The sequence below is a fragment of the Manis javanica genome, chromosome 1, assembly GCF_040802235.1.
Source record: "Manis javanica isolate MJ-LG chromosome 1, MJ_LKY, whole genome shotgun sequence".
Taxonomy (NCBI): domain Eukaryota; kingdom Metazoa; phylum Chordata; class Mammalia; order Pholidota; family Manidae; genus Manis; species Manis javanica.
Genome location: NC_133156.1, coordinates 238,476,540 through 238,620,718, shown reverse-complemented (window position 1 = coordinate 238,620,718; position 144,179 = coordinate 238,476,540). Strand labels below are relative to the sequence as shown.

Below are 144,179 nucleotides of genomic sequence, written 5' to 3'. Positions count from 1 at the left end.
TACCCCAGGATATAGATTCTAAATCTGTTTCATTTCTTTGCCTTTATCCTCATGTCTTGCTCTTCTGACTTTAATCTCTGCTCTGAAGCTAATTGCAGTAATAGGTTAAGATAAATTTTTAATCTGACATTTCACCAAATCAGTATATTCAATTTGGAGGTTTTTCCTGAGATTTTGTTGCTCAAAGCCTTTTAAATTCCATTCTCATGCGTAAAGCACGGAAGTACAGCTTCTCCCCGGAGCCCCCAGATTTCGAACTTCTGGATCCTTTCCAGCCCCCGTCATTTCTTTTGCAAACCGGCTGATTTCTTCTCTCCCCTTCTAGTAATATTTTTGTTATGAAGTTTTTCTGACATGCAGAAAAGTTGAAGGAATTTTAAAGTGAAAACCCACATACCCAACACCTGGAGTCTACCGTATGATATATCATATCATATTGATATATCACATATCTGTACATTTTGACAAATTTTTCTGAACTCACCTTTCTTGTAATGTCTTGTAAACAGTGTCAGTAACAGGCAGCACACATCAGTGCTGGTGTTTCCGACCATTACTCTTGGAACTGCCGTCCAGGTCATGCATGGCCTGGCTTCCAGATCACCGCAGGTGGCTGTTTACCCAGTGGCTTGCCACTGCCCAGCTGGGCTCCATCTTTCTGGTCTCTGATATCAACTTTCTGCCTCTCAAATAGTTATTTCACTTTTTTATTATAATATCACTGCCTTCCAGTGTATCAAGTTCCAGCAGCTAAACAATGCTGCAGTAAAAATATAATTAAATGTAAAAATCCTGGAAATCCTGATGCCTTAAGTCAATAGAATTTCATTGCTGGCTCGTGTCACGGTTCGGGTTAAGTCAGGCGGCTTCCCTTGGCCCTGCTTGCAGGGGCACCTCCAGGGTGGTAGGACCCTGCCATCCTGTGGCCCTGCTGCCTTCACAGAGAACACCTGGAGCGCAGTGAAGCTTATTTGATTGCCAGGAATGGGTCGGGTGCACACCATTTTGGCTGGAATCCAGACAAAACCCCTACCCTGACTGTAAAGAGGGACAGGAAAGTATATTCTCCTTCTGTCTATGTGCCCAGGGAAGGGAACCTGGACTGCTGGGTGGACTAGTTCCTTAGGGCCGCAGTAATGAAGTACCACAAACTGGGGGCAGGAAACACAGAAAGGTGTTTTCTCCCAGGTCTGGAGGCTAGACTTTGGGGCCTGTGCTCCCTCCAGAGACCCCCCCAGGGAGAGCCTGTTGCAGTGCATGCTTTTCCTGCAGCTTCTTGGGCTGACCAGGCACCCGGGGCGTTCCCTGAGGTGTGCACGCCCCCCTCCATCTCTGCCACCTCACCGCCTGGCCATCTTCTCCTGTCCGTCTCTTTCTCCCTTCTATTGGAGGGACGTCTGTCACAGTGGGTCGGAGCCCACCCTAATGACGTGATTGCATTTGCCAAGACCCTGTTTCCAAATAAGGTCACATGCATGGGATTTCAACACATCTTTTAGGGATCACATTTAACCCACAGCTGTGAATATCTCACTAGTCTCATCACGAGAGCCAGTAAGGAATCCCTCCTCCGCCTGACGGAGGTTACCCGTAAGCCTGTTTGGGAGTAGGACACGCACAATACAGTGTGCAGCTGGTTCCATGTGCCACCTCAGTGGTGGCAAGCGTATGTCTCAGGAAGACAACAAAAAATGCTGAAATTTACTAGGCCCCAAAGAGTGCTCGTCGCTGTCACCTCTACAAAATCGTAACTGAACTATGGTTTTAGGGCAGAATGAAAGTCTTTGTTCAAAAAATACATTTTTTATTTTACCTCTCACCGGGAGGAATGATTAACATGAGGATGTTTGACTAACCACAGCAGAATGACGGAGCAGCCACGGTGAGGGCCTGAGGGATGCGGACTCTTCTCAAATTGCTGAAAGTAGCAGCTCTCCGTGTTGGGATGTGGGCATCTGGGCAGGGAAAGGCGCCGCGGCTCTTTTATCCTTTATCTACAACAATTCAGAAAACGGACGCCTTAACTCCCACAGTGTCCCTTTTGCTCTTTCTGGGACGTGCAGCCAGAATCGAGCGAGGAATTCTGCCCTCCCTGCAGGCGACAGCACGGCGGGACCCTCTGGAGGCAAGTGTCGCCCTCGGCGTGGGTGTCTGTGCTTCCGCTGCGGAGGGGCGCGCAGCCCCGGAGGGCCTTGCTCTCTGCATGGCAGCTGACCGACAGGGCCCGGACTGGCTCTCCCAGCGCTCAGCGTGGCGCCACGAACGTTTGCCCAACAAATGAACAGATCATCAGTGAATCAATAAATGGGTGATTTTCGTAAGTGGAATGTTTGCCCTAATAGGATCCACTAGAAATAATTAGGCCAGATGTCCAGTTATGCCTCCAACGAGACCAATAAAACCTGGGTGCATGTTCTCCTAATAAAAGCATTTCTGCCTTCATTGATTTCTCTTCCTTAAGAAAAACCATAATGGAGGTTCATCAATGGAACGGACGCAGTGATAATATTTTCCCAGATAATTAGCAGGACACTTATTTGACACAATATATATATTTCAAATTATATATATTTTCAGTGCAATGATTCTACCAATATATGCAAATTTTATCATGAAATCTTTGTGGAAGGCAATTTGATTGCAGGTACCAAGATCTACTGAACGTTCTAAACACTTGACCTTATCATTTCGCTGTTGGGAATCTACCCTAAAATATAATCCGCAGCACTGCATATGCTTTGGGAACAAGGCCTTGTGGCAACATTGGGTGCAACAGTTAAAACTCTGAAGCTGTCTAAGCGTTCAACAATAGAGTAGCAGTTAGGAACATTATGGGACATAATTATGCAGTCATTAGAATAACATTTTTAATGAGTTTGTAACAATAATATGGACTGTATTAGAATACAAATAAACAGGAGGCAAAACTATAGTATGATGATATTTGTATTAAATATCAATAAATGTGTGCATGAAAGTGAATGGTAGTATTCAAAACTGTGAAGAGTTACTGTTTCTGGAGTGCGGGACTTGGAGCGATTTAAATTTTCTTCTTTCTGCTTTTGTTTATTTTCCAAGTTTATTATACTGAGTATTTGTCATGGGGAATGTAATAAGCACTCAGAAATAAAGGCACAAATGAGGTGAAAACTTAAATTACATTAATCATCACATTGGTTAAAAAGAATATCACAAAATTGTCACTGCCTTGGAAAACTCAAAGAATAAGTTCACTGTGCTCAGGCGGGTTAGATCGGAATAATAAAAACATGACATGCCGTGATTTCTGAGTTTTCACAGGCTCTGGCTAATTGGCAGGGGCCTGTGGCTGAGGCAGAGCAGCAAGCGGTGGGCACTTATCAGGAATTCTAGCTGTTGGCATTCCCAGGACGCCTCTGGGCCAGGCTGGGCACAGCGCAGACAGGCAGTTTCTGCAAAGAGCTGTGTCTCTCGGCTCTCAATTACCTGTCCCTTAGTGTGTCAGTTCTGCCAGCTTCTATGAGCTCTGACAAGATAAATGCTGGCAGGGGAAGATGAAGCGGACTGACAGCCGCTGCATCAAACAGGTCACTTAGGAAGGAAGCAGGTTTAACACCATTAACATCAGGGCAGCCATTTTAAATGTCAACCCCCTCCTCCAGTGACAGCAAAAACATCCTCTGGTTTTTTATTCAGAGCCAATTCTTTGCATAGCTAATGTCACCCAGGGAGGCTGAATACCCAATACTGACCGTGTTTAGAAAGAACCACGTTTTCTACCAAGTGCTCTGATGAAAGGTAAAATTTTCCTCCTGTCTCTTCTCTTTTTTCTTCAAATGTTACCATACTTTAAAAATTAGCAATATCTCATCTCGATTGGATGTCAAGTATCAGGAAAGGATAACTAAAAATGTAGAAAGAAAAGAGGACACCCCCCTACCCCGCCACCCCACAGCCTAGCCTTTTGTCATGTTTGCCCCCCTGTGTGCACTGATAAAATGTTTTTTATTTTTTAAGTAAAAGGTCATTTATTCTAAATAACAGAAAAAGAATTGTTGGGTAGTGCATTGTTTTGAGGGTTAAAACCACAGCATATAGAGCATTGTGGGCTTACTTGAATATGGAAAGTCGTAATGGGAGGAGGATGTATTGGTAAAGAAAGGTGCCATATTTTGGTGGTTTAGGAAAGAAAGCATGTGGTGATAAGACTTTAAGAAGGCAGCGCGCTTTAGAGGTAAGAGAAGATGTTTTAAATATTTGTATCTCAAATGTTTCCTACTTTTTTGATTGCAGGTCCTTGTAGAATTACTTAGCTTTTCACAGGGCAAAGTCTTTCGGAGACAGGGACCTTAATACGATTAAAATGGTTACCGTTTCCTAATGCTTGTACTGCATTTGGGACCAGCTTAGTTGATCATTCCCTCCTTCTGCTGGGTCCGGTGACATAGTCAAAGCAAGTAGTCCTGCAGTGATTAGCAGCTCACTTGATGCTCTTCAAGTTCCTAAGCAAATTCCTCAGACAGAAACAAGCAGGAAATGCGTAAGTCTGACCTGAGTGTCCCTTGCATCTTTAACTTTTCTTTTTCTCTTTTTTTTGAAGAACTTTGAAAATTCTTTGAATGTTAAGCTGTTAGCTATCCTCCTGTGTGATTAAGGTGTTTTTCTGTTTTGATCGGTTACATCTATGTATGCATTCAGACAGGTTTCATCTTCTGGAAAAATCTCTGCTTTAAGAGATGTTCAATACGAAAGATACACAGAATCTGTGAGTTGAAATTTTGCACAATTGTGTCAAGTGAGATGCCTTCTTATGAGTCAGCTAAGTTTCATACAAATATGGGATCTGTGTCCACTTGTGCAGAGTCTCTCCCGAATCTCCTGGCTTCTTCGAGATGCTTCAGCAGAAGGCATTGGTGAGGAGGGTCAAGAATCAGAAGTCAGGGCCTCACGTTTTTGAGGACTCAGAGACTTTTTCTCCAAAGCCGGTTTCCTGCTGATTGATACCAAGGTCATTCATTATGGAAATTCATTAGTCTCATAAAATTACTTCTGTAATCAAACATTTGGTGATCAGTTTTTAGCTTAAAGTACAATTCCCAGGAAACACCAAGGGGCTGGTGGATTCACCATTGTACTTCTGAGCTGGTCCTCGCCCGTGCCCACTCTTTGCCATCCCAAAGGCACTGCTGTCATTTATGTCCTTGGCATTGTTTTCTTGGTAACTGTTAATGCCTTTTAATTGGTTACCCTGCCCATAGGTTTTCTGTTGTCTGGAAACATCTTAAGGCCTGGTTGCCACAACCGTGCACTTGCGTTCTCCAAGTACTCCACGGGGCTGCCGCTTGAACACCACACTCCGTCTGGCACCGGGTTCCGCGTGCACTTGCTTCTCTTCACACTGCTTCCTGTAAGGCCAGTCTCCACAGGGCGTGGCCGCTGGTCCTGATGTCTGTGTTCTCAGAGAAGCTTCCAGAGCAATGGAAGATGAGACCCCTCCCTCCCTCAGCTCTGACGTCCATGAAAAGTTGGAAATAATGTCACTTGTAAATATGACAAATTCTGTTACTACAGGATTTAAAAATGATGAAAGGACATGTCCCTTTGCAGATGAAAGGCTAGAGGACTTTGCCTCCGAGCTCTGGGAAGCGTGTGGCTCCGAGAGGGATGGCTTCGCCCTCTGAGCCAGCGCGCCTTAGGGCCACAGGGACCGCTGGCTGGAGGGCGGGGCAGGAGGCCGCTCCTGGGTCAGCCCTGCTCACCGCCCTGCATCTGCGAACAATGCCAGCGGCACTCAGGCAAAGAGCTCCCCATCATCCCAGCTGTTTCTGCTCTGGGCCGAGGAGGCACCCCACAAGGGGGAACGGGCCAGAGGTGCTTGTCCGCTGCCCGTTGCCTTGGAAACAGGCTGGTGGGGAGCCGCTTTCCCTTCATTAACAGGGCTGTCCATTTACCATGGATTTTTTTCCTGGATTCCTCCTGCTATTTATGCCACTAAAAAGACCCTAAAAAACCTTACTTGATTTGTAAAAAAGAATAAAAATGACGTTTGTCAGCCCTTGAGTGCATAAGCCCTAGCAGAGAACGTGTGGTTTGGAAAGTAGCGCTGGTTCGCAGGAACCCTCAGGGGCACATGTTTCTGGTCTCCACGGATTCCAGGCTTTGTAATTGTATGTTTTCTCCCTCTTTCATTCTTTCATCTTCTCCTTTTCTTCATATTTCATAAAGATATACTGCCACTGCCCTTGTATGTGATCTCAGCGCTCTGATCAGGTACCCGCATCCCTTCATTAGACCTGTGGGTTGGAGAAATCACAAACGCCCGTATTCAGGGATCTATGTAGCGGTTTCCCCCCAACACATAGTAAATGAAGAGAAAAGATATAGAAGAAGATACTTAATATAATGGTGAAGCATGATGAAGATAAGGAATGGTGCTACAGTAATAAAAACAGCCAGCATTGCCAATACCTCAGACCCTTGTTTTTCACAACAGAACATTGTATTTTCTTTTTACAAATCGTGTTCCTGAGCATCACTTTATTTAATCTGATTCAGTCATTGCACACAGGGTGTGTGGGGGGGTGAATACCTGTGTCCCCAGCATCCCTTGCAGCTGTGTGACCATATAGTGATTGGTTTGGTCTCCGGATCTATCCCAAGTGGCGCTGAACATGCCACTATCGGCCGTGGACGTCTAAGAGGCGGGTGACCTCCACATGCCCCCTCCCCTGTGGTTGACTTCCCTGGTGGGGTCACATGTGGGAAGGGCACTCTAGGATGCATGTCTGAGCATAGCAGTTTCTGAAACGGGGGCGCCAGGATCCTGACCGCCCAGGACTCCAGCTGCTTCTGAAAGATGCTCCGCCCCTTGCTGCCACGTTCTCCGGCTGTGGATGCAACCTGAGTGGAGGAGGCAGAGAGGGTAGGAGGGGGCAGCAGTCCTCTCACGGGTTCGTGTTCTTGTTCATATCTTTGTACGTTTAATTGTGATCATTTCTCCTGATCCATCTCTACTTTTTTTCTTAAACTAGCCAATCTCCACTGTTCAGCATGTTTTTTTCTGAAAAAGCAAATCTTTTGCATATTGTTGCATTTCTATAGATATTTGAGAGTAAGAAACTAGCAGATGATAAGGCCTAATGGGCTGACTTGTTGTCTCCACGTCTCTGAATGTTCTCATGGCTGCATTTTAATTTACACAAACTCATTCAGCCTGTGTGTACCAAACCCGCGGTGTTTAGGAAAATGAAGTCCTGAGTTTATTTCTCTCTAGCAGTGGAGCCTCCTCTAAATGGATGAGAACAGCCTCCAATATAAGCTCTTCCATCACATGGGGGACGCGGTGACAGGCCGAGGCCGGGTGACCCGGCATCTGGTCCAGGCCGCAGGAGCCCTGGAGAGAAGGGCCAGCGGGCGTGGGAGCTGACCAGCACCAGTCAGGGAAGCCCTCACTTCTCCTGCTCGCTGGCCTGGGTGAGCAGCAGGTGAGTGGGTGGGGGGCGGCTTTGTGAGTCCAGGACAGGCACAGAAGGAAGGGAGGGAGAGAGACAGAGCAAACCCAGAGGGGCAGGGGGGAAGGAGCAGAGGCAGAGATGGGGGAGACGGGTGGAAAAGGGGCAAAGGAAACGGGGGCGCACTCCCTCTCTGCATCCGCCCGTGTGTGGGCAGGAGGCTAAGCTGGAGCCGAGGGCAGGGGCTGCAGGGCGAGCGTCCCTTGGCGAACAGGCTGCAGGAGGCTGGGGGCCCCTGGCCGCAGTGGCCCTGAGAAGACTGGAACTTCCCGTCTTCACTGGCATTCGGACGCGTTCCTCTAAGAGAAACAGGCCTAACTCTTAACCAGGCTGAACTAGGGCCAAGGGACAATGACAATGCCCTGGGCTCAAAGAAGCAGGGTTACTCAAGGTGTGTGCCTGGCTTCTGGGCCCCGGATAAGGTGCCCCAGGTGGAGGAGCAGGTGCCGCCACCTGTCCCCAGCAGAGGCCAGGACCTGCTGGAGGGCCACCAGGGGAGGCTTCGCTGGCCAGGCAGCCTTGTGCTCCAGGGTGTGGGGCTAGAGGAACCCTCAAGACCATTGGATCTGACCCCCAGGGCTGCCCCTCTGAGCTCAGGGAGGGAAGCACCTGGCCTAGGTCCACAAGCCCTATTTTTTTCAAATAGAAACAAACAATTCCTGATAAAATATCAGATAAAATAGTTTACTTAATTTGTTTTATGAATTTATAGTATATGAATTATTGTATATATTATATTACATAACATATGTAAATTTATATAATTTATATTTATATATGTCCAATAAAATATACCTGATAAAATATCAGAAATTGGTATGAAGGATTGCTATGAGATGTGTGTGATTTCCATGTGCTTTAATAATCATGTCTCTAAATGCCTCCTCCAGAGAGCAGTTGGCATCCTGGGAAACACTGCCCCCGGTGGGGGGGGGCTTCCGCAAAGCCCAGTGAGTGGGCGGCGGTCTGTGAATTCACGAGGACTTTTATTTCTTTTCTCAGAAGTTTCCAAGGATTTAGATTATATTTCATGAAGAAGAAGTCTGCTCTTATGAATGAATATATTTTATGGAGCCTCCTTTTGTGACACTTAGAACATACTAAATACCTTTTTTTTTTTTATTTAAAGGGTCAGAACTGCTCAGGCCAGAAGTAAAACACAAAAAAATGCATATGTATATTGTGAGTGTCTGCGTGTGTGTGTGTCTGCATGCATGTGTGTGTGTAACAATGTGTATGTCTGTGTGTGGTCAGCATGAGTCTGAATATGTCTGTGTGTCTGCGTGTGTCTGCATGCATGTGTGTGTAACAATGTGTATGTCTGTGTGTGTGTGTGTCAGTGTGCATGTGTGTGTGTGCATGTGTGTGTGCATCCACATGTGCATATGTGTATTTTGGGGCAGTACTCAGGAGGCCATGCACAATAGTTTGTTTTCGCTGTATGGTACGGCTGATATGCAAATGAAGTTTGTAGAAACTTAACCAAGCAAATTAGGCATCTGTGCTTGACAAAACTGCCTAGGTTAGGCTCTCAAAATACAGATCATCATTTTAATGCTCTTACGATAGGCTTGCTGATGATTTTTGTTTGGTGTGTGCCATTTCCCAGCTCTCCTCCTGGGGCTGTGTCCTCTCGCCCAGGGGTCAGGGGCCTGGGGCCATGTTTTGTCCTCTGTTCTACCAAGGTCAGACATGAGATCTTTCCTGGACAAGGCTGAGTGCCTACGTGGGTTTATTTTGTATTTCACTGCAACTCCAAACTTCTACAGTGGGAAGGAGAGGGGTCAGCCCATTCCCAAAACATTTTCATGCATGCCCCAGAGATGTGACATTTTTCCAGCACCATGTACCTTGGAATCAGTCCTCAACTCAGACCCTGCCTAGTCCCTTTGCTCTACTGTCAGAAGGCAGATGCTCAGACAGGTGTGCCTGGGGTGAGATTACCTCCCATTACTTGCAACCGATGCTCATGTCTCTGGGATAAATCACAGAGCATGACATAGACTTTGTTTAAGCTGACAGAACAGAAGCTTCTGCTGCCTCTAGGACTCCCTGCCGTGTGTCACTTGCCTTGGGATTGTCTGTTTCCTCGGACAGTTCCAGGGCTCAGCTGCACCTTCCTAACTGTGCACTGCGGATCCCAGCATCTGAAGACACACGCCAGACATACCAGGGAAATAAGTCACGTGTCACTCTTCATTCTCCTGGCTGAGCAGATACCCGGACAGGCCCCCTCAGAGACCCACAGGCGGAGAGCCTGCAGCAGACGGATCCAGAATGACTGCTGGCATTTTCTCCATAGGTGGAAAGAATGTGTCCAGGAATCAGGCCTTGCTTTACAAAGCCTTAGAGTTTAGGTGAGTGACTAGTCAACCTGGTTAAGAACATTTGAACCTTATCAATGATATGAGTGAGAGTGCACCCCACTTCACAGTATATGTGGGATAAACACTGTGCTACACAGACAGAAAGTGTTTTCCCCAATACTATCTCATCATGGTTTTGAGCCTGAGAACAATCTTATAAAAGTGTTTTGTTTTGATTTTTTTATCCCCATTTGATGGAAGATCCTGAGGCTCAGATAGGAGCAGCAGCGATCCATGTCATACAGTGAGAAAGTGGGAGAGAGAGTGTTCAGACCCAGGGCTTCTCTGGGTAACCTGGAACCGATGGAGCCACTCTGCGCTGCGCAGGCACGGCCCCAGCCCAGTCCCAGCCCCACGGCTGGCCTTGGTAGGGATGCCGAGAGGGGCACGTGCAGCAAGAACTTAGGGCCTCAGCTGGAGACAGCACATGGCTCAGGTCCAGGGAGCCTTGCTGGGTCAGTCAGGCCTGAAAGGCCAAGGTAAATGGCAAAAGGGGCTCCCATTGTGCCTAGAACATGCTCAGCTGTGAAACAGGACAGTGGCCTGACCAGTTCTTAAGCAACAGCAATGAACAGTAAATTCAAAAAGGGACAATACGGTGAAGGCTCTTTAACTGTCAGTGACCTTGTGCCTCGGGCTGTGTGAATCCATATCACACGATATTAATTGGAAAGAAACAGGGTGCCTTTCTGTTATGCGTCTGTGACGTGGGCAGCAGCCTGGGGGAGGGGGCGCATCTGTCTGCCCCGTGAACTGCCCATCTGCACGCCTTCCTTCTCTCGGCTGCCCTTCTCCTCACTCCTTCAGGTCAGCAGTGCTGTCAGCTCTCTCCTCCCCCAGCTCGGTCCACCTTGATGTCTTCTGTCTGAGAAACTGCTCTCATGTTAAGATTAAATTTTGTATTTAGTTTTTCTTTGCTGGTTTATGTCCTGCGTCCTCAGCAAACTTGCAGGTTCTACAAGGTTGGGGATTTATGTACGTGCACATGAATTTGATTTCTTTTCATTTGGGGGTTTCTTCCACAGCATAGGGAATAGAACTTGACTCATAGTAAATATGCAGTAGCTGTGGGCTGACTGGTGAATGTCCCCCTGCCCTCCATCAGATTGTCCCAGAGCTATCTGATGATGATACCAGAATAAGAGATTTATACAGAAGAAGGTCATTTTTCAAACTTGGTTAATACTTGAATTTGCGGTAACAATTACCTATCTGACAATAAAAACTAAAATGCAAACTTGAAGTTTCTGGCCAATCAAAACTGAGGAGTTGTATTTGTTTGCATAGGCGAGTTCGGTCAAGTGGACTAGCTCTGGAATGGCATCGAGTTGGCCTGCTCCCAGACGGCCTTTCCTGGATGTATTCACCCATCCATCCATCCGTCCATCCATCAGTAACCCATCTATTACCCATCCACCCATCTATCTGTTCAGTCTTTCAACAAATACTTACTTTTTTGCACACCAGACAGAATCCTAGGTAATTAGGAGGGAGTCTTGAAAAAGAGGCATTAAGTGCATGTTCTAATGGAAGAAAAATATCTACTGTGGTGAGAAAGATAGTAAAACGACTATACAATAAACCAGAAAACGATCTGATTAAACTCTTATGCAGGTAATACAAGGTCGGTCCCAGGCAGAGCCAAACGTCCTGAGGAGGCGATGGGCTTGGTGTTTGCTGGTGCAAGAGAGAAGCCTGGTATGCCGGGAGTGGGAGGTTGAGGGGCAAGGGTGGGTCCCGAGCTCAGGGGGCTCGGCAGGGGCCCCTCAGGAAGGGTTTTGTACACCAGGCTAAAGGATTTGCATTTTGTTCTGTGTAGGGTGGAAAGCTACAGAAGGTTTAAGGTTTTAAGTAGGGTGTGTGTGGGTAGTGGGGGTGCTATTATATGCTCTGTGTTTTTAAAAGATCACTCTGACATGTGTGCAAATAAGTTGATGGGTGAGAAGAAAGGGAACAAGGAAACTAGTCAGCCTGCTTTGTTAGCTCAGAACCCGGGCGACAGGACAGTCGCTGAGCGGAGCTTAGGAGTGGCTGATACAGAAGTCAGTGAATACATTTTGTTGAATGAACAAGCATGGGTTGTTGCTGAGTTAGATGTGAATGGCGTGGAAAGGAGGGGACAAGAAAATAATTCCCATTGAAACATGATGAAAACTCCCAAACACCTGGAAAACGAAGCCCAACTGTAACTTATTGTTGAGGTGTGGTGGGATTTCCAGGACCAGAAGGCCCATGGAGGCAGATGGAGAAATGCTTCTCTTGGCCTGTGATCCTCGGGGTCTGGGAACAGGAAATCTGCACTTAAATTGAGGAGATGGTCGACCTTTGCAGCTCCTCCCTAAGACAGAGAGGCCAGCTGGGCGCCCACCGGAAAGCTCACCGAGCAGAAGCTGGGTGTGAAACAGGAGCCCACTCCTCCCGCGTTTTTCAGGCTCTCCCTTGTGCCTCCACACAGGGACTGCGTCTCTGGGGACACAGACGGACAGAGGGCAGAAGGACTGAGTGTATTGGGGGTAAGAAGCCAGAGGAATGGGGCTAACGCGTCTGCACGTGGGGCTCAATCCTGAATCTGCCTGGAGCGGCCCGGCCCGCACTCCCCTCCCCTCCCACCCAGGCCCTGGAGCTGACCGCCCCCTGCGTGCCCGCTGCCCCGTCTGTCCTTGCTCTCTGCCCCGCGTTCTCCTCCGCGTGCCCCAGGCCACAACCCTACAACTAGCCTCATGGTCCAGAGACATTAAATTTCATTTGCTGTCCAGGACGCGGAGTAAGGCAGCGGGAACTAGACAAGATTCAGCCTCAGGAGAATCAAAGCTACTGGGAGAAGTCTTACCAGACACAGGAAATTGGGCCAGATGTTGCCTATTAACTTGCATCGTGGAGACATAGCTGAGATGGCTGGGATGGTCAGCCGAGGAGCCTTGAGCGCAGTCCAGGGAGAGCGGACCTTCTAGGACAGTCAGTAAAGGGGAAAACATCAGGTTTTTTTATTCTAAAAAGTTCAGAAGAAAAGTGCATTACTTTAAAACTTAAGGGAAGAAAATATGAGTAAAACGTAATGATCCTGCTCTACATGCCGATGGCCACAAGACGATGTCCCTTATAAAGAGCAGAAAGATGAATGGACACAGTGCACCGAGACAGAGCGGCTGCAGTGGCCAGCTTGGCCCGCGCCCACTGGGCACGCCAGCGGCCCACACCCAGAGGCCCGCGTTCCAGCCGCGGACCCACAGAGGGTTATTCCTTCCTCATCGGCTATCCCTTTGGGGACTGTTCCTTATTTCCCTGCTCTGTGATCCATGGAATTCCCACAGACTCCACCTTTGGGCCTCCTGTCTTGGTGATCTCTGTTCATTCTCAAGCTTTTAAATATTATCTACGTACGAATTACACCCAAGACTGCTTTTCCAGGGCAGACCCCATCCGAGGACCCCAGGCTCACGCGCCCGTGGGCCGGAGCCGCTGTGTCGAGCCGCCGCTGGGTGGTCCCAGTGCTCCCCAGCCCCGGCGGTGTTCTCTCACACAGGCACAGACCTGGACCCAGCGGGGACCCCAGGGACCACTACACCCATCTCCAGGCCTCTTTTGCTGCAAGGCTCTCTCCTTTCCAACATTTCTGCCTCCCAAGTTCTAGCTGCATTAGCCTCCCCAGCCAGCCATCTCTGCCTCCGCAGCTAAGTGAGGATTCTGGACTCTGGGTTTTCCCTCCGAGCATTGAGGCCTGGAAGCCGACCCTGGGCAGGGGGCTCCTGGGATCGTGGGGCCCTCCTTGTTTGTGTCCTTTCTCCCAGGGGTCAAAGTCCTGCAGCCTATCAGTGACTGACAGCCACCGTTTTGTATTTTGTCCAGCGTTCCAGCTGTGGGTGAGGGAAGGGTAAAACTGGCCCGGCTGCTCACCCTGGTGGAGGCAAACATCACGAGGAGGTCATGACCTGAGGCTGCAGAGACTTCCCAGGGCGGCTGTTACATGAGCAGATTTTGAGTCCTTTAGGACAATTTAGGACAGCAGAGATGTCAGGAATCTGCATTTCTAACAATATCCTGGCTGATTCTAAAGCAGGAAGCTCAAGGAGCCCCTTCTGAAAAATATTTATAAATAAAGGCAGACTTATTTGAATAAATGATAAGCCAAAGACAAAACCAAAACCCAAAACCCAGCTCTGCCACTGGCCTTCTCTCTGGCCCGGCCTCCCTGTGGGCAGTGTCCCATCCGGGGCAGGGTGGGGCGTCGGGGCCAACAGTCTAGAGAAACAGCCCTGGCAAGGCAGTGGGACACCCAGTCACTGTGGGGCATCCGCCCTTTCTCTCGTCTCACTACTGGCTTCACGCCGATTCCTTGGGCCCAGGGTGGCCTTGCAAACCCGTTGCATCTCGGCTCTGGGACCTTGCCTGCTGCAGGCATGAAGGCTAGGTGGCAATGGGCTATGGTAGGTGGCAATAAGCTGATCCTGAAGAGCAGCTGTCGACCTTCGTCTTCACACTTCAAAAGGACGCCGACTTTTCCAGATAGTGAAACAAGCAAGCCCTGTTCCCCAGGCCATTGAGCCCATTACTAATACTGCAGGGACCATGAGCTATTTTCCAAAGTCTGGTATCATTGCATGCTCAGCCTTTAAGGCCGTGGAATCAAGGTTAGTTAATGCCCGGAGAGGTGAGCTATTATGATGTTCTTGAACTTCAGTCAGTTGGATATTGAACAGCAAATTCTAGGCCTTGACTTCATAGAATGCTTAGTCCATGAGCCTGACCCTCTAGAGGGAACATAGACGTAATTCTGAATCTAGACTTCCACATAAGCCCTTGCAGCTGCTTGCATCCTAGGTGACTGACAGGAGCTCTGGGTGGATATTTACTATATTCTGTCAACCCAAGGGACTCAAGCCTCTTCTCCAGGGCCAGGAACAGCATTGATTTAAAATGTTTCTGGATTTCTGTGATGGCTGGTGATAGTATTTCACTGGAAGGTTTCCTACTCATTTGTCCACCCAGTTTCTACTTGTTAAGATTCAGTCCTGTTTCTCCACTTCTGTGGAACCGGCCTTGCTCACCCTCCTCCCAGGGTTTCCCGGGGCTGTGGGACATCAGCATTTTGTGCCCATTGCTATACCTGGTCTGCACACACCCAGCCCACTGTTTGCGCCCATCACACTGTCACCAGGTCTGCCATCCCTTCTGGCTCACAGCACCGGACCATCTAAAGCTTGAGTCATCCCTCACTTGTCCCAGACTCTATAACACCTGCGCATGCTATGTGACACATAAATGTTTGTTGAATGAATATTTCCTTCTGGGTACAGTAAAATTTCTACTGTGCTGAAAGTCTGGCTGGCTGACTTTAAATAGTTATGCTCTGGAGCCACCAAATTTAAGCACAGATTATGTTCCTATTTTGGGGTGGAGGCTGGAATCCATAACTGATAAGGAGACCAAGGAAAAGAATTTTCATTGCTGATATCATTCTAATTTTAATCTTAATATAGACTTCATTTATCTCTCACTAAAAGTACTGTGTTTTAATAGCAGCAATAGGAAGAAACCAAACACATTTCAGAAGTAAAATGCTATTGCACTTAGGAAAATATGTACTCCTCTGAACCTTGTTTAATGTGGAAAACGCAGGTTCTTTCCTCCTTGGTGCCAGCTCAGCAAGCACACGCTGAGGGAAACACAGTGGGCTCTGGCCCAGGGGCCCAGGCATGAGGTTAGGGCAGACAGGGGCGTGTGGACCCACAGGCTTGGATTCTGTGAAGATTTGCTGACATAGACAAGTCAGCAACACATTAGAGGGCTCTGGGCCCAGTTTGCAGAGATGGCGTTTGAATTGAGTCCTGAGGAATGACAGGGACGTAAGAGACCGTGTGGGCAATGGACAGAACTTACCCTCTCAGGGGCAGAATGCTCGGGCTCAATGCCCTTCTTCACCATCTTTTACAACCCTGAGCTGCATAGATTTGGGGACTGTGCTGAGGTCTGGTTTCCTCTTGTGTACATCACGGACAGTGGGTGACACAACTCACACGGTGGTCGTGGGATAATCTCTAGGGAAATGTCTGTGCCAAGTGTGGGAGTGTTCGTGTGGTGGACCGAGTGGGGTCCCTTCAGAAGGAGCTGCTGGAGTCCTAACCTCCAGACCTTAGAAAGGGGCTTATGTGGACACAGATCTTCCCAGAGCCATCACATGAGCCCCCCGGGGTGGCCCTCATGCAGTATGACTGGTGCTCTTGTCCAAAAGGGAAATTTGGACCAGAGACAGGCACACACAGAGGGAAGCTGATGTGAAGACACCGGGAGAGACGGCCGCATGCACGGAGGGATGTCGCGGCAAGTAACCCGACTCTGAGGAGAGCGGAAACTGGGGGGAGGCTGGAAGCCGTGAGGCTCCCCTCCCCCAATCCCCGGGGCTGTTGAGGGGCAGGACCCTGCTGGCACGCTGATTTGGACTTCCAGCTTTGAGAACTGTGAGACCATATATTTCTGTTGTAAGTCACCCAATTTGTGGTGCTCTGTTTTGGCAGCCCTAGAACTCATACAAGCGGCTCACATGGAGTAGGTGACCAAAAAGGCCTAAAAGGGTGAACTGGGAAGTTGCCCAGCCTCCCCTCTCCTGTGGAGCATTTCTGGGCCCTGTAACATAAAGCCCTTGTGGCATAGAGGCCCGGCTGCCCAGAGACTATGAAGGAAACTGCGGTGGGTACAGAGGATGAGGTGGCCAGCGTGGAGAGAAGGGGGAGGGAAGCAGGGCCAAGGGCCCGGAGATTCCTGCCTCCGTGCTCAGGAATTTGATGCAGCCGACAGCTCAAATTGCATTGGTTGATTCAAGAAAATCGGCAGTAATAGGAACTGAGCAGGAAAGCACTGGCTCTGCGGTCCTCCCCATGCACCTGCCACCAGCAACCCTTCCTTCATTGCGAATATTTTCTAAAGTGGCCCTGCTTGGTGACCCAGCATTGTATGAAAATACACACACTAAAGAAGGCAGCCTGTGTTGGTGGCCAACCACACCCAGACGCCAGTTCCTGGGCCCCCTGGCAGGCTAGGCCTTAGCATGGCCCGTCATGCATGATCCAGGCATCAGACTCCGGCACCATAACATGCTTTATGTCTCCCCCGCTGCAAAGCTCAGGGTCCCAAGGGGAGGCTCCCTCTGAGGACGTGGTGGGACCGTCCCCCTGCATGCTGGGAGGATTCCGGCCCCTGGGCTCCAGGGTGGGGCTGCGGGCTGGGCTGCACAAGTGCCCCTGTGGCAGCTGCAGACGCCCGATGCGGTGCCCTGCCGAGGGGCCTGTGTGGGCGGCCCCGGGGCCTGCAAATAGCTGGAATCCAACGGCATGTGTTCTTCCGGCCGCTGCCCTGCTCCTCTGCCCGGTCTGGCGGCCCAAGGTCTGCTGCGGGGGCGACCGAGCGTCTGAAACCCTGCCGGGCCCTGGAAGGATCCGTGGGGGGGGAAGAGAGGGTAATGAGGCTATGGGAGCCCCCTCCTCATTAGGCACAGACGTGAAGGCCCAGGTGGTGCGACAAGGGCAGCCAGGACCTCCAAGTCGGACAGCTGGTTGCTGCGATGGGTGTGGGAATCTGGTTGCCCTCTGCACAGTTCTTGCAGATAAACCAAGTCCTCTTCATTCAGGCTTGTCACCAGACTCGTTGCCCCAAATGTCTGGCTTCTCCTCTCACTCCTGAGCTCCGGCCCCAGGGCGGCTTCCTTTCCCCTCAGTCCCGCTGTGCCTGCTGCGTGCACCACTGGAGCAGAGACTGAGGAAGGGTGCAGGGACGCCCGCTGGGCTCAGCCTGTAACTCCAACGCCTCCCTCCCTGGCTGCCAGAGCCAGGCAGTTGCAGCTCCCTTTGTGGGGTGCGCAGAGCCATCCCACCAGCGTTCCTTCAGGTACGGCCGCCGCACCACACTTACCAAAAAGCTTTTCTTGATCCCTCACATAGAAACACGCACAATTGTCCCCATTCTCAGGGCCCTGGACTTAAAAGAATTGTTTGCATTGGTTTAGAGCTGTGAAACTAAAGCTGCCGTCAGCTCTGGACTGGGCAGGTTAGGTTCTAGAGAATGGCCCCCGAGGTCCCACTCTCTCATTCTCCCTCCTCTGATGGCTGACTCCCCCCTCTGTCTGCTGTAACAAGTCAGCATTGTGTAGGTGGAGTTGCCAGATTACAGGATTTCTGTCGTGGAAGCCTCCTTGGGTTATCGAGGTAGAATTTCTTTCACCCTATAATGAGGAAACTAAGCACAGAACAGCTGTGTTTTCCCAGGTCCTGGAGGCTGGTTATCAGGTTCAGCATTCAGAATGAAAATCCGGATCTGTCTGCAGCAGCGCGATTCCCCCATCCTGAATATATGAGGACTAGGCCCTGGGAGGCTGTCTTTGAAATCCGATGCCCACCTGCTTCTGAAATACAAGGTGAGTTGTAACTGAATTCTTTGCCGGTCTTAGGTGAAGTCCGGACCCAACGCCACCGTCTCTGGGCACAGATGTTGACTGAGGATGTGCCCATTTCTGAGAAACCTGCAGTGAGCCCTGATCTGTTCACTCATGAGGGCGGGTGGCTCTGGTGGATGGGCATGTGACAGATGGACAGGGGACACAGATCTCAAGGCTGTTTCTCCTGAAGACCCCCGTGCCCCAGAGATGGCTCGTGCCTGTGCTATGGCGTGGGTCTGCGTGGATGTTGGGCAGAGCCAGCCCTTCAAGTGCTATGGAGACCTGTGGTCTTGCCACCTGCCCAAACAGTAGGAGAGGAGGTGGGACAGCCACACCCACAGGGACGCAGGATGGGACCAACACACAGAGCCTACTGTGTTTGCATCTGCTTGACATTCAGGTGGGACTATTTGACAGCCTGAATGATCTTTGCCTGGAAGCTTTTTGTCCATCCCAAGGGAAAATAAAATAACTGTGGAGCAGTTATAAATACAGTAGGACACTCATTCCCGAGACCTCGGGCCGGGTCATGGTCAGAGGCATCTGTGCCCACACCCAGGAATGCCTGACAGTCCCAGGGCTGGGAGGCCATGGCGAGGGACTCATAAAGGGTGGGTCAAGGGTGCAGCTGCCACTGCGGGCTCCAGCAGTTCCTTCTAGGAAGGGGGCAGCTGCATTCTTGTATAGATGTCCCCCAGGCCTTCCGGGGATTGCCCTAGAAGCTGCCTGCTGGAAGTGGAAAAACATGTGTCCTTAATTGTTCATGATCCCGGGAAAATCCCCGGGTGTGGCCACCTCGGAAGATGTCTCCCCCTGGAACAGACTTGTGCCGGAAGTCTCTCGGCTTTCGGAGAAAGAGGGACTAGGAACTTGGGTGGCTTCCCCTCCACGACACATTCTCTTGTCTCTTCTGTATTTCCTTTCATCTCATTAGAAAGGCGAGCATTTTTAAACACAGAAGGGATGTCAGGGATCACATAACTCTGACTCCATTTGCTTTGTTATGTTTTAAAGATAAAGAACTGAGCCCGGAGAGGGGTAGTGGCTTGTCTGGTCAAGAACAGGGGGGGCTCACCCGCCTACCCGCCCTCTCACTTGTGCCTTCTTTCGCCTTACCTGCAGAACAGCTGGAGGATCAGCCACTTATCCATCCACCTACTCACAAACTGGGAGCACAGATGGTTTCAGAGTTTCAGATTTTCTGCAACATTGAGAAATGAAACAAAGCAACAGCAGCTTCTAGAATGTGGCACCCAGGGCTGTGACAACACGTTTGTGTCTGACTTCTGTCTCAGCACATCCCTGCCTCCCCCAGCCTATTTCCTCGTCTTTACCGGGAGAAGGCCGACTGCAGGCTCTGGAGACGCCATTTGGGGGCAAACATCTCACCATCTCTCAGCCGTTTCCGTGGGCTGGGATGCCTATGGGCAGCAGGTGTTTGAGGGGCCCTGCTCTGCCAGCCCACACAGTGAAGGTTTGCCCACCATGCTAGAGAGCTGCTTTGTCTTAGATCTGCCAAACGGTGGGCACATGACCCCATCCCCTCGCCCACACAGCCTGTTCCTATGCAGAGCCCACTCTTAGCATGAGACCCAGATTGAGTCCCCTGGGGCCCCCTCCACACTACTTTCGGTTCAGCTCCTGAGACTGGCCCGTCCCTGCAGGCAGGCCACTCACCGACATCCTACTGATGGGAGTTCTCTGACACGGTACTTTCCTGTGATGTGGGTCAGAGTCTCTGCTTTCTCTAGTCTTGCACTGACAATATCCTATAAATGTAAAGCTTGGCCACAGCTGTGCTGAAGCCAGCCAGGCCTGCAGGGACAGCGCTGAGTACCCACCTTCCAGGTGGGCAGCAAAGGGCAAGCGCTCCCAGATGGGCGGCTGATTTACTGAAGGCCATGCCTGCAAAGCTGAAGAGTTTCTAGCTTCTGTTCCAGACCCTCTCAGTGTGAGTCAGGCTCAGTGAGGAAGGTCCAGGACTCCAGGGGCTCAAGGTGGGTGTTAGTCAGCACCCTCACCCTCCAAGGGTCCCGTAGCCTAACTGACCCTCGCTGCAAAGTCAGGCAGGCTGTTCTGGGGCAGCGCTGACCCTGGCCCCCAACTGTCCCCACAGCCCCTCCCTTCCCTCCTGCGTTCTCTTTCTGTCTTACAGGATAAGAGTGATCTTCGGGATTAGACACGTCTGGTTCACACCTCCCTCAGCCATTGGTACAGCTTTGTGGCCGTATGTGGTACAGAGCTGACAGTGTGGCCCTGGCCATCCCTGTGTGTGGAGATTGTGCAAATAGCACAGCGCCCGAAGGTGCCGGCTTTCTGAAGCCTGGTGATGGCTGCCCACCTGTCACCCTGTTTCCCTTGCCTGTCCCTTTCCTCCCATTCCCCAGGGGACTGTGGTCAGAAGACCCTGAGATGGAAAATCCAACCCTACCACATAAGGACCCTGTGAGACTGAATAGGCTGCCTAATTTCCTTCCTAGAAAAGTGGACATACTAACAAGATGGCTATCCCTGGGTTGTTCAGAATAAATAATTAAGGGTGATAATGTAAAAATTGTTGATAGCTAGTATTTTACTCACACTTAGTATGCAAGAGTACATGTTCTTTGATGAATATTTAATACATTTCATGCTCACAAATGTATTGGGTGGTTACTGTTACAATCTCTGTTTTGCACGTGAGCTACTCAAAGCACAGAGAAGTCAGGGAACCCACCCAAGGTGACCGCTGAAGGCCACAGAGTCCCCAGTCTGGTTTGCCGTCACTCACCTGAAGTGCCCTCCATGGCATGTTGCCCTGCGAAGTGCTCAGCCCCGACCTGAGTGAACGGAGCTGCAGAGTGTTTCACCAGCACACCTGCCGTGGGAGGTGCCTCCGCCCCTCTGCCCTGAAGCCCCAGCCTTTTGGAGCATGGATTACATCCACGCTCAGTTTTCTGGTCTTCCAGGGTCCAGGCAACCAGGAATGGATGATTTACAGGTGCGCTGTTTCTAGTCCTGCTCCTTGGCATTTCTCAGCACTAAGGATAAGACGCATGCTGTTCTAATCCCGGTACAGGGTGCAAAGGAAGGTCTGCAGGCCCAGGGTTGGGCCAGACATTTCTGTCCCCAGGGATGTCCTTCTCAGGCACAGCAACCCCTGGTGGCACTGTTTCTGCCAAGCCAGGATTGTTCTGGAATGATGACAGCTCAGGAACTCTCTGAGCTTGGACGAGTCCAAGACAATGATTTTCAGAAATGAACCAAGTTAATGAATATAGATTCCATTCTTTTTAATGAGAATCAGTTGATGAAATAAATTCTCTTACAGGTGAAGAACTTCCATCTGAGCATATTTTTATGAATTCCTAGGTCAATGAGTTGCATTGTATAGTCTTGCCTGGCAAGTACCTTGTGTATCTGTAGTCCTTATAATTTATAATATAGAACCAGCACTCTATGTATGGAGTTATAGGCAGTTATTTAATGAATGGAATGACTGTGTGAAAAAAAACATATGGCACATTACCTAGTACAGAGCCTGGGCGAGGCTGAAACTCCTCTCCCTGCACTCGCCAGGACAGAAGTCATCTTTCTTTTCCTCACAAATGCACCTGCTCCCAGGCCAGCCTCCCAGCCTTGCCTGGAATCTTCTCCCAGGACTTAATCTTGGAAGTGGTAAAAAAAGTGTCCTTTCTTGTCCACAAAACAGCACAACCATAATTTTTACTTTGAACTGGTGCAGGTCTCGCCTCCTTGTTACCATGGCCTAGACCAGGAAGATAGAAGGGATTGTCCCCAACCCATCTTCACCCAAAGCAAACACACCGTCAGTGCATTCCCAGGTCACATAAAGGTAAAAATTTGGTCTTTTTCCTGCAGGGGACACTTGTCATGCTTTCCTCTCCATGCCTGTGCCTTCGTGATCAGGCCCTCACCATTTCTGTGTAAGGGATGCTCCAGGTCTGTTCTCTAAGCTGACGTTGCTCTATAAGCCTAAGTACATTTATGTACATATGTGTCTTTTAGCTAGCAGGGCTGCTCTTTATTTGTAAAGTGGTCTTTCCTAGTTGTTCATGCTTACATACCCATGTGAACTAGTGGTATTAGTAAAAAGTTTTGCTTTGTTTTTAATTTGTGGTCTACATAAATCCCAATCTGGGAACCACTGGCATTAGAACGCTGTTTGGCATGGATTCCAACACACACCCTTCCTGGGCCATCTTAATATTTCTGGAAGTGGGGTATGAACTACACTCAGTGACATCATAGATGCAGTGAAATAGAGCTCTATCTTGTACACATGTGTATAAGACCAACGATTATAGAACACTTCCAATTTTATCATTGTCAATGAGCATACTCCTTGAAAGGCATTAAGATATTTTGGGTGTAAAAAAAAAAGATACTTTGGGTTGTTATGGACTAACTGCCCCAAATTCATACATTGAAGTCTCAGCCTCCCCAACTGGCAGTATTTAGAGATAGAACGTTTAAGAACGTAATTAAGGTTAATGAGGTCATTAGGGTGTGACTGGTGTTCTTATAAGGAGAGGAAGAAATACTAGGTGTGCATGTACACTGAGAAAAGCCATGTAAGAATACAGGAAGAAGGCAGCTGTCTGCAAGCCAAGGAGGGAGACCTCAGGAGAACCAACCCTTTGGACACCTTGATCTTAGACTTCCAGCCTCCAGGACTGTGAGAAATTTCTGTTGTTTAAGCTGCCCAGTCTGCAGTATTTTGTTATTCACTCCTTGCTGACTAATACAGTGGTAAAGGAAGGGACATAATTTGTGACTGAACCACAGCTTGGCTGAAGAGATTGGAATGAACTAACAATATACTATTATTGCTGGCCTGCTGTAGATGTATCTAAGTTCATTGTTAAAATTCTGGAGTCCATCCATTCATGAAAAAGATTCTCAGCAAAGAAAGAAGATAACTTCATCCACCTGAAAAAGGGCATCTATAAAACTTCAGTCAATATAACACTTAATGGTAAAGGACTGGGCACAAGGTGTGGGTATTGGCGCTCACCCCTTCCATTAAGTATTATACTGTCGGTCATAGCTAGTGTAGCAATGCGAGAAGAAGAAATAAAGGCATAATTGTTTCACAGTTAGCATGCTTATCTATGGAGGAGTTTCTAAGTTATATATATAAGTTTCTTACAAAAAGAATATACATATATATCCTTACTAGGCTATATATATCCTTATATATATATTTATACCTATTTATCTATTGATCTATATCCTTACTAGGCTAAATAGTGAATTTATCAAGGTTGTAAGATAATGGTTAATATCTAAAACTCAAGTAAGTGTAAGATGAGACATAACATCAATTTACAATAGCCTCAGTAATACTTAGGAATAAATTTTATGAGAGATGTTTTTAAGACCTCTATAAAAATGACTACAAACATTGTTGCAGGAAGGCAGAAAAGGTCTAAATATACAAAGAGACAGCCCAGGTTCATAAAATAAAATATTAAACATTAAGATATCCAATTTCTTCAAATCATTCTATAGATTGAATTTGGCCCTAATAAAAATTCCTGCAGTCTTTTTTGAAGAAATTATTAGGCTGTTTTTAAAATCGACATGGAAATTCAAAGTATGTAAAGTATCCAAAGTATCTTAGATCATGAGCCTAAATGGAGAAAGAAAAACTCTAAAAATTCTAGCAGAAAACATAGAAGAAAAATTCTCCAATTTTGAAGTACACCAAGAATTCTTAGATGGGGCCAAAAAAAAAGCACAAACCATTTAAATACATATGTTTATGAACATTAGGGCACACTCGAGTGGGTAAAATGGAAAGACAAAGATATCAAATGTTATTGAGCACACGGAGCAACTGGACCTTGAGTGCACTGAACGTGAAAACAAAACGGTGAGCTGTTTTGGAGGAATGGTGGTCAGTATTTTACAAAGTCATGCACACACTTGTTATTTTAGGTTTTTGCTTTTGTTTTTGTTTCAACTGCTGTGTAACATATTACCACAAATCCAGCACGTTTCACCCACCCACATTTATTATCTCACAACTTCCATGGGTTAGGCGTCCAGACAATGCTTAGCTGGATCCACCGCTCACAAGGCTCGGGGGTGAGGGCCCGAGGTCTCACCTGAGGCTCAGGTTGCACCTTCCAAGCTCACACGGCCATTGCAGGGAGACAATTTCCTTGCAGCTCTGGAGCTCATGGTGGCTTCCTTCTCTGAGGTCAGCAGGCCAGCATCTCACCTCTAGGCCCTCCTCACCAGATTAGACTACTCCCTACCTCCAGAGCAATGTCCCTGTTGATTAGCTTAAAGCCAATTGATTAGAAGTTTTAAACTATAGCTTCAAGTCCCTGCATCTTTTCCAGCAAATCACAGGAGAGGCATCCGTCCTTCAAAGGTCCTGCGCACACTCAGCAGGAGACAGAGCATCCTGGGAGCAGTCTTAGGAACTCTGTAACACACTTACACACGACCCGGTAATTCCACCCCCAAGTATTTACACAAGATAATTGGAAACACATGTCCACACAAAGATTAGTACAAAAGAAAGTTCCTACTAATTTTATTCATAATAGCTTAAAAAGTGAAATAACACAATCTACCCACAGATGGATAGACAAACTGTAGTACAGTCATATGACTCAGTAATCCAGAGGGAAAAACAACTGATATATGCCACAAGCTGTGTCTCGAATGCACTATACTGAGTGAAGGAAGCCAGACATGGGAGAACATACACTGTGATTCCATTAACATGAAGTTCTGAAACAGACAAAATAGCCCGTCCTAGTAGCTGTTGTGACAGCAGGCTGATCACTGGTTGTATGGAGAAGGGGAGGCCGGCCGAAAAGGAGCAAGAGGGAACTTTCCTGGATAAGGCAAGTTCTTATGTTTTGCTTGGAGTGATCATAATGCACATATATGCATTTGTCAAAGTTCACCAGACTATACACTCAAAGTGTGTGCATTATGTAAATTATGCAAATTGTATCTCAATAAAGTTGAGTCTTTTTTTTTTTAAGGGCTCCTTCCACCAAAAACAAGCAGGGAAATTCCACAGACCAGATTATCTTAGAATGCATTTGGGGTTATTTCTCAGCTCCCATGTAGTGTCACATTTATCCTGAAATTTTGATTGCCTACAGCGTGTAGAAATATTCCTGCCTGACGCTGCACCTGTCAGCCAGTTAGTGGCCAGCACCTGGTGCTCATGACTGGATTCATTTGTCTTGGAGTTTCAAACATCTTCACAATTGGTTTGTTTTCTGCCTGAAGTGGTTGTACAACAATGTGCTGCTTTTCTTTTTAAGGACAAGGAAAAACCTGAGAGGAAAACATAATGTATAACCCTTGTACCAAAATTTACCATTATGGTATAAACAAAAAATCCTGGTTTGCAGAAACAAACACCCTTGCCTTTTCTCATAATTCTCTAATGCAAGGTGAGCATCATGTTTACCCATAATTTATTTTTGAAGGCTCAATTCTTAAAAGTGATCAGAATGAATCAAATCCAGTGTCTGACTCCACCAAATGGCAGAATATTAAATTCAGTGTTTGGGGAAGTGGAGTTATACATCCGAGAGAACTGCCTAGTGAGCGTCTGACAGGTTTGCTATGGCGTGGACTTAAATATAGTGACTTACTGGTCCTCATGGAAGGAAAAAGGAAACCATGCTTGGCTACTAAGTGGCTCTGTATCACTTAAAAAGCCTTTGGACACAATTCCAGGTAATGACTTCACACACATTAAGAAGGGGACTTTTTAGTGCACATTGTTATTAAGGCTGTTTAATACTAATGAACATGAAATGTGGTGGTAATCACACTTACTTCCACTTCTTTGTTTTTCCTTTTTAACTGAAATGAAGTGAACCTTAACAACCATTTCTAAACTATCCATGGCCTTTTAGGTACATGACGATGCTCATTCAAGACTTAAAACAACCAGTGCAAAAGTTTGCTACAATGAAGCATTTCGCTCTAATTATTATAATAAGAATAAATTTGATGCACAATATTTTGGGAGTTAAAGCTGGATCTGTGGTCCTCTTTTCTATTACACACAGAAGGATTTAAAAGACAATGGCATCAGACACAAGAAGAAAAAAACATCATTAACTCAGGGCTCACTCAGGGCTGTGATAATCCTGGCAAAATATTTTCTACATTGAAACAGAATTCCAAGGAATTCTAATTTCTGTTTTCATTTAGAAGTAATTCTGACAATGGAGACATTACCTATAAGCAGCTTTTCAAAGTTAGGGCTTGAGTCTTTGAGAATCACTGTACAACCCTTTCTGCATTTCTTTAGCATTTGCCACCCTCCACATTTCTGCCCAGTGTCAGGCTGTTCTGAGAGGCCTTCCCAAGCCCCTGGTGTTCCCTTTCCGCCACTTGTGGACAATGTTTTGGTATATTTGCTTAGCATTGAGATCCACAGAACAGCCTTTCATGGTTAGTCCTAGTAAAACTGTGTTATTAGGATTCCAGAGCTAAAAGGATCCTTACCGTGCATTTATTTCCAACACCCAAGCCAAAGCCTTTATCTCTTGGCAGCGTGACAGCTCTCTGACGAGTCTCCATGGCAGTGAACACACTGCTTCAAAAGCAGTCATTGCTGGACAATCTAAGTTATTAAAATTCTTTCTTAAAATATGAAAGGATCAATATTGCTGATCAAGCAAGTCAAAATTTTCACCTCTCATCACAGTGCATTTTAGACTCTTCAGTATTAACTGAATTTATTCCAGTGGGTGTTTACTGTTTTATAATCCAACTAACTGGAATGGTTACTGTAAGCCTTCCTTGAATGACTTGGAAGATCAATAGGATAAGTTGATAAGCCTTCGGTGAACCCCGGGGGGCTCTGGAGAAGAAACTTCACGTGTCTGCTGATTTCTGCTTTCCCACTTTGGAGGCACCATCGGGCCTCACCTCATTTTTTGCCTCTTAGGACTTTTCTTCTCCACATTAACTATTTCAGGTCCTTCAATGATAGTGCCAAGATCCGTGAAGTTAAGGAAAGTGTTTACCTGTATTTGTGCCCTAGCAACTTATACAGTGTCTGACATGAATTCGATGTGGGGCCCAACTAATATTAGTGGAATAAATGAATGACATGATTTTATGTTACCTGTTCAAAATAGTAATTGACTCTGGAAAAACATTAAGTTTGGCTCTCTCTCTCTTGAAATGCACCTCTGAGTTGGCTTCTGACCCGTGTCCATAGTGATGTGTTTCTTTTAATGGAATTCAAGGTTGCTTTTGTGTCTGGGAAGCCACCTTGCACCATTGACTCCTGTAGGATTATTTGTCAATAAATTATTGAGTCCTTCACACAGGCTGTGCTCCATCATTCTGTACAACTTGGACAGTGAGATTTCACTAACTCAAGTCCATTGTTTCTAGCTCATGTTAGTATCAGTAATAAGTACTGGCATTTATTAACTGTCTCCTATGTGCTAGGAATCTTTCAAAGACTTTTATATGCTTTATTTGCATTTTCTCGATTAATTTCCATAGTAGCTCTGTCAAATAGACCAGTGGTGATTTGGAGCAAAGATTATGAACCCAGGGAATTCCAGAGTCATGTTTGACTCTATTTTATCACCTCGTACCGGTTGTGGGCATTTAGAACACTCACTTTTACTCTAAGAATCTTACTTGCTTAATCAATAAAATGGGTACTATAATTGCTCCTTGAAATGATAAAGAATATTCTAGAAGATCAGAGAGCATAACTATAAGAATAAGAATTAAGAAATACTTAAATTTCTTGGAAGTTTGATTTGGCAATGTGCATTATAAGCTGCTACTGCTTGTGTGGTTTGAGACCAGCAGACTGGCTGGGAACTTGGTAGACATGTGAACTGTCAGGTCTTTCTCCAGATCTGCCGAGTCAGAACCTGCAATCTAACAAGATTCTAGGCCGTTCCTGCACACATGCCAGTCTGAGAAGCAGGGGTGCAGCAGAGGTGTTACCCTGAAAACAGGGGGCTGGCAAATGTCCTAGCTCCCCACACAGCTCAATCAAGTTACTTAGCTTTCTCAGCCACAGACTCCCCATTTTAAAAAAACAGGCAAATAGCATTGACCTCAGAGATGCAGTTTAAAATAAACTGGATTAAATATATATATGTGATCAGCCCAGTATTCAGAATGTCACTGATACTGTTACATATTTAATCCAAATATGGTATTTTAAAACAATGCCTTCTTTTCTCTGATTTAAAAAACAATACATGTTCATAGTGGAAAATGGGCTAAATGCATTTTTAATGTGCAGTTTTATTTCAGTTTCGAGCCATATAATAGCTAAAATGTCTATGGGAATTATGTCAAATTAAGTGGCTGTTATAAAAAGTACTTGCACTGCACTTTAGAGAATCAGGTTCTATTTTCTTAAAATAATTCTATGCTAACAGGAATACAAAAGCAACAAAAAAAAAAATGTGTGTTCTGCAATAAAACCTTCAGGAGAGGCAGCACTAAGCTGAAAGAACCCAGAGTTTTGATTGGGCAATCAAGCATGGATCCGAAATGCATCATGGAATAGATGAGGCCAATTTAGGTATGTCATGAATGCATAAAATACATGTAAAACCTAATCTATCTTACCATTGACACCATAAAATCAACAGTAGGCTATTTAGTAGTCAAGTTTTGGGGTCAAAAGTTCTACATGGATTATACATGCATGGGGAGGTCTGCACCCCCAAGCCATGAGTTGTTCAAGGCATGACTATATATAAAAATACACACACAAACACACACTCATACAAACTAGAAAAATGTGCTGAAACCTGTTAGAACCCATACAAAATAGCTTTCTAGAACTAATTTTAAATTGGAATACAGAAAAACATTCAAGTTTTCTTTTTGTTTTGTTTTGGTTTTTTTAGTGGCCAAAATAAATATTAGCTGACCTGAGGAGACATTTGAAAAATCCTTCGATCATCTTAACTCCCTAAAATCAAATATTTACCTCCCTGCAGCTCTCAAAATAAAAGCTTCTGCTTAAAAGTTCTTGCCAGCAAAACAAATGTTTGCTGCAGTCTGCTACATTCACTGCCACACAAATTGCTTGGTTGCCAAAGCATACTCTTTGTTTAGAAAATTACTAAGAGTGGCCTTAAGGTTTGAGAGTTAAAGTTAGCTTTGTATACATGAGTCTTAGTGATGGACCCTCTGTAAAAGGAGGGCTGGTAAAGCAGAGGACTGTTTATTTATGGATAATACACATTTCAAAACATTCATGAGGATCCTGTGCAAAGGCAAATACCTGTCCCTGAAATGGCTCACTAAAAGGTGCACGCTTAACATCATTATGCAAGATGGTGTGCCAGCCCCTCTACTGTCTCGGACCTTTGCAAATGTTTGTAAAGAGATTTTGCTGTAGGAAGCAACCTCAGTCATTGGGCTTGACTACTTTGGAATTCATAATATTGCTTGCTTCGAAATTCTTCTTTAAAGATAAAACAGTACATTTAAAGGGCAACTTTTTAAGCAATTTAACAGATTGGACTACTTCTAGGCACTGTGGGAAGCATTCATTTGCATGTGAACATTGTATATGCTTTGCTGCAAATCATCGCAATCTGTGTATTTCAGCAAGTTCCCTGAAGATCCTCTTAGGTATGTGGACTCCTAGCTGCTTTGAGGATTTTATTGTTAATGTTTTGTTTTGTCTTACGTGTCCTTAAAGCACAATGGAACCACATACATTTTATATTGTTTTCAACTTTGTCTTCTGTACCCAGTTTCTATGAATCAGTGAGATTCGTTTTGAGTGACTTACTTGCCAAGTAGCTGGGAATCAGGTAGCGTTTCTTCTTCTGTTCATGTTAGCAGCAAAAGATAACCACCTCAGGGATAAGCCACGGACTCCTGAAATCTTTTGAGCTGAAATAAAATGGGAAATTCTCCCACCATGTCATTATATTTGGTATTAGCACTTTATGTTAAGAGTGGGTATGCTGTGAGCACTTGTTGACCTGACTGGGCTCTATACATAAAGAGTGAGCACCCACTGCCCTAGAGGCTGAGTATGGATTACGCAGCTCAATCAATAGAGGACAGACCAGCAGAACAGGGGGCAGGGGATGAAAAAATCCATTCTTCTGAACATGGCTCCACAAGTGTAACAGTTAATACTGAGCATGGAATCTCAATGGAATAGAGATGCTCTCATGGAAAGATCATAGAGCTTTACAATGGAATGGCCTGGACAGAACATCCACTCTGCTATGTTAGAATTTTGGAAAATGGACAGGCCCAAGGCTCACTCCTTAAAGATTTTGACTGAGTGGGGCTGGGGTGGGGTCTGGCCAGGAGTTTTTGACAGCTTTACAGGTAATTCTGATGTTACCAACTGGAAACTGCAAGTAACATTATCTAGGAGTTTGAGAACCTGAGAGCTAGTTTTGACTCTCCTGTATGAGTCACCGGACTTTGGTGGGGCTGCTGATTTTACCTAAGCCCTGGCATAATATTTATAAAGTAACGCTCTCAGGGCTAGCACTAGAGAACACACCAGGAAGCATGAAGAAAACTCCCATCCCTTGTTAAAATGTATGAGTTTATTATTTTCAGAGACTAGCAGTTTGGGTTAATGTAGTTTTTTTATGTGGGGAATATTTTGTCACATTTCATCAAGCTGATTCACTCATAAGCAATACTTTCTAAAGCCCTGATCAGAGCTCTAAACTAACCCAGTGCTTCCAGCTCACAGATTGACCAAGTAATTGCTTTTGACTTGATGAAACAGGGCAACTCAGGTAGTAGACATGCTTTCAAACAGCAGCCTGTACGACTTGTGTGGCTGTGTCAGTACAGTGAGGCCACAGTGGGTTTGAGACCCTGGTAGTCAGGTGTGTGTGTTACCTTACACAGTAGAGGAAAAAGCATGCATTTTAAGAAGAGACATGGAAAATATAAACATGGCCAAAGTGAAATTTTGTGAAAACTGTATTTCCTGAGATTAAAAAAAAAATACAGTGGATGAGATTAGTAGCAGAATAAATACTGTCGAATAAATGATTAGTAACTTGAAGATATGGCAATAGAAATGAAACAAAGCATAGCAAAATGAAACAGAAAGGACTAAAAAAAAAGTTCAGTTGTGAGTTTGGAACAACATAAAGTAGCCTGATGCACATGTAATGGGACTTCTGAAGGAACCGGGATGAAGGGCAAGCAGAAGGAAATGTGTGGAGAAATAAATAACGGCTGAGACTTTGCCAGATTTCATGGGAAATGAATTTATGGATCCTGGAAGCTCAGAAATGAGAAACCCCAAATGCAAGAAAAATTAAGAAAACTCTATCATTGTCAAATTGCTTCAAAACAGTAATAAATAGAAAATTCTGAAAGTCTCCAGATTGCAAGGAAACATTATATACAGAGGAATAAAGATAAAAGTGGCAGTCAATTCCTTGTCAGAAATTATGGAAACCAGAACAAAGGAGAACAATGTCTTTAAAGTACTGAGAGAAAAATTGTCGACCTAGAATTCTTTGCTCAGTACTTATGTCAAGACTTTCTGTATAACTACAATAATGAAGACCACGTAAATTATGAGGACAGACATACAAATCAGTGGAAAAGAACAGAGAATCTAAAAATAGACCCACAAATAAGGTCGACTGATGTTTAACACATGTGCCATAGAAATCATGGGAAAGGACTTTTTCAGTAAACAGTGCTGGAACCTAAGGAATATCTGTTTGTATAACAATGAACCTCAACTCTTACCTTGCCCTGCATATGAAAATGGAAGTCAACACAGAACATGAAACTAATTATAACAGATAAAACTATAAAGCATCTAGGAGAAAACTTAAAAAGTTTCTGTTACCGTAAATTAGGTAAATGTTTCTTTGATATTACACAAAATGAATGAACTATAAAAGAAATGTGATCAGCTGGAAATCATCAAAACTGAAAAATGATTCCTATTTAAGAGACATTGATAATTCAGCAAAAAGACAAGCCACAGACTGAGGGTAAACATTTGTAGAATACAGACATGATAAAGAACATGTATCTATATGATAACTTACAACTCAATAATAAGATCAACAATCACATAAAGAAAGCGGAGAAAATATGTGAACAGATATTTCAGCAAAGAAGATATTAAGATGGTAAATAAGTACATGACAGATGCTCTCAATCAACAGTCATGGGAAAAATAAAATTTTAAAATACTATGAGATACCATGACCATGGCCTGAAGGGAGAACATTTAAAAGATTGACAATACCCAGTACTTTCAAGGATGAGAAACAACAGCAACACTCATTTATTGCTTGCGGGAATGCAGGACGATGCAGCCACTTTGACGATCAGTTTGGCAGGTTCTTATAAAGTTAAAATATAGGTACCACATGCCTTACTTTCCTGTGGCTGCCATGGCAAAGTCACACAAACTGGGTGGTTTAACCAACAGAAATTTAATGTCTCGCAGTTCTGGAGGCTGGAGTCAAAATCAAGATGTCCTCTGCAAGGGAGAATGCGTTCCCGGGCTCTCTCTGGCTTCTGGGGTTTGCTGGCGGTCTGTGGTCCTCTGCCTACAGGTGCTTCACCCGGATCTTTCTTCATCCTCACAAGGTTCTCTCCCTGCTTGCATCCTTGTATAAGGACAGTCCCACTGGACTAAGCCCTGCCCTTAAGACCTCATCTTAACTCCATCATCTGCAAAAACCCAATTTCCAAATACGGTCCTACGCACAGGTTCTGGGGGTTAGGACTCCCACATCTTTTTAGGGAACCCAGTTCAACCTGTAACACCATAAGACCTAGCAATCACACACAGAGGTTTTTTTCCTCAAAGGGTTTTATGAAGATTATATGAAATTTAAGTCTCACTATGATTGCTGTTAATAGTCTTACTATATTGAATCCAATCCTGCATCTTGTAGGTGTAGGACAAGTAGGAAAGAAAAAAATAATTTATGCTCTCCTTCAACACAAAATGCACTAGTTGCATTGTCTATGATCCTGCTGTTGAGGAGCTTGCCGTCTTGAGGAAGATACAAAATGTGGCTTTCAACACTTATAAAGACTGGTGGCCCTGCCTTGTATCAGAAAATCTGTGGAGAAGATGTTGGTAAGTTCAGGAGAGCTGGAGTCCTTCCATTTGAGAGAGTCAGAGGTGGTATGATGGGGAAGGTGGCAGTTGATCTCATCTTAAAAGTCCTGGACAAGCTTGAGAGGCAAACAGCATAGTCAGCAAGAGCCAGGAAAGCCAGTGAAAGGAGACAGGGACACAGAGACATGGCAAGAAACAGCAAGGCGCTGCCACGAAGGAAGGAGGTGTGGGGGAAGTGGACCCCTGGGAAGTGTCGTGGTGATGGTGGACGGGGGTTAACTCTGGGAGTATTGTCGAGAAGGTAGTTCTTGATGCCCTTTGTTCCCTGAATCTGTCAGGGATGAATCCCTCACCTACACGTCTCATCACAGCTTCCCTGTAAGCCGGTAGGGCAGCCCTTCCTGCTCCTGGAGCGGAGCTGCGTCCCTCAGGACAAACTCAGTGGCTGAGACCCAACCTTGGGGACAGGGCTTCAGGTGTCCTCAGATGGCGTGGAGAGGGCTGCAGGAAGTGGAGGTTCCCCCAGGAAGGTGAATCGGATGCCAATCTCTCAGTGTACACATCCGATCAAGTTTAAGAACAACTGAGCTGACAGCGCACATGTACCACCTCCGTGAGTTCCCCAGGGGGCATTTTAAGCAGGAAGCAAGATGTTTATTACCATGTGAAGCTCTGAGTTTCCTGGATAAGAAATCTGTTCCTGTATTTCTTTATTTAAGCCTGTGCTTCATATGTATCCACGGAGAAGAGGGAAATATTTTAGGTAGGAGCATCTCTAAACAGCAGGGCTGTATTTGTAACGAAAATGCTTGGAAGTTATGTGAGTGATCTGTGGGATAAAGGAGTCGGTTCAGCACAAAAGTTAGCTGAGTGTCCAAGCAACTGAATGATTTCCCACAACCCCATAGTGAATTATTGGCTGATTTGAAATGAACATCCTTAGCCCTTGATTCCCTGTTCCCTTACTTATTCCTGTAGAAAAAATCACTCCCAAATTCAGTACCTTAAACGACAGCAATCATTTCTGTGTTTCACTGATCAGTCTGGGCCAGTGTGGGCAGCCTGCTGCATCGGCTCCCTCGGGTGGAGGGACAGGGCTGGGATCCGCTTCCAGGACGGCTCCCAGAGCAGGCAGGGGGTCATGGCTACTCCTGGGAGTCTCTGCATCCAGAGACTTCATCACCTCTTCACAGGGGCATCTCCTCTGGCTTCCTCGCAGCCTGGTGACTCCATTGTTGTTGTTGTTGTTTCAATAGACTTTATTTTTTAGAGCAATTTTAAGTTCCCAGCAAAATTAAGAGGAAGGCACAGGGATTTCCCACATAACCGTGTCCCCACATACATGCACAGACTCCCCCACCATCAGTGCCCCCCACCTGAGTGGGACGTTTGTTACAACTGATGAATGACATTGACACGTCATCACCACCCAAAGCCATAGTTCACCTTAGACTCACACTTGGTGTTGTGCGGTGCATGGGTTTGAGCAAATGTATGACAAGTATCACCATTAAGTGTCATACGAGTATTTTCATGACCCTAAAACTCCTCTGTGTTCTGACTATACATCCTTCCCCCTGCCCCTGGCAACCACTGATCTTTCTGCTGTTTCTATGTTTTTGCCTTTTCCAGAACATCACACCGTTGTAGTCACCCAGTAGGCCGCCTTTTCAGATGGCTTCTCTCACTTGGTAATATGGACTTAAGTTTCCTAATGTCTTTCCATGGCTAGATAGCTCATTGCTTTTCGGTGCTCAATAATATTTCGTGCCTGGATGTACCATCGTTTATTTATCCACTCACCTACTATATCTTGATGGCTTCCAAGTTTTAACACGTTTTGACAATTATAAATAAAGCTGCCGTAAATACCCACAGACAGATTTTTGTGTGGGCAGGTGTTTTCATTTCCTTTGGGTAAATACCAAGTAGCATGATTGCTGGATCACGTGATGAGCACATTTAGTTTTGTGAGGAATTGCCTGCCTGACTTCTCAAGTGACCGTACCAGTCCACGCTCCCACCAGCAGTGGGTGAGGGTTCTCTTGTTCCACATCCTCACTAGCATTTGGTAGTGTTAGTGCTCCAGATTTTGGCCATTCTAATACAACAGTAACTCACATTAATTTGCATTTCTCTAGTGATATATGATGTGGAGCATCTTTTCATATGCTTACCTACCCTCTGTATATTATCTTTGGTGAGGTGACCATTGAGGTCTTTGGCCTATTTATTAATTGGGTTGTTCATTTTCTAACTGCTGTGTATTTTAGATAACAGTCCTTTATCAGACGTGTCTTTGGTAAATATTTTCTCCCAGTTGGTGGCTTATCTTCTAATTCTCTTGATATTGTCTTTTGCAGAGCAAAAGCTTTTAATTTTAATGAAGTTTAGCTTATCAATTGTTTCTTCCAAAGATAATGCCTTTGGTGTTGTATCTAAAACATCATCCCCATACCCAAGGTCATCTGGGTTTTCTCCTGTGTTATCTCCTAGGAACTTTATAGTTTTACACTTTACATTAGGATCTGTGATCAATTTTAGTTAATTTTTGGGGTGGATATAAGGTCCTCATTCCCTGTTTTTGCATGTGATGTCTGGTTGTTCCAGCACCATTTGTAGAAAGATTATCTTTGCTCCATTTTATTGCCTTTTTTCCTTGTCAAAGATCAGGTGTCTGTGTTTATGTGGGTCTGTTCCTGGACACCCTATTCCATCCTGTTGATCTCCATGTCTGTTCTTTCACCAGCACCCCACTGTCTTGATTACTGTAATTATGTAGCAAGTCTTGAAATTAGGCAGTGTCAGTCCTCAGACTTTGTCCTTAATATTGTGTGGATATTCTGGGCCTTAGCTTTCTCTGGACATGAAAGGATTTTGCCTCTGGAAGCTCAAGGAATCTATCCCATCCCCTTAGTTTATAAATTTAAAAAAAACCCCTAGATCTTTAAGAGTGAAACTGTCACAAGTCAGGTTTCTGTCCCAGCCAAGCTGCTGTTTGTATATACAGCACCATAATGAGCTCTGTTTCACAGTTGCTAATAGGCAGCTATGATTGTGCCATTGTTTATGTTTCTGTGGTCCTTCTATTTACATGTTTGGCCCCATGGTACTATAAGGCCTGCAATCTGATATTCTTGTATCATCTCAGAGATGTAGAAATGTTGTTCTCATTAGTGTGGTTTCAGAAACAACCTTAGTATAGAGAACACTTTCAAAGAAAGACTGTGCCAGATGAACTTTAAGATAGAATAACTTTGTCCTCATGGTAATTTTTGAAATGTGATTCTCTGGGTTAAATGTCCTATCCATACAGTATTTAGTTTTAGGATAAACATAGCATTTAACTTTGATTAAATAGAGAGTAGAAGTGAATTTAACTAGTGGAACTCAATTATTGGACTGATTAAACAAGAAATATATGTTGTCTATTTTAATCTGCTTAATTACTGAAACAAGCTTTTCTTTTAAAATTACTCCATTAGTCCAAAGAACAAAATCAATACATATTCAATTAATATTAATTATACAACAAATGCAAAAGTTGAGTCAGGTTTAGCACAGTCCAATACTGGGATTTTCTTACTGGTAAATTGAAAATTCATTTACTGAAGGAGAGAAGATGCTTTGGGTTACAGTCAGTCAGCACGAGCGCTCCACTCTGAATGTCAAGCCCATCTCAAACCTGTGGGGGGTGTGAATGCGTGCGAACCTCGGGTGGCCGCACAGAGGGGTCCTTTTCCCTCTGCTCCAAGAATAGAAAGTTAAAGACCTATCAAATGAATTGCAATGGTTTCTGGAAACTACTTTTGCAAAATTTGTTGCAGTGATGGAAGAGCAATAACCAGAAGATGTGGAATGAATTTTCCTCAGGCTATGTAAAAGTTCACAAGGGGAGGAGTGAGTCTGTGACAAGGGTGTCTGTGCTGCTATCACGCAGTCTCTGGGGGGCCACAGCCCGCAGCTCACTCTGTCCAGAGGGCCAGAACACCGTGCATAGCCGACTCACTTTGCCAGCCAGAATCCCCTGGTCACGGAGGCTGGAGAGGGGAGAAGGAGAGGCCGGGAGAGGCGCCCTTCCCAGGGCTGATCCGTGCTCCCCCGGTCAGGCTTGGCCTGAACCCGCAGGGACAGATTTGGCCTTGCAATCATAACGCTTTATATTGAAATACTGCTTTCCACTTTACAAAGCTTTTGAAAAATGTTCTTATTTAAATTGTATAACACTTCTTTCAGGATTTTATATATGAAGCTATTATTAACAGTAATTATTAATAATTATTAATGATGGTCAATTATTATAGGAACATATTAATATATTACATAATGATAAATGAATATTATAATTAATACATTTTCAATCTTTTAAAATAGTATTGGACATTAATAGTTCTTAATATTATTAATATTGACTATTAATTATAGTCCATAATCAACATATGTAAGTGTAAATTAAATAAGTTAAGAAAGAGGCTCAGAGAGGTGGGTATCAAGGGGCTCACGAATGGCAGAGCTGGAATTTGAACTGTGCTTGCCAATACGCTTTGAATCATGTGGAATATTTTTTACCAATGTCAGTCACGTTAACTTCGAACTGACCACGTATCTGCTCCTCAGCCTGCTGTTGTCCAGAGCCAAAATCATCAAGCACTTGACTTAGATGTCCCCGTAATTCACTCACTTATGTATTCATTCTTTAATCAACTATTTATGATTGCCTGTGATGGTCCCTGAGAAGGTAACAGTGCCAAGCTTTTGTGTGGTTCCCACCCCCTGGAGTTGGGAGGAAGCCCATCTAGGAGAGGTCCAGGAGTGAGGCCGGAATAGGGGTGCCCTGAGGAGGCGAGGGCAGGGCGATGGTGCTCCTACAGGGAGGGGCCCACCAGAGGAGTCAGGGAACCTGCAGGCGGCGTTGCTGAGGTCAATCCTCACGATAAGTGACAGGTGGCAAATGGGTTTCAAACACGAAGTCCTGGGGAGGGAAAATGACGTCCTTGGAGGAATGCACAGCACATGTAAGGGTTACGCATCTTGGCGCATCTGCCCTTTGCAGCAGCTGAGTGAGGATACGTCACTGTCCTGGGCCAGAGGTGCATGTGACCTTCGGGGGACAGCCCTGTTTGATCCAAGGGGGTGCCGGGCTCAGGAGGGCAATGTAATGTCTCCTCCCTCTGGAGTCAGACCTAAAGCCTACGTCTATCTGTCTCCATATACACCTTTATTTTCATAATACTGCATTATTATTAACCATGATTTATATCAAAATTCCCAAAGCCACAGTTTGCCTTGAAACAAGGTAAGAGCTCTGTTGTGGCCAATGACACCAGCCCCTAACATTATGAAGTGAGCCAAGGTGATTTATTCAGTGGGTCTTGACCACAGGGAGAGCTACACAGGCAGGATTTTAAGTCATTTCTGTGTCATAGAGTCTGGAAGTACAATAGAGCCTATGCGGGAAAGAAATAATTTCCCAGTCTGGTGCAACAATTCTCAGTGTACACTAATTTCACCCTTTTAATACTTCAGTATTATTCCATGACAAATGGACAGATAGGAAGAAGATGAATGCAGCATGTCTTTTAAATGCTTTGGTAACCATATCTTTGCACATAAAGACAGGTGGAGGGCTTCCTACCTATATTCCGATTTGCCCACCTTCCTCTCCAGCTCTCCTGGGCACATGTCAGCTGGGATGTGCCCCACAGATCCGAATCATCAAATTAGGTGCACCTTTCTCTAAAGGGAAACATGCATGCTCTGAAGATCAACCCTTAGAAGTAATGAAGGTAGAGAGAGAATAAATAGCCGTTAATCACATAGCATGACATTTAGATCATCTTTGATGCCTCAGTGCTCAAATTTCACAAAATGTTGCCTACGTCCTAAACACCCGTCTTCACACTTTTGTGTATGCCTTCCTGTTTCTCTGCACCCTGTGACACACCTCGTTGCATTATCTATTCTCCTGCTTTTAGATCAGCTCATATATCACTTATTTTTGCTACTCAATATCTGTTCAACCTCCTTCTACTAAAATGATAGTGTGTTGATGTTTCATGGGGGCTGCCTTATCAAGGCTCTTAAGCCATGAGGCCTGATGGAGCTGATTTCACGTCCAGGCCCCAGGTGGGGAAGACACGGGACTATGATTGGCCCAATCAGAATAATGCATTCCCCTGATTTTGTTCAGAGCCCATAAGCCACAAAGCGACTTGCGCTGGTTCTTTGTAAAATGTGCAGGTGTTCTGCCCGTTGTGTGTGAACTTGGAAGAGCTGTAGCATCGGAGGTGACAGGGCTGCTCTCATGCCCCAACACATGATCCAAAAATGAAGCAGCCCTCCCGAGGGGGGCCAGAAGAGTGGGTGAAAGCAACTGAGTCTCTGGACCCAGTCCTACCCCTGGCTGGGTATTAGGGTCCCTAGTCAGCAACATTCCCTTATTCGTTAAGCCAGTTTGGGTTGTGTTTTGGCCATTTTCCATTGACAAAACATTAACTGATCCGCTTTGCCAACCCTGCTAGGCAGAATAGATTGCTCTCTTCTCTGCATTCTCAAAATACTTTGTTTATAGCACTATTAGATCACTTATCAAATGGTTTATAGTTAGTTGTATGTGTCTCTAAGCCTCTGGAGAGCATTAACCATAGCTGATTCCTCTTTACATCTCCCCAGCCTTAAGCACAGTGCCTGGCACATGGTAGGTGCTCAATGAGGGTTCGTTCAATTAACAAGTTTACAGCTCTTCCTCTGTTAGCTTCAAATTGGTTTCCCTCTCTGTGTTTATAAGCTTCAGCTCGCATGGAATGAGAATGTATCAGTGCAATGTTTTAATGATTAAAATAATTAAAAGGCAACAGAGCTACATTATCGTGACAACTTCCTCAAAGATGAACCGAGTTAAAAACCATTAACCAATTACCATTGGAGGGAAACCAAATGTCGGAAGGTGTCAGTCGTTTGCCAAGAAATGTCACCATTGTTTTTTTAAGCATATTTTTCCAGACTTATATTATTTCAATCCTTTATGAGCACTGGAGACCTTTGAAAAAGGAAGTAGGAGTATTCTATTGATGAAAAGATAACTTTAAGGGATTTTAGAAGAGTAGAAATAGCAATCCCCGAGAGTACCTTCCACAGCCTTATAAAAATGCTACCAGCTGAATTATTATGGTATTTCTACTTTGTTTCAGAAAATCCACCCCTGCCAGGATTGAAAAACACCAGCCAATTAGCCGTCCAGACAGCATGAGTGCTTTCATCAGCCTTCAGATGTTTGCTGAATCCCTCACTTGTACCCATGCTGAGCAAAAACTCACTCATGGATCCCACGTGAATGTGATCGATAGGCCAGATTCATCACATTTTTACTCTGCTTGCTTGGTAAACCCAGGCACAGTGAGTTCACCACCACCGCCCTTACCATTTGTTTCATTGCAATTTTTACAATAATCCTTTCCCTTCCTTAAATGGAAGGAGAGACCATAGTAGACCTCTATCAATCATTTCTTGTCTCAAATGGAGTTCCTGGTGACTAAAGCCTACACGCGCTGCTTCTGGCTTTCCACAAATTACTGGCACGTCTGTCATTGCCTGGCTTCAGTAGTGCTTTTTACCACTAGGTAACAATGCTCTTGAATTTCACCTTGAAAGTGTCATCCCAGGAAGAGAATAAAGGGTCCTGGTGGATGCCGGACAATAGACTGCTTCTAATTCTGGGCTCTCTGTTCTCTGTGACACATGATCTTCCCTTGACCTCACAGGCTTTTTAAAGAGGAGAAATTGATATAGATAGTCTGTAAGAATCCAGATAATGTGAATATTTTCTGATTCTGTTTCACTTTTCTTTGAAAGGAAAGCATGCTAGTCAGTGTGCATAAAATGCAGTGAACTTCACTTAGGGAATGCACTCAGAATTTTTTGTTTCTTTTTGGCAATACAACTTTTTATTTTCTTACTAATTACTTTGCTCAGTTGTTAACTGGTGAGCATCTGCTTTTCTAAAGGTCTCTTTCTTGTTGTGGGAAGCAAGAAATACAATGATGTGCAGGAAGAAGAAATAGATATCTCATTGTCCTTACATCACAAAGAACTGTGCAAGTGTTAGAATCATCACTTGGAATTTGAATGAATTTTGAAATATTACCATATTAGCTGTTCTCTCCATTCTTGAACTCAAACTGTGTAATCTAGAGAATTTCTAGTGACTTCTGAAATCTCCACTCGGGCCCAATCTGGATTCTTAGAGGCTATGCTGCAGGAGGGCTCCACTGACACCCTGAGCCTTGGTCAGACACACCTTCTCTGTGGCCCCCTAGGCATGTGCCAGTCATTGGACTCTATTCTGTCTTCATGATTCATTGGATTAGGTCAATTTTCTACACTTTTTTGAGTTCCTTGAAGGCAAAGAACACACCATATTCCTCTTTGTATGGCCCAGACCCAGCCTAATGGGTAGCACATTATAGAAATCACAGTCAATGTAAAAGTAAGTTTAGACAAGACTTATTAGCAAAAGCCTAAAAAAGTAATGACTGACTTAAATAACAATGCAGAAGAATTCCCAGACATGTGCATGGTAAGTAGGAAACGGCCTGATCAGACCTGGGAGGAAGCAGAGGAGATGAAATGTCACCAAATGAAACGACTGCATTTGACAAGGAGGTAATGTACGTTTGTGAGTAAGGACTAGAATTAGCCCAATATGGCTAAGGAATGCTTCAAAGTTAGGTTAAGAGGAAATTATAGAAAAGCTGTGCGATCAGGCTAAGACTGTATGAATACATTCTGTGAACCAGGCTAAGTTTTTTATGAGTGTATTCTGTGGGCAATTCTACCTTGCATATACGTTAAAAATATATAAATAATCTTCCTGAGCCTCCATTTCCTCTAGTATAAAGTCAAGGAGTTAGAGTTCTAGGTGATGTTCAAGGTCTCCTGATGGTGCCTAATCCATGGTGCAGAGCTAGGCTGGCTGATGCCACGCGGACATCGCTTTGGAAAGTGGCTCCTCCTGGGCCAGGCTCAGCTGAGCTCACGATAATAATATAACTGCAGTTATCAGCTTGGCTCATTCATCTAGCTTCCTCTCCTAACCATCCTGGAGACACTTCTTTAACTCAGGACTTTATAAACACGCAGGAGAATTAGTTGAAACGGACCAAACACACTTTACTCAAGAGAGGCTGCCTACTACCCCGGGAAGAGCTGCTCACAGCTGGGAAGGCGCCGCCAGCCTGCAGGAGGGTGGGCAGAACTGTGTCAGGCACCAGGACCCCGCTCCAGAGCTGAGCCGACTTCAGGGCACAGGGATTCTGAGAAGGAACCAGGAGAAGCCAGAACACCAAGCAGGCAGTGCAGCTGTGGACTGGCCGGAGCTGAGGAAGGGGAGACCTGGAACGCTGAAATCACCAGGGCAGGGCCAAGAGCTCAGAAGTGCCCGGGACGCATGGACCCAGTGGGGCTGCGTCGCGTGGCTCTGTGGGTTTGTATCCCTAACCACTCTGCACGGCAGTTTCCACTTATGCCTCCCATCTACCTGAGCAGCTTGAAGGTCCCAAGCTACCTATGATAGTTCCGAGGCAAACTGACTCATCAGAGGTTCATTTTGGCCAGTAAGAAGGCCCTTTTGTCCAATAATTCACAGAAAGGCACTAACTGCTATTAACAGAAGCAATTTACATAACCCTTTGGCAAAAACTAAAAATGTAATGTAAACCTTCAGATATAAAACTATGTTCCCTACTGTAATTTGGACTCAAGATAAAGCTTTATGAGTGATGAGTCCTTTCGCCTGCCTCTTCTTTCACAAGACGGCTTGATTCAAACTCTCATTCACACATGTGGGATATAGTGCTACCCAAACGTCTAGAGTTAAGGTTTTTGAGCTCATGGCTTTTTATAGGAGCAACGGGGATAATAAACACACATATATAAACAGAACCAGCTTCACGAGCTTGCAACATGCACAAACAGCCCCGTAATCTGACGGATCCAATTTGAAATTCTTCATAATTTTTATAAAAGGGCCCTGTATTTTCATTTTGTACTAGGTTCTACAAGTTACGTAGTTGGTCTTATACATGTACATAAAGGGTAAATAGATGGGGGTCGGGAGGAGAAATTTGAGTGAAGTAAATTAATCTTGGGGATGGGGAAGGACTTTCGACTATATGCGGAGTGGTTGAACCATCATTTTTCTGCAAACTCACTGTTCTGCTTTATTCATTTGCTGTCAAGAGAAAGTTTCCATTCGATTATTAATAGAGAATGTAAATGCTCTAAAGCACAGAATTTTTAGGAGCTGCACTAAGATTAGCTTGCACACTTCATTAAATGGAGTCAACATTATTTATGTGGGTAACTTAAAAGAGATTAGAAAGCCACTTGTCCCTGAAAAGGTAGCGTATTTGTCAATAACCTTCCTTCCACTTCTTTCCATCATAAAGTCATGCCTAAGAACCAGCTAATCCTCGATGAAATACATGCCTAGTGTGCTACTCCCTCCAACATCTCCTAGTGTCAAGTTTATTCAAAGTAGCTGTCTGTAGACTTTGGGCCTGGATTGCAGAGTGACTATGGTTCATGCTGGTGTGATTGCAATGGGCCTGTTTTGAGGACCCTTTAGATGAACTTGAAGACACTATCAATCAGGGGCCTGACTCAGAGAATGCCATGCTCTCTAATTCCACTCAAATGGGCAGAAACCGTCACAGCTACAAGATGAGTCTTTTCTGGAAAGTAAATTGTTAGAAATCCTCTGAAACTCAGTGGTAACCCGATTATGTTAGCATTTTCTTTATTACATATGAGTGGTTTTCTGCCTTTCTATTATTCAGTTATTCTACATTTGGGCTTATGTTTTAAAAATTATACTTTCTTTCTGGATAAGGAAAACCATTGATTTCTGAACTATTAGACCTGGAAGAACTATTTGGGACCATTCACTTCATTGTTTTACAAATTTTCAAGTATTTGGGTAGTAGCTTCACTTTTTTTAACCATGTTTTTATTACCCATACATAGTACAATTATTTCTTAATATTACTTAAAAGCAGCTAAGCTTTTATGTTAAATAAATTTAGTCTCCTTTTAAGCAATAACATCCATTAAATCTTGGATTTAATAAGCTAGTTTTATGCTTTCAAAGCATGCATACACACATATGTGTGTGTAACTGTTTTTTCCTAAAGTTAGTCTATGAGACCTGAAAGTGGTTCATGCACCTCGCTAATAAAAATGCTGCAATCTCAGGTGTGGAGGTGCCATCCGAACCTCTCTTGGTACAATGAGCCAATGAAAGCGGAGTGAGCATATTAGAATAAATAAAATATTAACCTAAGGCCCAATGGAAAATCACAAGCTTAAAAAAAAAAATAAATCTGAAAATCCTTCTCTCCAATTTCCTACCTCTACCTCTTTGGCAAAGTTACTTAAAGTTCCTGAACCTCAGTGTCCTCGTATGTGGAACTGGAATTAACCACCCACCTAGCTCGTGTGGCATTTCTGAGCACTGAACGAGCCCAGGCAGGAGGATTGGAGGTGATGGGGTGATAATGACAGATTACATGTGGCCTGGTCGAAACTACGGATATTATTCCAAGTGACATAGAAAGCCACCATCCAAGGTCACAAGGGTCATTATTGACAGACTATGAGCAAAACCAACCTTTCCTAACTCTTAATCCAATGACCTTGGTGCAGAATTAAATAAGTTAATTAGATGCTGAAGAAACTTCGCTAGCCTCAAGGCTCTGTCTTCAAAGCATTTGGTTTCTGTAAGGCTCTCACGTGCCGATGGTGTTCATAGAGCGCCGATAACATTTTGTCCTGATGAAAATGCATGAATACATATTGCATAACAATCATTGATTCTATAATTCTTTTCCATAATTCTGGTTGCTTCCTTGCAATTTATCTCTTCACAAAAGGTGGAACGATTGGTTTGTTCCTGATTTTTCCTTTCTGTCTAACATATGGTTCTGTTTAAATGTGTCCATGTTTGCAACTTACAGTTGACATTTTTGGCACTCAGAATAGTATCTTGCAATTATACTTAGCTTAGAAAGAAGGGTTTGCTTTAACAGCAGAATGCATGAAATAAAAAAGTTCAAGTCAAATTTATTGGCTGTTGAGAGCCCTCGAGAATGTAGACGTCTGGTCTGGAGGAACTCAATGGATTTCTGTTCTTGGTACATGCACCCACTTATGTGTTCGTGTCCCACCCCCATCCTCATGGCCATTACATGAAAGTATCTGAGTGTTGTACAAGGCTAAAGCTTTTTGTGTTAATCTATCCCATATGGAGTAGGTATTGAAAAGACAACAAATTCACTCAAGACTTGGGGACAAGCATGTATTTGTAACATGGGGACATTGTCAAGGGACTTACATAGCAGAGAATAAGGGGAAAAAAAAAAAAGAAAACAGGGCATATGAAAAGTAGAAGAGTACCTTCCAGGCTAGACAGAATTGCTTAGACAGAATTGCTTGTGAGGATTACAGACCCCTGCTCTGGTCATCGTGGACATTCACAAACCCTGGAGGAAACTGACAAAGGAAGGGCTCTGTTCCTGCCCCTCTGTGCCCATGAGACACAGATTTTCTCCTTTCTGGGTCTAACTGTAGAAATCACACCCAGGAATAGCAATGATTCAGTGAAACTCAATAGTGTCCCAGCAACAGATCCTAGACACATGGAAATTAATGAAACACAGGGATTCTGCAAAAGTAGCAAAAACACACATGCAGAACTCTTTGTAATTTAAGCAAAACGATTTTATATTTTAGGTACTGAATTTTAAGCAAATGAGAGATGTTGAAAGATCTCGACGGTTGGAATATTTATAGCAAAAGCAAGAAATGATCGGGTCAGTCACCACGTATGAACAAACAGTGGAGATCTGGGATGCGTCTGGTGTGACAGAAGTGTCTGAAGCGAGTCGGGAACCCAAGATATTTGTGCAGCTGACCCCGGGCCAAGGATAGATTCATTCTCTGGGAGGGAGGAAGTGGAGGTTATCAGCAAAACACCAGGTAGACTGGGTTATTTCTCTAATGTCTTACATACAGTTTTGCTTGTTCATTCGATTTAAAATAGCTTATTATAAAACGTGGATATATTTCTTCTGGGTGATCCTGCCCTTTATTTGTCCTTACACAGCTCTTAAAGGACTCTTTCTGGCGATATAATCCTATCACCTATTAATGTAGAGCTCTTACACAGAATGAGCCCAAGCAAAGCCTAGAAAGCCATTTATCAAGTGGAATGCATGCCCCAGTAGGTTTGTGAAGAGAGGGGGTTTTGGTTTGATGATGTCTAAATTCTCTTTTGGCTCTGAGACTATTATTTTATTAGAAATCCCTGACTTCACCTAGCAACACTACTAACCTGATTGTACTCTACCCTCTGCCCAGATGGGTGACCTGGTAGGGGACAGCCCTCTGAGTCATAAGGATGGACCCATTCTTCTAGTTCACAAATTTCTATCTAGCAAATACTGAGTACCTACTATGAGCCAGGGACATATTGTGAGAAAAATAAACCTAATCTTTGTTTCCATGGAGTTTACAGGTTAGAGAAGGGAAGCAAATGATACTCAAATAACTACAGTGAAAAGTATGCACATAGGGTGGATATAAGAAGTTGGAAGGACAAGAACATGATCCTATGAAGCACATAATAAAGGAACCGAACTCAGATTAGGCAGTCAGGGAAGGCTTCTTGGAGGAGGTGATATTTCATCCAACATCTGAAGAATAGAAGGACGAACTAGGGAAAGGAGGACATGAGTTTCTGGAGAATGAAACAGCTATGCCCCAAAGAAGAATGCAACATTAAAAAACTAAAAGAAGGCCAGTGGTCGAGACAAGGGGGTGAGGGAAGCATGCTGGTGCAGGAGCTTCTCAAGACTCGATGGGGGTGGGTGGGGGGTGGCAGGTTGAAGGCTCTGCTTTTCATCCCAAATGACAAAGCAGACACTGAAGGTGGCCATGATCAAATTTGAATTTGAAAACCTCAATCGGCATCTCTTTACCTGGAAATAGCCAAACAGAAACAGTTTTTTAATCAATTCTAGTATATACTCCCTTGTACTTTTGAGACAGTTCTCAAAAAATCTTCATTGCTCAGTGCCTGTTCTGCATATCAACTGCTGGACTCTGCACGTTACAACCGAGGCCTTGCGGCTGCTGCCAACTAGTTTCCAGGCCATTCTGTGCCAAAGAGCTTCTTTAATTTCCTGGAAAAGTAGAGGTCACTGGGAAAAAGCCAGGCAATGATAGAAAGGTGTCTAAACAGTCAAAAAAGACTGCACTTGTTGGGGGGAAAGGACAGAAATTATCAAAATGTAACACAGAAAAACAGAGATGTTGAAAATATGAAAATATTACATAGAGAGAGAGCAAAGATAAAATATCTCTTATGCATCCAGCTGGGGCTTCTGAAGGAGATGAGAAAGAAGATACAAGGGATACAATCTTTAAGCAGAAAATGGATGGGTTTTTCATACATGATTGAATACAACATTCTACAGGTTTGAGAAGGATGCTGAATCCCCTCAAAAATACAAAAAGAAATACACACCTAGACAGAATATATTAAAATATAGAATGCCTAAGACAAGAAGAAAATGCTAAAAGCAACCAGAAATAAAAAGACAATTAACTTCAGTGGAATCGATACTCAGGGAACTTCTCAGTAGAAATGATGGAAGCCTGAACACAGTGGAATAACATCGAAACACCAGGAGAAAATGAATGTCAACCTCAGATAGTATATGAAGTCAAAATAGCTTTCAAAAGTTAAGACAAAATAATGTTTTAAACAACAATAAAAACCATTTTAAAAGTAACAAAAACTGAAATAATGAAACTCTGAAGGATATGTATAAGATATAAGGAAAATAAAAGGGCTGAAATGCATTAGGAATACTTTCTAATGGAAGTCATAGGTGTGAGGATTAATCCATGTTTGTAGGACTCTTGCTTGTTTACACTGTTGCCATGTGATAAGACTCAAGACAATGAAGGAGAAAAAAAAATCCTTGTGGGGAAGACCAAGAATTTGTTTTGAGACCTGTTGAGCTTCAGGTGCCTTTGAATGATCCATGTGCAAATGCCAAGGACCCAATTGTATCTATGGATCCCAAACTCATGAGAGATACCTGGGTTGGAGATAAAATATGATTAAAGTGCATGTAAACAGTTACTGGAATAACAGGCATTGGCGAGATCACCCCAGGAAGGGAGGTAAAATGGAAAGGAAATAAGGCAGGACTTAGCATTGGGGAACCCAACATTTAGTTTAGTAACAAATCTTGCCTGTGCATTGAAAATTCGAATTTAGTTTTCTAAAGTGATTTTCACTTCTAAATGGTTCAGGTTATATTAATATATTTCTGTATCTAAATGTTAATCCCAATTTCTTTCCACAAGGTGGTGTTGAGCCAAACATTGCTCTAGAGTCAGTCCATGGAGCTCCTTAAATCAGACACAAATATAAAGTATTACATTATTGGAAATCGCTAGTCAAATCAATGAGCCTTAATCGTATTAATAAAACACATTAAAGAACTGGAAAAAACAGACTGCATTTGGAGAAGTTTAATTAACCAATGAAAAGACCTTTGGGAGCATGAGCAGCGGGATGGACAGGAGAAGGGGCACCCGGTGTCTAGCGCCACCCTAAACAGAGCTCTCAGCCTCTGTGGGCTCCCTCTTACTTCGCTGTAAAATAGGATTTGTTCACTTACGTACCACTTACGTTCTGTCCCATTTTGAACCATGTGCCATGTACCAAATCCTGTGCTAAGCTCTGGGGATATAAAGATGAAGTGTGAGGACAGCGTTCAAGTCACTTGAATTCTCCTTGGGGAGGAGAGGGTCCAGTGCTTTTCCAGAACTGAGCGCACTCCAGGCTCCGGGCTGGTGCTTTCGAGGACATTCCGTCATTGAATCCTCACCATGAGCAGGTCAGGTCGTCAGCTTCCTAGCCCTGCCTTTAGAGAGGAAGCACAGCCAGCTTTCACACCCAGGTCTGTGTGGTTCCAAACCCCTTGTTATGTCCACTGTAACACACTGTAAGCAAGTGATCACAGAGCCAAGTGGGGAGCGTCTCAGAGGAGGTCCGCGGGAAGGGTTCCGGGCGCGGAGTGGGCAGGCACTAGGAAGAAGGTCACTGCCTCTCTGCAGGGCTGTCCCAAGGGCCGCATACGGGGATGGACCAGAAGGTGCTTTGTAAACTAAAGATCACTGCATAAATATAAGGGACTACTGTAACCCACATACCGGATCGGCTGTGCTAGGGTGCGAGGAAGTCAGGGTGAGGGATACAGGTTGGGACTGTGGCTAAGTCATTCATGCCTTTCTAGGACTTTCTTGGTGTTTGCTCAGCGACAGGGGTGAATCTGCCAGCCAGCCATTTCACACGTTCTAGATGGACCCCAGTGCCTGTCAGCTGTGGGGAACATTCCTGGGTGCTGAGTGCTGGAACGGCATTAGGGTTTTATCTCTAAACTGAAAGGGAAGGGATTGATTTAGCCTGGAGAGCTCCCAAGGCACATACCCCACCCTGCCCTGGTACTCAGATCCCAGAGGTTGGAGCAGAGGGCCCCCACCCAATCCTCAGCTTTTCCTGGTGGCACAGCCTGCAGAGATAAGAGCCGGTGAGCGGTGGGCTGAGCCAGGTCTCCACCTTGTCACGGGGGTCAGGGAGAAGGATGGCGTGGAGGCAAGACTGTTTAAAATTACAGGGATTTTCCAGGCTGTGGGGCAGGGCTGGGTGGATTGCAAACAGCTGTGTTCAGTAGCGAGCGAGTGCCGGTCAGACTGCATGACCCAACTCAGTCCTGCAGGAGGAATTTGTGGCCAGGGCAGGGGCTGAGATTCCCGCACTGACCGTTCCTGTGGGTCCTGTGGGTGCTGTCTGCATGAATCTATGTTAGCGTGGGGAGCACCCTTATTTCTCCTGCGTTAGAAGGTCTGCCGTCTCATTATAGGCTCATATACCAACTCCCAACATCAGGAAGGTTTTTTTTTTTAATTCTGCCTTTCTTTTGAGCGAAGGTTGGGGGTGCTGGGATGGTTAGAGGGAGGCTGCCTGGGAGGGAGAGTGGCTTCCCAAGGTGCCCCTGTGGAGAGAAGTAGGTTTTTGGGAGAGGCATCAGATTGGCTTGGCGATTTAGGGAAACATGGAGGGGAGTCTGAGGACTCTTCCTGGGCCCATGGACTCGCCCTCTGAGCGCTGCAGGCACAGAATGGCCATCTCTTTGAGTAGCTCTGGCTGCTCAGCTGTGACCCCAGCACATGGCACAGCCAGTGGGGGGACCCCTGGGTCTGAGGTCACTGTGGGAATGGACACTGCACTTGGCCGCACGGGCCTGCGGTTGTATGAAGAATTCTGTATGTTGGTAAGCAAATGCTACAGTAAACACAAAAAATCCTATTGTTGATCCAAGTGTGTTTCAGTAAAACTGCAAGACAGAGTTTCCATTTTTGAGGGCCTGCTCTGTGGCAGTATGCCCACTCACACTCACACCGGAGTTGTCCTTTTTCATCAAGTGGATGGGTCAGTATGGGTTATTTGGATATAACATTCCAAACTTCTCTGAAAGGAAGGGCCAACAGTGTCACTTGCAAATGGTCAGCATGACCAGAGACCTTTTTTCAGAAGCGGTGCATGTACACCACAGCTCAGGCTCACACAGGCTTCCTCCATGTGCTGATTTAAGAAAATCACTCGGAGATCTTTCAGTTTTACTTTTGCAAGGGCTTTGCAGTTGCAGACAAAGGGTTATTTTCATGTCTGTCTTCAGCATTATTATTATAAGAAATTAATATCATCTACCTTATCTAGGAATGCTTTACGGGTCATGACCTGACCTGAACCATGAACCCAAAACTGAATTGAACCACATTAATTTACAAAACCATCCCCTGAAACTGAAACCACATAGTGATTTTAACTGAAATGTATACTGAAACAATGTCTTCTACACACTTGACTTGGCTTGATATATTTCTAAAGCTAATTAAGGTATGTAAAACATTTGAACCATTGGTCACCAGAACTTTATTTGTAATATGAGTCAAAGCACATGCAGTGTGGTCAAAATAATTAAACAAGAGAAAAACCACACCAGACCTGAATATGACTGAGCAATTGACTCCCTAGATGGTTCCTGGACAGGAGAGGCCGGCAGAGCGGGAGGTGCTGGTGAGGATGTGGTGTGGGTGCAAGAGTCTGGCCTCTGGGGGGCTGCCCGAGGGCTGCGAGGGTTGGAAGGGGCAAGACTGAGCTGGGCAGCTGGGGACCAGGCTCTCGGGGAGGGAGAGACAGGGAAGGAGTAAAGAGCCCCCTTCCGGGTGTGCTCCGCAAACAGACTGAAACTCCCTCTAAAACAGATGGGAAGAGACCTGCCAGTCCTAAGGGACCCCATGCACTGATAAAATAATTCACAACTGATATGGTAACCTCCCTTGGTTCACTCCACACTGGGTGCTGCTTTTAGTCTGGCATCTACATTTGTGTCTCATCCAGATTGGGCTGCCCGGGGGAGGAAAAAGAGAAGAAACTAGAAGCCCACTGCCTCTGGGCTCCTGGGCAGGTATCACTGTTCCACTATTGGCTGAGCTTCCCCAGGATGCCAGTGCCCCATGAGGTCTGTGCCCTGTGTCCACGGCTGCATGCACGCATCCTTTCCACCTGGCCCCTGCTTCTCCTCCTGCATGTAGCCCAGCAGATGGTGCATGCCACCCTTGACACCATCCCACCTTGGCCTGCGGCACATTACTAGTCTCTTTCCCCAGTACTGCAGGGTCCTGCCTCCCAGCCACCAGTTCTACCCTCTGTCACCCTGCTTTCCCACCTTAGAACAGACCTTCTCTCAAAAGACGCCTCCTGTTCAAATTACCATCTCATCTTCCCTTTATTTCTGAGCACCTGTGCTAGTTCCTAGGGCTGCCATGACAAAGTTGTACAATCTGGGTGACTCAAAACAACAGAAACTTGTTTTCTCACCATTTTAGAAGTACAAAACCATGGTGGCAGCAGGGTTATGCTCCCCCAGAAACCTGTAGAGAAATGGTATGCATTAAACTGCAGCCCCCCAAATTGTACGTTGAAGTCCTACCTCCCTGGACCTCAGAATGTAACCTTATTTAAAATATGGTCATTGAGGATGTAATTAGTTAAGGTGACTAAGGTGGCCCTCCTCCAGTATGACTGGTGTCCTTATAAAAGGTGAAAATTGGACACAGATGGGCCCCATGTGAGGAGGACGCCGTGTGAGGGTGAAGGCTGGGATTAGAGGATGTGTCTGCAAGTCAGGGAGAAACAAAAAATGCCCACAGCTATGGCGGCTGAGAGACAGGCCTGGGGTGCATCCCCCCTCCAGACTTCAGAGGGAGCAGGGCCCCTCCCACACCTGGATCTCAGGCTTGCATCCTCCAGCTCCGGGAGACAGCAAGCCACTGAGCTGCGGTACCCCCTGACTGCAGCCCCAGGGACCAGTGGAAGGGGAACCCAGCCCTGCCTCCTACCAGCTGTGCTGGCTGCCAGGACGCTTTGGGGCCCCTGCTTCGCACTGCACACGCTCCAGTCCCCACCTTTGTCACCACAGGGTCCCCCCGTGTGCCTGTGTGCTCAGATGGCATCGTGTGAGGGCCCCCTAAGGGCTTCATCTTAACCCGATTACACCTGTAAAGTCCCACTTCCACGGAAGATCGCAGTCGCAGTTCTACCTGGGGGACACAACTACCTCCCGGCCCCTTGAGAGGCTAAGGACTCCCGGGCCCTGTTCCCGGGTCCTGGTCCCACGCCCCACGCGCAGCGAGCTGCATCCCACCTCAGGTGCCCAGAGGTGGGACGCACCGTGGTCCCTTCTCCCGTCTAATTTCCTCAGGTGCACTTTCCCTCCCTAACAGGGATAGGGGTGCCCACGGACCCCAGCCACGGGAACTAGCAGCCCGCACGGCCCACCAACCTGGCGTGGAGGCCCAGGGCGCCCCCTCTTGGTCTTTAAATCTCCCCCGCCTCACTTCCCAGGCTTCCGAGCTCTCGGCCTCCGCAGACTCTGCTGTGCACGCCGCTGCCCCGGCGGGGCCCGGGTGCAAGGAGTGGGGCCACCCCCTTCTCCAGCCCCTCTGAGCCCTGGGGCCCTGGGGCTTAGGCGTCACCAGGGCTGGCACCGAGTCAAAACATAACAGCTTTGGAACAGTGGACGGTCATGACTGGGACCTTGTAAATTTTCAGAGAGTGAGAATGAAGCAGGGCCTGACTGTGGTCTTGTTACCCCACCTTGAGAGCCGGGCCCCGAGACATGCTCACCATGCCTGGCTTCAGGTGGACCCTGGGGCGGCAGAGTAATTCTGGGCGCTGTGAAGGGGAGGGGCCTGTGGCTGTGGGCGCACGCTGACCACCCTTGCTGCCTCTCCCCAGTGGGGTCTCTGTGCAGGCGGAGGGGGACCCAGGCTACAAGGCTAATGTCCAGCCCCCGAAATCTGGGCTGGAGCGAGGGTGGCCGGCAGCCCGGGGGCCAGCGTGGGGGCGGATCATCCCGCCCAGAGCCCCACTCCGGGGGCTCCGCAAGGACTAGGTGCGCTTTCAACAGAGCTGGGATTCAAAACCTTCCTGGCACACCAGGAACATTTAAGCCCAAAGGACTGGAAATAATATCTTTAAAATTATAAGGAAGTAACATCATTTTGAGACGGGTTCTTTAAAACGGTGAAGGATGGCAATAAGTTTACGACATGTGGTGCTGTACATATATGCCCATAACCCACGTCATTTTGACAGGGGCTTGTGCAGTTAAAAAATAAAAAGGCAATGATTTGGGTAACTGAAAATTTGCTTGGACTACTATAGGATAATAAAAATGAATAACAATGGGTTGCTTCAATTTCTTTTCATTTCTAGTTCAGAGCAGGAAATGAGACAGCACATTAGGTCAATGGTTATGAACTAATTAAAAAGCAAACACCCAAAAGCAATTCTATTTTTAAATAGGTTATACACAGAATATGCAGTAGCCAACTCTACATGTCCGTGAACTTCCAGGCTTATGACACGGGGGCTAAGCTAGTTATCCTGGGTTTGAATCCTAGTTCTTGTATTTATTAGCCAGGCAATCTGCTTACACTTTTTGAATCTTGGTTTACTCATCTGTCATATACATATAGTAATAAATAATCTCACAGGCTTTTGCTAAAATGTTACTGGGAAGCCTTTGTTGGCACACTGTGTGCCCTGCCAGCCAGATGATCTGTGTCCGGTGTTTTTTATCTGCATCTGACTTCAGACTGGGGGAAGCCAGAAAGAAAAAGTCTCACTGAAAATTGAAATCAGCTGGTTGGAACCTCGCCCCAAATTCTAGGAATTCCTTGGTTTGCCACATGGCTTCTTCATTACCTGCGCATGGGCATTGTTCGCCTCTCCTGAAGCTGCCTGGGCACCTGGAGGAAAAAGCTCATTCCGTGTCCTTTGAAAGGCCACCCTGAGCTAATGGACATGCATGCATGCCGGTGCTGGGCCGTGGAAGGCCGGCGATGACGGAATGAAAAATGAGGGAGGCTGGAGCCAGAGCAGGTCATTTCAAGGGCAGAGCTCAACTTCTGAGCCGCGGCAGCAAGAGGCCTGCTTTGCACCCAAGTCCCCTTGGTTTGCTCTCTTAGTAGAAGGTGCATCTGGCCCCGGGAGCCCCTGCCTCTGACATCACATGGAGGGGATACCCTGAGGGCACTCTGGGCTTTTCCTGCAGCCCACTCCCAGGCATATCCCTGGAAAATGGGGACCCATGCCTAGCGCTGGGAAAGCCCTTGTTTCTTGAAAATACTTGATCAGCTTATCCTGTCTTCACTGAGATTGCATCATCAGCACAGAAAGCATTTGTATCTATGAAGCGTAGTTAGCAGAGTGAACTATTTCTGCTGCCTTTATTGAGGTTTCCTGAGGCCTTGTGCTAATAATGGATTCGAGTGAGACCTGATGGCAGTTGGGACAAATGGAATCCAAAGCTCGGCTCCTGCCTGCAGGCTCCCTGTACCCTACTGACAGTCCTTGCTAATTGGCGGAGCATAGTGATCAGCGCTGTGCAAGCTCTTTCGCAGGGGCTGTTTCACTTCACTCAGGTCAGTGTGTCATTCTTGAGAGGACCGGTGAAGGCGAGCTGAAATAATATTCACAAGACAGAAGCTAGTTATTTTCCATTCTTTAGGGGGAGCAGACTCAGATTAGGGGATGCAGTATGGTGTGGGGCACTCCTGCTTGCCCAGACATCTCTTCTCTGCTCTATGCTGCTCCAGGAGCTTTGTCAATGATTTACCACTGAACCCTTTTAGCAGTCCTGTGCGGTGGTATCACTTTTTCACTTCCTAGATGAGGAAACTGGGGTTTGCACTGCTTATGCCATACGCCGGGGGCTACACACGATCAGTTTATAGTCGAGCTGGGATTGACACTTGGAGCTTGGAGCTCCATATGTGGTTTTGTTTGAATGATACTGGATCACATATCAATAGGGGTTCCCTAAAAATATCTACTCCCAAGATGGATATAATAACATCTGACCTGGAAGAAGAAAAGGCTTGTCAAATCTGATGGAAGTTGATGACCATTGTGCTGTGACCACTGTGTTTTATGTTATTTTAATGACAAAAGCCCTGATTTTGGATTGTCCTGGATCTGGTGCCACTGCGGATAAGCTGCAGGAAGAGAAAAGCAAGTCCTACGTGGACTGGGAGAAGGGGAGGGAGCAAAGGGGGTGTGGGCTTCCCCGACAGTGTGTGGCTTTGAGACCATGGTCCGGTGCTGCAGAAGGAGACAGGCCTGCGAGGCTCTGAATTCCTGCCTGATTGCCAAATGCTTCGCTGAGCATCCAGTGGCCCCAGGGCTGAGCTCAGTGCTGAGGGAAGTTGGTATTTAGGGCCACTCCTGGCCTCCAGGAGCTTACACCCTACGTCCCCGCAGAAGCTGGGAATCCATGCAGACCAGCTGGGCGATTTCACCCGCACCATGTGTTTGGGTGCCCACGCCTTCTCATCTGTACCTGCTTCACAGATAGCGTCTCTGCTTAGCTGTCCCGCTAGGAGAGGGCGCCTTGGCCGAATCAGGTCTGATCAGGCACTGCTGTTGGCCTTTACACATATCGGTTATTAGATCCAGGTGGTGTGTTCTTCTATAATATCTAAAAAGAACCAAGACACTATTCAACATATAATGTTCTATATGATGGAATATTATAAAACCTTTGAAATTGAATTTGAAGTACCATTTGTTATACTGGAAGTTAAAATGAAATAGGGCCCCAAAGCTGGATATGCATAAATAGTATGTAATTACATACAAATATTTCATACATGCATCTCAGACCACAAATCTGGAGGTACATGGAATGTCGATTTCCTTATTGTCTATGACATTTCTTATTATCTGGTTGAAGTTCACTTCCCCAGGGGGCACAGGACACAGCCCTCCCCCTTCGCAGGTTTGCTCCTCTTTGCCAGGTTGTTAACACTTTGGGGTCTTGCTGAGGTCTTGGGGGTGATGCAGAGCAGAGTTCTGGAGCTCTGACTCATAGAGCTGCTGCTGAGATGTGAGCACCCCCAGCCCCAGGACCCTTACAGCCCCGAGGCCCATGCCGCTCACAGTCTGTGCAGGACCAGAGCTCCTGAGGTTCAGGTGGGAGGCATCTCTGGGCCGCTTTGCCCTGCAGATGTAGCATGTGCTCTTTGTTCCGTCAGGGAGTGAGGTGCAGAGCCCATAGACCTCTCTTCTCACCAATTTCTTTCTTTTGTATCATTCGGGGGAAGTTGTTCTTCATGCATGCTTCTGGCCAAGATGCTTCATATATCCCATGCCCTCTGATGTGACCTGAGCGTTTGGAAAGAGAACCCAGGAAGGGTCCATGTGGGCGTTACTCAGAGTCCCTTAGTGTGTTGGTAGTGATCACCCCACCAACATGCCAGTGAAGATGGAAAAAGAAAGTAAAGATGGAGACACAAACTGCATGGGCTTATAGCTGTATCTCTGCACTTACAAATCTGCAGATCTGAATTCCTATGTATTTCCGACTCTGCCTTTATCTTGAAATAAATACACCAAAGTGTTAGCACTGGTCCTTTCTAGATGGTAGGCTTCTCAACGATTTTAATGTTCAAAAATTCCTGTATAAAATAATTACTAAGGACAAGAATAAATAAATAATGCTATTTTGTAAAATGATGAGCATAGACATGTTTTAAGTTAGTATAGGAGCCTCAAAGATTAGGGTGTTTGAAAGGGTAACATGCAGGAATGCGCTGCCACTTGCTGTCTTCAGCAGAGGCCAAGGATCAAATTCTGTTTTCCTGAAGAATGGCAGATTGATTTCTCCCGGTGCATTTATACACTTAGATATGAATAAGTAACGTAAACAGGCAATGTGAGAGCCCACCTCTATTATTGCTTCAAATAATCTATGCAGAGGACTATTATGTCTCTCCAAACGGGTTCCATGACATTTGATTTTAACCATGACATTTTTGTTCACCCAAAGTGTGTAATTTCACATATTACTTGATCTAAAAACTGGAAGATGAGCCTCAGCTCTGGCTGCTTATGGGAACCCCCCATAGGTAGGAACCTAAAAAGTGGAACATCCCTTTTCATTCAGGCTTCTGGAATTCCTCCCAATAGTCTTTGAAACTACTGGGTAAAATAGGTCACCAGCACAGTTGTAGAAATACACGAACATAGGAGAAATAGGAAAGCACATAAAACTTTAACAGCCTAGTGACTCGGCGTGCTCCTCCTTGCATCTTTTCCTGGATGGATGCACGGTCTTCCGACTGGCTCCCTTCCTCTCTAGTCTCATTTCCCCACATGTGTTTGTCCGTCTTGGAGCTGCTACCATTTCTCTGACATGTACATCTGATCGTGATGCTCCCACGGCTTGGCTCTCCACTGCTTACTGGGTAAAGCTGACCACAAGGCAGGATGCAAGGGACCTCCATTGGAAGTGTCTCCGCACAAGATATGCAGATGACTAACTTAGCAAGCATATCAAAAGATGCTTCAGCATCAGTGGTCACCGGGGAAATGTAGATCAAAGCGACAAGCTACCCCTTCACAGCTATGAGGAGGGCACTGATAATAATAATAATAATGGTCACAACAACAGGGAGCAGCTAGTGTGGATGAAGGTGTAGAGAAAGCAGGGCCCTCGTGCACTGCTGGTGGGAATGTGAAACAACCGCAGCTGCTGTGGGAAGGACTTTGGCAGACCCTCAGTAGGTTAAATATAGACTATCATATGACACGGCAATTCCATTGCTAGGTATATAGTCAGAAGAATTGAAAACAGGTGTTCAAACAAAACTGTATGCGATCCTCACAGTGGCACTGTTCATCATAGCCAAAATGCAGGAACAGCAAAAGTGACTATCGCTATCCATACAATGGAATATTATTCAGCCATAAAAGCTAAAGAAGGATATGTGCTACAATATCATGTACTTTGCAAAGCGTGCCGTGCACAAGAAGCCAGGCATAAAAGGACACCTATTGTATGATTTCATCTAAATGAAGTGTCCAGAACAGGCGAATCGGAGACAGAAAACAGACTAGTGATTGCCAGGGGCAGTGTGGGAGGTGGGGGACGCTGGGGGATGGGGTTACTGCTCAACAGACACAAAGGATGATGTGGGGGGATGAAAAACGTTTTGCAGCCAGAGAGGGGTGATGGTTGCACAGCACTGTGGATGTGCTAAATACCCCTGAAGTGCACATTATAAAATTGCTAAAATGGCAATTTTTCTGTTGCATGTGCTTTTCTATAATAACACAACATGGTTTAGAGGCTTTCGTATCTGAATGCAGCTTTGTTTTTAGATTTCTTCTACTCCAGCCCTGTCCTCTGCGGGCAGGCCAGGCCAAATGCTCACTGTCCATGGAACAGACACGCTCGTTCACACCTTCTTTTCTGCGCTTACACTCTGCCCTGTGCATAAACTTGTGGTCCCTGCCTTTTCCTTCTCTGCCTGGCTAATGCTCACTGGAGCATGCATTCGTGTTTCAAGATGGAACTTACTCTCCTTGACGAAGTCTTGCCTGAACTGCTCAAAGAAGACATTGTGCTCCCTCTACAACTGTGTGGGCACATGATATTGTTAAGGTTTCAAAGAGTGTGTAACAAAACCACCCCAAAGCTTAGTGGCTTAAAACAATGACAACATTTATTTCACTGAAAAATCTGCTCCATTAGGCCACAGATGGGGCAACTTAGGGCTGGGATCATTGAAAACCTCACCCACTCATAAGTCTGATGACTAATGTGGCCATTGGCTACAGCCTAAGCTGGGCACTGTATCTGGCACCGAGCCATGAAGCCTGAACTCCCTTACAGCATGGCAGCTGGGCTCCCAGGGCAGGACACAGCCAGAGAGGCAAGCAGAGCTGAATTATCATTAATACCCCAGTTCATGAGTCACAAGGCATCACTTTTGCCCCATTCTATTGGAAGTGAGACGCTAAAGCCAACCCACATTCATAAGGAGGTGAATTAAACTTCATGTTTTATAAGCAGGGTGTACTTATGAGCATGTTTTAAAATACCTCAAATATTCTCCTCATCAAAGACAGTGACACCCACCCTGGCCCCCCAAAGTATTCCTTACTTCCACTATAAATTCTTCTTAATTCTCATTTTGTGTCTTATCTTTTCTAGAGTGTTAGTTTCCTGAGATGGTATCAGTTTTGCTCAGTAATATGTTATCAGCATGTAGCACTCTGCCGAAGTTTATTGCATGAACAAATAATACTTTAGTACAATGGCTTGTTTACTAGATTTTCCCTGTCTGCTATAAGCTGAGAGCAGGAATTGTGTCTTACATAGCTCATAATCTATGCACTAGGCATGGCAGCATCCAACACAGAGCAAGGGCAGCAGTTACTTGTAAAAGAAATTAATCAGCGCTTGGATTGATGATGGCTTTGTTAGCTGGGAATATATGTGTGTTTGTATATGTAGGTGCTTTTGAAAGACTTTACGTCAGCTAACCTTGATGAAGGCAGACATTTATTTCTGTTACAACTCTACATTCAGGGCAGGGAAAGTAAAGCATAGTACATATTCAGTCTTTCATTCAATTGACTAATTAAATCAATCAATGAATTAATTTGTAGCTTGTACTTATATAGAGGATTAAATTGATAGATATTGATTGTCCAGTGGCTACACCTTATGTTCTACTGGATACATTCTATTGTAGTTTGATATTTGTTCAGCAACTGTTTTTTTTTTTTTTCAAATATTAACTCAGGTTCAGTGATCAGACTTGAGTAGTTCCCAAACAAAGTTGATTTTGCCCCCAGGAGCTATTTGGCCCTGAATGCACAGCCTAAGAAACAAGGGTGTCGGCCCAGGTGGCAGGCTGGGCTTTCCCGTCTTGCAGATGTGGGCGCGGAGGCGTCCATCCTTTCCAAGGTCTGCCCAAGTCTGTGAGTCGAAGCCTGAGAGTGTTCAGTGATTTCAGGGACTGATTAGACCCCGTCTAATGAGTACATGGCCTCTCAAAACTTCAGGTAGATAGCTTTTATTTTTGTCTTGGCTCATCAACCAGCCTGGGAGGGTAGTGGAGCCCGAAAAACAAATCAGGTGCACAAATCTGTACAGTCAAGTGGTGTTTGGCCTGGAACATAGCCTGGGTCCGCCTGATCCTCTGTGGCTGTGCCCACACCCATCTTCTGCATCTTTCCCATTCCTCCACCAATGTAATCTATATTTTATTGTGCATTACTAATTTCTACTGTGGTTACATCTTAAAAATGTAAACCTCCCACCCCCAGTCAGCAATACCCTTTGTACATGGAGTTTAAAGTCATATAAATGAAATGAGAGCAACAAGCTATACAGAAATGAAGGATGGCTGCTGGATTTTTTTTTTTTTGTAAAACATAAAATAACTTTGCTCAATATGTATATACAGGAAAACAGTAGAATCTTCACAAATATGTTAATGCTGGAAACATTTTCATTGGCTTCACCAGTAAAAGAGGAAAACTTAGACAGAAGCCTTGGGATTAATCATCACTTGGCTAAAAAGGATGAATTCTTGGCTGACATCTTTTGCAGGGTTGGTGTGCGAACCCCTGAGTGGCTGGAGCCCTGGCAGAGAGAAGCCGGGGGCGTCAGAGCAATGGCATCGCAGGAGCCAGCATCTCAGGCTTGTGGGCTCTGAGCGTGGGGACGAGACAGTTAAAGCCTCCCTGTGTGAGCGCGCCCCATCTCACAGCGCCGGCGCCAGGTCAGCAGTCTGGCTGGAGCTTGGATGTGGCTGGTTGTGCCAGGCGGTGCCAAGCACCCGGGCAACCCTGAAGAGGTCCCCAAATCCAGGTTTCATTCTGCAGCCGGGAGGATGCTGTCATGACTGCCTCACGAGAGGAAACGAGGCGCTGCACTGGTGCTTCCCAGACAAGCCACGCAGGAGCAGGGCACTCTCCCGGCTGGAAGCCTGCTGATGCAGTGACAAAGGGGACCTGGGCTGAGGCCCTGCTCAGGTGAGAGGAGGCCCCGGGGTCAGCTGCGGGCTGGCAGGCCCGTCTCTGTCGGGAGTATGGGGAAAAATCAGTCTGCCGGGCTGGGCGCTGCTATCAGACAGATTGATTGCTGAATGCCTGTTGCCATTTTCCTAATTCGTTTTTAAACATGAGCAGAAAGGATCATGCGCTTTGGCCAGAAAGCCACCTCTAAAAGTCAAGGAGACAGTTTCCAAGAGAATCTACCAGATGCGGAATTCTAGCTCGGACTCTGCTCTGTTGGCAGCAGACCAAAGTCTGATTAGCATGTCCCCAGAGGTGATTTCTCACCGCCTCCAAATTAATTCTGGGATGGTGGGGACAGAATATTCCATGGGTTCTGGAGAGCTGAGTTCCAGCTCAGAGCCTGTCCTAGGGTTACTGGGAAGGAGTATGGTGTTGGGAAAAACCTGTAACCTCTTGGCATTTTGGTTTTTCTTTGAAAAAATATTTGCTGCGACAGGTTTGAGCTCCTTGGGAGACAGAATCACGCCCTATTTACCTTCGTTTGTGAGCCCTTGCCCCAGGACCTGGTCCTCAGCACGTCTGTAAATTGCCCATCGACTCACAGTGCTTTAGAACAAAAAAATGGCAATAAAATATGAGTGCAAATGTAGAAAGACCAGGAAGTCTAGGTTATAGCCTCCGGGAAGCCAGCTATCCTTTCGGAGCATTTAAAGAAAGAACAGAGCAAAATTTTGTCCTGTGGTGATTATACTGGTTTGGGTCCAAACATCTGTTAGGCAAGTGGGGCACTGCACTCTGTGTCACGGCCCAGGTGGCTTGAGCTTTGGGTCAAGTGGCATCCCAAATAGGTCGGAGGGACAGAGAGTAGACGGGAATAAGCCCGGGGCTATGGAAGGAGGGCTTTTGGGGAACAGTCTGGATGAAATCCCATGGCAGTGGCTGAATGGGGGATGACCACCTTGAGCCTCCCCCTTGCTGGGGTCAGCCTCCAGGAGGTCCGATCCACTGGGTGGGGTCTGGCATTGAAAGTACTTGTCATCAGGTGAGTATCCTGGTTTCAGTAGCCAGGAGATTCATCCAAATTGCACCTCTAGCTGAATTCTTGGGAAAGCAAATAAGACTTGCTTTCCTGATTAAATCCCTGTGATGCCTCCTTTCTGCCCTGAGATATGTCCTGGATTCTGCCCGTGACCCACCAGGCTGGCTCTGGCCTCTCCATTTTCCTGCCCTGGCTTTGTGTCCAGAGGCTTCCGGCAGCATGCTCACTGGGCATATGCCCGCTGCTTGTATTTTCCTGCTGGTTCTCAGATGTCCTCATCCTCAGGTATCTCTTTAGCTGGATGCCAGCCTGTAACACCCCCTGCAACAACAGTCTGATCTGTATTCATTGTTCCAGACTAAGCTTAGCTGTGATTTCTTCCAAAGACACCCAGGGGCTCACTGAGACATTTCACTTGCCCTGAAGCACCTGGGGTTGCTGCGATTAACAGGGCACCTGTGGTGAGAGCCGGTGCCCTCGCTGATCCCTGCCACCCAAGGCCAGGGGCTATGGCCTCAGCATCGGGGCACTGGCACACAGGAGGGAGACCTTGTGTAGCTGCAGGTGAAGAGAAAGAGCGTCCGTGCCCTGGGGGAGGCTCTGCGGACTTCCGAGAGCCTCATGGCCCTCCCAGAGACTGGACGCTCCTGAGGACAGCAAAACCTGGGAACTAGTGCACGACCCCAGGGCCCAGACCTAGGACTGGGGGACTCTCCAGGGCGGCATCTCTGAGGGCATGGTGCGGCGGGGGCACTGGGTGCACCACAGACAGAGAGCTTGAAGGCACCTGAGCCGCCCTTGGGCCCCGTGCCTAGCCGGGGCTGTGTTAGGTTGGACAAGGCAGAGGCCAGAGAACTGAGCTGAAGACTAAAGGCAAGACAGGACTGTGGGGTGGCTGCTGGGGTCAGGCCCTCCCTGGAAACAGTCTGCGTCTTCCAAGTACATTCATGCCAGAGCTGCTTTGCGCTCACCTGCCGGGCAGCACGTGCCTCACATTTGCATAACGGGTGCTGAGTGTTCTGTGAGGCTCCCACTCTGTCCCAGAATCAAAGTCAGAGGCCCCCAGTGTGGCCCGGGGAGCCTCTCCCTGTGGGACCCAGCCACGCGTGCCACCCTCCCCTCGAGGCGTGAGGAAAGGGCCCTGAACGGGACGCTGCGGTCCCATGACAGCGTCCAGGCGGGGCTTGGCCTCCCTCTGCGCAGGGCTCACTAGAAAGACAGACTTAGAACGCAGGGATGACAAGCTGTGTGGACGAGCTGTAATCTTTGTGTCGTGACAAATACACCTCAGAGTGGTTTAGACAGGAGAGGAAATGGATTGGGTCAGTGACCAGGAGGATCAAAAAATGGTTTTGCTTCTGTCCCAGCTGGATACAGGGGTTCATGAACTCCCCAGGAATCCGGAGGTGTTCATGCTTGATTCTTTGTTATCTATCTCTCAGGTAGGCTTTTTTCTGAGCTGATTTTATTCACAAGCAAACATGCCCCATGTGGTGGAAAATATGGTACCTCAGACAGTTCGTCAGCTCAATGACAAAAGAAGACGTCTCTCCCCGGAGTGCAGGCCACATCCAGTGCCCTTGTTGGGCCCCATTTGGCCTCCAAGCCAGTTCCTAAATGCAGCCCTGGCGTCAAGGCCGCACAGTGTTTGAGGGGCCCCTCTGGGGCCTCCCCCTCCCTCCCCCACACACTGAGGGGCACTTATAACCGGCATCCATCCACCAGGGCCCCGGGGCTGCCGTCGCAGGCTGCCGGGCACGAAGGGAACGTAGCAATTCCCTGGTTACCGCCCCTCATTTTAGATTTGCTAATTTTTGAGGAGACAGGTTGAGAAAATAGTATACACTTACTGATCACAATTTAGAGAATAAAGGAAATACCTCTAATCACTCAATATTGTCCCCAAATAATTTTAAAGTTTTCTACATAATTTGCAACATATTTATGTTTTGGAATTCTGATTTTTCTGTAACTATTTTCCCTTGTCATTCACATTTTCTTTGCAATATACTTTAATGGAAATATGAGCTTCCTAGCAAGGAACGTATACATTCATCTCAATTCTTTTCACCTTTCCTTAGGGTCAAGGCCCTTTTTTTAGTAGATGAAGAAATTGAGATCTGGAGAAGGGAAATCATTTTCTGAGATTGGTAGCAGCACTAAGATTAGAGTCCAGGGCCTTCAGTCTGTTCCTACCTTCTTATTTATCCGGGGTCTTTACCTTCCTATACTGGCAGGAGATGCTCAAGTGTTTAGGTATTTTTAATTTTTTTTGGTGACTTCAGGGTGGATAACTATTAAAGAGAGACATGATGCAGCTGGGTAAAACGCCCCTCTTACTGACAGAGAGTGTCCTTCACGCACCTGAGCAGCACAGCAGGTAGCAGGTAGTTTCAAGAGGGGGAAGGAAAATGATTTTTTCTAAACTTTGTAAAGGTGGAGAAAAATTTGAAAACCCATGTTGCTTAGAAGGCAGTGTGTGTGTGGGGGAGAGGTTACAGGTATTGTTTCTGCTCCATGTTCTCATTCATTGAATAAATATTTATTGTGTACCTCCTCTGAGTCAGGTATTGCTCTGAGTTTTGAGGACAAGATGGTAAAAAATAAGGGCTATATTCTCAGGGAGTTTGTACATTCTGGGGAGGCTGGACAAACAATTAGATGAAGAGACAAAGAGAAATGAAAACTCTCAGTGAGCAATGCATACTAGCTGGGGACTGAGACGGCCTGGTTGTGGATTTGGGACTAAGTGTCAGGAGAGGTTACTTAGGTTGAGTGCTCAACAGAGCCGTGAATGAGAGGATACCCCAGGAGCGTGAGCAGCCCAGGCAAGGGGCTGGGGGAGGGTGTTAGTCCAAAGGTCCTGGGGTAGACCATGCAGGGTTGCCTGAGGAGCAGAAGGAAGGCCAGCCCGTGTGGCCAAGGTTAGGTGAAGGAGGGGACTGTGGACCTGACAGAGGTCAGGGAGATGCTGGGACAGGTAAGGAATTAGTGTTTTATTAAAAGTGTGCTAGGAAAAAAAAAAAAGTGTGCTAGGATTCTGCTGGGAAATTTTAAGCTGGACAATGATGTGATGATCTGATTGGTATTTGGAAAGGTGGTGCTGGCTTCTGGGTAGAATGGATTTTGTGGTGGGTGGGGGTAGCAGTGAGCCAGTCAGAGGCTTGCTACGGAGAGCCAGGCTGGGCATGGCAGTGCACTGGACCAGTGCAGAGCAGGCTGTGAGGCAGGCAATTTGAAGTCCGCAGGAGTCACTGACAGCCTAGCTGCCCCAACCTCCCTGTGACCCCGCCAGTCCGGACCTGTGAGCAAGCACTCGGTTATGGGCTCAGCGGGCCATGGGGCTGAGCTGCCGGTCTTATACGGGTTATGAGAGAGCAGGCAGTCATTTTCTGCAAACCTTCCCGGCAAGGAGCAGGCGCTGGAGCTGGCCTGGGCGGGGAACCTTGGGGCCCTGGTCATGTGTCAGCAGCAAGAAGGTTTGCGGCTCTAAAACTCCAACGCTGAGGTTGGCAGGCTTTGGCCAGAGTTACCGTCCCTGCTCCCTGCCTGTGGTCTCTCTTCTGGAGCCCCAGGTCTGTGTCCCGGGGTCACCTGCCCCTCAGGCCGTGGGCCTTCTGCCCTTGCAGTCCCAGGGGGAGCTGCTATCTGTCTCCACACTGCAGGCCACGAGGGAGCCCCTAATTCCTCTGAATTCTGTAGCTCCTTAGGCTCATGATCTGGCTTTTGCACAATTATATAGTCTCAGGTTTAAGGACACATCCTAGTGGACCAAACAAACATTCGCACACACCACACAAAGCATAGGGCACTATTTTTACAGGAAGTCACTGTGTGTCATGCATCATGCCACAGTGGGGGAATCAGAGCTGAACCCAGCGCTCTCTGTGGTGGGCATTTCTGTGCTTGGCATCCACTAAAGGCCAAGGTTCTTTGTAAATAATTTAAAACAAGAAATTCAAAGAACCAATTGAATGTCTTTGTGGAATTTTCCATTACGAAAATCAGAAACACATTAAAATTGAAATAAGCAAAGGCAATATTGATTTCAACAGCAAAACCAAAATTAGGACAAGCAGACACAGTATGTTCATCCCCAGAACAGGAAATGAGCTTGTATGAAGAGATGAGACTCTGTGCTCATGTCTAACTTGAAGATACTTTCGGATGAACTCATGAAAATTCAAACAGCTTTAGCACGAGGTGAAATAAATTTTTCTGTTTGGAATATTTGTCATGTGACTAAAATCAAGATAACCTAGCAGAGCACCTGGTACTTTGCCTGCTTTCAAATTTCATTTTAAGAAAAGAATTTCAAATATTAAATATTCGTGATAGTATTTTTCATTTTTAAAGTGAGTTTTATTTGGCATTTATTTTGCCAAATGTCCCTCTCTTTTAATTAGAAATTAATACACCTTTGTTTTAATGTTTTTATATCAGGGAGAAATAATTTTTACTTGTTATTGAAATATTGTCACCATTATATGGTCTTATAATAATAAGTCATGTATTCATTATAATTTATATTTAATGAAATATCTCTTCAAATACCACCCAATCACAGAAATAGATTCAGTGTTTAATATATTCACCACTTATTATGGAAAAACCATATGAATATAGTGATACAGAAAAAATAGGGAATTACCTATGATTTCAAGAATACCCTAGAATCTGGCAATTTTAACATCTCTTTCCTGAATCCCACAGATTCACATCTGATGGGAATTTGGAAGCCCTGAAATGTGCTGATGCTGCACAGTGAGGAATCTTCCAGAGCCTGGGGGGAGGGGAGGGCTGCAGGAGCACAGGATCAGGAAGCCATCAGTGCGGCCTGGGTGGCGGTCAGGGGGCAGCACTGGGACGGTGCGTCACGTAGCATGGGCTCTGAGGGACCCGCAGAAGTCCATTAGGCTGTAAAAGGAGAAAATAGCATCTCACACTGTATGACCCACACAAGCAAACATCTGAACGCAACAGTACGTATCAAGGTAGCCCAACAGTAGGAATTAGAAATAAAATATAAATGTCTGTGAAGGGCTGCACCAATACATGCAGAAGGAGATGGTGAGGGTCTGGAAAGGCCTTGAGTGCCTTTCTTTTTCCTCCCTGGTCTTCCCCATGCAGCTCCCCCTCCCTCTTCCCAGCGCCCAGCCCCAGGGAGCACCTCCTCCAGGAAGCCTCCCCTGGCTCTTCAGCTCCCACAGACCTGTTCTCTAACACCTGCTCCTCTGTGGAGCCACTGGCTTCTGTACCAGGAACTCATGCTGGAAGCTTCCTGGTGGTCTGTTGTCCTGCTACTGGACGTGTAGCCCTTGGACAGCAGGTGGGCGTCACCTAGGAGCTTATTGGAAACGCAGATACTCAGGCCCCACCCCAGATTTACGGAATCAGAATCTACATCCTAGTAAGACTCCTGAGTGACCTGCGTGCACCCTGAAGTTAGAGAAGCTCCGGTCTGCCCCCCGCGCTCCTGTCCTGGGCCCTGCCTGGGGACCTTCCAGTTTCCACAGGACTCTGCTGTGCAGCCAGGGCGGACCCGCGTGTCACCGCAGCATACAATGTCCTCCTCACGCGCATCAAAGGGCGAGGAGCCCGTGTCCCATGGGCCTGGCCCAGCAGTCAGCCCGGCAGAGGCGCGCGGAGCACCGCACGCAGCAGTCCATGGTCTCTCTGACAGGAGCCTGGGCCGGCAGAGCGCCTCTGAGGACAGTCGGCATTGTGAGTCTGTCATGGAGGGGGCTGGCCCGGGGACAGCAGAGGGTCCCTCCTGCACTGGGCCCCGGAGCCCTGCCTGAGGGCTCGCCCACAGCCAGCGTTGAGTTCGGGCGGCGAGCAGGAGGCTGGGGTGAAGCCTTGCGGAGGACTCTGCTCCTCGGATTGAATCACAGGAAACAAACCCCAAGGCCTGGCCCTGCACTTCCAGCCTCATGTCTGCCATTCTGTGACTTAAAGTTCCCAAGAAGGGGCTCCGGACAGCTCCGCACACAAGGCAGGTCTCCCCAGGGCTGTTCGTGCAGCTCTGTCCACTGACAGGCCGCCCCGTCGTGGGCTCACTCCAGTGCACGGTGTGCTGTCCTCTACCCCTCAGGGACTGCCCTGGGCACCCGAATCTGGGCTCGGGCTCCCCTCTGCATGGCTGCAGCTCCCAGCCATCCCCTTGCCAGCGGTGCAGCAACCACGCGGTTTCTGAGACCTGGTTTTGCAGGGACGAGGTGTCTAACATTCGGGAAGGAAAGCCTGGGGACTCTAGGGGGCCTCCAGATGGCTTGTTCTGGCACCTAGGTGGCCTTCACCGTGCCCACCCAATGTTGGTCACTGGGCCCACGCTCCAGTAGACAGCTCCAGGGTGTGCAAAAGCAGCCAGCCAGCTACTACCAGCCAGCCCAGACACTGCCTATTCTGGGACTCAAGTGTCCCTGGGCCACACCCACACCCATTCATTGCACATCACCACACGCATGCACATGGGAAGCATGTGGGTGCCTTTAGGTATGCCCTGTACCCTGATTCACTATGGACTCACATTTTACTCCTGGATGGAAGGGTAGGCTTTATTAGAATTAACAGGGGGATCCCTGGGAGAAGAGAGGATTAAAGCAGATACTGTGTATAAATCAAGTCCATCCTCACTGGAGAAAGAGAGGACACTGGGTAGTGATCACTGCATCCTTAAGATGTGCTCCAGGGCTGTAAGGCGGGGATGGCTGGCTTCCATGTCGTGCCTATTCTTAACACAGTTCGCATAGTTTTACAGAGGAGAGTGATTTAACAATTAAAACTCGAATGCTGTCAGCTATCTGAGACTATCAGGATATTATGAGTCAGTGTGGGAATGCAAATTGCCCAGAAGGCAGTCATTTATTTCTCAAAGTTTTGACCATTTGGTACAGAAATCCTTTAAAATTGACTCTATGAATTCTTCCTTCTTAAGAAGAGCAGAGCTCATAAATTGCTACGTGGTACAATGATATTTTCAGGGGTCTGTAGAGAGGGCTTCTGCTATTTTGAATAGCCCTGGGCTACCTACCATATCTTTTGAGTTTTCCTGTTACTTCATAAAGATTCTCAAGACCTTATCTTTATCTATTTTTTCTGTCAGTGGTCAGTTCTCGTTTCTTCCCCCATTGCCCCTTTCCCTGCAGTAGCAATGCGCTCTCAGTGTGGAAATTCTCCTCATCTGGACAGAGCTAGGACTATGAAGAAGGTAGCCGGTTTAAGCACATAAAATTGAGGATGCCTGGATTCCAGGGAGGGTTGAGGGCTAAGGACACAGCGCTCATAATGGGTTGTGTGGCTTCTTCTTCAACTGATGCAAAGAACTTTTGATTTTTAAAAAAATTTTGTAACTTATTGTTATTTATTTTCTTATCTTGTGGCCATTTTTTACGAATAGATGAGATCACCAAACAGCTAAATTCCAACTATTTGAAGATTTTCTGTTGCAACATGAATGGTCCACTATATAAAATGCTGTAAAATCTCCAGATTTGGTTTAATGGCTCATATATTTGATTTGTCCGCTAATATATATTGAACCCCTTGATGTCGGGAAGGGCAAGGAGTTCATAGCCCCCCATCCTAGACAAGAGCTTGATTCCACTGACGTAGGTCCACCCAGGCTCTTTTGATGAAACTTTTCTGGATCATTGGACAAGTTCTTAAAAAACAAACTATTTTCTATTTTTCTCATTTTCATTTAAATAAATGGCAAAAGGCAGTCTCTGTGTAGGTCTATGAGTTACTCGTGTGGTATTTTAGGTATAAAATGTCCATGGTCATCAGTGTCCACAGGAGAGCATGAGGCAGAATTTTCTTTGACACCCCTTCCCCCCATATCTGGATGGCTTTTTTGGGGTGCATAAAATTTGTAAAATGGATTTTTGGATGCCCCCAGGTCACGGTGCCTACTCACTGAATTAAAGATGCTGCCGCCCTCAGTTGCAAATTAGGTGTGTTCATTATTACTGTGGCAGGGGACCAAGGTGAGGGCTTTTGTAACCCTAGACATCAGCAAAGGAAAGTGGTCCCTAGGAAACTTGGCCCCTTGGGCACAGAGGTGACAAAATCAAGTAGCCAGCCAGGCAAGGCAGCCAGCACAAAGTAGTGAGGCAGGCCAGGTACAGTGCAACACAGAGCCCATGTCCAGGCCAAAGCAGACCACTGAATGTCCATATTCTAGAATTCCACAGAAGGCCGACCCAGAGACACATGCGGATTCCTGGTTTGGAAAGCCCTGCGCGCACCGCATGTGACTGGTGTCTGGGCCGGAGGTGGTTTGCAAGCCCCACCTTCCCGCATCTGCTCGGTACCATCAGCAGAATGCGAATGTCTTCCACAGGAAGCCCACCCCAAATCCAAGCCCAGAACCCAGGACTATTTTCTGGGGTTGGCTTAGTGATTAGAAAGTAAAGGAATGATCTGAAGGAAGTGTCTTGAAAGGAGTGTCATCCCTGGTTTTCCTAAGGCCTCTCCACTCTCTGATGTCCTACACTAGCCCAAATGCACACTTTAATATTTCTGCCCTATCTTCTGGGGGCATTTTAATTTTTAACCATATACAGAAGCAGCCACACGTTTTAATCCCTTGTCAGTTTGGGGCATACAATCGCACTGGAGATCCACAGCAGACGTACTGGAGTCTTCCCAGAGCCACAGAGTGTTGTCATCCGTGACATCTCGTGCCCCAGCAGTGTGGCCAGTGGTGAGACGTGGTTTCCCTTCCCTTCTGCTGGGACTCTTCCGTTCTGCTCTTGGACCCACCGTTAATTGTGACATCAGAAACAAGGCCCATGAAGCATTGATTACAGGGCCTGACACATAATAGCAGCTCAATTTATGGAAATGAATTATTGTAATGATTTCATGATGATTCTGTTTATGAGAGTGATTTCCGTCAGTGGACACAAATACACAGTTAAATAGCCTTGGAATCACCTAATGCAGAAATTCTTATATTCATAAACTTACGTGGCCCCTCAGCACAGTGTTTCTTATATACAAACACAATAGAGGTGGAATTCTAAAGCCCCAATTAAGGGGAAAAGGTCGCTTTGGAGGTAACAATAGCCAGAGCTAAGCAACAAGAGGCTACTTAGTTTGGCAACCTTTGTTCGGAGGAATCCTCTGAAAAAGCCCCCCTCGGCACCTTCTGAATGGGGCCGGAGCCAACGGGGTAATCCCCCGCCTGCCTCACATGGGGTTAATTGAATGCTTGGGAGGGGTGGGTCCCCCTTTTGTGGCACTGGCTGGTCACAAAACAAAACCCAGTTGCTAGGTTCCAGAGGGGTTTCTGGCTCACACTCTGGGCTAAAATATGAACCCAGTTCCTCTCCTTGCTAGGCCTGGCGGGGGTGGGGAGAAAGCTAAATCTTTGGAACACACAGAATGTGCTGGAAAAGGTGAAAAGTCCCATTTCGCGCTTCACATTGAAGGCAGACTCTGAGCTTTGCCCGCTTTTCGTCCCTGGTGGGGCAGAGCCTGCCAACTCCTGCAGCAGCCGGTGGGGGGAGTCTGGCAGGCTGCCACCCCGAAACAGCAGGCTGCACGTGGTAATTAAACCTCAGGGGCCTGGAGAATTTGGATTCCAGTTTGGAGAAATACTACCCCAAAGACTCCCCCACCCTGGTCTCCGCTTGCTTGCTGTGGGAATTTTCTTGCCTTAACACTTGGCTTCCCTGGTAAACAAGCTTGAAAAGAAGTCACAGACGGGAATTGAATTAATACCTTCGTGTTGCTTGTGATGAACTCGTTTACTTAATTAGATGATCAAGAAATTACAATATTGAAAAACATAAAATTGTAGCTAAAAATCAAGGGTTCACCTAGCTTGCTTTGGTCCTTTGTGGAAAAACTTGACCAAATATGATGTTTTCTTAAATATTAAACAGGCCTTTTTTTCAATAGACAAGTTGGAATCATGAAAGACATGGGTCCTTATTACCTAATGATCGTGTGACACAAACGGCACATGTCCTCATGTAGATGGCTCAGTTTCTCTGGGCTTTGGCTTCCCTTCTGTAATATTCATATGATTTTACCTGTCCAGGAATTTAGGCTGAGCATTAAATGAAATCATCATAGCCACATTCTGAACATTTGGGAAGTGCAAAGCATTGCATCAATGCACCAGCACATGCAATGTCTTGAATTGTCACACAGCTCTGGGCCTGGGGTGCTTCTTATTCTCAATACACAGACAGTCTGGCAGCAGGCACCTGAGGTTAAGACCACCGACTTGGCCTGTGACATAGCCCAGATTCAACAGGAGCCCTGCTGACTCGGGGCTTGTGTTGTTAGCAGGACCCAATCTCTCCCCAGACTCCAAACACAATATTTTGCATGTAGGAAATGTTCCCGTGGTCACTCAACTTAGTGGCCTTTCTCTTTCCCTCAAGAACAAAGAATCCCACTTGCCCAGCCTCTGGTTTGTTTGAGGTTCTCCTATGGACAGGTGACGTCAGCCTGTGGCATCACTGTGTTTCCAGCTAATTAACAAACAAGTCCTTTCTTCTGAAATAACCATGGGCCCTTGCCATTGGCCTCAGAAAGAAGGAAATTAGAATGTTTTCAAACACACACCTGGGGCCTTCTCGCAGGCCGCTCCTGGGCAAGGTCGTGCCTGTCCAGGGACTATTCTTAGTCCTTGGTCCTTGTTCCTTGGTAGATTCCGGCCTGCCAGGACTTCCTTTGTGGATGCACCTGACGTCTCCCCCCCATTTGCTCCTCTTGTTCCAGTCACCATGGACACAGAGGGGAAGAGGCGGCCTCCTCTGACCACCCCATTTGCCTGGACTCCACCACCCTCAGGCGTGCAAGGGCAGGAAGCCACGAGACAGGGGGTCCCTCCTGGCCTTGCCTTTTCCCAGCAGTGTCACCAAAGACAGGCCTGAATTCCCGCAATCACATTTAAGGCCATTTCTGGTTTGACAAACCCAGAGCAATCTGTACAAATGGTCATGATACTATTAATAAATGTATCGGAGCTGGGAAGATCCAACTAGGTAATGCAGCTGAGAAGTTTGCTGCAAACCTAAATCCCCACATAGCTCTGAGCACATTTTAAAAAATTTTTTTATTAAGGTATGATTGATATACACTCTCATGAAGGTTTCACATGAAAAAAACAATGTGGTTACTACATTTACCCATATTGTCAAGTGCCCACTCATACCCCAGTGCAGTCACTGTCCATCAGTGCAGCAAGATGCCACAGACCCACTATGTGCCTTCTCTGTGCTACACTGTTCTCCCCATGACCCCCCACACCATGTGTACTAAACACAATACACCTCAATCCCCTTCTCCCTCCCTCCCCACCCGCCCTCCCCCACCCCTCCCCTATGGTAGCCACTGGTTCATTCTTGGAGTCTGTGAGTCTGCTGCTATTTTGTTCCTTCAGTTTTGCTTCATTGTTATACTCCACAAATGAGGGAAATCATTTGCCACTTACCTTTCTCCGCCTGACTTATTTCACTGAGCATAATATCCTCCAGCTCCGTCCATGTTGTTGCAAATAGAAGGATTTGTTTCTTTCTCATGGCTGAATAGTATTCCATTGTGTATATGTACCACATCTTCTTTATCCATTCATCTACTGATGGACACTTAGGTTGCTTCCCTATCTTGGCTATTGTAAATAGTGGTGCGATAAACATAGGGGTGCATCTGTCTTTCTGAATCTGAGAACTTGTTTTCTGCTCTGAGCACATTTACCTTGTTAGGATCAAGTGACCTTGTCTCTGTGTTTCTCTCCACCCAACCCAGCCCGTGTGGTTCTCATCCTGCCCTTGTTGTCCTGAGGGGTGGGTGGGGGGCAGGTGCCTGCAAGGGAGCATTCTTGGTAAGGAGGATCGTTTAGGGGAAGAGGGGAGACTTGATCTTCCTTCTTCTGGTACGAAGCACGTAGGAGAGTCTGAGCGTGGAGGGGATGCGGGGCGCTGCTCAGCGGGTGATGAGGGAGAGGCACAGCTCAGATGCCAAGTGCTTCACATTTGGTGGCCGGAGGTATCAGTAATGGTGGTGCTAGTTGCAGCCGTCAGGACTACTAGTCAGTAGCAGTAACAGCAGCCAGCGGCCACTGAATGTTTACTGAGCTCCCCAGATGCTCTGTACTTCACACGGATCTTCCAAATTTCACAAGAGCCTTAGAAGGCGGGCACTTTTGTTTTCCCTATTAACAAATGAGGGGCCTGGTGTTGGGAGGTAACTTATCCAAGGCACAGAGCCACACACCGTGCGGGTCCTTGCAGCCCAGGCTCCGACGTGCGCCCCTGGCCCCTGCGGGAGGGAGCTCAGACCACCTTCCAGCAAAGCCGAGCGCCTCGCCTGTGGCCCGGCCGGCCCGCCTCGCGGTTCCGGCTGGGACCGCACCGGCTCCCGCGCTCCTGTGTCCCCTCCGCCGGGCAGGCTGACAGCTGTCACTCTCCTTTGTCCTTATTTTTTCGGAAGCAGAAACAGCCTGTGAGCGGTGCGGGAGCAGAGCTGCGGGCTCTAGGGAGTCCCCAGGACCTCCAGAAATGCGGCTTTCGTCCCCCCTCCAGGTCCGCGGCTCTTCCTTGCCTTTCAAGGCGAGTCCGGTCGGGCCGGGCCCCCACTTCCACCTGGGACGGGCGCGCCCTCTAGCGGCAGTCGTGGGCGCACCCTCTCCGTGCTCCGGCCTCTCCTCGGCCTCGGTGGCCCAGAGGCCTCCTGAAGGCAAGGCCTCCCCGCCGCCTGGCGCGCTCGGCGTCCCGCTGGCAGCTGTGGCATGTGGCGCTGATCGAGGCACGGCGATTTCCTGGAGAGTTTGCATTCTGGGGCTCAGCTGACGTGCACCCACGACTGCAATGCAGGCCCCTGAGACGGTCAAGCGGAGCGCAGAAAGAGGGAAGCCCTGCACTGCCCAGGAGAGCTGGGGCAGGAAAGGGGCCGAGGGAGGAGCGGTCAGCCTTTCCCAAAGGAAGGAGCGGCCTCCGTGCAGGGGTCCCGGGCAGCTGGCCGTGGGGGAGCCACCCAGGGCTGGAAACCTGCAGGAGGGGTGCAGTTTGGCCTTAGGCAGCCGCGGAGGGGCGGGTGAGGGGCAGGGAGGTGACTTTGGCATCCCGTGAACACTCTTTAGGGTCTGTATTTTTGCGAATTGTCTCTAAGATACTAAGCAGTGACAGAATACTTAACAGACAGGAAGAGTTTTAGAATGTTCAAAAAAACAAAACACAAAAAAAACTCCAAAAATTAAATGGAAGATTCACAGAGACAACCAGTAACGTTCATCTTCCTAAAAGTTTCAACTTAGCATAGTGTGCTGTGTTAATGATCTCTAATGCTCTAATGAAGACAGTGGCCAACAGCCGAACTGGACTGAGACTAGAGGGAACACGGGTGTGGTTCGCTGACGGAGCTGGCCGCTTACATGGTCTTGGCACGTGCACGCCACTCCACAGGCACCCAGGGCACCTTTCTGATTTAAAGGTGACCAAGACGGTGACAGGCATGGGTATCCGGCACTCCCCAGAATGCGCATGCTCCATCCGTATTTGCCACATGACATCCTGTTGGGAGTGCCTGCTCCCTTTTCCCTGGCCCCTCCTGTAAGGGTGTACACCTGTCAGTGTGGCCTCGTCCCACGGAAGAGCTGCAGGCAGCCCACTGCAAGGAGGGACCCTCTGTGGGCAGCCAGGCAAGGCCCTCCCCTCCCCCTTGTGCCCTGGGAGCCTCACATAGGAGGGAGGGCAGTGGCCCAGGCTGACCTGGAGCTGCAGAAAGTTCAGAATGCCACCACCTCCCTCCTCCTTGTGCCGGCCTTTGTGCCTCCACCTCCCCCCTGGGAGAGTGGAACCATCCATCAGGACCATGGTGGGGACGTGCTTTGATGATCAGTGAGCCTGGCACAAGCAGCTCCTTCTGTGGGTCTGCAGTGCACATACTTCTGGCCATGCCCACTGGTCTCCACGTCTCCAACCTTTCTGCCTGTCCTTTATTATTTAGTTAGTTTTTAAAAGACTCTCTGTGAAGTGCCTTCTTGAGGATGATATTTTCTTAGGCTTCATGACAATGGCAGAGAGCGTCAGGAGTTAGATATTTCAAAGGGACAAGCACATTTACCCAAATACTTTCTGGACCAGGCGTGTCTTCTGGGTATCACAGATACTCTAAATACCTGAGGTCCAGGGAGAAAGGGGAGCTGTTCCTTCCCTCTGTGAAAAGGGAAAGCTGCAAAATCGGTGAGCTTTTCACAAAAAGGAGTGGAGGGCACTTCAATCATGTTACCAAGAGGCAAAGCCCAGCTGAAAAGACTACACGATTCCAATTCTGCGACATTCTGGAAAAGACAAAATTATGGAGACAGTGAAAAGGTCAGTGGTTGCCAGGAGCCCAGGGGGGGTACGATGAGCAGGGGGAGCACAGATCTTTAGGGCTGAGAAATGACTCAGTGTGATGCCGTAATGATGCACCTGTCATCACACACTTGTCCAAACCCGCAGACTGCACAACGTTGTGCTTTAGTTCATAATAACACAGCCATATTGCTTCATCAATTGCAATAAATGTACCACAGTAACGATGGTGTGAAAGCAGGGAAAACATGGAGGGGGTAGAGAAAGGGTATATGGGATCTCTCCATGATATGTGCTCTATTTCTCTATACATCTAAAACCTAAATTCTACTAATTAAAAAAAGAGTGTGAGAGAGTGGGTTCATTTGAGTGAATGAGGTTCAAACCGTCAAGGTGGGAGCCCCTCCCACATGTCTGGGCAGAGCCTGGATGGAGCCTGTGTTGGCTGGAGCATTGACCCACCTCCTGGCAGACCCAGGTAACCTCGGGCCCTACTCACTCCCCTCTGAGCTGGCCAATGGGCCACGGTCTGTGGCATTCTGGTGCGCAGCAAGAGCGAAGGACAAGCTTGGATATCCCCAGGGTGCTGCGGGGGAGGGAGGAAAGGGCTTTCGGCTGAACTTGCTTAAATCTGGGCTTTGCGGCTTACCCTGGACCAAGTCACACAGAGTCTCTGGGAGAATGTCATCATTCGCATTTTCCCCAAGAGCTCGTTGGTAAAATGCAATACTGTGTACCTGTCGGAAGGTGTTGTGGGTACTAACGACGGACCTGGGCAGGTACCCATAACAGTGCTTGGCATGAGCCATCAGCTGCTAACGGGTCCCTTTTTTCCTCTTTCCTTCTCTTTCAATGAGCAGGAGGAGAAGTGAGGGAGAGGAAGTGTGCCTCTCCCAGGCCCCAGGCTGAAGGGGGCCACTTGAGAAGGAGTTTCAGACCCACGTGCACCCTATGTGTGACCCACCCAGTGGCCACTGGGCCTTGTATCATCTTCCATTTTGGTCTCATATCCAGCAGTGTGAATTTTTTATTGCTTCCCTCCTATTAACTCCCATATAGTTTTAACCAGTGTGGACCTTGCCCTGGAGACGCCTGCTTCCCTTTATCCCTGCAGCCCACAACCTTTCATGGTGACCGTCTCTCATGAGGCTGTGAAGCTGTTTGCTGGCGACCTGGAAAGATGCCTGCGTGACCTCCAAGCACTGAGGTTTCAGCTTGAGAGCTGCTCAAGTTGCCTTTGGGGTCATGGAGTCCAAGCACTGCCCCGGAGCACCGGGGGACCTCCGGCTCTTTGAGGCTGCAGAGCCCAAGCTCGGGCTTTAGACACACAGCCTTTATCTCTTGGCCATCAAGAGCTCAGGCAGCTCTCAACACCCTCGTCCCCGCCACTCCTGGGCCATCAGCAGGGCCCTTTCATAGCTCCCTTCCAGGAACTGAAGACCAGGGGTAAGAAGGCCACCATCGGTGGCTATAAAGTCATTTTAACGAGGAGGCAGAGACTCAGTTACTAAACAGCCTGTGCGTGAACTTAACTGTATCCTTCATCTCTCCAACATATCCTTTAATTTTCTTCTTCTGAAGAAGAAAGTATTGCTTTGATCTCGAATTAAGCAAATGTTCCTCAGATGAGCCCACCATGGGGCTGAGCAGGGGTCCTGTGGAGGCTGGCCATTTGGGCACATGCCAGGGCCAGGTGGCACCTCCTGCTGGGGCATGTGCCTCGGTGGCAGTGGGCTGGGAAGGGCAGTGTGACACACAGCCAGGGAGCCCACACGGAGGGAAGGGCGGCCGGCCTCATCCTGATTTTTCCCAGGCAGTTTCCTGGAGACGGGCTTTTGTTCCAGTGGAGTCCATACCCCAACCCAAGAGGCCCGAATCCAGATGTGCACATTTTGGGAAACACAATCGAGCCGGAAGCTTTTCCCTCTAAATACCGCCATGTGCTCCCAGGCCCTCTACTGGGTCTGCAGAGCCTCTTCTCAAATGCCCGGATCCCCTGAGCTGGGTTCTTCCAGAACAGGTGTTTTCCTGGCTCCTGTGACATTAATTTACAAACTTCACACATGCAGACTATGGGACCCCACACTGCTGCGTGCACTTCGCTGTTAAGTTCCAGAAAGCATGTTTTTCTGGCTTTGCAGAAACTCTGTGCTGTGTTGCTCCTGCTGTCTGTGAGATTCTGATTTCTTTTCTCCCCAGCATTGTGGGCTTGCCCTAGAACATCACAGATCGAAGCGGGGATCCTCACTGCCCCCAGCCCTGCCCACTAGACATGATGAGTACTCAGAGAAAGGAGGATTTTCCCCAGGTCTCCAGATTCATTGACCAGCTGGGCCCAAGCCCCTGCTCTCAGCTCCTGAGCAACCTGGGGCCCTTTATGTCTCAAAACCTGATTCCTGATAATTCCACAGGTGTACAGATGACACATTTAAAATGCACATGGTTCAGTCATGTTTAGTGATTCTTGTTTTTTTTTTAAGACTTTATTATTTTAGAGTAGTTTTAAGTTTGCAGAAAAATTGAAAGGAACATACTGCCATTCCCCCTTGCCTCCCACATGCACAGGTCCCCCTCTGCTAGCACGTCCTACCAGAGGGGACATTTGTGACGACCGGTGAGCCTGCACTGACCTACCGCCACCACCCAAGGCCTGGTTCACCTTGGGGTTCACTCCAGGCATTGTGCACCCCATGGATTTGGACAAGCGGATAATGACACGTGTCCATCACTATAATGTTGAACACGTTAGTTTCATAGCCTGAAAGACCCTCTGTGCTCCACCTGTTCATCCCTCCCTTCCCCAAACTCCTAGCAGCCACTGATTTTTTTAATGTTTCCATGGATTTTACTTATTTAATGATTTTTTTGAGATTGAATTTGTACCCCAAGAGGTCATTTGAATAAAGAGTTAGCCATAAAAGCTGAGGGGATCAGGTCCAGCCAGGTGTCCACCTTTGGGACAGAAGCATTCAGACAAGTCCTGGCCGAGCTTTCCTGTAAGTAACCAGACACTGTCTCGTGTCACTGTGATGAGCCATCCCCTCCGACTCCGCCCCCTTCTCCCGGTGGCAGTCCCCACCACCCCAGGCACCAGGAATCCCTAATGTCTGCCCGGGTTTCTGGGGCTCCATTTTTGTCTGGATCCCTCCGTCTGAGCAGGATCTGGTTGTCCTGTCGGCTGCAGCTCCCGACTCAGGGGACAGTGGCTACTTGGAGGTTGGAGGTGCTTGGAGGATAATTCTTCAGGGAAAGAACAGATGTCATATTCACATCAGCATTCCTGTGGCATTGCACTTTCTGTCCCAGAGTTTTGAGGTCTAATCTCAGGGTTTCTCAAACTTTAAGGCACAGAGTCATGCCCTGCTGAGCTGATTCCCCAGCCTCACCCATGGGGGCTTTGACTCAGGACATCTTGTGGGGGGGCCACGGGCTGCATCTCTGCATGAACGGGGGCCTCGGGTCACTGCGGGGAGCTCTGCCTCATGCGGAACAGGAGGCTGCCAGCCTCAGGAGACGGAGACCATCCACCCTCCTGGCGCCTGGGCCACATGGGGATATGGGATGGTGGGGCACAGAGCTGGGGCCCCAGACTTGAGTTCTGGTCCCAGCTCTGTGCCCCAGGCACTGACTGAACTTGAGCAAGTTGCCTCCCCACCCTAGCCTGTGTCTCAGTGTGGAATTATGGCATTTGAATTTGGGAAGGTCCCTTTCTGTCCTTAGTGGCCTGTGAGATTAGGAACCCAGGAAGTGTCCGTGCTGGAGCTGCAGTTACATGGTCAGGAAAGGGGAAAGGAGGTCGCCAGCATGCCAGCCCTGCTAGCCCTCCTGAGCGAGTCCTAGCGTCCCAGTGGCCACCACACTTCCCTCCTGTCCTCTCTCAACCAGCTGGCAAGGAGGGACAGCGCCCCCAGGTCTCTCCTCCTTGGCCCCCTCCACTGCCCCAGACCCACTGTGGTGGGGTCGCAAGCTCCCTGGACTCACCCCTGGGTCCCTCGTTGGTGTCTCAAGCATCTAGTGTTGGGCAAACTGCTTAAGACTGGGGGTCAAAGTGCTCAGGGTCTGGTACAGCTCTGCCACCGATGAGCTGTGTGCCCGGGCAGTGACATTATCCAGCCAACTTCAGTTTCTCACACCCAAGGGCATGTGTGCACAGCCGTGCATCAGCCTGAAGCCCAAATCAGGATCCTTCATGCCAAACACACAGAACTGGGTTCTAGCCTCAGAATTCTGACTCAGGAGGTCTGGGGCAAAGCCCAGACATAAGAAATTTGGTGCAATAATGGCTCCGTAGGGGGGTCTGAAATGATGCGGTCCTCAAGGGCTGTCCTGGCTCTGCGTTACAACGGCCACAACTAACTCACACTCGATGTCCATCTGTAGGTCGGCCCCTCACCCCCTCTCCAGTCAGTGCCAGCACTCTCTTCAGGTGTGTTTTGCTTGGAGATGTAGCCTCCACTCCCAGGTCTTTTCCTGCTATTTGGGCTTCAAATGCACATGGACCACTGCCAACAGGTGAGACCAAAGCAATCATAAAAATATTCTCTGGGGGCGGAATGAGGAGGCAGCCCCCACACTGCAGTCATCCTGGGCCATGGTCTGATCATCGTGGACATTCCTCCACCTCAGAGCAGCAGAGCTGAGCTCAGTCCTTCGGGCCAGTTGCCTCTGAGCAGTGTTTTCGGAATCTCTGGAGGAAGCCAGAGGCTGTGTTGGATTCTGTGTTTTCTGGTCAGACAAACGGCTTACGAGGAAGTCGCAGGATGTCCCTACTCCTCTTCAATACATATTATTATGACTTTCACACAATATTGTTGTTGTTGTTATTAATATTATGTTATAGCAATAGTGGTGTTAGCAGGTACATGTCTTTGAGCATTTGCTGTGTGCCAAAGACGCAGCTGCCTGCTGTGCGTCACCTCCTAGCCACACGTCACTGTCAGAGGAGTAGAGATGAGCTTGACCTGGGTGGTGAAGCTGATATGCTGGGAGCTGGGATCCGGCAGGGATTTGCCGGCCCAAGGAATGTGCTCTAACTATGGCGCCATCTGGCCCCCAAGACGCCGGACCGCCTCGGGAGGGAAGGGCGACAGCGGAGCCTTGCTGCTGGCCTGCCGTAAACCCTGCGAGCATGTTCTCTGTGCCGGTCGTTGAGGTTACGTTGCTGAAGCTCATTCTGGGGAAGGTGCAGTCCACTAGAAATAAAAAAAAAAAAAGAGGCCAGAAAAAACCCTAGAGACTCGATTCACCTCATCTCTGTTTTACTTGGAAGGACCTACTGTTGCCTTAACACAGTTCCGCATGAGGGCCTCACACTCACATGCCACTTTGTGCCAGGAGCTCACAGCGTCCTCTGAGGCCCAGTGCCACCACGCCCCTCCTGAGGTGCTGGCACGAGATGCTGGCAGGTCAGCACCTTGGCCAGGGTGCCATGATCTGTGGCACAGCGGGTGTAGAAAGCCAGGTGGGTCTCACCACAGTGCATGGTGCAGTGGCTCCTCACCAGGTGAGCTCTGTGAAGTGAGTTTTCCAAAGCCTGAGTGAGTTCTGCTCAGTCAGCTTGGGGAGGCCAGAAAGGGGAGGACCCAAGGGGGGAGGACCCGAGGGCGTGTTCTGTATTCTGGCTCCATCTCAAATCTTGCAGGGTTCTGTCTTCCGCTTCTGGAAGTGACAGCTCAGCCCAGGATTCCAGCCTGCTCGGGTCCAGGGCCACCCATCCCTATCATTCCAGCCCTCATTCCTGCAGGGCAAGAGAAGCGACCATTCGCTGTGGCCGTTCCAGCACCCAGTGCTGTGCTGTGGCCATTGTGTACCAGCTCACTTAAGCCTCCCACCTGCTCCTTTGTCCACAGAGCGCAGGCGCACAGAGAGGGCCAGAACTGGGCACCAACCAGTAGGCCCTGACACCAGTGTACTTTTCCCACTATTCTGTCTGTACGGTGAAGGCTGCTGTGCATCCACTCTGCCTTAGTATCAGGGATAAAATGATTCAACTTGATTCTAAGCTGGCCCTGAAGCTGTCACTGTCCCTTCTCTCCAAGGCCCAGGTTCCTGTGGTAAAGTGAGGTGAGCTCATGTGAAGATGTACCCGGTTAGAAGCAAATCCGAACCCACGCTTAACACCCAGATCCACGCTCCGCCCCGAAGGAATGCTGAGTAACAGAAGCACCTTTTTGAAAATGCCATCGGTTTCCTAAAAAGCACATAAGGAGGACACATTTCCAGGTACCATAGAAGAAGGCAAAACTGAAAGATGGAGCACCCAGCAGGGGCTGAGACCAAGAACCTTATGGGCTATTGGAACCAGAAATACATCTTAGGGGATGAGAAGCTAGCAGCTGCCTGGGGACATTCAGGGAGTGGCAGATGCTGTGAGCAGGTAGAGCTGGGCGGGACCAGCTCTGCAGAGCCAGGAGCGGGCCTGGGGCATCATCTCTGCATACAGATGAGCAGTGCCCGGCCTTCTGGACCAGGTGGCGCAGCATGAAAGCCTCTGCCCACCCTGGCCTCCAAGTGTGCCTGGCGTGTGGGGCTTCAGGTCACACTGTCTGTGCTGTTTGGAAATTTTGAGTGGGAATTGACTGCACCCTCTAGGTCCCCAGCCCAGGGAGAAGATCATTTCCCAGGGAGAGGTGCCTGTACAACTGGGGGGTGTTTCTGGGACCCCAGAGAAGGTCAGTTTCTGAGGAAGACGGGCTCATGCACCTGTGGAAACTCCAATCACAAGGATCGACGGACTCAAGTTCCATCTGAGGAGCTTCCGAGAAGGGAGAAATCAAAATGTGCCTTTGGTCATTCAAAACACATTTTTAAAGGGAAACAAGGTACATAGCTCAAATTTCCACAATAAGACTTGAAAAAAAGGATAATCACAAAATGAGAAATAGAGTCCCTGTCATAAAGTGAGTGGGTGTACTAGGTCTCCTGGTCTCTGCCAGCCTTCTTCTGCAGTGTTACATCCTAGGAACAGGGACAGGTGTCACTTGACCTTGAACCTCAGTGGACTTGCATAGTTCCTGTGCTGTGTAGGCACGTACTATACATGCACCTGCTGAATGGAGAGATTGTCGATGTGAGTGTCCATCATGAGCTGCGACTTCCAGGGTGTTTAGCTATGGACTGTGGCCGCCCCCAGTCCCTTCCACTCCAGCCAGGCCCAGGGGACCTAGCTGAGTCCACAAGGGATCAGTGTGCATTGCTGGAGAGGAGACCCCCAGGAGGGAAATAGCACCTCCTTCTGGGTCCAACATTCTGCAGTGCAAGAGACCCAGTGTGCGCTGTGGATCTCATCACGGCTGGTGGAAGCCCAGAAGGTCTCCCTGGGCCGGCTGACGCGTGCAAGCTCCCCTCAGGGGCTTCCCTGTCCATCGGCTGCTCTCACGCCATTTATTGCGTTCTCTAGTCCTGTGCTAAAGAGGATCTTTGAGAAATGACTGATACGGTAATGATCTACGGAACTTACTGTAGATAGCAATTAAATATGGCTAATAGCCAGGTTACGCTGACACATTAAAAGGCCCACAGGCTGCAATTTATGAAGACAGCCCTGCTGCCTCATTTGTGTCTGATGCATTTCTCTGGTTTCCGCTTAGGAGGTCTCATCTCAGAAGAAAATGATTTCTAGGCCTCCACCAGAGTCCCTCCAGTTGCCAGACCACCCAAAATTGCTTTAGCACAGCTTTATCACCCTCATTGCATCTCATAATGTCCTCAGGGTGCCTGCTGGCCTTTATCTAAACGTGAGGCTATGTCAACATTTCTTTGTGCAGAAAAAGGCAAGTGCAATGGAAGAGAAATCTTAGATATAATAGTGGGCAGAATCCTCATTCGTGCTGTAAGATGATCAGATGACAAGAACGGACACTAAGTGCTGGGATCCCTGTCCTAAACTTTGTTGATGCCTGGGTATAATAGACAATAGACATTCAGCAGAGACAGGGCGCTATCTATCTCCCCCAGTGGCCAGCAGCCTCCATAACGTCACGCCCTGTTTATCCAGAAACTTTACCCATGGTAAGTCTCTGGAAGGAAGAAAAGAGCGTGCTTCTGAGAAGCCAAAATGCCAACAAAAACTGTTGGGCAGCTCACAAGCGGCCCACTAGACAAGAGGTGACGAGGCCATCCCAGGGTCCCCACCACCGCTGGCCCCCTGCCCTCACTGGCCGCTCGTTCCAGCACGCGCACATCGTTAGCAGTCAGGGAGTAGGGGAAACGCCTGCTGGCTGCTCCTGTCCTGGACCTTCACCAAGACACTACTGACTAAAAATAGAAACAATGTTAATACTGTAATTTTGCACGGCGTGTTATTAGGATATCCTTGGCGTTTTTTCCCCTTCTGTGGACACGTTTCCTTCCCCATTCCTGAGGAAACAGCCAAGGCAGTGAGCTCTCTTGCCCCTGGGATTACCAACACTTCCGTGTCCTAGTGCCAAACACAGAAGTGTCCTGATGCAAGGTCTGGTTTTTGGAAGCCTGGGTTTCCCGGGGAGTCAAGCTGGCTCAGCCGGACTAGGAAGCAACCAAGGTGCGGCGTAGTCAGTGAGAAGAGAACCGCCAGAACAGGTGGGGACCCGGGGTGTCACGGGGCCAGGAGTGGGATCACTTCTTGTCGATTTTGTGTCTCTGCTGTTCAGTTAGTCCCTGGCCCCAGACACAGAGATGCTGGGGACTGTGTGACCCCTGAACGCTGAGCGATGACCTTGGGGAAAGCGAGAGATTCAGCTCCGACACAGCCCGCCTCAAAACGGGAGGGTGTAGGATGGACAATACCTTATCTGTGGGATACTTGGGTGCCAAGAGCAGAGAACACTTCTTTGACTGTTTGGAATGTATAGAACCTTCTAGAATTTTGTGCAAGTCCAGAAAGAATGACTCAAAACATGACTGAGATTAATTTATAACCAGCAGGTTGAAGAGAAATTTGCATCAGATTTAATTTAATTTGGAGAAACAACAGCATACAATGGTTCTTCCACTGTGGTCCAAAATTCTAATTTAGAGACTGCTGGTGAGATGAATTTCCCCAAAGAGGGAAGGATGTGGAAGGTGATGCTACAGCCCCCATCTCCGGTGCGTGGATTTCTAGGATAACAGAAACTGTCTTCCGGAGTGAGAATGGCACGCAAGTCTGCCTTGCAGAATGCCAGGGACAGGGATTACCTGTCTTACCTGTGGTACAGGTGCAAAGAGGTTCCAGGTTGTGAGCCTGCTGCCAGTTACAAAAATGACCTGTCCACTAAAGTCAAAGCTTTCCCCCCAGCTTTACAGTGATATGTGGCAAAAAAATGTGAATGTATTTAGGGTGCACAACTTGATGATTTGATATACACCTACATTGTGAACTAAGCACCACGATCAAGCTAATTAACATATCCAGCCCATCACATAGGTACCTTTTCAATTGAGAAATGTGCACATTTACCTTTTGGGGAAATTTCAAGTATACAATACATTATAATTAACCACAGTCACCAGACTTTATATGAAATCCCCACAACTTACTCATATTATAATTGAAAGTTTGTATCCTTTGACCAACATCTCCCCATTTCTCCCCCTGGCTCCCAGCTATTGGCAACTACCATTCTGCTCTTTGCTTCTATGAGTTTGATGATCTCAGATTCCTCACATGAGTGAGATCATACAGTATTAGTTTTTCTGAATCTGGCTTATGTCACTTAACACAATGTCCTCCCAATTCATCCAAATTGTTATAAATGACAGGATTTCCTTCTTTTTAAAGGCTGAATAATAATATATATACATATGCACACTTAATACATAACCATATGCAATATATAACCACAACTTCTTTGTGCATTCATCTGTTGATGGACAAGTAGGTGGTGTTCATGTCCTGGTTATTGTGAACAATGCTGCAGGGAACATGGGAGTGCAGGGCTCTCTTCACGATAGTATTTCATTTTCTTCAGATGAATATCGAATATCCAGAAGTGGGATTGCTGAATCATATGCTATGTCTGTTTTTAGTTTTTGGGGAACCTCCACACTGCTTTTATAATGGTTACACCAACTTACATTCCCACCAGCAGTTCATGAAGGTTTCAAATCCACCTCACTGTGGATTTGATTTGCATTTCCTTGATGATTAGTGATATTGAACACCTTTCATGTATCTGCAGCCATTTGTATGTCTTTTGAGAAATGTCTATTCACATCTTTTGCCCATTTTTAAATTATTTTTTGTGTTTTTGCTATTGATTTGTAGTAATATCTTATATATTTTGAATATCAAACGAAAGGATAAGGATATTATCAGACATGTGGCTTACAAGTGTGTCTTTCCATTCCGTAGATTGCCTTTCACTCTGTTGATTGTTTCCTTTGTTATGCAGAAGCCCTAAGATGTTATCTAAGGCTAAGACTTCTGGACTAAGGATGGAGATATCTGAGTTTAACTGGCATCTTACAAAAGTTGAATTGATGGTCAATATCTGAGGCCAGGAAAAGTATCAGCTGATGGACAATCAGAGGGCTCTGCCTTTAGGGTGTTTGCATCCTGAAAGAGACCCCATCTTCAATGACCTTGATGTCAAGAATGCCAGAATAATTTAAAGCAGGCTTCGGGCCTGCGGACACTGGGAAAACAGCGCAGGTCACCTACCTAAATACCCAAGGGTATTTAGTGGGGGTTCTGTGTTGTTCTGAGAGCAGAGGCGTGAGGAGGACATGTATGCGCCTCAGAGCAAAGCTGGGGGGCTGTCCTCACCCCTATGCTCAGCATGAGTGGATTCAAGTTCTCTGTGTATAATCCCAACCAGAGGAGATCTCAGAAGGAGGGCAGGGGAGGACCGTGAAGCAAGGCAGGAGGTTCTCACTGTTCTGGCCGCCGCAGGCAGGGTTCAGGCATGGGAGAGAAGGGCCTCCAGAGAAACAAGCATGGACATATCCCAGCTGGTCTCAGAGCCAGTGGGGCCGAGAGACCACCTGTTACCAGAAGCTGGTCTGTACACCCAGCTCCCCACTCATTGTGTTAGTCAGGGCACACCCCAGAGGGTGTCATTGGAGGGGGGACTCGAGGCTAAGGCAACCACAGAAATCAGTACTCCTGCCTGGATACTGAATGGGGAAAGCCACTCAGAGGCAAGACCTAGGGCTTTGGAAAGTACACCCGTCACCCCACGCAGCTTGTAGGGGTGCTGTAATCGGGAGGGATGGCCCAGAGGAAGCACGGATGGGTATTTTATGGCAAACTGACACAACAGAGAATATTGGCAAGTAGTAGGCTGAAAGTGAAGAAATTCTTGGTTAATTTCAAGAAACCAAAGAAATATTAGAGAGTGGAGCACCTAAGGATTCATAAGAGATTGGATTTGCCCACCTCATTCCAGGACCCAGGAAGCGGCTGGCGATGAGACCCAAAGCCCCCTCAGAGGCCAGACCTGGGGATGGAGGGGCTGGAGTCAGGGCAAGCATGGCAGCTCCAGCACTGCCAGCGTGTGTCAGTGGGAGACGTGATTTCAAGGGCATAGTGCCATGCTTGAATTTCAGAGAAAGGGACAAGCCCTCTTGACATGCCTCTTGTGACATCATGAATGCAACTTCCACTCACCTCCTATGACCCAGAGCCCACCTATGTGGCCACACCCACTGCAAGGGAGCCTGGGAAATGTAGTCTATTCTGATGGGCCACACGTCCAGCTAAATAGCCAGGGTTCTATTATGGGAAAGCACAGGAGTGCCAGTGACCAGAACCAACTGGCAGTTTGTGATAAACCACAGGGGATTTCTTGTCCAGAAAAGGGACTAAGGTAAAAATCAGAATCAATAAGATGAAGATTGAAAACCCACTGACAAATAGTGTTACTTGAGTAGAACTTTAAATGATGTGTTTGCTAATTTTTATGGTAGCTTCAGAATAGAAAGATGAGTGTCCAGATTGTCTGCCTTCTTTAAGTTAATACTTTTATGATTGTAGAAGCAGTAGTATATGTCTTTGTTAGGAAACACTTTCTTTGTACTTCATTTAGGAAAAAAATAGGAAGTGTGGAAAACCAAATAGAACTAATATTTATCACACCGTCAAGAGGGAACTACCTCATTTATGTTGGTTTATATTCTTCCTGTATTTTCTATGGATATTTACCTTGCAGGTACATATTTATGTTTATAAGAGAATCATACTGTATACACCATCTTATAACAAGACTTTTTCATTTTTAAGCATTTTATCACTGCCCTTACTTGTGGCTATTGATGTCCTAAGAATTCTTTCTTTCTCCCACGGAACTTAGTCAGGGCAGGAGGGGAGCGGGCAGCTCGCTGCGCCCACGGTGCCCGAGTCTTGGGGAGGAGAAGAGGAGCTGGGGAAGCCTGAGGAAGAGAAGTGGGACGTCCACCCGGGAGCTGTCGCGGGGCGCGCCGGGCTAGCCGGCCCCCCTGCCCGCACCGCTCGTTGCCCAGGCCCAGCGTGGGCTTTGCCCCGAGTGCTGGTGGCAGTCAAGCGGGAGGACAGGCCGGGAATGAACGCGCATCTCACCACCCAGGCGTGCTGGGCTCACAGGCGCAGGTGCGGGTGGAGAGGGGCGCGCGGCAGCCCCAGGTGTCCTCTCACACATGCCCCAGGCCTGCAGAAACGCTGCGCCTGGGCCACTCCACCTCTGCAAAGCTGTTTTAGACCTTCGCCTCCAAGTCCACGCCGAGTGAGGTGAGTATCTGCGGCCTGCGCCCTGAAGGACGTTCTGAGGGGCGCTTTCCAAGGAAAAGGCACAATCCTGGTTTGAACTTTAATTTGAATCGGAAACTACATTTCTTGAGTTATGCTTTTCCTTGGGCCATAGGTCAGTTTTAGTACCGAGGGGCGTATGGGTGTGTACCTGTGTGTGTGTGTGTGTGTGTGTGTGTGTGTGTGTGTGTGTGTGTGTGCTCCTGTGTGTGTGAGACGAGAGCAGACCCAGCCACATAAGCTTTTTATTGATTCCCAGTCTGTCTTAGTTGGGGGTAAAAGCTTCATTGCTAGTAAATGCTCCCTAGGATTTCAGTGTGAATTAATATTCTAAAAACACACACACACACACACACACACACACACACACACACACACACACAGCCCCGTGCGCTGACACCTCCTCCCTGACATGATGGATAGCAGGCTCCACCCAGTGCTCAGAAGGTCAGCGAGAGTTGCGGAATCCGTCTCGGGCTGTTCTTTGCCAGGTTCCCCAGGAGGGCCAGAACCAGCCTGAACCCTTGCTCACCATTTTCAGACTCCTTCCGGTTTGCAGCCTCCCGGTGCAGCCGGCGCTGGATGGAAGCAGGCCCCTTTGTTAGGGAGGCAGGGGCAGGTGTGTAGACAGGGGCTGTGCTGGGAGGGGGTGGGGGCCCTGCTCACACTGGGCAGCACGCCCAACCCGGCTTGCACTGTGCCCAGACGCTGGCATCAGTGTGGTCCTGAATGCTAGCTATTTGGGGAGAGAGGGAGACAAAGGCACCTCGCCTGGGAATCAGCCCACATGGGTAGTGTGTCCATTTAAACAACTTTCAGTCGCCCATGCTGGTTACCACCCCTCGCTGTCAGGCTGCACTGAGGAGCTCCAGCCTGTTTGTCAAGCAGATGGCTTTAGCACGTTTGTTACCCGCCCCCAGCTGGAGGGGGTGGGAACTAACCTGTCACCAGTCGGGGCAGGGCTGTGGGCACCACCTCTGGTACGTTGGGAGCCCTGGGTCCCTCCACCTACCTCCGTCTTGGGCAGCACAGAGATGCACTGAAATGGGGGCCAGCGTGCAAGGGGCCCTGGGCCCCTTGTCCTGTGATGGTCACGGGCTAGGTGGTGTCTGGGAGGATCACATGCTGACCTCTGTGTCTCCTCAGCATGTGTCACCCTGCAGGGAGATATCTCTCGTGTCTGTGGGGCAGATTCCCAGGGCTTTTATTTTAAGCAAAGTTGGCTGAATGGCTCAGGAAAAACCCTTTCTGGATGCTTCTTTAAAGCAATCATGTTGCCTTTCCTCCTAGACTCAGATGTGAAGGGGTTGCTGTCTCTGCTTCAAAAATATACAGAAACATGTGGAAATTTTCTGTTTTCCTGATCGAAAGCCATGTGCACCAAATGTTCACAGACCTGATCTCAGTGTAGATAAAAGTGAGAAACCCGAGGGGCAGCTGGCTGTGGACGCCCGGCGTTGTGTGCTGTAATTCAGTCATCCTGCCTGCAGAATTTCTTTGCATAAATTACAACCGCAGTGATAGCATCACTTTCACAAAAGGTGGCCTCCAATCGATCCAGCTCCCCCAGAGGTGGCTGGGGTTTTCCCAGCAGAGCAAGGCCGCCCTGCAGTCCTCTGGGCAGCGTATGCACCTGGGGATCCTCCGGCAGACGCCCTTTGGGCAGCACATCCCGGCTATTGCTTGTGCACCTGATTTTCTTTTTCTTCTCAATGTTTGCTGACTGCTAGGTTTTTATTTTCCTGGAATCAAGGGTTACTGGCATTGGGTACCACACTTGTGTCTGGAGGAGGGATATTAGTAGGAAATCCTGCTATTATAATACCTTCCGGGCCTCCTTTTTCTCTTGCCTTCTTTCCCCCCATGCTCTCATGCACAAGCAGTGGGTCTTCTTAAGCCTGGACAAGCACAGTCCCTGGGCTGCTCTGAGCAGCGCCAGGCCCAGCATTCGGAATGGCAGTCCTGCAGGACCCAGGAGCGTTCTGTAAGCCCCTCTACTGAAGTGCGGCCATCAGTCAGCCATGCATGTCTGCACTGTGGGGGCCCCAGGGTGTCCCGGACAACCCCTTTGAAAGAACAGGGTTTGAAAGATTCCTAGGACAGAGGCAGCTGACCTCCATCCCTGCAGCTTTACCTCCCAAAGGACATTCGATAAAAAGGAAAAAAACTGAATCTGTGGGAACTTTTCTATTTCCAAAGGGGTTGTCTCTGGATGACATGGAATATTTTCACATTTTCCTGAGTGACAAATTCCTCAAAAAAGAACTTAAAGCCCAAACCATACCTATACGTGCAATGGCAGGACTATATGGTGAAAAAGCAAGCTTACAGCTGGTGTTCAGTACAGGTCACATGTATTAGTGAAAAATATACAACATTATCACTGCTTCTCAAAGAAGTACTGATTGTTAAGAGATGCAAATTTACACTCCCTTGTACAATTACAGCACTAAAGGCCTTATCTCCTATCACATTACCATGGGAACGTTTGATATTTATTCCTGGGGACAAAGCAGAAGACTGGCCATCCTGTGTGTTGTGCACATACAAAATGTGCCTGGCAGCCTGGGTCTGCAAGGACTCTGATCACATTGTGTGTATTCAGGGGTAGTCATGAGTCAAAATGCTCCCATGCAATGATATTGGACGTTTCAGATAATACAACCCTGGATAACAAACGTTTTCCTCTACTCTGTTAACATGTGTAAATAGGAAGTGCTGAGTAGAACAGAATAGTGAAGAGAGAGACAGTTAAGAGAGGCAGGACACAAAGATCATATATTTTCACTGTGAATCAGATTATAGTTGCCCGCCCTCTAGCTCGTCTGTGTCAGACTCAGCAGATGGTTAAGCTCAGTGAAGTCCATGGTATACGTCTGTGCACACATGAATGTCAGTGTGATGCGTGTGTGTGGTGTGTGTGTGTCTGTGCTGTGTACATTGCATGAGTCTGGCCTGTGACAGTGTGGGATGGAGCCCAGGACAGAGCCCCCTTCCCTGACCCCTGGAATACAGCACCGGCCGCAGTAGGACTCCAGCCCCAGGGCCCTGGTGGGGGGACAGAAGGGCTGGGCCATTTTCAGGAGGGGCTTGGCTTACTAATGTCCAGCAGTGTGGTTTGTGTGTTTCCCATGTTATACATTTCCACCCCTTCTTTCCTTCCTTAGATTAAGGAAGGAAAATCTATTGAGATGATTCTGTGGGACTTCTCCTGTTAAAATAAACCTCATCATTCCCTGAGCTCTTTGATACTAAGGAAGTGATCACCACAGGCTTTGAAACCAGGCAGCTCGGGGTGCCCGTCCCACTCTCCCTGCTTGCTGAGGCATGGTCTCTGCCATCTTCTCTGCTACTCCAGCTTCTTGGTGAGAATTTCTTTATCTGCAGGATGGAGGTGATAATGCCCACCCTGCTAGGTCACAGCAGAGAATGTGTGTATGGAGGAATAACATGTGGTACACCATAGGAGCTCAGTAAATAAATAGGAATTATTACTGGTCTTGTATGTGGATCACAACGTACATTGATTTAAAGCAAGTACAGTCTTGGGATTAAAGATAAAAAGGTCATAAAATGCCAGATATGTGATTATTTGAAACATTTGCAAAGCTCTGAATACGGAGATCATATAACAGGGTCTTAGCTTTGCCACTAATTAGTTACATATTATGTCAGACAAATTATGTCACCTCCCTGGATTTCATCTGTAAACAGTGGGCTGCGTCCTGGATCACACTAAACAGGCAGTGGGGTGTGGAGTCGACATTAAGGAGGGATCTCTGGGACATCTGCACATCCGCCTCCCTTCCAACCAGGTCCTGCCTGCCCGCTGCTCGCCTCTCCTCTTCTCTGCTGGAGAAAAGCCTCCCTCCCCTCGCTCACTGTCTGGAGGCCATGGAGGGCAGGCACGGGCCTGGTTCTCAGGTGCAGGGCAGCCACTCTTCAGCACGTGGCCTTTGCAGGCAGACCTGCCACTGTCCCTCGGGCTCCCAGGTCTATGCCCTCCTGGTCAGGCGTTAGGAGGTCAGGAGGACCCTCCTCCCAGAAGCGGCAGGAGATTCCCATTTCATGCTTGGAAATCAGTAATCCTCCACTCAAGGTCTGTTTTTGCTTCATACTCACTCCCCCTCTGGCCCCTCAAGTTCCACACCCCTAACATGAGAGGACAGGCCCTGGGGTCGCACCAGCACCACGTCGCATCAGAGCCAGTGAGGATGCCCAGACTGGGGCGGAGAAGCAAGGGCTGCGCTGTTCCTGGTCAAAGCCCGAGAGACCCCAGAGCAGAGGAGACGGCTCCTCCGCCTCCAGGGACACAGACCGGGATCCCGGTGGGAACAGAGGACGTGTGGTCCCAGCGAGCCAGGGAGGAAAAGCAGGGGGTGCCATTCTCGGCCTGAGCTGTCCAGAAGGCTGAGTCCCAGTGACAATCAGAGACAGCCCAGCAGGCAGCAGCTGAGGCCCCATCCCCGGGAGCCATTTCAGTTGCAGAGTAGGCCACAGAAGGGCCCGTTGGCCCGACGGTGCTGTCTGCCTGGCTGTTTGATTGCCAGGCAAATAATAACCCGAGCCCCCCCCCTTGCTCCGGGCTACAGGGAGGAGAATGACCCGCTGTGAAAAGATTTAAAAAGATTCTGGGAAGGGAAAAGCTGGCCTACATGGGGCCAATTCAGCACCTTTTGGAGGCTGTGAGCACGTCCTTTAATTAAGGCCCTGTTCTTCAGGTCATCCTGCAGAGATGCACGTGCCTCCCATCTGCCATCCGACACTGCGAGCAGCAGACGGACTTCACACTGTCATTGCCAGGCTTGCTGCGGCCCACGGTGATTTTTCAAGGGAGGCAGACACAGACTCACTCATTCCTTCTCTTTCTTCCTTGCTCTGAAAGATTCTACAAAAACCACATTAAAAAGCGTGTGAGCTGAGCAACTCCATCTATCAAAGGAAGGTCATCAGCAGGGTCCACTCCAAGGATACACTGTGTGTTACCAGCTTTCCACACAAAGCATGAAGACCAGCGTCCTCTTCATGGACCTAATCTCCATTTCACCCCCAAACAGCATCTGCCTGAAAGCTGGGACACAAAATCTTTCCTCTATCAGAAGAATTTCATTTGCTGCAATGCATGTGGCAAACATTCAGGGCCCAAGACATTCTCTGAACAGCCAGGTTCTGTTTGGTGTCACTGGTGGTGATTGTAGGTCGTTTGGTGCTGGGCCCATTCTGCAGATTGGTCCTGTTCACATGGCATAAGCCCCTGGCCTGCCCGGAATGCTGCCTGTCTGACCTCCTGGAAATCTTGCCGTCGCCAGAATTGTGCTAGCTCAAGGCTCCCCCTACCTCCCAACCCCAAGACATGGCTGCATTCCCAGGGAGGGGCCCTGATGTGCTGGGTCTGCCTCCCACCATGTCTGCTGTCTTCCGAACCAAAGGAGGTTGGTGCACACCCAGCCCAGCCCAGAGGCAGCTCAACCCACCCCAGAGACAGCGACGGGCCGCAGTGGCCCAAGCCACTATACCGTGGTGGCCTGTGGGAGGACCACTGCCCTGTGTTATGAATAGGGAAGCTAAGGTCATTGCTGATGTGTGCTGGATACAAAGGAAGTGCAAGTCAGAGATCCTTGTCCTGCGGCCTCTCTTGAAAAATGACCGATCCGAGAAGCTATAAATGGAACGGTGGGAAGAGGTTTTCCTGTACCTGGGAGATGGCTCCCTGCCAGGCTGGCCCATTAGACACCTGCTCCTGTCTGTGTGCAGGCCCCCCACGGCCCCGCCCCCTGGACACACCGCCCTCTGCTGTCCCCTTGCATCGCCCTTGACATCGCCCTTACTGTGCGCTCCTCCTGCAGGCTCAGGACCCCCGTGGATGCCCTCATCCTGCAATTGTTTGGTTCTTCCATTATCAGCTCAAAGCTCGCTCAGTCTATGGGGCTGAGAAAGCATTTTTATTATATCCTTTTAATTATTCAGATAAAAGGTTCCTAGACCCTGATTTATCTCTGCTGCCTAAAGAAAAATGGAGAGTTAAATGCAATTCCACTTTGAAAATTACAACCTTAAAAACAAAATTATGGCTCAACTGAAGGTGTCCAGGGAAATGTGCCCATTGAATAAGCTTGATGATTTTTATCATTTCAAGTACATTGCCATTACCATCATTTATTAACCATGTTAGAGACCAGGAACTGGATATTATTAGTTCACCTTTTCAGATAAGCAAGGGTGCTCACAATCTCCTAGAGTGGGATCTAATTTGGTGGCTGGAAGAAAAAAGGAGAAAGATCTTACAAGAAAGATCTGGTTTCTAAATCACACATAACAAACATCTCGTGAAATCATGGAGAAGAGTAGAGGCCTGAAACGGTCTCACGTTTATGTCCCGTGAGAAGCAGCTCGGTTCCGTGGGGAAGTAGTTTGACATCAAGGATTCAGTCTCATGCCTTACACAGACACAGACACACGCACACAGACACGCACACACAGACGCATACACAGAGACACACACAGACACACACACACACACACAGGCTCTAGGAGGGTCCAAGCAAAATGTCCCTGTGCATCAAGAAAAGGGCAACATCTGCTGACTTGCGGCCCTGTGCTCTGGGGGTCCCATGCGGCTGGACTAGGCCACCATGCAGGAGCTTGAGCATGCCGGACCCTGGACCCATGCCCCCTCTTTCCAAAGGCCCAGTGGGGCTGGTGCGCCCACAGCACACCCCGAGGTTTAGCGCCTCAGTGTCTCCAGTTTCCTCCATCCCAGTGAAGCTTCTCAGTTATGCTCACAATTTTTTCATTTCCTAAGACTCACCCATTCCCACAGTCCCTCACCGAGGGCTCTACCAGTTTTCTCAGTATTCCCACTGACACCCAAGACTTTAATTTCCAATTTTATGCTCACGATGTTGACACCTTTATATCCCACTCACATCTCTCTGTGGAATCCCAGACACACGGTTTCAAAGTCTGCAGGTCAGTTCTGCCTGAGAATAACCAAGGCCCCTTGACCTCCCCTCGACCCCGCAGGTGATGTGTCCGTGTTCTTCTCTCCCGGCCTTGTCCTGCACCACTTGATGCTTCTCATGTTGTCTGTCTTCAATCAGTGGCGTTCCCATAATTAGCCCAAACTAGAAATCTAGTCCCTTCACACACACACACACACACACACACACACACACACACGCACACACACACACACACCTCTAATTTACTAAACTCTGTTTCTTCTGCTGCTGCAAGAGTTCTGGTGTCCTCTCTTCCCTCTGACGGCTGTCACTCCCGGCTTCAGACCCCCACCATTCTTGCCCACAAAGCAAAAGCACCTAACCTGTTTCCCATATTTGGGTTGCTCTTCACCCTCCAACCTGTCTCCCACCTGCCTCCAGAATTACTTTTCACACATCAAGCTTTGTTTCCCAGCAGTTAAAGAATAAGCTTCTTAGCTTATTACACCTGTGCTTCCAACCTCCCTGCACACCTGTGCAGGCCCCTGGTCACCCGACCCCCTTCAAAACCCGTGCCAGTCCCAGAGGCTGCGCTCTGGGTTTGCAACTTGGAATACCTTTCTTTTCCTTTGGTTGCAAAATACATTTTCAAGACCTCTGTAAATGTTATTTGTACTACATGCCACATGGTATATGCTATGTGATGTGTGCTCTGTGGTATATGCCATTTGGCATGTACTGTATAGAATGTGCAATCAGATCTGGTGAATCAAAGTAAAAGGCTCATCACATTCTCACTTCTGCCTCCAACTCCGGGCGTCCTGCCCTTTGCCACGCGCCACTGCAGCAAGTTCCAGGTAAACTAGGTGGCGCTGAAATTGGGAGGGTCTGGGAGCCTCTGTGTGACTGATGTCTCGGGCACTGGGATGGAGCCCAGCTCAGACTTCTCCTCTGTGCGCTGAGCCAAATGGCCTGCCAGGGAGACCACGGACTCACCTAACTCCTGTTCTTCTCTGGCCCTTTGCTTCACCCGCACACTTCCAGGTCTCGGCTTTCCCATGAAGTGCTCCAGGCTCCCTGATACTGTAAAAGCCCACATAGTGCAGGAGGTGGGAGGCGCACCGGAAGGGAGCCGGCTCCCGTGACCTGCCCTGGGGGCAGTTGACTTGTACGCCTACGCAGAGGACGGGCTTCACTCTGACTCGCTGTGGCACTTACATAATACTGGTTTCACATTTGTTTCCTGCATCCTGACCAAAATAAGGTGTAATAGTCATAGATGATGTCCCGAGAGGTTTTGGCCATTCTTACTTACAATCACTAATTAAGATGTAAGTCATAAGTACACATCTCGCATGATATTGCATAAAGTGTATCGAACTTTAGCGGGAAAAGATCACCTGGGAGACCCTGAGAAGCATAGCTGGCCTGAGCTCTAGAGACCCTGAGGTACCATCTGCCTTCCGTTAGAGATACCCTGCCTCCAGCAAGAGAATGTAAGAGCAGAGAAAAAAGCGAAGGACAGACAATAAATGTGGACATGATGAGCACAGCTGTTTTATGGCTCACGGAAGCCCTGTGTCTGCAGAGTCAGGAGTCTCAGTGAGTCGGAAGAAGGAGAGATGCAAATAAATCCATTCCTGAACTATGATCACAGTGAAATTGAATGCTACCAAAGAGGAGGATGCGATCTTAGAAAAACACAGAGAAAAGACAGAGCATCTACAACAAACTGTTGTCTGATAGGAGACTTCTCAACAATGCTCAGGGAGGCAGAGAGACCCATGCAGGAAGTCTTGACTGCCTGAGAGAGGGGGACATGCCAAACGGCCAAGGGATCCGTCCCTGCCTGTTGGCGGAGCTCAGAGCTAGTTACATTGGCCTATTCATTCAGCACCAGGAGAGGTAATTCCGGCGCCCCTGGCTGCAGTGTCCTCATGGGGCAGTTGGCAGTGCTGACGGGTGGCTCGAGGAGTCCATGCAAGTTAAGAGAAGAGGGACCCTGACTGCTGTCAGATGAAAAACACCTTTTAAGGACAAAGATAAGTGTAACGTGCCTGGCTGAGTCTCTGTATAGCGCTATGTAGAACTGAGGTGTTTTTATTTCTCCCCTGAAATTATGTTCCTTTCCAGCAGTTACTCCAAAGGCTGAGCCATACAGATTCTAGCCCCAGAGCAGGAGAGAGCAGGTGGCAAGGTGTTTTAGGGACTCTAAATTTTTAATGTTGATTTTCTTGATCTCATCAGAATCAGAGAGATCACAGAGAGAGAAGACATTGTCATATTTTAAATCCCCCCTTCTGTATATCAAGGCTTAGATTTGATCACAGAATTTTCTGCAGGTAGGTCCATGAGAGTGGAGAGAGGGAGGCAGAGAGAAAGACAAGGAGACTGAGAGGGAGATGTGCTGAGGCTGTCCAGTCGTCCAGGGAGGGGGTGAGGAGGGGAAACATGGGCAGGGCCAGGAGGGTGAGGGGTGCAGGTGAACGATGGTAGGTGGGCTACAACAGCTCTTTGCTCAGCTATCTGTAGGGCTTGATTTATTGTGCCTTTTCTTTAATATCACTTCCTCTGGTCATCTTGAATAAAATCTTCCCTGGTCATCTTGAATAAAATAACATACGCCCCCTCCTCTGTCTCCTTCTCTTTTTCAGTTAAGCTTGCTTTGTCTGTAAACACCCTCCCTCCTTACACTGGACATCTACGTCTGGGTGGGGTCACTGTCAGCCCTCTTTCTGGAATGCCTTATCCCTTGCTCTCTCCCAGAGCCTGGGCGTGGCATACGTACCACACTGCCCATACAGACAGTGGACGAGGGGAAAGCTGCAATCTGAAGGGGCTTAGCTTGGCCTGGTCTCCAGGACCGCCGCAGGGAAGACCTCACAGAGTGCTCCGTGCACCAGCATAAGGAAACCATGTCACGTCCAGTTAGCACAGCCGGCCAGAGGGGAGGCTGCCCACAGGGACCTACCTGAAGGAACGCAGTGACATGAAAGTCAACCTACATGAAAGACAGAATGGATCTGTGTGTGCGGGTCTAACAAGGATTGGTTGTGAGCTCTCAAGGCCATGGGAACCTGATCCAGAATCCACGGAGTTTCGCTTGTTCAGTTACACAGTGAGCGCCATCGTAATTGGAAATACAATTATGTGGAAAGAAATCCACTTCCTTTTCCTCCTTTAACAAATAAAGACATGTGCATTTTGCATTAACAGTAAGGAATAAATAATAAGCTAGAATAGAAATTATGACACAATGGTGTAATGTCTATAGATTTCTATGGTCCCTGGAGTCTGCTGCTCCAGAAATGTACTTTCTTTCCCCTGTTTAGAAATACTCACAATTCTTTGTTGATTCAGTTCACCACATACTCACACAGGAACATTGGGACAGAAATGTATTCAGCATTCTGTGGGCTCCTTTCTTGCATTGCATGTCAATTAGGACACCATTTGTCTTGCGAATTTTATCTCTTAGAACATTCTCCCATGTGCTGTTGGAAGATAACACCATTTGCAGCCTTTGAAGTTGCTGGGTCTTACTCTGTGTCTCCTAACACCCCGTAGGTGTGTGTAATCTCACTGTAACAGAATGTTGTCATGTCTTGTTGACTAATGAAGCTCCCTCGCTCCAAATCTCCGCAGCTGAAAGTTCAAGTGTTAAATGGTGGGACAGTGAATACCAAAGGGGGGCAGACAAGACCACTCAGAAACTGGCTGGGATTTTCATTCTTATTCTTCCACTTCTGCATTTTCCCTCATCATGCCAGGTGCCGCCTGGTCACAGACACTAGAGGCCTCAGCCTAGAGCCTGAGACCAGGAACTAGATTCTACATGATGAAAGACAGCAAATTCCTTCAGCTTGGTATTCCAGCAGCGGCCTGCAAGATGCTTAATCCACTTGTTTATTCATGCAGCACACACTGAGTACCTACTGTGTGCCACACAGTGGGGCAAATGCTGGGGCTGCCATGATCCAAAGTCAAGATTCTTGCCTGCAAAGTACACAGTCTGATGGGAAAGGCATGTGGACAGGTAGAGGATGATATGGTGAGGACTGGGAGAGAGGCCTGCATGGAGGCCCATGGGCTCCGAGGATGGGACACTCTTGCTGTGGATGGAGGGGCCCAGTCAGGGAAGGCGGCTTTTGAACTGTGTGATCAGTTCCAAGAATGAGGGGAACTGACATAGGAGGGGAGCAGAGTCTAGACCATCATGAAGGGCCCCCCATTCTCCTGCTACAGGGCTTGAGCAGTCACTGAGAGGGTGCCAGCTGGGAAGCCCCCGGGGCACCTGAGCTTGAATCATGCCTTGATGACTGCATTCCAGGACGGATTCGATGGGGGAGAGTTGTGGGTGACACAAATTAATGAACTGTTGCAGAGATGACACAATGAAGGCCTGGGGTAACAGTGCTGGCCGATGCTCGGGTTACTAAAGGACCCCGTCAGTAGCTGGAGTGGAGGTCTGGGGTCTGGTTTGCCCCTGTGGAGTGAAGACGATGCTGCTCGCTGAGTCAGGGAGAGTGGATGGAAGTCGCTGTTGGAGGGTGCCGTCGCCATCTCAGTGTGGGTCAGGTTTTCTTTGAGGTAGAAATGTGGACCATTCAGCCAGCCGTCATGAGACCTCCAAGAGGAAATGTGGGCCTTTCAGAGGACTGTGAGCCCCTCGAGCTCCAGAACAAGATTGAGGCTGGGATGCAGGTTCGTAAATCAGAAACTTTACACAGCAGTTATAAGCCAGGTGTATAAACCGTGAGAATAAAAGTAGCAAAAAGATAAAATGTAATAACTGAAAATCCTGGGGAATGGTAACATTTGAAGAAAATAGGAAGAAGGAAACCAGGGAGGTAGATTGGGAGCGAGTTGTTTCAGAGGTAAGGGGATCCAGGAAAGAGACGAGGCCGGCCAGCCAGCAGGAGGGACTGCGGTGGGGAGACACGGCAGATGGGTCGGTCAGATGGGGAGGAGCCCCAGCCCCGGGCTGGGCAGTTCTGAGGCCTCAGGTGAGCTCCAGGTGGGTAATGGTGGGGGCTGGAGACTAGGCAGAGTGAAGGGGGTAGCATGGAGGTACCGGGAGTGGAGGGCTAATCTGGCTCATTTGCTTTAATCTGTAGATGGGGAGACTGAGGTTCAGTGGATTTTTCCCAGTGGCACCTCTAGGCTTGAACTCTGGTTCATATTTGAGAAAACATGCTTAGAAAGAATCAGGAAGGGCCTTGTGGAAGGCCGTGAGTTGGGCCCAGGACCTGAGGCCTCCTGCCGTGGCTGATGCCAGCAGCGGCATGGGACCAGGGGGCGTCCTGAGCCGTGCACTAGCGTGACCACCAGAGCATTGGCAGGGGATGGAAGGAGATGCAGGGAGCGGAGCTGGGCAGAGAGGGCGAGGGGTCACACCCCGGTGGTGTGGGCAGGTGAGGAGTCAGGAGGGAGAGACTGGACAGGGCGCAGAGGAGGGGCTGGTGACTGGAGATGAGGCTGGTAAGTGCCCACGTCTTCTTGTCTTGAGGAAGGAAGTCATTGGCAGAAATGGGAGAATCTGGATGACGCACTGCTCCTTGGCATATAAGATGCCTTTTTGTAAAAAGTGGAGGAGAAGAACCCGTTTTAGATGGCGCCAGAAGGCCCGCTGCCTCTCGCCTCTCTGAGTGTGCATGTGCTCACGGCGACCCCCCGCGGTCCCCACGCTGCCCCCTCTGTGAATTCTCCTCAGGGTAGCCATGCGCACCCTGGCCTTGGAATGCACACCCCTCGGGGTCCCGCCGCGCCCGTCAGGAGCGATAGAAGGAGAGAGCGCAGTGCTGAGGCCTCCTGTCCCTGGCATTTCATTACTTTTACAAAGGAGACAAGCACACATTCATTAGGATACTATGAAATATTACCCCAAATAAGTAAAATTAAATTATACTTGTCAAAATAAATGAACACTGCACATGCCACGATTCGGTGTCCCTAATTTTCTAAATTATGGTTTTTTCTTACTTGCTAATTTGTGGAATTCGCTAACTCCCTGTGGCCCCCTGTCCCTGGAGAGAACCAGCCCGCAGGCTGCGGCTCAGGGCTCGCACACCCTGCTCCCCGGGCTTCTGGCAAGCGCTACCTGGGGCACCATGTGCACTGATGGATTGGTTCTTTTTCTCTCTTCAAGTGTATCGCAAGCTGCACATTAATTTTCACCCTTTGAGATTAGGGCTGGGAGAAGTGTGTTCTCTAGGCAGATGGAAGACGACCATTTTGCTCTGAAATTGGAAATCCCAGTCCACAATCACTGTGACATTGCCTTATTTTGAGTGTGTGTGTTTTCTTATGAATGCCAAGGGCAGACAGTTGCGTCATGTTGAACTGCCCTGAGCCGTCGTACTGACCTGTCCCCTGCAGAGGTGAAAACCCTCTTTGGCCTTGGTGTGCTGCAGGAGGGCTTCCAGCCTGTGTGGTGTTCATGGCGTGCTTCCCGGTGGTACGAGGCATTCTGCAAGAGCTTTGTGAGTATCATCGAATACTCAGCAATGTTGCTGTGATGAGGCCCTTTGACTTCCCTTTGACGAGTCTGAAGCTCCACGCAGTTCCGTGGACTGTCCAAGGCCCCCCACCTGGTGGCTGGCAAGAGGCGAATGCATGGCCTGGGATGTGTTTTTACCTGCTTCGGCTCTTTATTGGCTCTCATCAAATTCCCTTTAGATTATATATTATTAATGTGCTTAGATAATAAAAAAGCAGGATATGTGAAGAGAGAGCTTAGGGAGATGGCGGAAGAGGACCATGAGGGGCAGGTATTGAAGAAAGGCCAGCATAGTTATCTCTTTCCTGATTTTAACTATGGGCCCTTCTGTACCTCGGGGCATGAGACCAGGGAGGCCTGGACCCTTTGCCCGAGGCCCCCAGGCTGGAGACACTCCCCTGGGGTGGGGAAGCCCAGGGAGCTGAGGGCAGCTCCGCCCTGGAGCCCAGCTGACTCCAGGGAGCAGGTGTGCGGTCCTGCAGCAGACCCAGCCCAGAGGGCAGTGAGCGAGGTGAGAAAGAAATGACTTCCTGTAAACCATCAAGTTTGGGGGTGGTTGTGGCACAGTCATAACAATACAGCACAGCAGAGCTCTGCTTTATACGTGCTTTGATCATATTTTATCAGAAATCTTAATCCAGTATACACATTACCTAAAAGAAAGGCTCTTTCAGGTAAATGTCTTTGGTCTAATTATGAGAATATTCATGGAATAAGGGGAAACAATTTATGATGAAACTATTTACTCTTAAATGTTTAATTTAATCACAAACCAAATCCATTTGATAGAGGCTTTACTGTGGCCAATTCAATAAGATGGGTTTTGCTAAGATGATTTTGAATTTTCCTAAGGAAAAATTTGGGTTCCTGGACCTGTTGATAGCCCTAGGGTTAGCCAATTATATTTTCAAAATAATACCTAATATGCTACCAGTATTCAGGAATGAATTTCAGTTTCTTCCCAGTTGGTCACCATTATCCCAGGTAACAGTATAATCTGCCAAAAAGATACACCATTGATGTATTTTAAAAGCATTTATATATCCGATGACCGTGTAATGCGATTTGGCTGAGCCCAGTTCTCAGAGCTCACATCTCCTTCACTAGATCCCAGGCAGCGAGCAGAGCTCCAGGCACCCCCGAGTCTGGGACGGGATTGCTGTGCATCTGGGTGAGCCCCAGCCGCCACCCCACATGGAGCAGATGCCTAGGTGCTCATCAGATTTTGCTCTGTTCTTCTAAATAAAAGACTGCCCGAATCCGTCTACATGTAGATCTAATAAATATTTTTAGGCTTGTCTTTATAGAGTCAAGTCTTACTAAAATCACGGGTGTCCCAACCATGTAGCATTTCTCTGCTCATTGCCTTCCCAGCCCAGGGCCTCTGGGCATGTTTGGCCCCTTTGGGGACCATTTCTCCCATTAATTTATCTCCTTCTCGACATTCAGGTCTCTGCTCCTCCTCAGATAGGCTGACCCGACCACGTGACCTAAGAGTTTCAGCCTGTTTCTTTTTTTACGTATTTATTACACCTGGAAATGTCCTAGCTCCCTACTGTCTGCTTGCCCATGGCCTGTCTTCTACTTTGGCTAAAACTGAAACCCCCAGAGAGCAGGACCCTTGTGCGCTGTCCACGGGGTTCTTCCCCACAGCCCGGGAAAACAGCAGTTGTCCCATGAATACCTGTCAGACGAATGAAGGAAGAAATGAGTGGATGAATCATTGATTTCCTGAACAGAAATGCCTAACAGTTTTGCTGGCACTGTAACCCCTGCTGTCCTGCCAGTCCCCACCTCTCAGTGGGCTTGACCCTCGGGCTAGTGCCCCCTTTTCTAGATCCTACATGGGGTTCCGTTTGCAGCCACAGCCATGTGCTATGTTCAGCCTTTGAAGTGTGTTTTAAATCATCTGCTGCTACATTTTAAAAGTCATCCTTTGGTCTTTCCACACCCTTTTCTTTTTATTTACTCTGGGTGTGGTATAAAATCTCCAATACATCGCTGCGCACGCCACTGAGAGCTGCAGCATTGACTGGTTACGAGGACAGAAGAAGGGTTATGTGGACAGGGGGCCACCGCACTGACAGGCTCAGGGGCTCCGGGAGTCGGGGGACAGCTGCCCGGTTTCTAAAGGTCACGGGTGTGGCATTTCTCTGCCGGGGAGAAAACGGGGTGGGGAAGTGAGTCCTTCTCACCTATTTTCAGACAGGAGTCCACAAGTGCATGAAAAGAATCTCCGTTTAATTCTGCTGGCCTTGGGGGTCCTTGTGAATGCATCTCAATTCCTTAACACATCTTAAATTGCATTTTCCATTCAGTCATGTGCTCAGAGGCTTGGTTTCTTAACTAATTACATCTGAGGCTCTAGCCAGACATAAATTTTAACAAAACTGCCTGTTCATTTGCCTTCATTAGAAATATAAATAAATAAACAAACAAACAAATAAATAAATATGTTTTAACACATCAGTTGGAAAAGAATCTAAGGAGGGTATTTTTTTCTCGTTCTGTCCTTCTACGGCCTTTTCAGTTAACATGCATGAGTCTCTCAGCATATAGGCATACATTGCAAAATTCAACATTGACTCACATACTCTGAGAATGAAGAGGGTAATCCGATGGTGGATTCCCTGTGACGCAGGAGAGTATAGGTATAAAAGCAGGATACTTGCACTCTGCTTGATTTTGCATTTATCTGTAACAAACGCCTCCTTGGACTTTTTCTCGGCCTGCGTACAGTGTGGGAGCAGAGGCACCGCCTGACCCCTGGGAGCTCAAGCTGTTCATGTTAGTTTATGTGCAGACACGGCAAAGTTCTTAAGAATGTCTTACCAGACTAATCACTCATTCATTTAGCATGTCTCGAGTTAATCTGGAGAACAGATGCAGAAATCTTCTCCCTAATGGTTATAAAATCTATATGTAAGATTAAAAATGTACATGAAATGAGATGGCTGGTGAGATACAAAGACCTGGGCCCTGGGGGAGATAAACTTGAACCAGTCATGTCTGGTTCATGGATTTTGTTTCCAGTGCTAAGAATGAATTGTAGAAATACCAAAAACATGGCACAGGAAGGGTGTGCTGTATTCTACCTGTGGGGCTCAGGGAGAGTTTCATAAAGAAGATACAACTGAGGCCGTGTTTAAAGATAATTCCCTGTTTTCAGTACAAATAAGGGTCAGGGAAGCAGATGCCAACAGGCTGACGAACAATAGTTTGGCTTGTCTGGAAACACAGCATTTTGGGAGGGCTGGAGCGCAGGACGCGGAGAGATCGGAAGCAAGATAATTATAACTTACATGTATTGAGCTAGTCTGTGTTGAATTACGCCCTGGGTGCTATTTAAGCATAAACTCACTTGTCCTGCCCATCACAGTGAGAGGGAGATACTGCCCCGGTTTGGTTCGATCATGACGGAACCAAGGCTCACTGATGACGTCCCCGAGCCAGCAGGTGCAGAAGGCAGGCTGTCAGGCAGTCTGTGTTCCTGACATGATGTAATCCAGAGAGGGCACCCCAGCGGTTCCGTACACAGGCTGAGAATATTGGGCTTTGTTCTCTAGACTTTAGAACACTCAACATGCTTTTTAGCATTTGTGTTGGGAAGGACAGGTGGAAAGATGTGGGATCAGTTAGGAAATGATCGCTCAGGTCAAGGCAAGAAACAGAGACAGCCTCCAAAAGGTGGTCCTGGGAGGACGACGATGGGACAGGAAACAGCTGTGAGGACAGCAGACAGGATGAGCTTGGAGACCGCTCAACATGGCAGGAGTGGCTGAGGCGAGTGAGAATCCCAGGGTCACTCCAGAGTAAATGCACATGAATGTGCCCAGGCCAGCATCTACAGGACAACTGGTAAAAGTAAGATTAGAAACCACAGCTAATACACATCTCAGGCTTTGTGTGATTCACACTGTGAAGTCTGCAGTCTCTCAGATTCCCTCACCTGCCCTCTCCCGTGAACAAGGCAGCTGTCCCTGTTGCCGTGTTCTCTGGCTCTGTGTCACTGATTAGCAGGCCAACTCTTTCCCCATGTGTATTAGTTTTCTCAGGCTGCTGTAACAAAGCGCCACAAACGGGGCGGTCTAAACAGCAGAGACATATCGTCTCCCAGCCCTGGAGAACGGAAGTCCAAGTTCGAGGTGTCAGGCAGGGCTGGTTCCTCCGAGGCCACGGGGAGAACCTTTTCCTGACTTCTCTCCCAGTGTCTGCGAGTTTGCTGGGAATCCTTGGCTTTCCTTGGCCTGCAGATGCATCATTCAGCCCCCACCTTCATGCTCACGTGGTATTCTCCTTACGCATGTCTATGTCCAAATTGCCCCTTTTTATAAGAAATGGATTAGGGTCCACCCTTCTCGAGCATGACTCCATTTTAACCAATTACAGCTGGACTAGCACCATCTCTCAGTAAGACCACACACTGAGGTACCAGGCAGTAGAACTTGAGCTTATGAAGTTTTAGGGAACACATGAACCCATAAAACCAGCAAATGCCAAGAGCAGCACATGCACCCAGTGATGGGGATTGTGCTGTGCCACTGATGTCCATGCCAGAGCTGCCACATCAAGTGCTTTCTCCAAGGGTGGCACTGCCCATGCATCACACTGCTGGAGCTGCTCGCATCTCAGGCAGCCCGCCCTCCCGGGGGCCACGGAGAAGCATCCGCCACTTGTGCTCACACTTTAACACATCCCTTCTGCCCAGGGACCAGGCAGGACCCATAGGTCTGGAGATGGAGCCCCTGAGGCAGAAGGTTGCTTTGCCTCAATGATTTCCATGCCTGCTCCACATGGAGAGCAGACAGGGGAGGAAAAGCACATCTGATGTTGGGCCATCTAAGGCTCCTGGGAATTCAGTTACATTCCCCCTCTTCCTTGTCCAAGAGTCTAATATAATCTGAAGCAATAACAGAGGAGACTGAGGGAGGAGGCAGAAGGTGACCATGTGTACTTGGAAGGAGCTGTCCCAGCTCCCACGGAGGACAACCATGTCCTTGCGTCCCATCCCTCTGGCCCTGCCCTCCCAGTTCTGTTCCCCAGCACTGGCTTATGGCCCCTTTCATCCAAACAATCAAAATATATGGGCTCATCCATTTCTTCCTTTAGGTGAGTTCTCTTCCAGGGTCTTTCCTACAAAGAGCTGCACCACGTCACAGATATAGACAAATATGCTTACGTTTTATCATATGATTACTTCCATGCTTAGTATTTTAAGTTTCCTCTCATTTCATAAATATTTTCTGCATGTTATACTGGACAACGAGGTTGTTTTATCAGTGATCAATAGCCATATGTACTAGTTACTAACTCATCACATTCCATAATTCATTGATTGTGTACTAGCATGGTATGAAATGGTTATGAAAAATGAAACAAGGAACAGATGTATAAAATATAACCACAGCTCCATTCTTCAGTGGAGGACAGGGAAGCTCAGAGAACCCAAAGAGCCTCCCAGATCACCCAGCAAGCGAATGGCAGTTCTGTGACCTCAGGTATATCTGAGATCAGAACTGCTGTTCCTCACGTCACTTCACTACACAGGGTCACAATGGGGACATTTTTTAAAACCACAGTCTTTCTACTGTCTCTCTGAGCATCACAAAGCCTGTTATGTTTCATAAAAATTGAATGAAGTTAGGAGGTGATAACATTGAACAGATCATGTTCACGTTGCAAGGAAAAGTACCAACCAACTTTGCAAATCTGTGTGAAGCTATTGTATCTGTTATTTTCCATCCTAGAACCAATTGTGTGCAGAGTAGTGGAATTGGCTCTGAATGCTGTACATGAAGAGGGGGCGGTCAAAATCAGTTCTTCAGTGGAAGGCGGCATGGATGCTGAGTGTAACGGGAGTGGGCTCCCGGTCCGTGAATGTGCTCACGACTGGCTGCAGGACACAGCCAAGTGGCTGGGCAGACAGGCAGGTAGTACCCGACTCATCGTGAAGCCTCAACATTTATTCGATGGATGGATGAGGCGTCAGATGAGTCACTGAAATTCCTCACCTTTAAGGTGCGTTTTATGAGAATCTATGAGTCTCTGGTCCATATCCAGCTCTGTACGGAAACAGCATTATTCTTTCTAAAATTTGAGTGAGATGTGAAATATCATACTGCTAGCTACGCCACAGATCCATATTCTGACATTCTGAGAGGGGAAATTCTCTCTGAATGCTCAGTGCTGACCCGTGTATTGGCTGTCTGGCATGCCATCGTTCATGCCATCTGTTCGGGTGGCATTATGCCTAATTGCAAGGTGGCCTGACAGTTTTAAGGGGCTCTGCTTGCCGATCACATCTGAGCTTAGCTAGCTAACCTGCAGAACCCAGAACACAGCAAGCTGGAAAGTTAGGTAAATCACAACTTCAAATGAAAAGATCATGCTTCATTAAAAATGGCCATATTTTTGGACTGTGGTAGGTATCCTTCAAACAGCCTTTATGTCCCTTCAGTGACCACTGCCCTGGTGATCTCATGCTACAGAGAAAAGATCATGGACAAAGACCACTTCTTGTCCAGCCAGAACCACTGAAGCCTTACAAATGTTCAGAATGTCTTAAACTCTCATGCTTAGAAACAAATGCCCCAAGCTGCCAGAATTTCACAGCATTGTCTTCCTATAATAAGCAAACAGCTGTTACCCTAAAATTCAGTTTATCTTTTGGAAAAGATGCAGTAGGAGGCTGGATATGAGTGAATCTGCTTACCTCCTGGAATTGTCATGGAAAAGACCCAACCCAAGCATTAAAATATGTAGATTACAAAACAGGAAACTGACCTGCTTTCTTGACCCTGAAAATCTGGGAATGTATGTTTAGGTGTAGTGCTGTCGGTTACAGATGGTAAGGTGGGCTCAGAGATGTTAAAAGGTTTACTTAAGCTCAAAGAGGTAGTTCCTGCCGAGCTGGGATCACCAGCACCCAGCACGCACTCCTCTCTCCCCACACGCAGCTAGAACGGTGGTCACTGTTATTCTGGTGAAAATGGCGATATGGCTGTGAAGAAGTCTGGATTGACCAAGGCATGTTTTTCATTTTTTCCTTTCCTGTCCCTTTAATGACCATTTTTCTGCATGCACCAACTGGGCATGCACTTAAACGTGTTTCTTCCATAGATGACTGTGGAAATATTTTGGAGATTGAATGTTTTTCATCTTGTAACTAAAGTCTTTGAGACATTTAATATGGTAAGTACATCTCTTATTTCTATGAAGTGATCTCTGTTTGGAGCCAAGCTCTCGCTGTATCTGCTCCAGACAGATGCTTTTGAGACCCTGCGTATCCCATAATATACTGAATCCATAGCTGGGGCTCAATCATATTCTGTACTGAATACAGATTAGTGAAATGGGGAACAGCAGAGGAGATAGTGGAAGGCAAAGAGAAGGGGTTCTGTCAATAAAAGGAGATACAAATGCTGTTGGCTTTTAAAATAAAGTCCAAGCTTTGTAAGGCAATGTTCCTTACATACTATTTCTACTGCAGCCGTGTCTGTTTCTGTGTATTCGTGTGCATGCCCGGTGATGGCATATTGCATGGGCCGAACTTGACAGAAGCAAGTTAAGAAACAGTTTATTTTTCTCCCACTGCAATCTTCAAACCTACTTTATTCATTTTCTTTTCCCTAGTCCCTGAACGGGCAGTGTTCATAGCTCCTTTGATCGTGTTCAGGGGTTAGAACAAACTCATATTCAGTCATTAAAAACTCCAGGATGGTCTAAATCAGCACTTGTATCTCACATCTATGTTGAAAATGATCCCTACCCCACAGTTCAGCCCTGACTTGGGCTTTTTCACTGGGAAAGCAGGGTGTCATCTGCTCAGTTTTTCAACTCATACAGCACCTTTTATTTATCACCTCTGCTTCTATTAAAGGAGGGAGGAAAGGAAGAGGCTATATGTGATCAGGGACCTCTTCACAGATTCCAAAATGCTGGCTGGGTCTTTTCAGGGCCTATGCGGTGGGTTCACACAAGGCGTAACTGCCTCTCCGTCTTGCTCCCATCCTCTCCCTAGATATTAGACAGTGCATTGTTTCCTGGTATGGACGGTCAACACTTCTACTCTGGCCAGTTTCCTGGGGCTCTTCTCTCGCCAACAGGGAACACCAGGCACTCGTGTTCTGCACGATCTGGGTATGTGTGCACATCCCAACGGAAACACAGACTTCTCCTGAGGGAAATGTGGCTCCTACCAACAGAAATAGACCTTCCTGGAGTGAAATGCAGGCACCTTCCCATGCTGGTGCAGCCGCCTCCCGGGGAAGTGCAGACACAGCCCTGCGGTGCAGACCCGCCCCACAGAAGTGCAGGCGTCTGTCAGGGGAGCCGCATCCACTTGCAAAGGGGTTGCAGGCAGCTGCCATCAAGGGAAGCCCAGGCCCCGTCTGAAAGCTCTTCATGCTCTGCCTTGGAGAAGACAGGTGACCCTGTGAGTTTGTCCCTGACTGTGAGCAGCTCCGTTATTTCCAAACTCGGGTGGGGGAACAGGGGAGCCTCCAGTGTTCGCTCTTGGGAGACCCCCTCCTCTTCCTGTGGTTCTGAGCACACCGCCCTCACTTGTGTTGGTGTGGTGACCCTTGGGTGCTCGCGTGCCGTTTGTCTCCTCTTTCCAGCTCTGGCCAATTTCTAGTCTCTAAGTATTTAAAGACCAAAGAAGGGAGATGGATGGTGTGTCTCAGAGCAAGCTCAAATACTTAACAATTTCTGCAAAGGATGAGTCTAGTTACCACTTTTAGAAAGTGAGAAGCTTGTTACCTTGGTACTCAGTCTAATGGCCTTTAGGTAAGGCTCTAAAAATGGGAAAAAATATTGACTATCCACTGACATTTATTTTTAGCAAGCCGTGATCTGAAAAGATTCTGAGGTGGTTCTTTAGAAAGAAAATGTGCATTTCTGGCACATTATACACACTTGGATAATTTTGTTAGGAATGCACAGATTCACACGTTCAGGGCTTCGTCATGACGAAACGATCCAATGCGTTGTTACTTACAAATGACTTCTCTAGGCAGAGGATGTGCAATAATAAAAAGTGTGAGAAGCGTCTCTGAAAAACTGTAGCACTCTTATCAAAGCTTATGGGAAAGCAGGGAGGCATTTTCTCAAAGGGTAGCAGAGACCCACGGCACAGAGGAGGGTGAACGTGCAGCCCGGGCAGTTGAAGGCCCCTTGATTCCCTCAGCTTTCAGCCTGCACAACAGCAAGGCTATTTGATGGCTTCCATTTCTGATCTGTAAAACAATAGGATTAAATGCATCTCGAGATGTTTTAGGCTTGGCATAGTGAATCATAAATAAAACCTGCTGATGGCCCATAGGAACATTTTTTTTTAATCTGTGAAAAAGTTATTTGTTATTCATTGAAATCAGATTCTTATCTAAGTAAACACACATTTTGAACAATACATATGTCTTAACATTTTACTCATAAAATCCCAGGTAAATATTATCTCCCCACATTAAGTAAGTGGGAAAACTGAGCCTCTCTTCAAAGACAAATCATAGCTCTGTAGTCTTCATCTTGTATCATGGCTGGTGGATAAAGTCACTTTGAAAAGCTAAAGTGTTCTGGGATTGCTGTCTGGGTCAATTACCGTCACTTGGCCAGTCCCTTTACTTCCTGCAGAGACCTTGTCAATAAGCCAAGCCCTCCAAGGCTTCATGTGGCTGCAATTAAGGCTCACTCCTCCCCTTGGACTTTCAGAATCTGGTCACACTGTAGATAGATCCACACTATTTCAAAAGGAGGGGAGGAGAGAGAGAGACAGAGAGACAGAGACAGAGACAGAGACAGAGAGACAGAGACAGAGACAGAGACAGAGACAGAGACCGACAGAGAGAGCAGGACATAGGATTGTCAGAGTTCTGTGAATCTGCCTGCTTTGCTGCAGCCTCCCTCACTTCGGTGATGACTTTTATTCTGTTCTATTGATGTTCACGTTATTTCCCGTTTTTTAGCAGAATATCTTGAAGCAACAGCAGCAATAAAGCAATGTTTCTGTCAGTCATCTCTGTCTTTCTCACCCTTCTTTTTTTATGATTAAGTTAGTTTATTTTACCTGAAGCTCTTCCAATATAACCAATGTAAATGGTGATACTGAGAAACATTGGGAAGAATTACTGATAGATGTCAAAACACCATGCCTTCCAATCCATCCTCCGTGAACTTCTTATAAAGTGCCATGAACTTGGCTACAAATGCTTCCAAGGGATAAATGGCTTTGCTACCCAGCTGTAGACGATGTTCACAGTCAGCTGCCATCTGGGCCACTTCCCCTGTAAGTTGTCCATCACAATTATGTAGAAGTTCTGAGAGAAGGCCCTTGATTATTATTTCAGGAGGAATACAATGAGTTAGAAGCTCATAGAGTCTTCCACGGACTTCAAGGAGCCCGTGCGGGGTCTGCTGGCTGACAACAGAGTTGGTGGTCTCCCTCAGACACACCTCCCAATCTGTTTCAGGTGCTTCTTGGTCTGCAGTAAAAGGGTATTGTTGCACTCATTCTGCAGGCTTCACACATAAGCAGGGCTTTTCTGCGATTTCTGCAGGACTTCTCTACAAGTCTCTGAGCCAGTTCTCTCCATCACATACACATAAAACACATACGATTTTTTTTGTGAGGGTTGAGTTTCCAAAGATAGGAAATAAGACTGAGATTTGTCCAGTGATCTTAAGACCATCCCTAGAATCTTAGAATTTAGCACTATTTCTAGAATGCACATTCTAGGGGTGTCCAGTGCATTAATTCTACACTGTGTGGACCCCCTGACATTGAGGACTAGGAGTGTGGACTCATCATCTTTGCATTCAATCTCTAAGTATATTTTTAAGTTTCTGCCCCATGCTAGGCCATGGTGGTAGTCAAGAGTATCTGACAACAATCCTGAATTGGACAAGGCAGGTTCAGCGTAAAGCTGGGGAGATTTAAAGCCAGGGGAACATGGCAGGCAGGATTGTAAAATACCCATCTGCGTATAACCCCTGGATGCGCATAGTGGGTATAATCCCAGGGATGGGGAATATGACGGGGATGTCACACCCTGAGGCCAGGTCACACACAGCAGCTGACTCCAAGGGCCCTGAGAATCACCGGCACCATCTGATTTAAATTACCATTTAAGAGAAGAGCCCCATCCTGAATAAAGAAACCTGAAGCATGAGCAGTGTGATTTTACACAGGGAATATCCTCCATTTCTGGTTCGAGATGGAGGGGGCCAAGTGGCAATGAATGTGGGGGCCTCAAAGAGCTGAGTGTGGCCAAAAAGCGGGGACCTCAGCCCTATTCTTCTGCAAGAAACTGGATCCTGCCAATGACAATAATGAGCTGAGAAGAGGGCCCCAAGCTCCAGAAGAGAACTGCCAGCACCTTGGTTTTACCTTGTGATGGGCCAACAGAGAACTCTTTCACATCCCACCTGGACTCACATAATGGTAAGCTAATAAATGGATGGGATTGACTTTATACACCTTGATTCAGATAAAAAATTATACACCATAATATTCATTCTCTTAAAGTGCAAAATTCAGTGTGGTTTTTAATTATTACATTCACACAATTGTCTGCTCTCTAATTTCAGAACATTTTTATCTCCCCCAAGAGTCCCTATACTGATCAGCAATTACTCTCCATTCCTTCCTTCCCAACACCCTGGTCACCCCTAATCTACTTCCTGTTTTTATGGATTTGCCTATTCTTGACATCTTACGCAAGTGGAATCATAGCATGTGTGACCGTCTGTGTCTGATTCCTCTCACTAAGCATCCAGACTGTAACATGTATAAATACCCAATTCCTTTTAATGGCTGAATAAATTTCCACTATATGGAGAGACAACATTTTATTTATCCTGTGAGCATGTGGGTTGTTCTCCTTTTTGGCTATTAGGAATAATATAACTAGGAACATTTGTGTACAGGTTTTTGGTGTGGACATACATTTTTGATTCTCCTGAGTATACACCTAGGATTGAGATACCGGGTAATACGGTAAGTCTATGTTTAATATCTTGAGAAACTGCCGGCTTGTTTTCAAAGTCACGGTACCATTTTGCTTCCCATTAGCAATGAGTATCCCAAATTCTCCACATCCTTGCTGACACTTCTTTTTGTCTGTTACTGTGATAGGATTATTGATCATTGTATGTCTTCTTTGAAAACATGTCTATTCAAATCCTTTTCTCATAGAAAAAGTTGGTCTGTCTTCTTATTGTTGAGTTGTAAGAATTCTTTATATATTCCAGATACAAATCTCATATCACATAAAAGATTTACAAATAATTTCTACCATTTTATGGAGTGTTTTTATACTTTTTTAATGGTATATTTTAAAGCACAGAGTCTTTAGTTTTGATAAAGTCAAATTTATGTATTATTTGAGCTTTTGGTCTCATGTCCAAGAAGCAAGCACCTCAATCAGGATAATAAAGTTTTACTCCTAAATTTCCTTCTCTGAGTTTTAGCTCTTATAGTTAAGACCATAACTAATTTTGAGTTAATTTCTGTATATAGTGTGAAATAGGCATCTGATTTCATTTTTATGGGTGATTATTTTCTAGCATTACTTGTTAAAAAGATTATTCTTTCCCCCACCAAGTACATGTAATGATTCACTTCTGGCTGCTCTGTTTATTATTCTACTGATCTCTGTGTCTATTCTTATGAAAGTACAACATTCTCTTACGCTTTTGAGAAGTGTGAGTCTTTCAAGTGTGTTTTTCAAAAAAATTGTTTAGGCTTTTCTGGGTCTCTGGGTCTCCATATCAATTTTAGAATTAGCTTGGATTAATTTTTTCTTAATGTTATTTTTTTCTACAAATTGGTCTTCTTCAGTACAGGCAGGATGTGAAGAGCAATACAAAATATTCTGTGAGACTCCTGATAATGTGGTTTAGTGAAATGCCTATTTCTAGTATTCCTATATGAGCTCAGATTAGCTAACTGCATTTTCCTGCTAAAACGAGGACTCATGGCATGATTTAATTAGTCAATCTCTTGCAAATGGATGGTTTAGAAGAGAATGGCTCTAGCAAGATATCCTTGTAGCATTTTCACCCCTCATTGATTCTGCTCTGGTAAGCACATGCAATTCAACATGAAGGAAAAGAGGAAAATGCTGAAGATGCATCATTTTATAATGTTGGAAAGCAGATTTATAGACATACGCATAGACTTTGAATACCATCCCAATTTTTAAAAGTGCTAGTGTACTTCCAAGTTATTTTTTATTTTGGGGAACTTGAGCCATACAACAGTGAGAAATTTTTTACGTAAGTTGATATGATGTTAGAATAAATGAGATATATTGATTATTGTCTGATCAAATACTGTATCATGTGGAAGCAGAACTCTTTATTTAGGCATTCTAGTTTGGATGGATGGGGTTATTAGCCTAGGAATAGACTGGTTGATCCCATGAATGCATTTATAGTAAGGGTGGTACATTTATAAAATCAAGGATGCCATAAATTTTGTGACAGGCAGCTCTTCAAACAGGCATTCTCATTTTATAGGGATAGCAGTACATTTCAATTGCATGAGCAACCCATTACCAACATCTCTGTCCTTGTGTACCTCACAGCAAGCAGAGCCCAAGGCCCTTGGCAGAGCTGGTAATTTTTGAAACATGGTTACTACTGCTTTTGGATTAGGTGAACTGTGAGGGACCAGAAGCAGGGCTTTCTAGCTTAAGAGCTCGTGCATTTGCCAAATGAGTGGTTTTGAAAATTGGTCTTCCTTTGCTGAAACATGATTTTTGACACTGAGAAATCTCCAGCATAAAAGAGAAATGTCATGTCAGAACACAGGAGGTAAATTGAGCACTATGCATCCTAGTTTTCCTTTCTTTTTCTTTTTTTCATGGAATGACCTGGAATGAAGACATTTTGATCACATTTATATTCCGCACTCTTTTCAGTGGCCCTGTGATGAGGGTTGAAGGACAGAATTGCAGTAGGTCAATGGCTGGGCTATTGAACCAGAACTGCATGGATCCTATTTGCAGTGACATCCACTCAGCCTAAAAGCACTCTGGGAGTAACAGGTTGGCTAGGAAATCAGGGGAGCAGGAAGTGTCCTGGAGGATCTGAGACAGAGGTGACAGTGAACTCAAGGCAGTCACACTTACTGAAACACAGGCGATTGTTGCTCAAATACCCCCCTCCTAATCTCATGTTTGTTTGCAGAGGCACTGCAGTCTGAGGGTCAGGTTTGTAGGTGGGAGCCAGTATAAATAATAATACTAATAATAGGAACAGCAGAAATAACAACACAGTTCCAGAGGTTTAGGTGAGAGAAAATCCTCCCCACCTTGCTGAGAGAAGCAGAAACTCACTGAAATGACATACATACTGGTGCAGCCAGACAACCTGTAAGAGGGTAGTTGCCGCAGCATTGGTACCAGGAATCAACAGCGACAACTGGCAAACCAGAGCGAAGCACACAGTTCAGGATCTTCAGGATCTGCCCCCTGGCATTAGCGCTGAAGTGGCCACCAAGCCCGTCAACATACCAGGGTTTCAGGTGAAAGTCTAGGGCTTCCTCTGTGACAACATTCCGCCTTCTCCTTCTTCCCCGCCACTGGTGATAGACCCCAGGGAGCTCAGATGCTTCAGCTATAAATCCTCTGCAATTGTGAGTAACTCTTTTTTCAGTCTGAGGAGGAGGGGACCATAAGATCACGCTGCCTTCGCTCAGCATCCAAGTCCGAGAAGCTTAAATGAGTTATGGGGTTTCACTGGGGAGCAGGGAGATTGCACAAGGTTATTTATTAGTCATCTACTGTGTATTCTGCATGTGCATCAGCTGTTCCTGGCCCGCAGGAGCAGAGTCAATAGGCTGCTGCAGAAGCAGACAGGGTGGCGCTGGGGGCAGGGAGCCAAGAGCAGGGTGGGCACAGAACAGCCGCCGGCGGGAGGGGCTGCGGGCAGGGCCCACGTCCTTGCCGGTCAGAGGACACCCGCCTCTTCAGGGGGACTTGAAGGAGGACACAAACCATTTCCCACTATCTGATGATGGAGTTGGGCTCTGAGACAATTTTGGGGGTAAAAAATGAAAATTCAGGCCACTGAAGTATCCTCTAACCATAAAGGTGGGTGAGCCCTTGGCAACTGGGCCGCCTGGGGTCTGGGGGCCACGCACTTCCTCCTGGCCTCCTCAGCCCAAGGGGTCTCCCACCGCCCCCTTTTCCCTCTGCCCCAAACTGTATATCCTCGCTGCCGGCCTTTTCTTATTTTCCTGACATGTTTCATCTGCAGCCCAGATCACTCCCTGTGGTGGGTTAAAGACACGCCTGCAGATTCTTCATGCTCCTCCCGTCAAGGAGCTTCATTTCCCTCCCTGGAGGGTGGGCTGGCACGGAGTGAGGAGGCAGCGAAGTGCGGGCGAGGCGAGGTCCGCCAGGCTGGAGGCTCTCTGCCGGCCTCCCTCGCTGTCCCTCTCTCGCTGTCTTCCCGTGCCTCCCTTGCTCACTTTCTGTCTCTCTCGGAATCTCTGTCTTTCTGCTGTCTATCTGTCTCTCTCCTCTGTCTGTCTGTCTCTGCCTGTCATCACCTGACTGAGGGGAGCCAGCTGCCTAGGAGAACTTCGCCTCCCGGCTCCAGCCATGTGGGTCAGCTCCTTAGAGGTGCGCGGCCAAGCCTTCGGAGGATGGCAGCCCTGATGGGCAGCTTGGCCGCAGCCTTGTGATGCACGCGGAGCCAGAGGCAGTGGCTAGGCTGCTCCCGGATTCCTGACCCCCAGACGCAGGCCGCTGAGCTCGGGGATAATTCCTTACAAGGCCCAGAGAGCCACTGCGCACTGTGCTTCCACATAACCGCCCTAGCCCGCAGGTAGGACCGCTCTGGCTCGGTCAGTAATGCGTGCATCCTCACCCCTGAACCCCCGAAACCCATTGTTCACATTGGCACCTAAGTGATTAGCTCAAAACCGGTGGCTGGTTCTTCCTGTATTTCCAGAAACAGCTTCCCTACTAGGTCACCATGGGCTTTGTCGAGAGGAAGTGCAGGCTTTGTGAGAAGATGAACAGGTATGGGGGGCGGAGAACTGAACTGCTAATTCATCCGACGGCTGCGAAGGGTACCCCTCCTGCCAGTTCCCCCGCACCCGCTTGCTCACGGCGAGTCCAGTAGCCGCTAGCCGCCCGGCCTCTTTGGCTCTGCCTCACGCATCACCGGCTGTGACTTTCCTCTCCACCTACATGTCCTGTGCTTTCGCCTGCATCTTCATCGCTCCCGATGAGGACTTTTGGCTCACACCTTGACCCATCACATTGCTCTCTTCTCTGCAGTTTCTCAAAGGCACAGCAGATACTTACTTCCTGAAAATAACACCATTGTTCATGTTACTTTCATGTACAAATATCTTAAATTTAGTCCAAATTGTCCACAAAGTCTAACTTCCTATCTAAAGCTGAACATTTGTTCTCGTGTCAACACAAATAGACTTTGAGTCTCTCCCTCTTTATTTCTTGCCCCTCCTGTGAATTTCCATTCTCACCCCTTCCATTTTTCCACGTCCAAATCCTTCTTCAGGTCAAATACATGTTTTAAGCTGCTAAATTTTGTGGTGACTTGTTACATGGCTATAGATCAATACTACATGCATAGACTTGTCTCTTGACACTGGTTTACTGCCCCTCTGGTAATGCACAAAGTTTCCACAACCAATTATTAATTATACCCTATGGTTCTTGAGAAGCAACGAGCAATATGATCCTCTGTTATCATATATCAAGTATAAGACCACATAGAATTCATTAAAACATATAAATCCCAGTTTTCCCATCTGTCAAATTAAGTTTGGGTTTTGTGATTACTAAGATCCCATCCTTATATGCTTCTAACAGTATCAAGTGCAAAGAAAACCAACAAAAAATGTCCCATTTTTGAAATCTTAGTCTGTTGATGAGTATTTGTTGAGTGACTACTGTGTGCTCAGAATTGTGCCAGGAGCTATGAATCTCAAGGCTTCTTTATATGTCATGCTTCCATTTTTGCTGAAGTTATTGATTTAAAAAACACATTTAGCTATATGCATCCAATTTCTAAAGCTATTTTTATACTGATAATATTTTAAATAAAATCCATTTAGAGAAAAAGAAAGCATTCATCCAAAGTGTGCACAGCCGTATTACTAGTTAGCTGGTTGTGGTTATTGAAGGATAGCCGGATATGGGAAGGCTGAGTAAGATTATCAGGGAGAGCTGACTGCAGGGTGTGTGACCTGTGAGACTCAGTTTAATGGTCTGCTGTGGTTTGCATTGAAATTCTTAATTCTTTTTGACTTTTCATTTCTCCCTGAACCCCACCAATGATGCAGGTGGCCCTCAAGTGACTCTGGTCTCCCCCTTTCCCTTCCCTGTTGACAAACGCTTGGTGGAAAAGCAAAGGTTGTTCAAGGGAGGCCCTGCAGAAGAAACCCTAAGACAAGAGTTCGTGTGCAAGTGATTTATTAAGGAAGTGTTCCGAGGAGAAACAGGGAAAGGACTTGGGGGAACTCGGACAGGAAGGGGAAAAGGCACAGTGAGTGTGATGTCAGGAAAGCTCCCAGAGGGCAGTTCCCGGTGGGGCTGTGGGGTAGAAGCTGCACTCGCAGTGTCTGGGCCTGAGTGAGGCAGATGAGCTTCCAGCCCTCTACTCTTTGGAGCAAGAGTTGGGAGTGGGAATACCTCCCAAGAATCCCCAGTTCTCTGCACGTGAAGTCAAGGACTCCAGCAGCTGAGGGCCATCCTCAGTAAATAGTCACCAGGGCAGACCTTTGGAGGCAGAAGCTCGTCGGAGCTGGGAAAGGCAATTAAGCACAGGAACAGTGAAAGGAGCCCAAGGGCATCTGCGTGGAGCCCCACCAGCATGCCCTATAGTGGTCAACCCCTCTGAAATCAACAAGTGATGTTTGCTATTACCGAGAACACTTAACAACAACTTCAAATCTAATATTCTCCCCAAATCTAAAATATTGATAAAGGAGCACATCTCTGGTGTGTTCACTCATTGTGTACTCTGCCAAGTGCTGTGCTAGGCGCTCTGTAAAATACACACCAGAATGTTGTGTGGCCTATGTTGTTCTCAGGAAGGAAAGTTAAAAGTAAGCAGTAGAGATACTCATTTTTTGTTCATGAAATATTTATTGTGAGCCAAACACTACTGTTAAGCAGTAAGATTACCAGAGTGGTGTCATTTGGCCCTTGCCCTCAGAAATCGATAGCATGGAGTGGGGGACATCTGACTGACATGTGAACAAATCAGGATGTTCAGTTCGTAGGGGGCATTCAAATCAAAGAGGAGGATCTGAGTCTTTGGATGTGATTTGATGGGGTTAGGCTGAGTTCCTAAGAATGAATGAAATGAGGAGGAGAAGGGAGGTCCACAGTAGCCAATATTAGTCAAATTATAAAGACTTGGGTTCATTTTTCTACCAACCTATAAGCAAGGTTTTGGGAAGAAAATGGCGAGTAAAGGAGACCAGGAGTATCTATTCATGCAGCACACATCCTTGTGATGGGCAGCAGACATGCGTGCAAAGGAACTTCAAGATATAATGCTTGGAGGCAGAGATGTTTTCCAAGAAGGTAGGCATGAAAGAACATTATACATTCAAATGACTTCCCGTAACTTGATGTGGCTTTGAATCTGGAGAGATGGGACCATGGAAGGTCCCCTGCGAGGCACGGCAAAGCGTTATGTGTGTTCCTGTGAGTGATGGGGCCTCCTGGAGAGCTTCAAGTGACAGGGTCATGTGTATATTTTAGAAACATCGTTCCCATACTTATCTGCTCTGGGCTCATCCTAAAACATGGCTGACCCACTGGTCCATCAGCTACTTTCATCTGTATTATTTTCAGAGTCTCAGTTGTCTGATCAAGGGAGCTGAGCCAGAAAAGTCTCTCTATTAGTTATTTGAAAATGAGGAGACCTCTCCTTTCCCAGTGAAGATTTGGCAATACTGATGACACTTTTCAGCTGTTGTGATTTGGGGACTGCTCCTGGCATCAAGAGGGTAGAGGGCAGGGATGCTTCAAAACACCCCGCAAGGCCAGGACCACCCAGACAACCAGGAATGATCTGATTCAAGCTGTCAATAGTGCCAGTGTTGAGAAACCCTGTTACACATTGATGAAAGAGGAAGCAAAGTGATCTTCTGAAGGCAAGAGTGTGTCTAGTAACCGCAAGGCACCAGAAGTGGGGGAGGCGTCGGACCATCACTGTGGGAAACTTTCTAAGCACTGTGTGATGGCAACAGCTCTCAATATATATATAAGTGGCAAACTGAGTGTGCAAAAAGTAGGCTGTGTTTCAAGCACTTAATTACTAAAAGCAAAGTAAAAGGTTTGCATATTTAATGGTCTTTCTTTTACAACATCGCCCTCATTTACGTGGACTCAGCCGTGTTTCTTCAGCGGGAGCGAGGGAGTGGAGTGACCTGTGACGGACAGGCGCGGGGCATGGAGGTACACCGACCCTGTGGTATCCTCTGTTCTGGGACAACCATTGTTTTATGACATTAAATTAGTCTCATTCCCCACCCAGGTTACAAAGATGGTTTTTTCCCCTCTATTATTCAAAATCAAATTTAACCAACAAATACTGAGTAATTCTATGAATAAACTCTGGGATTATAAATATGAATAAAACATAGAAATTTGAATCTGAAAGCGAGGCAGGCTTCTCTAAATCCCTGAGTAACTGGAATAAGATCTATTATAGATGTATAGAGGGTGTGTTAAGAGGAATGATTTATAGGAGAGAGATTACATGGAGATAAGGAAATTTTATGGGTGAAGGGGAAATGGAGTTGAAAGAGGAAGGCTGTTTAGGATTCCGACAGAGTAGAGGTGGGGAAGAAGATGTTCTGGGTGAAGGCTTGAAGACAGGAGGATATCATCGCAGGGCAGTGTTTGATTATCTGAGTTATTCAGGAGATGAACTTGGAAGAATCCACAGGGAAAATGTTGCAATATGCATCAGGCCCTCGCTCTTTCCTAAAAATGGTTCCTGTCAAATACCATGACTTTGTTAATGCCTTCATGCGGCATTCTACAGTTTTGCATGTTCTTTGTAATTTACAAAACATTTGAGTTTCATTAGTTTGTTGCGCTTCCCCACAAATGAATCCAATTCAGTGAATGGCTACCGTCGCTTCCAGGGGCAGCAGGCGGCGAGTCACAAAGTCAGAGGCGTGGGGGGAGCACAAGGCATTAATCAGAGTATTTCTTGGCACAGGTGCTTGTCACATCAAGAGATACTGGCAAAAGCCCAGGAGACAATGAATATGCAACACTTAGCTTTTTTTCACTCAAATGACATGTAATCCTCTAGCTCTGTCATCCCGCACTCAGTGTAACAGAGACCCCAGAACACGTCTCTCTCTCCCTCCCCCTCTCATTGTCCCTCTCTCCTTTTGCAATCCCAAAATTTGAAGTGAAATGGATCTGTTCAGGGTACCATAAAGGTGTTTATCTCTGACGCCCTGGAATGTTGTAAAATTATTCCAAAAGTAGTTTATTATCTAAGTAGTCCAGCTCTGTCCCTATCTGGATGATTTTCTTGATTTTTCTGTGACTTTGGCTTTTTTATTTGTGTTTCCTGGATTTGGTTAAAATATGGTGTTATTTTTTAAGTGAATAATCTTAATGGGATGCAGAGTCTTGCTGGCATAATTACTAAACTACAAGTTTTGAATTTGGACAATTACTGAAAACAATTACAAGTTACAAGTATAACCAATGAATCCTTTGAGAAGTCCATCCCCAAGCCAAAGTAATACAAGTTCAGGGGCTCTCCATGATTATATTTTGAAATAAACCCAAAATATGTTACTTTCTGGCCATGACAGTCCATTCCACAAATGCCAGTGAGGACACTACCAGGGGGGGAAACTATATCAAGAAACGCTCAGTACAAAAATAGACAAGGAGGGCAAGAGACGTGTCACACGCACAGCTGGGTTTCTCATCAAAGGGACTCTTTGTCTGTAAATAGTATTTGCTATGCTTTACGGTTTGGAAAGGAAATTCATAGCGCATTTGCTTGTGATCCTTTCCTTATCCTCTTAGTACCGTCAGCCTTCTTTTTTTTTTCATTGTATCAATATGCAATTTATTAATTTAAGGCAATCTCATTGCCTACAGAAAAGAAGGTCAATGTCTTAGCAAGGCAGTAAATAACGACAGGTACCACTAAATGAACACCAAGAACATACCAGGCATTTTACATCATTTTCCCACTTAACACTGACCAGCCCCTGAGAGAGAGGACTGTTACCCTCAGGTACAGATGAGAAAAGCAACATTTGCAGAGCTAACAAAATACAACTAGGAAGTGGCAGAACCACAATATGAATTCCGGTTGGTCTGATTCCAGAGCACGTGTTCCCTCCGCCCTCAGAACTCCACTACTTGCCTCGTCTTCCTTCTCTCCGGCCCCCATCACTGTCATGCTCTTAGGTGCATACGGGCCTACCTGGAACCCCACGCTTTCCGGCCTCTCAGCATCCTGTCTCCTCTGGCAGGAACGGTCTCCATCCATCTCTGCACATTGAATCCTACCCTTTCTCCAGCATCAGCTTCCTTGATCTCAGGAAACAGACATCATCTCCTTTCCTACTGTGTTTCACTCATATATTGTACATGTTGCTGCCTTTCAGGAGAGCTATTTATGGAGAATTTCCATCCTGCCTCTAGTGCAGTAAAGGAAGGCATGGTGTCCCGCACATCACTTAACATAGTGCCGGTTACCTATTTTTTTTTATTAAGGCATGATTGATATATACTCTTATGAAGGTTTCACATGAAAAAAACAATGTGGTTATTACATTTACCCATATTATCAAGTCGCCACCCATACCCCAATGCAGCCACTGTCCATCAGTGCAGCAAGTTGCCAGACATCCACTATGTCCCTTCTCTGTGCTACACTGTTCTCCCCGTGATCCCCCACACCATGTGTACTAAACATAATACCCCTTAGTCTCCTTCTCCCTTCGTCCCCACCTGCCCTCCCCCACCCCTCCCCTTTGGTAACCACTAGTTCATTCTTGGAGTCTCTGAGTCTGCTGCCATTTTGTTCCTTCAGTTTTCTTCATTGTTATACTCCACAAATGAGGGAAATCATTTGGCATTTGTCTTTCTCTGCCTGGCTTATTTCACTGAGCATAATGTCCTCCAGCTCCATCCATGTTGTTGCAAATGGTAGGATTTGTTTCTTTCTTACGGCTGAATAGTATTCCATTGTGTATATGTACCACATCTTCTTTATCCATTCATCTACTGATGGACACTTAGGTTACTTCCATATCGTGGCTATTGTAAAAAGTGCTGCAATAAACATAGGGGTGCATATGTCTTTTTTAATCTGAGAAGTTGCATTCTTTGGGTATATTTCAAGGAGTGGGATTCTGGGATTAAATAGTATTTCCATTTTCAGTTTTTTGAGGAACCTCCATATTGCTTTCCCCAATGGCTGAACTAGCTTACATTCCCACCAGCAGTGTAGGAGGGTTCCCCTTTCTCCACATCCTCACCAGCATTTGTTGTTCTTAGTCTTTCTGATGTTGGCCATCCTTACTGGGTGAGGTGATATCTCATTGTGGTTTTAATTTGCATTTCCCTGATTATTAGTGATGTGGAGCATCTTCTCATGTGTCTGTTGGCCATTTGAATTTCTTCTCTGGAGAACTGTCTCTTCATATCCTCTTCCCATTTGTTATTTGCATACTGGGTATTGAGGTGTGTAAGTTCTTTATATGTTTTGGATGTTAACCCCTTGTCAGATATGTCATTTACAAATATATTCTCCCATACTGTAGGATGCCTTTTTGTTTTGTTAATGATGTTCTTTGTCGTACAAAACCTTTTTAGTTTGATGTAGTCCCATGAGTTCATTTCTGCTTTTGTTTCCCTTGCTTGAGGAGATGTGTTCAGGAAGAAGTTGCTCATGCTTATATTCAGGAGATTTTTGCCTATGTTGTCTTCTAAGAGTTTTATGGTTTCATGACTTACATTCAGGTCTTTGATCCATTTCAAGTTTACTTTTGTGTGTGGGGATAGACAATAATCCAGTTTCATTCTCTTGCATGTAGCTGTCCAGTTTTGTCAACACCAGCTGTTGAAGAGGCTGTCATTTCCCCATTGTATGTCCATGACTCCTTTATCATATATTAATTGACCATATATGGTTGGATTTATATCTGGGCTCTCTAGTCTGTTCCATTGGTCTATGGGTCTGTTCTTGTGCCAGTACCAAATTGCCTTGATTACTGTGATCAGCCTTCTTTTCTTGATGGAGAAACTGGGTGTCATAGAAGTGAAATAATGTATTTCACTAATCCCATTTTCTCTTAACATCTCAGAAAGAGGATTCATCTTGCACTTAATATATTAGCAGTCATGCCTTAGTATAGTGGCAGTGTTCCCTTTCATTTCAGAGTGCATATATATGCACCTTATAATTAGTGGCACCTTTGAGTCAATAAAATATGGTAAATTACCTGAGTTCATGTAACTTATGACTGGTCTTTAAATTCAACTCTTACTCCAAATTGTATATTCTTTCCATGAAGCTGTTGCCACATTCAAGATCACCTATAAAAGAAAAATCAACCATCCAACAGAAAAAGGTTTGACTGTTTTGGAGTTTGAGTTATAATTACAAAGTCTACATGCAAAATATGAAAACATCATATGCTGAGACTGCTTTTTAATAATGAAAAATATTGATGTACTCTTATCATAGATTTTTTAATTCATTATCTCTATACTTTTAAATTCAGTTTAATTGTGTAAACATGTACTAAGAGCATATTTTGTGCAGGACACAGTGTCCCTCATTATGGAGTCTATGTAGCTACATAAAATTGAAATTATGCCCTTATAGGGGAAGATGATGATAAATATACATTTGTAAACTTCCTACTATATATGGGACATTGTGTCAAGAAATGTACACATTTTAGCTTTTTTAGTCTCCATTGTGTGGATGAGTAAACTGAGGCTCATAAAATGGCAATGCTTCTCCCATGGCATCTGAAATACAAGTTTGTTGAACTGAAGTCAAACCCAGGTCTGCTGTCTCTCCTAACCTATTTTGCTTCTATTATTTCATGTGTATAGGTAGCTCTTGTATAAACTGTGTAACCAGATATGCCGATTACCTTGTAGAGAGAGAATCCGGGTTCTATCGGGAAGCTAGTAGACACAGTCTGTCACTAATCGGGCGAGGATTCCTTTATTTTGTGAGCATGCAGGCATTCTGCTGGGATTCCGTCTAAGGGAGGCTTCTCACCTCAAAAATGGAGTCTGAAATCAATAAAACAATCAAAGTGTTGGCAAAAGAGAAGAGAGAAGGGCCAGCAATTTTATTTGTCAGTAATAACACTAGATAGCTAGCAGCTTTAAATTTGCTTGTGAGTTCTCTGATTTCATAAAAATAGTACCATCCTAAGGGAAGAAAATGCATATTTCTTAACTGAGTTCTGTATGTTGAGCATCACCATTTTCCCCATGACAACCCTGAGAATTTTAAGTGTAAATATCTATGGATATTTGGAAATGTTAACTAGCTTGCCCGAAGTGACATACATGGCCTCTCTCCTACATTACAACACCTGAAAGGGTTGTTTCTGGGCTTTTGGAGGTGGGAACATACATTGGCCAATAAATAAGCAATCAGAGGCTGGATGGTTCTAAGGTTCTCTGCTCAGCTAGACCTCTGGAGTTTCTCCCTGAGTCCTAATAGGGTGGAAATAAATGAATCTGTATTAATAGTAATATTACATCTAATTGTCATTATCATTTTTAAAACCTGGTTACTGTGCTCTCCTTTATCTTCATCATGATTCATTGATAATCATTATGGTTCTTGTAATTGTTTATATTATTATTACTCTTCAGTAATAGGATGAATAGGAAATGCATAAAAATGACATGAACTACTCAGGTCACACAGATATTAAATGGTAATACTTAGATGTTTAGCTCTCAGATTTTGAGCTCTTTCCCAAATTTACTATGACCTTCAAAATTTAGAAAAGTGTTTTTCTTGGGTGCAGGCCTGGACAGATGGGGGGCTTAGTGCACTGGTAGAAAAGGTTGAGCATGAAAGAATTCAGTCAGAAATGCTGGCATTTGAAAGCCCAGGATTGACAGGCCCATGTTGCCTGTATGGGATGCACACAGCAGCGCCCAGTGAGAAGGCAGACCGTTAGGAGTAAAGTGGGAAAATGTGTATTTGCACAGCTTCTCAGGGATGGAGAAGCCCAGGTTTGCAATAGAGAGACGCACTCCGCATTGGAAAGCTAGTTGTCAGCAAAAGGAATGGTGCGTGGTGAGCCTCTGTGCCCTTGGCCTGTCATTAAGAAAGGAAGTACAATGAAGTCATTATGGATCTGAGCACAAAAGTAGAATGAACTCTCTTCAGATCCCAGCTCCTTCATTTAATTGCTCTGTGACCTTGGGCAATTTACCTAACTTCTCTGTGCTTCTGTGTCATCCTAGGAGATTGTAATTTCATCTGCCTCACAGAATTGTCATGAGAATGAAATGGGGAAGTACATACAGAGTGCTTCCAACAGTCCCTGACACAGAGTCAGGTCAAGAAGTGTTAGGTATTATTGTTCAGTTTGCCAGAGCCTCCATTTCCTTGTCTGTACAATGGGAACGATGTAATGAGCTGACAAGGTCTTAAGAAGAATGACCTGTGAAGTGAGGTGAAGGAGCACCGCGGAGGAGCCCTCAGTAATGCCTTCTGCAGATATAGTGCAGCTGTAAAGAAGGGCCAAGGGCCAGCGGCTGCACCAGCACCAATGCAAAGTGTAGAAATAATCTCCCCTTCTCTCAACAGGCAATAAGTTTTCTTATTATTAATCAGAGCCTTGACAGTGATAGGCCCCCCACCCTCACGGGTTCTGCCACTTTCCAAAGTGACTTAGAATCATTTGTAGGGATTCCAATATTCTTCGTCGCCTGCAGCCTGACATTCTCTAACAGCAGACGGTGTTTCACGTGTCTGTCCTGCTCCAGCACAGAGTGAGTTAATGCATGCTCACACATGTCTTTATTACATGTCTGGTAACAAGCAAATGAAGGAATGAATGAAATAACATTGAAGTGGGGTGACATGCATGTGAGACCACCTCCCAAGTGTCCTCCAATGGGAGTTCTAATGACAGACATATCTGATGCCCTAACCCACGAAGGATGGCCTAGGATTTCATCCAAGTGTCCCGTATCCAAACCGGGTGGAGCCAGCCGGCCTGCAGTGCCTGAGACCCCGGGAGCAGGAAGCTCGCCGCCCAGCCTTGCCCCCCTCAGCCTGCCCCGCGCCTGCGCACGTTCATGCAGACGGGCCCCACTGCGTTTGCTCTGGACACTGAAGTGCTCTTTTGTCCAAAGGTGGTCATCAACATTCTTTAAGTGACCTGAGAGGAAGAGAGGACACCAGGCAGGAGGCGGGCAGCCCGCATGGCTGCAACCCTCGGGGAGAAGCAGGTGGTGGGTGGGAAGAACGGGCCTGAACCCACGTCCTCCTCCCTGGCCTTTGGCCGCTCCCCCACCCTCGCCGGCCACGTGGGAAGGCCGCCTGTGGGCAGCACCAGCAGGACTCCATGCCCTCTGGACCCCAGGAGGGGGCTCGGTTGGTGGGGTTCCCCAGCTGGGGTGGAGGGGGAGATGGTTTCGGCTCTGCCCCTGCAGGGCTGCCACAGGCGGTGTTTCCCCGGGTGCAGGTCGCAGCTCCTTTGGAAGCACGTTGTGTATCTCGGGCTCCCTGCAGGTTCCGCAGCCGTTCTTTCCTACCTGCGTCCCACTCCTTCGGGTCCGGCATGCTGATAGCCCAGCCGACACCAGTCTCCACACTCCTCCACCGCACCCAAACCTTTCTGATGAGACTCTCTGAATTCTCCTGTTGGGGGTGTACTTCCCGTTGGAACCCTGACACTGATACGCAGACCAGAACACAGTTACCCTGCATGGTGGTTTTAGACTAACTTGGTCCCCTCTTCTACTTTAGTTCAGAGGTACCTTCTCTACTGTGACCCTGAACAAGATGTTTAGCCTGCCTAAAGCCTCCATGTCCTCACCTCCAAAGAGGAGTGAGTAACTCGGGATGTGTCACCACCCACTGAGGTCCTGCCTGCGAAGCACTTGACAGGGGGCCTGGGAGACAGGGGATGCTGGACACATGTCGCTGCAGAAGCTGTGATCTTGACGCACCTCTTTTCACTCTAGAAATACGTGAAAATGTACATCATTTTGTGCCGAGTGAGAGCCTACACCCCACCAGGACGAGTTGAAGGAGAGGGCAGGTGTTTCATTTTTTAATTTTTTTAATTTTTTAAATTTAAGAACCACTCTGTGTAAGTAATATGAACATCACAAACATTACTCCCCATCTCCTCTGCCCGACAGATTCTGGAAACAGCAGAAGAATCTTGCTGTTCAAAGGCTTCTCTGAACTTTAACATTTGGGCAGGTTTATGGGGAATTATATAGCTTTGTAAAGAACTTGATCAAACAGGACAACAGACCCACAGATAACATCGTTGTCAGTTTACTCAACTGAGTTATCTGAAAACTATGGGATTTAATTAGAGTCCATTTTCTGTTCTTCATAAATGCGAGCAGAGGAAGATGCATGCCAGCTGCCCCAGAACAAAGAGGCTGTGCTCTGAGTTGCCCGCCTCTCATCCTTACAAAGGCCAGGTAATTAGGAGTTCTGAGGACAGTCATAGCTGAGACAAAGAGAAAAAAGGCAGAAACTTCTTAAAAATTTGAATTATCTCCTTGCTTGAAAGGAGCAGACAGGAGTTTGGCACAGGTTTCGCTGCAAGAAAAGGCTATGTTGTAAAATGACCCCAAAGCATTCAGAATGAAGCAAGATGGCAGTGTTTCCGAGGGCGCGAGGCCTCCTAGGTGTCCACGTGAGCCACGAGGTACCAGCGGCTCTTCGGAAAGGAAGCTATTTATAGGAACGAGTATTGTGATTTCCACATTTCGTGTTTGCCTTGGCTCTGAGTCACTAAGAGCAGAGACTAGATCTGGCAACGAGAGTCTCCAGTATTTAATCCAGTAAGTGATGCAGCCGCCACTCAGGTGATTTAAATGAAAACACTTCCTTTAAAAAAAACCTGAGTAGGAGTCAGAATGGTAAATTTTCACGTGCTAAATTTAATTACTAGACAGTTCCCTGCCAGCATGGGTCCATGGGGTCGGATCTGAATATTTTGATGTAATACCAAAGTCGTCTCTTTTATGAGATATATTCTTAGAGCCTTTAATCAATAACCATTTCATTTTTTTTCTGGATAATTTAAAATTCCTATTATTGCTAAGAAGCTGGAATAATGGTAACCTGCAATGGGGGGGCAGAGGGGTGGGAGGATTAAAAACGGGGCGTTTTACATGCAGCCTTCACTACCACCCAGAAGCCTCTGCCTTCTTTCCACGCGCCCTGCCCCTTCCTCTGGCTTTCCAGTCTGTCTGCGACAAACTGCCAGGGCCCCACGTCCGTATACAGCAGCCACCCACCACGTGGGTACCGGGTTTTTCTAGGTGAGCGTCTGCTCACCTCGCAGCACAATCTGGCGCCAGACCAGAAAGGCGCATTCTAGTCCTCGTTTTCTCCACGCTGCCCACCACGTGGCAGCACCCAGTCCTCACTTCCTGCTAAAGTTAAGGGCTTTATGCCCCTCGTGATGGACCCAGACGTTGCTTCTAAACAAACAAAAGCCCCTCCCTCAAAACAGCTGCCTTGAAGGCGCCAGGGCTGCTGTGCAGGCTGGCCCGGTGCACAGCCCCCCGCGAGGGCCGGAGCAGGTCGTCCAGGCCAGGGTTCGGGCCGTTCCCCGGGGCTCAGCCTGTCTCCCGACAGAGCCCTCGTTTCCACTCTGCAGTTCCTTTCCCAGAGAGTGAGGGGGAGAAAGCCATCCCGAGGGAGTGTGAAGTCCAGGGGGGTTCCTGTCACGTGGCTAGTGGGGACTGAAGTGACATCAGCAGCCACCATGTCTAGTAGGGATCAAACAACCATGGGATGAAGGTTATTATATATATATATGTAATATCATAAATATATAAGCATAAGAATATATATATATTACATAGAAAGTCCCAAGAACAGATCCTATTTCTTAAAGCATCACTTGGACATTTTTGAGGGAAGAAGGCACAGCTGTAGAAAGACTTGATGTTTATGGAGGGGAAACTTCACAGGGCCTGGTGCAGTAGGAATGCCCCAGACTCCTGGGGTCCCTCAGGGTGAATGCAGCACAGCCACTAAAGACCCTGCTATGTGCTGATTCTGTCCTCCCAGAATGCCTGGTGAAGCCCTCCCCCTTAGCATGACTGTATTTGGGCCTTAAAGAAGGTGACTGAGCTTAAATGAGATTGTGGGGTGGGGCCTCATCTTAGGGCCATGTCCTTCTGAGAAGGGCCTTGTCTTCTCCACACAGAGGAGAAGGCGGCCATCTGCAATCCGTGGAGAGAGGCCTCACCAGATGCCACCCCTGCTGGCAGCCTGGCCTTGTAGTCCATCTCTAGAACTGGGAGAAACCCGCCCACCTTTCTGCTGTGGAAGCTGCCCAGTGTGGCACATCCTGTTTTGGCAGCCCCGGCACGCTGGAGGAGAATGGTGGCAGCTTAGCCCCGGGGGCGGGTCAAGCATGGGAGCCTTAGATAAACAGGTGGCTGGGCCTCAGGAGGAAAGAGGTTCGCATCAAGTGCAGTGCCTGCCATCGGGAGGGCAAAAGCAAGCCCGATGATTCATGCCGAGGGAGGAGGGAGCCCCGCTGGCCACCCCGAGCAGAGCTGCAGCCCGGGTTAGGCCGGTGGCCATGAGTTTCTGAGCGCGCGGGTCCATGAGCGGTGTGGCCCAACCTTCACCGCACGGGGAGGAGGGTTTGCTCACACCCTGACCCCACACACGAAGCTGAGGCTCACAGCAGAGTGGCCTCCTCAAGTTCACAGTGTTAGTAAGAGAGGGGTGCAGATTTTCAACTGGGGTGCCTGGTGCAATGGCTTGAGGGAGGGTTTTCTGGAGACTGTTAATTCTGACCCTGTCTGTACCCTCAGGGTGGTGAGAGCGGAGGACTGTCAGGCTACCGTTGCTTCCTTTAGTTCTCATTCCTCTCCACCCCCTACTTTATATATGGGTAAAATGAGACCCACAGAGAGAAATAAGGGCCACCAGCCCAAGGTCGCACCAGCCAAATAGCATTACATTTGGGAGGCGAATGCTCTTTTGTCTCCCTTCAAAATCCTTTCTCTCTCCACTGTATCTCTTAGTCAGATGTTTTAGGAGGGTTCTCCAAAATGCGGGGAAAACTTGCATTGAAAGTAAGGAGAAAAAAAAATGGACTTATTTCCAAGGGGGAAATTATGAGCAGTTTATTCATGAACTTGGATTCTTGAGACAAACAACAAAGAAAAGAACCCGATCAGGAAATCGAGGATGAGCAAAGGAGGGAGGCTAAATGGTGGAAATGTCTGGAGAAGGAGGATGACAGACAGGCGCGTCCTCACGTCCTCACCGACAGTCTCATCCCTTTAACTGCCGATACTCACGGGTCATCCTCTCTGCTACTGAATACATTCCAGAAAAAATCTGTATCGAGTGAACCCTTCTTGAGATACCACAAGTCGAGGGTGACATACTTTTCAACCAGAGCCCTTTTCTCCTTTGTGCAGAATTTGAATTGCCACCCAGTCATGGAAGACGCTGATCATATGGGAGAGAGACAAGAGATCCCCAAACCCAGACGGAAAGCAAACCCCTTTGGCGTTTGCTAGTAATGCCCACCTTCTTTATGGGAGCATTTTCCATCCTTTTTATTAAAGAAACCTATACTTCAAGCTTGGATTTCAGCTTCTTGGTGGATGAGTGAACCTCGTATTTGAATATTCAAGCCTTCTTCTCTGCATGACCTAATCAGCATTCCCTCGGAAGTGGACAGGTCGCCCTAATCTTACAGAGTCTAGTAGTATTTGGCTTAGTAGCAAACCCAGAAACTCTCCGTTGCTCAGTGTTTTGGGTAGAGATATATGGACAGTGTCTGGTGTAACAGACACCACCTATAACCAGTAACAAAGCCTTGGTGATTCAGAGAATCCTATGGGAAGTGCTATTTGCCACTTTGCTGTGGGAACTGGCTGCTCCCCACCCACGTGGCAATCGGCACCTTTTAGCTGGGTCTTGCTCTGTGCACTGCTGTTTATAAAATAAAAACTGAGAAATAATGAAAGAAATCCTATCATCGTGGTCAGGAAGAACTTAACCTATAGAACCTAATGACTACCTAGCACATGACTTAGTACATTTTTGTTGATTAATTTTCTAAAATTAACTGAAGGACCCCAAATTTATTGAGCAGGAAGAATTTCACATGATCTTGGATTCCCAGGCCTCGGTTCCTCGGCTCTCCTGTGAATCCTGTGTCATTATGGAAACACATTTTAATGCCGTCCATGGCTTATAGCAGGGTTGGCAAACATTTTCTATAAAGAACCAGGTAGTAAGTGGTTTGGCTTTTGCAAGTCCTCAGGTCTTTGTTACGGCTCCTCAGCCCTGCGGCTGGCCTGGAAGCAGCAACCGCCAGTACCTAACCTATTGGGCAAAGCTGGGCTCCTTAGAGCTGCCTTCAAAAAAACAGGGTCCAGATGGGCTCTGCCTCCAGTATGCAGTTCACTGACCTCTGACCTTGAAGATAAAATCTGTCCCTATTTCACTTTCCTGTCATTTCCTCCCAGTGTGCCTAACCCCCAAACAACCACATTTCCCTCAAGTGTGCACATCCGCGCATCCCTTGTCTACCTTATTTTACCCAATGTGCCCGCTGAGTAGAATGGTGCCAGGCAGAAACAGTACCAGTTTCAAGGTACATCTCTGTTGATTTTGTACCAGTGGCCTTCATAGTGAAAGTCTGAGAGAATCGCCTCCAGGTGAGCCCAAGCCTTCTTTCCACAGGCTGTGCTTTAAACTGCCTTTGTCTAACTCTGGAGAAAGCACTTAAAAAAAAAAATTATAGTAAGTAGTTTCTGAAACTAATTGGACAGCCTTGCTAATACCCTTAGATCAAACATTTTATTTTGTGGAAGCAAAGAAAGCCTGTTTGCTTTAAGCCAGTAAATATTTTCCTCTGTGACATTAATCTGTTAGTTTCCTTTGGAATTCCTATAACTTGGCTTACTTACGTAAAAGTGTTTCACCAAATTTCCCCGTAGGCATCACGTAGTGGAGGTTAGCCCACTGTGCCTGTGTACGGAAAGCAGCCTTCAGTAGAAGGAAAATTCAGCATACTTCCTCATTTTGAATGTCTCCTTGTAGCTAATTTGAGCTAATTTCAACACATTGGATGGAGCTGTGTGGTAGGTCAGCTCCCAGAAAGGAATGATTAAAGAGCCATGACCTATTTTCTCTGAGGTCACTGATGGAGCCTGCTTCCATTGTCAGAAAGCTCCTAGCCCCTTCTCTCCACATTAAGATTCAGTCTGAGGGCTGGACAGATGGGGCAGAGGGGGCCTCACTGTCAGAAGGGCATCAGGACAGCAGTGAGGAGCCACAGGCCTTCCCCACTGGTTCTTGCACTTATCTTCCATACAATTCCAAGACATCTGGCAAACCACAAGCTCGATGTCCTGATTCCTCCAATGTGCCCAGAGCAGGATTTTAGCACACTCCTGTCACTGAATTAAATTAATCTTTCTCAGCACAGAGTTCTGTACCCACTTTGCAATTATTAGAGCCCATGCTTTAGACATATTATGAATCTGTTGTTAGCAGATACATGCAAGGGTTAGACAATGAGAGAGAGTTGCTTTCTAGCCATATATAGATCAAAAGTGTCACAAGCAAATTCTGCTAGAAAGTTTTAAAAAGCGTACATTTTTTCAGACCCTAACTTTATTTTTAAATTTGAATTACCTGCTTTTTCCTTTGAAAATTGCCACATCTTCACGTTCTGCCACTAGATGATCTTCAAGTCACAGTGTTCCCTAATATTTACTGGTAAAATCTAAGGCATGTCTGCACAGTCCTGCTGCAGCTGCCAAACAGGACTCTCGGTGTAAAGTCTTATGGGCAGAATTTGGCTTCAAACCATGTAAAGTGAGCGGCACCTGTAGGTCATTGCTGGTCCCCCCCCTCCACAAGGGCGGTGTGATGATCTAGAGGCTCTCTGGAACAGTCTCCTTTGTTTTCCTCCTGGGCATTTTTTGTGAACTTTTACAGCAATGCATTAGCTGTAACAAGGCTCAGCCTATGTCTGAAAAATGCCCCTCCCTGTGGGTCAAAAGGCTGACTTTCTCTTCGGGAAAATGTGAATGGATTCCACAGGCCCTCTGACACCTACTTTCTTTCATCCCCCACAGACATCCCAGAACAAAATATTCAGCCCCACTCAGGAGCTCCTGTCTTTGTCTCCTCCCTTCTTCATTCATATTTCATCTCTCAGTCTAGCCTGCCAGAAATCGTGGTCAAGGCGCAGCATAATGTTGATGAACTAGATCTTCAAGTCTGACTCACTTCCCAGGCAGCCTAGCTGAAGCCTTGAAGACAGTGCCTGCCTCTCGGAGGCTGAGAAATGACTTCCGCCCACTTGTGAGACAAGGGAGGCCTCGGGCCTGAGAGTCATTTGTCTTTGGCTAATGGGTTTGCAATTTTTTTGTTCTCTCCCATTTTTTTTGAGACAACCATTTTGAAATGTGTGTATGGAGGGTGGGGAGGGCTGGTGAATAAATGTGAATCTGATTCTTAATTCCTATCCTGACCTCTCTCCTCTTTCCATCTGTTCTCTTCAATCAGGCTGTTTGGATGTGAGACGTTCTATGCTCACACCACCTTCCCACATAGCGACTGCATTTTACGCCAGGCCGCTGCCTGGCAGGGGGCAATTAGGTCGTGTTTGAAGAGTGGGCCAGGTGAGCAACTTGCAAATAATGTGAGAAACGGCTGTGTTGTGACTGGTGCTCTGAAGAGATGCAGTGTTTTGAGAGCTGGCATCTTTGAAGCTCACACCATGGAGGCTGTGGAGAGATTTTAACATTATTAAGGCCCATGTTCCACCATACTGCTGGGCGCCCCGCCATCTGATTTGTGCCTCACATTCGGGGAGCACCTTCTTTCATTGCTTTTGTACGACTCTGCGTGTTGTAGCATCCATCAGCAAAGACATGTCTGTATAAATTATTCATGTATGAGCTCAGGCCACGTGGTGCTCAGGAGGCTCCCCCATAGATGTCTGTGTGCCTTTGTGGGGGACAATCAGGGAGTACAGAGGGCGGGGCCCAGGAAGGTGGGGTTGTAAGGTTTCTGTGAATATTAACACCCAGAGTCAGAATAAATATGGACGTAGAGGAGCTCTGGGGAAATGTAAGAATCTTACAAGACCGGAAGCCTGACCAGGGCCAAGTAGCGTTTATTCAGCGCCTCCCCTCCCTCCTCTCCGCTGCGTTCCTCAGTCCCCTGGCTGCTCAGGTCTCTTGCTGCCCTGCCCTCGCCCACAGAACCCCTTGCCCTCGCCCTCCCCGTGGCTAAGATCATCTACATGGGAGAGAGAAGCTGATCAGAGATTTATCCCTTTTCCTAAAGAGTATATTTAGCAGGATGTTTGCCTGTTTCATTAGGGGAGCTTTACATGTGAGTTTGGGTGGGTGATGGGAAAAAGCTGTAGGACAGGAGGCCAGCTGCCATGGTGGACACTCAGGGATGAATCCTCCGATGTGTGCGTGCTTTGTGCAGATATCTATCTAGAGACAGAATGAGGACTTAAAATCCAGTGTGGGAGGCAATATCACATGTGTATAATAATCTGCATCCAGAAAAATCAGCATTCAAGAGGAAACTGAAGATGGTGGGTACCCACGACTGACAGCCTAGACAGCTGTACAAAAATCACATGTCATAAAGTATGCAACTCTAGCTACGTCCGGAACCTGATGGCATGGGTCTCCTGAGTGGAATGGGACAGTGGAAGGGTGGGCATCACTCAATGTGTGTGTCCCTCCCACACAGGAGGGCCTGCAGGCGGGCCAGGAAAGGGGTTGTTCCACATGCAAAACTGCTGTGTTCTTCCCCAAAGAAGACGGCAAGCAAGAGCGACTGCTGCTCACACAGAGACCTCGGTTCCCCATTTTATAGGGCTCGAAAGGGTTATGGTGGCTAACAAACCACTCTTGTTCACCTCCAAATAGTGACGGTGAAGGTGAGGTGTGGCCATACTGGCTAGCTCTGCTCCGATGTTGCAAAGGAAAAGGTATAATATGGATACCTACGTTTAATATTAATCTGCAGCAAAAAAAATGAGTATGGATAATTAAGCAAATGACATGAAAAGGTGAAAAGAAAGGAAGGGTGGCTTTGCTAGAAGGAGACGGCTTTTCTAAGAAGTCCTATGTCATGTTTGATGACCAGGAACCGCCCGGGGGGAGGTTCCGTGGCCGTGCTGACATGGACACGCCTGCAAGCATGCATTCAGCAAGGCCTGTAGGACACTCCCATACTTACGGGTATGTAGGGAAGATACAGACAGAAGGAGGAGTTCATGTGGGCTTGTGTCTGATTGTAAACCAGCCTCATGGTATTTTGATTGACGGGTTTATGGCCCAGTGACCAGGCTATCTCTGCATGTGACCCGGCTGCCATTGTTCCTTTTGCCCTGTTCAAAATTTCTGCCAGGGAGGCTTTGAGGCCAAGTTTGAAGCTTATTTCTCGGGAGAAAACCATGCACTTTTTGGTGTCCTTAAAGCTTGTCAGTGTGACTTGGTAAAGCTCACATCCACGCACCCTGCCCCACCCGAGAGGTTTGTGCTTCACTGTGTCCTGGGCCACCGGGAGTCTGGGGGGAGTCCTGTGGCTGATGCAGGGAGACGGGGGCCTCTGCTCCGTCCACTCCAGCATGAACCCTGTTCTGTTTGTCTTTCACGAAATCATTAACTGGCACTCCCAAGTTCCCTGCACAGTGATAGAGGATCAGGGGTTAGTGTTGCTCAGCTTGCCGGGTAGTGCGGCTCCACCCCCACGAAGCAACGTGTACAAGAGCAGAGCAATGACGCCCAGGGGCCCGGTGACCCACAGGACCTCTAAGTGCCCACTGAGCACAGTGCCCTCCTTGTCAGTGCCCCCCCTCCGGTGCATGGACGCTGCCCCTCTGCGCCTCACCATCGGGGTTGGTCGGGTCCCCACACGTTGCTGTCCCACTCTGTTCCTGCTTCCGCTCCTCAGCAGCTGTCGCCCAGGGTGCTCTCCCCGGCCGATGGAGCCTCCAGCGCGTCCCCCTCCTTCGGGACCAGCCTGCAGCCGGCAGGCTCCTGCTCCTCGTGCAGCTGGAAAACCGAGCACAGAAAGAAGAAACCCTCTTTCTTCCTAAACCCCAGACAGCAGTTCCGCTTCTATTTGGAAAATAAGCATTCAGCATCCAGGCCAGTTTATTTTATTTGATTGATTGATTTTTTAAGACTGCTTTGTCGCTTCCAAGTTTACACACATGGACACGTATGCTTTTATAGACAATCCATCTGTCCAGGTTATAAAAGGCAACATAGTGTGACAGTTAAGTACACAACTTTAAACTAGAATGTCAGTGTTTGAATTCCTCAGCTCATCCTCTGATTTCAGCTACATATTCCTAAGCAAGTTATTGACTGTTTCTCTGCTTCAGTTTCATCATCTGTAAAATGGGGATAATCATATTTTTCTCATGCTCTTGGATGGAGTTTAAATTCATTTAGTCCGAATGAAGCACTTAGAACAGAAAGCATATCATAAACACATGGCATTTAACTCTGAGCATTATTCCATCCTCAACATGGCCGTTTAAGGGAACAAGCTAAGAAATTAATAGGTATATAATTGGGTGTTCACTGTGTCTCAGGCACGGTACTAAGCACTCTATGCTTAGATTACCCAAGTTTAAATATATTTCTGCAATTATAGGCTGTGGGAAGTGAAGAAAATTAGTCAACTTAAACAATTTTTTCATCTACAAAGTGGGCATAAAGTATATCTGAGATCATATAAAGTGCTAGGCAAAATTTACTATACGGTGATTATGGTTGTAATTGTTGTTAAATTATCATTGTTGTTATTATTACTAATGGCAATTTATTGCCTTAAGAGTGAGAAGAGATGGTGCTCACCCACAGACAAGCACAGGCCCCCAGGTAGTGAGACACCCTGTCCTGCTCGGTGGGTCTGCTGGAACATGTGCTCTTCGCTGGGGCGACCACCGTTAGCCAGCCTCCCGCAACAACGGCAGCAATCAGAGGACGCAGCCTATCTCTTAAAACAACGTCTTTATTCCAATGGGAGGGATGGTCTTAACTTTTCCAAACCTTAGAGAGCCTTAAATTTTTGATTAGATAGCCAGAGAAATTAAGTTTAAGGCCAGTTAGTTCATTTTAGTAACAGGCAGGGTGGGGAAAGAAAGAAGGCAAGTTAAAAACAATGCTCTGTAACCTTGTGCATGTAGATGACTGACAGCTGCTTTTCCACGGACGAGCGTTTCCTGAGCCCTGTCCCCTCCCGCCCTCCGGGTGCTGTGGGACTGTGCACTATAATGGGCCACATTTAAAGAGGGGCTCCTGGTTCTTTTGTAGTGGTTGCTGTTACTTATTTATTTATTTCTTCCAGGAACAATATAAGGGTCTCCAATTAGTCACAGGTGCAAATATTATGCATGCAATTAATTGTCTTCAAATGGTTAATTATGGGCAGAATTGGCTAATTCGGGGTGCAATTAACTATGTGCCACTTCTTCAGAGAATGCCCGTAGACAATTGTGTCTGCAATTAATTTACAAGAGCCATTACAGCAAAAACCTTGTACTATAAATTCAAGAATAGAGTGGGAGAATTTTTTCGAAGCAGGATTTCACTCTGGGTTAATTGCATTGACTCTTTCCTTTGGCTTTTCTAGGCAGGTTGACTGTAAATGGGGTTTCTGCGGGTTGCTTCTGTGATGTGATAGCCCTACTCGCCGTGAGAACGCGGGCAGGAGCAGAGCGGCTACTGGACACCCAGGAGACGCACGGCCCTGCTGTCAGGCCTGCAGGGCTGCGCCGTGGACGTTGCTGCAGTGAGCGATGTTCTACATGCTTTGTGCTTATTTGTTTTGTCTGTTTGACTTTTTTTTCTGTACCTTTTCTGGCACAACAATGCAGAAGCAGGAATCCTCACCTTGCTCACCAAGTTCAATGTCTTTACTAAACGTTAAACTTTAAAGCCATCTTGTTAATACATTTATTAACTGTTACCAACAAACAGATCTTATAAGCAATCACAGTAGAGTTTTAAAATTTATTAACTTCTTTTTATAGGTCAACCACTGAGCTAAATACTATGATTACATTATCTTGTTTAACTCTTAAAATGATTCCCCATTTTTGCTTTTAAACTCGAAAAAGTTTTAGTGACTCGCAGATCAATGGTGGAGCTGAGACAAAGGTGTGTCTGTGCCACTCCAAGCCCTGCGTCTTCACAGCCATGCCTTGCAGGGGCTTTGGACCTGGAAGGACACTTAGCTACCATCCCCTCCACCCTGTCACTGGACACACGGGGGTCCCATGGTGCACACAGCAAACTGAGGACAATCCAAGCTTGGAAACCCAAATTTCTGCCCCACCCCAGTCCAACGTTGTTCTAACTACGGGTGCTGCCAAAGGAAAATTCCGTGGAGTCAGTGCGCCCATTAGCTCTCCGTCACAATGCAGGACGGTGTTCCTGCGCAGTCTGCAGCGTTCCCAGGTCTGCGCGCAGGCGGCTGGCTGGAGATGACCTCCGGCTGCACATGCCCCGAGGACCGCACACGGGCCTCCAGCGGGGGGCGCTTACAGTGGCCGTGATTTCACTGGGCGGAACAAACGTTCCTGAGCAGCGGTTCTTCACGGTCTTGTTTCTTAAACACCTGGACAGGGCTGGTAAGCAAAGGCGACAAGCTTTCTCTGCTCCAATGTTCCCACTTGCGGCCCAGGGCAGCCTACAAGCCCAGTGATCTGCTGTGGCAGGTGCTGCTCGGCTCCTGGGCAGAGATTCTGGACCACACGGGGCTTCACCACGTTGTTGGAAGGAGGAAGAAATGCGTGTACCACTGTCAGAAAACATGAGATTAAGTCACTTTGAGCTCACGCGCAATTGAGATTTAGTTTCCATCTCTGGGAGCTACTGGTCTCCAATACTCAGAGACGGCAAAGGCGGAGTAGACCCATTCGGTGGCTGGGTGCCTGCTCAGGTGTTGGGGTCCTCTGCAGTCGGCTGGAGCACGCGACCTAAGGCCTGGGCTATGCAGGTCTGCCCGCGTGGGAGGGGGACAGCACAGAAATGACAAAAGCCCTTCCCTCTCAGCTTCTCGTGGAGTCTAAGCTGTTTTTCGTAAGACTAGTCAGCAAAGGGAAAGAGGAAGAAAAAGGAATCTACCAAAATGTATGCATCTGCTGTATGTCAGGCCCTCCACACATGTTATTATCTTAGAGGCTTTCCAACTGCCTTGCAGGAGAGGAGAGGTTTATTGCCATTTCGTTCAGGGATAGTTAAACCAGGCTGCCCACATTGCACACCATGCCAGGCAGAGAGAGCTGGGCTGGAGGCTCCATTGGGCTGCCCATAGGGATGGCCAAGGCCATGTGTGCCCTTGTGTGATCTGTCGCATCCCAGAGACTTCCTGCAAGACAGCTTCGAGTGAGTCTGAGTTCTCACAAATTTGAGGATGATCGGTAAGTCTAAGCCTTTTTCCTCCTTGATTGTGGCTTTGTTTTACTCCCAGACAGGTGTGGTGTGGGGAAGAATCTCATATTTATGTCAGTATTGCGTGATCACTTGACAGACCGTCAGGGCTGATGCTGTCTGTGCGAGAGGCACTGTGATGCGGCCAGACCACCAAGGACGGTCCTGCTGGGCAAGCTGGGGTCATCAGAGGCATGGAGCCCCTTGCATCTGATCTTCTACTCACCACTTCAACACCTGATTTCTTCTTTCTACCTTGGGTTATGGCCACACTCTTGAATGTTTGATTTCTGATTCTGATTTACACCCCTAACAGCAATGAAGAGTCAGTACTGCGCATGCCCCTGACTCCCGAATCTCAGTCATGCTGTGACAGCTCACCATCGCCTCCTGTTCTGAGCCTAGATCTGTCCCCCCAGCCCATTCGCTCCTTCTCTGCCTAGTCTTGCCACCCACCCCCTGGTGTGACAGATACCATATCTGTCTTTATCAATGTGTGATCCACAGTGTGCATCCATAGTGTAATTAACACTGGTCATCCCTCGCCGTGGAAGGTAGAAAAGGCATCAGAGGCTAAGAAATTGGGTTTTAAAAAGAAACAAGAGAAAAAAAAAAAAAAGGTTTCTGAAAGAAAAGACTTGTCAAGGCAATTTCTTACAAGAGCAAACCCTTCATCAGAAATCAAGTTAGATCTCATTTTGAAGGAGTGGATAGATGTCTCCCCGTATTTCTTATTGTCATATCATATATGACACATATAGATGAGAGTGATTGTTTTCAATCCCACTTATATTAGAAAGGAACTAACAAAATGAGTAAAATCAAATGTAATTAGTTTTACCTAAATTGCAGGTTTTCAGAGCAATTAATGAAACTGAAAGTTGAAAGCTGCTTGTTAAGCAAATCAAAGATCAAGGAATGTATTTCCTCTATTGAATGTCACTCCTGTGTAAACCAACCTACACAAATCATTTTCATGTTTGAAATATAGCGCATGTGTAATTGGAATATTCAGCAGTGGCAGTAACTTGGGCGATTCCCGCATTGCCCAGACAGGACTCAGGTGTGGGGGTCAGGCGGACCCCGTCGGAGTCTGAGCTCAGCCCTGCACTGGCCCCGGAGT

General features: G+C 47.1%; 3 long non-coding RNA genes across 4 annotated transcripts in view; all 3 read left to right on the top strand.

Moving 5' to 3' along the window:
• Nucleotides 1–61,521: 61,521 nt before the first annotated feature.
• LOC118973942 (uncharacterized) lies at nucleotides 61,522–100,986 on the top strand. Of its 2 annotated transcripts, XR_012122947.1 has the most exons (4): nucleotides 61,522–61,894; nucleotides 83,275–89,900; nucleotides 93,086–93,283; nucleotides 94,640–100,986. It is a non-coding gene; the product is annotated as an uncharacterized lncRNA (long non-coding RNA). The 2 variants fall into 2 exon arrangements; XR_012122946.1 differs by lacking the exon at nucleotides 93,086–93,283 and having other exon boundaries at nucleotides 94,640–100,985.
• A 9,489-nt stretch (nucleotides 100,987–110,475) lies between these two features.
• LOC140850673 (uncharacterized) lies at nucleotides 110,476–114,726 on the top strand. The gene is made up of 3 exons (XR_012133611.1): nucleotides 110,476–110,549; nucleotides 111,379–111,792; nucleotides 114,543–114,726. It is a non-coding gene; the product is annotated as an uncharacterized lncRNA (long non-coding RNA).
• A 27,685-nt stretch (nucleotides 114,727–142,411) lies between these two features.
• The window catches only part of LOC118973945 (uncharacterized), an 8,087-nt gene continuing 6,319 nt past the window's right edge, over nucleotides 142,412–144,179 (top strand). Inside the window, exon 1 of the long non-coding RNA XR_005063501.2 lies at nucleotides 142,412–144,179. This exon is cut by the window's right edge and continues 1,690 nt beyond it. This is a non-coding gene — a long non-coding RNA (uncharacterized lncRNA).